Genomic DNA, 125,670 nt, shown 5'->3' on the forward strand with positions numbered 1-125,670 from the left:
TCATTATCATGATATTATTAGTAATTCATTGTTGTTTCTATTTTGCCATCATCATTTTTATTATTGCTCTAATGTGAAAGAAAGGAGCTGTTGGGTGTACCAAGTAGGCTCACACTTCTTCTAATAATCAAGCTTTCAACCTTTTAGGGGGTCTTCAGCAAGGCTCTTAAGACACAAATATAAAAACAATAATAGGCAACAGGGTGGTTCATTAAGTTTGTCATTTTTCACTTCTCGAATCCATCAAGGGTACCATGGGTACGTTCTCGAACGAGGAGAAATCTTGTAAAAAAAAGCGACAATCTTTGCAAGGCAGGATTTGGCAGACTTGCTCAAGAACTAATGCTTCTTGAGTTCCCTTGATTATTATCCAATGATTTCGTAGAAATCAAGAGACATCTGAACAAGTTGAATAGTATAGTAAAGTATTTATTTTCAGTATAAAAATTCAAAACGGATGGATAGCCCATATTTAGTTTAGTCAACATGACAATGCTCTTCTTCCATGGGGTCCACAATCTGAGAACAATCCACCAAGCGAACCATGTCCCGAGGATTCAAGTTTAGGTGTTCAAGGGACATCATACAACCATACTACCATAGAGCTATTAATAGCTCCATGATACAACGTTGAGAATGAAAATACGAAAAATATAGGGATACGGCTGAACTCTCGGAGAGCTCCTTAAGATTGGAAACTCTTTTTTTTCAATCTTAATATTTGCCGTGCCAAAGACGCAGCTGAGATAGTCATCTATCCCATGGGGAGAGGTTATTAAAGCTACCGAAGTAGAATGGACTACATGTGAATAAAACCACTGAGTTAGCTGTTATATATCGGCTGTGAAAGTTATGGTAAATTAGTTCAAATAAAACAAGGATTTTTACTCTTACAAAGTAAAGTTTAATCAGGATTCTTTTTGGTAACAACTTTGGTTTTGTGCTGCACTGTAACTCGATTGACAGAATATAGTTAAGTAGGGTGCAAGATTGATCGAGCCTCAGGCAGTTAGTTATATTCATAAATTGTACTTTGATAAGGCCTAATTGTCTGAAATTATGCGTTCAATGTCAGTAGAACCATTAAATTCATGATATCCATGCAGGGGTGGTATTCTGGACAACTCGTCATTTTTGTCATCAATTTTATTAACAGTCTTCGAGATGTGACACTGCTATGACTGTTCAAAATCCGTATTAGGAACCTGGTCTTTTCTAGATATTATAGTTTTCTCAGAGATATGACAGAGATATGTTCAAAGTACCGCCTTTGAATATCCACATCACTGTGTTTCAATGTCTGAGGAATCATTGGGGTCATAATAAGACGATTGTTATATCATTTCGGAGTCTCAATGTTCTTATATATGAATTCATAACTTTATGTTACATAATTATGCATACATTTGAAATTCTTGGGAAATGTTTCAAGGCAGATGTCACTTTTTGCATATATTAGAGTCTTACTTTGACTTTTTTTAATTCGACTATTTATGCATTCGGATTTGTTGACTTTCAGTTAGATATCCAATTCTATTACTAACTCTTGTTTTGAACTTATAGTCCAGTAGAAATTTTTCATACCTGGAAAAGTTGTTAAGTACAAGGTTTTTTTGTTGACTTGTGTTCTAGATGGGTATTGAAGTAAATTCAGCTTGGTTGCCACCTTGGCAACGTTGAGCAATTTTTTTAATTAGCCTAATTAGCATAATCATCTAATTAGCATATTACGATATGTAATATGCTACTTCTCTTAAACCAGAAAGATTAAAACATAAATAATGCCATTTTACTAAGAGGTCCTGTGACGAGGAATCGATTTATAGCAATAATTTAAAAATATAAGTTATACATTTATCGTAATCAGCCTAATTAGCATAATGAGCTAATTAGCATAAGTGTAACATATATGTATTTGTGGATGTCTATCCAAAAAATGCCCCCTATAGTGAGGAATTCATTTATGACATTATTTTTCAATTTTAACCAATGTAATTGCTGCAATTAATGTAATTGCTGCAATTAACATAATTAGCATAATGCACTAATTAACATATATAAATGTATATGTGTAATACATATAAAAATATATATTTCTTTGTCACTTAATATCGAGAATGTCCAAAAACATGATTAATACAGCTACCCTATGCTGGTTTTCTAATGGCTAGGAATTAATTTATGACATTATTTTTCCCTTACCAATGTAATTGTCGGAGTTAGCATAATTAGCATAATGCGCTAATTACCATATATGTGCAATATATACATTCCTTTGTCATTTTATATCGAAAATTCTGAATACATAAATAAAACAGCTATCCCATGGTTTTCTATGACAAGGAATTAATTTCTGACATTATTTTTTCCCCTTTTAGCCAACTTAATTGTCGTAATTAGTATAATTAGCATAATGCGCTAATTAATATATACATGTATGTGCAATACATTCCTTTGTCATTTTATACCGAAAATGCCCGAATACATGAATAATACAGCTATCCCATGGTTTTCTACGACGAGGAATTAATTTCTGACATTATTTTTCCCCCTTTTACCAATGTAATTGTCGTAATTAGTATAATTAGCATAATGCGCTAATTAACACATATGTGCAATATTCCTTTATCATTTTAAACTGAGTGAGAATTCCTGAAAATATATATAATACAGCTATCCTATAGTTTTTCGATAATGAGGAATTATTTTGTAGCATTATCTTTTTCCTTTAAATAATGTTATTGTTGTAATTAGCTTAATTAGCATAATGCGCTAAATAACACATTTGCAATAAATAGATTTCTGTGTCAAAGTACTGTCTACATCGGCCTGAAAACATATATAATACAGCTCTTCTAATGTTTTCTATGTTGATGAATTCATTTATGACAGTGATTTTCCATTTTAACCAATGTCAATGCCTTAATTAGAATTACTGGCCCAATGCACTAATTAACATCTATGTGCAATATATCAAGTATATATTCCTATGACCGGTGTGTTGGCTCAGTTGGTAGGGCATCCGTCTCACAACCCGGAGGTCGGGGTTTCACACCCCGGCCGCATCAGACCAAAATATGTTAAAAGATGGGAGTTGCTGCTACCCTGTTTGACGTTCAACGATTAAAAGGATAGAGCCTCGTCGATCTGGCGCTGCACAGCGGCTGCCGAGCCCACGATTAATTGGGCAAAGCAAATTTTTGGATTATTTCATTTCATGTCTATTTCGAATAATATGGATTTTCATTTTTTCATTTTTTCTATGTTAGTTTATATCGAGTGTGCCTGAAAACATGAAAAATACAGCTATCATATGGTTAGTGGTAATTAAAATACAGATGCAATACAAATATGTCGTTGTCACTGTAGTTATTGTCTCGCCTGCATAGCAGAGCGAGACTATAGGCGCCGCTTTTCCGACGGCGGCGGCGAAATCAGCGTCGTCAACATTGATATCATATAAACCAAGCAATGTCAATGTCATCATAACTTAGAAAGTATATGAACCTAGATCATGAAACTGGGACATAAAATTAATCAAGTATTACTAAACATCTTGCCTTAGTTTCAGGTCACATGACTAAGGTCAATAGTCATTTAGGGCCAATGAACAAAGATCTTGTTGGGGGAATGCATATCGAAATCTTAACCAAAAATAAGTTTTTGAAATGTCGTCATAAGTAACCTAGAAAATGTATGGACCTAGTTCACGAAAATTAAACATAAGGGTAAGCAGGTAATACTGAATATTTTGTCTGAGTTTCAGGTCACATGACCTAGGTCAAATGTCACTTAGCATCAATGAACTTTGGCTATGTTGGGGGTATTTGTGGGATTGTCATAACCTTAAATGTTTATGGATCCACATGTAGTTAATGAAACTTAGACATAAATGCAACCAGGTAGGCCTATCCCTGTATCCTGTGTGCATGTCAGGTCAAAGGTAATGTAAGGTCAATGAACTTTGGCCATGTTGGGGGTATTTTTTAACTTGGCATCATATCTTAGAAAGTTTATGGATCTAGTTTATGAAACATAAACATATGGGTAATCAAGGATGAAGGATTGTTTTGCACACATGTTAGGTCACTTGATCATGGTCTAATGCCATTTTGGATCAATGGACATCGTATGAATTGTTCTTACGTGAATATTTTATGCAATAGCTGTTTTCAAAGTCAAAACTGCTGCTATGTCAAATCGCGTAATGCAGGCGAGACTGACAGAGGCGTTCCACTTTGATTAGCTCATTATGTCAATTAAGCAAATCACAACATTAACATTGTTTAAAGTAAAATACGATATCATAAATGAATTCCTCATCATAGAAAACTATTAATTAGCTGTATTATTCATGTTTTCAGGCAATTTTAAAGTATAAAATGACAAAGGAATATATATTAATATGAAATTATATTGTTAATTATGTAAATTAGCGCAGTATACTGATTGTTCTAATTACACAATAACATTTGTTAAACGGGGAAAATAATGTCACAAAAGAATTCTTCATAATAGAAAACCATAGGATATCTGTATTATTTATGTTTTCAGGCTGTTGTAGTAATTTGACAAATAAATCTATATATATGTTAATTAGTGCATTAGTTTTCAGGCTTTCTCAATATGAAATGACAAAGGTTAATTAGCGCAATATGCTAATTACGAATATTACATTGGTAAAAAGGTAAAAATAATGTCATACGTGAATTCCTAGTCATAGGATATTATCGGATAGTACTATTCATGTTTTCGGGCATTCTTGATATAAAATGACAAAGGAATATATATTCATATGTAAATTATAGCTCATAAGTTAATTAGCGCATTATGCTAATTACGCTAATTTAAACAATAACATTTGTTAAACGGGAAAAATAATTTCACCAAAGAATTCCTCATAGAATAATGCCATAGGATAGCTGTATTATTTATGTATTCAGGCTGTTGTAGTACTTTGACAAATAAATATATATGTTAATTAGTGCATTAGGTTGATTATGCTAATTATGCTAATTACAGCGACTGCATTGTTTAAAATGGAAAAATAATGTCATAAATGAATTCCTCACCATAGAAAACCATAGGATAGCTATATTATTCATTTTTCGGGCATTCTCGATATGAAATTACAAAGAAATATGTATTTTTATATATTTACACACATATATGTTAATTAGTGCATTATGTTAATTATGCTAATTACAGTGATTACATTGCTTAAAATGGAAAAATAATGTCATAAGTGAATTCCTCGCTATAGAAAACCCTAGAAGGGAAGCATTATCTACGTATTGGGCATTGTTTGGATAGACATCCACAAATACATATATATTACACTTATGCTAATTGGCTCATTATGCTAATTAGGCTGATTACGATAATTGCATAACAATATTCAAAATATTGTTATGCATGGATTCAACGTCACAGGACCTCTTAGAAAAATGATATTATTTATGTTTTTAGTCTTTCTGGGTTAAGAGGAGTAGTAAATTACATATCGTACATATGCTAATTAGATGATTATGCTAATTAGGCTAATTAAAAAAATTGCTCAAGGTTGCCAAGGTGGCAACCAAGCTGAATTTACTTCAATACCCATCTAGAACACAAATCAACAAAAAAAACTTGTACTTAACAACTTTTCCAGGTCTTGTACATGGCCTATGAGACTGTCTACTGGACTATTATACAAAATGCAATATTTGCTCCAGTACTTTCAGCTGCGAAAAATGTGGAAATAGGTTGTTGGCTGTTTTGGAAAATATGTTTACATTATGATGGGGTGATCATAATTTGCGCACATTTTAAATTTATCATGAAGTTGATTTTCAATCAAAAAATTCTCACAGTTCTCACAAAATTAATAAAAAAATAAATACCAGACGGAAGGCAAGATTCCGAAGTCAATTTTGCTTGACGGAATTATGATCGATCGGGAAAAAACGAATTTGGGACTTTTATTTCGAATTTAGATCAATAAAATCCTTTTTTTTTATTTCATCAAAATGATGTATAACGGAAAGTAAAATCGTGTTTATAGGCGGACATTAAAGTGTGTACCATTGAGGAGTGGATAGGGGGGGTGTTCAGTATCTTACAAACAGTGCAAAGTTTCCCATTTTAAACATGTTAAAGGTCGTTCCCATGTAGCGTTTGATTGCCCTTTTTTGAATCTTCGAGTAAAACTTTTTTTCTGATCATAGTGTAGAATTATAAATGAAAGCCTATAGGGAATTGATACGACAATACAATCGACCAATTGCCTACTGAAACACGACTTCCCTGCACACTGTCGAGTGTGATTGCGTAATTCAGAAAAAGTCAGTGGTTTAAAACAAAAATCGTGAATTACGTTTGAAGGGGTACTCCCGGCTGAAAATAATGACTGAACAAATAAAAAAAGGTGACCAAACACTGGAAATTTGATCAAAATCGGACAAGAAATAACGGTTCCATCCACGTAGGCTAGGCATGAATATTCACGAGCAAATTGTTGATGTCACATCCCATCTTGTTTTTTGATTTATTCTTTTGTCCTCCAAGAATAAAAAACAGATTGGCGACTTATTTCATAAGGGAGGCATGATATCATACACACATGTATGAGAGTATGTATAAAAATATGAAATAACTATGATTTCATGTTATACAAGAAAAGGGAAGGTGGGGATATGACATTATTAGCCCACCTAATAAATATCTATGACGATGTGCATACATGTATAAGTATTTTCACAAAATATTATTAAAGTTTCAAGTTCAATGCCCCCGTTATTTCTTATTTGAATTTTGCTTTATGAATTCCACTCCATTTGAGATATAATTCTTTTCAGCCGGAGTACACCCTTTAACAGAAGAGGTGTGTTGAATGGTAGTCTTTTGTTCAAGTGTTAAATGATTGTAGACATATGTAAGAAATCGATAATTTTTCTTGCGAAATTTATGTTTGTACACAACGTTTGAGGTGTGTCATTAGAAAGCTTTTTTTTAGAATAATACCTAGTTACTATAATGATTATTATTATCCCGGTGGGTGTTTCATAAAGTTGTTCGTAAGTTAAGGACGACTTTAAGAATGAGTGGTGAACCTTCCTTACGTGCGAAATAATCACCAATGCACATTAAATGGTGAATATCATTTACCACAAGAAAGAATCACCGGTGGTTCTTACGTCACTTATAACCTACGAATAGCTTTATGAAATAGCACCCGGTCCACTTTCAATATATAGGCCTAATGTCTCTTTTACACGAATCGTTTTTGTTCTGGGGTATCATCTCAATATGTCCGTAATTAAGAATTAACTTATTTACATATGTTATAAACATGTGATTTTAAATTCATTGTGAAAATGGGAAATATATATTTATAGTTATATATATATATATATATATATATATATATATATATATATATATATATATAGCAGGTGTGAGTATTATATATTACATTCAATGTGTAAACATAAAACTTGGTTCGTTTGGTGTATGATTCACGATCTTATCAGGTTGGTGCGTCGGACAGCTATCAGGTTATTTGGTGGAAGTAATAAGTATCTGAATAAAAAAAAAACATTAGGCGTATTTCAAAGTTTGTATTGCTCATATCATTTTGTGTGACTATGTACAATGTGAAATTATTTAGCTCGGATGCATCATTCACGTGCCTCCCATTCGGACGACATTCCTGTGGATATTCCCTTTGGTTACAACGTTTTGTGTACATACCTTCTCCTATAGATATTCCCGACCTTTCGTTGGAAGAACGCGAACGCTTATTTACGACGTTAGTTGATTTTGGAAGAGACTTTTGGGCCCGTCGTCATGGTCGTAAAACTCTGTACTGCAAATTGTGTGACATGAGATTTTTTTTCGTTTCGCATCTGGAACGGAAACATTAAATTTGCGTTTCGTGTGCAGAATTCTGGTTGCTACTATGGTAACAGCGATATATCCGATTTAGGACGACTTTCCGAAGCCACATTTGGTGCCTCCCAGAGCTCGAGAGGCCGCCCGGGGAGCCCACTTCCATTAAATAGTGGATACCAGCCTCGACCACGCGGAAAAAGGGAAAGAGTGGGCAAGTACGTTACGTATAGACCTATGTAACGTTGTAAGGGTGTCAAAACGATGTTTAAAATACTGAAAAGGAGGATATGTTTTCAATACTTGTAGGGTTTCACAAGCTAAATACTTGTTAAGAGATGCATTTTCATAATCTGGAAAATCCTTGCTTCCCTTGTTTAGGGTGCTTTTCGAAACCACATGGTCGTGCCTGGTATCCACTCATCAATGGAAGTGGTCCCCCCGGGAATTCGAATCAAAGCCCCATTTCTGGGGAAAGTAAAATATAATGCCCATTACATTGTGTGCTATAGAGGCATATCGTTTGTTTAGGAGTAAACAAAAGAAAAAAACCCAAGTACGTGTCCAGACGTATACATGCTGTGTACATAATCAACGCATGCGAAATGGTTTCAGCTGGAGAGGTGATTTGACCCATCGAATCAATTGCCAGAGATCCACCAATAATCCACATTAAATGCAATATCGATTCGATTGACTGTAATGATCTATATCTAAGCCTTAATCAGTAACTTTTTCCTCACTCAATATGTACTCGATTTGTTTGAAAAACCACTTTCTTATCCATCTCGTAATCTATTTTAGGTCCAGTATTTCGAATATCTCCAGACATCAGTCGTAATGTACATGCATGTATGGTGCGGGTGTCGCGGGAAAGAATTTTGCACACGAAAAGCAGATCTGTAGGGCCTGTAACCCCCTTGTAACACAAAGCTTAGCATTGATTGTAGAGCGTTTTCTACGTTTGCTTCTATTGACTATAATGTTCAATCAATCTTAAAAATCAAGTGTATGATTAAGCGTTAATTTTTGTGTAAGGGGACCCTAATATTAGCGTCCGTGAGGATTGCGAAAAGTGGCAAATTAGCGATTCAAGAATACGGTAAGTGTATTGGATGTGCTCGTGCTGGGAGGTCTTTGTCAAAGATTAATGAACCGGAACAGAAGTTTCGTCCTAAGTTTCGCATGCAGCTGAGGAAAAAATTGAAATAATTATGTCGTTTGTCAAGAGTTCAAGACGAAACTGCTGTTTTAATTCACCAATTTTCGACAAAGACTTCTTGGCTGTTTATTGTCACGAAGGGCCTTTGACAATACGTTTTCAACGTTCTTGAATCCGTCGTGCCTCGATGAGTGAAAACTTTTCAGGCGTGGAAGTTTCAGTGAACGCTAATTAAGTACCAGTCAAATAAAAACACGGATCCCGAAGAGTCTACACAGCAATTCCCGGATCGAGCCGGCATAATCTACAATGATCTAGGGGTAAATTACAAACTCGTCTATTGCCAACTAGCCCACTCATTACATGGTCTACGTTCATTGAGTCTAATGCCATTCCGTCTAACAGCATTTCGTCTGATAACCAGTTGGTCCAATAATCACCGGTTCGTTTATGACATTGTTTCATAACCAGTTGGTCTAATACCCATTTATTTTCAATTTCATTTCGCCCAATTAACACTTAATCCAATTGACCTATTGGACCAACCCGATATTACACGAATTGTGAGTGGACGAGATGGCAATTATACCCTGTGGATAATGGTATGATTGAGGTAGACCAAATGATAGACGAGTTAGTAATAGGACAAATTGGCATTTTAAACAGAAGAATATGGGGAGGTCCGGGACTGAGTGTCGACGTGTAGACTGCATAAATGGGGGGGGGGGGGGTCTGGATAGGCCTCATCATCCTCCCCCACTTTGGAACAACAGAGGAACGACTCAAACCATCCCATATTGCTCTGCACACAGTAGTCCACGGATGACGTTGGATATTTTTCACCTCGCCGCGGAGGAAAACTATTATATAGTTCCCCGAGAAACAAATATTACTATGAAAAGAACATGACGTGTTATATTGTTACCAAATGGAAATAAATGTAGGATAGGCTTATTTCTAGAAAATTTTGCTGCCTCACCATTTGATTATAGTTGCGGACCTCGGTGCGGTATATCCATTGGCTCTTCTCTCGCATCGTTTATAGGCGGATCCAGGGGGCGAGGGACCTCCCCCTTCCTCCCTCCCCCTGTTTTAACGGTGCCCAAAAAGGGGAGGAAAAAAGAGAAGGGAAAAGAGAGAAGAAAAAAGAAGAGGAAACATAAGAGGAAAAAGACGAGTGAATAAGATAAGATTAGGGGAAGACTTGGAAAATAATTGTTAAAATCTATCCTGTCACTATTTAAAATGTTCGGTCGCGCTTCGCGCTCGCATTGCCTTTTTAGGTGATTTACAAATATGGAGCTGAAAATAAAACATTTTTTAATCAATAAACAGAACATGTTTCAGCTCGGAAATCGAACTTGCATTATTTTGTTTGATTTAAATTGATATGTTTAAAAATGCTATGTAAAAATAAAATCTGTTTTATGGTCTGAATATTAACATTTCACGCTGCGCGCTCGCAAAATTTGATTTGTCAGGTATCTACTATTTTCCTGTATTCCATAAAGTCCTCAAATAACCCTATTTAGGTCAGATTGTCAAACCGTTTCAGCAAGCGCTGCACGCTCGAATATTGATTGGTGAGTTATGTATATCTCATTATTTTTTCTATACTAAATTACTTCAAATCCCCTCTAATGACAATTGATCAAAAATATCTGCTTGCGATTTGCGCTCGCATTGTTGATTGTTGAAAATATATTAACTCATGCATATTTATTATAACTACAAAAGTGCTTCAAATTTGCAGTTTTCAGGCCATAATATTAACAGACTCCGCGCTCTCATTAGGGTTTGATTAATAAATGAGATATTAATTCAATAATCAAATCATTCTTTTTTTAGAATGGAATATCGACAAGTTTCATCTCGCGCTTCGGAAGAGAAATGGGAAGATAGTCATCATTTTCATATGATGACATAAAGTTCTTGGAATGTCCCGGTCTTATGTCAAAACTCAAAGTAATAGTAATGAAACATAGATCCATATCCAACCCACAATTCCCCTACAAAGTGCTTGAAATACAGAGCTTAAATTGACTGCTTTTCAGATCGGAATATCAATTGTTTTAAGTTCGTGCTTCGTAAGGGTATGTAGAATGCCCAGATTCTACTGTTCTAGGTCGATACGCAGCTTGTTCTCTAATAAAATCATTATCCAATTTCAGATCACAATATAAAAAAAAAATTCTGCTCGCGTATTTCGCTCGCATCATTTATGTGGGAAGATTTCCAATTACTCATCATCTTCATGATTTACAAAACATGAATAGAGTGTCCCATATTAGGTGTAAATCTAGATTTTATTTCCGGCCGCGCTTTGCGCTCACATCTATATACTTATCCTAGTGATTAGAATTTCCATTCTTCTGGTAGAAATGCCAGACATTTTAGCTGGCGCTCTGCGGTGTAATTGTATGATTGTTGAAATATACTTAGCGTCCCCATGGTTAACTGCAAGCAGCCGTTAACAGATCCTTTTTTACATCAGATCAAAACATATTTTTTTTTTAATTTGCTCGCGTCTTTGCGCTCGCAGTAATTATTAAGTTGGAAACATATTTCGTTTAGGATCACAAAAATTGCAAAGAATGTTTAAATTTTAGGAAAGAATATATGAAATTTAAAAAAATAGCTCGCGCTTCGCGCTCTCACTGTTTAAATAAGGCGTATGAGATTATTATATATTTGAGTTGATTTATAAGAATAAAGCTTATAAGTGACTATTAGGACTATCCCTTCAAAGAAACAGACAAAGATCACCTTCGAGCGGCCGATCGGGGAAAATGTGGCTGACACCCCCCCCCCCCCCCCCTATTGGCGAAGGCTGGATCCGCCCCTGTTTGGCCCTGCATGCACGCGCTTACGTGCATTATTAGTATAATGTTCATGACGACTTGTATCAAAGCACAATGCTTTGAATGTGTTTTAACTCCCATTTTGAAATCGTGTTAACCGACAGTATCGGTAGCTAGGAAAGGTGTGTTATAGGTCTTACTCCCCCTATAAAAAGACACATCTTGTCTCCAACATTCACGTAAATTGTGTAAACCAGGCTAGAATTACTTTATTCTCAAAATCTTTTATCATTTTTTTTTGTTGGGGGGAGAGGCCCTATTATTGAAAGTGGACCTCTATTGTACATGATTAAGTCCATTATTTACAACATATTTGGACTGTTTTATTCTAAAAGGAACTTAATACACATTTATCGTTATGTATCAATTTAAAAAAATTCTAGACACTTTCTTTTTCACGGATTTAGTTCCTTTTCGAATGTTTTAAAAGAATCTTATTCGACTGTCCATTTTTTGTTTCGCCTGCATAGCAGAGCGAGACTATCGGCGCCGCTTTTCCGATGGCGGCGGCGACATCAACATCAAAGCTTCAGTTGATAAGGTTTCCAAGAGTGCTCAATGCCAGTGCAAATCAATATACATATGTATTATGTGTAACGATATTATATTCCGCGTGTTGGATACACATGGAGAGACAAACAGTATATCTTTGCCTCTTTTGTGTGTGAGGGTGTGTGTGTGTTTGAGGGATGGTGTGTGTGTGTCTCTCTCTCTCTTTCTCTCTCTCTACATTATATGTATATATATATATATTACCATTTGGAAATTGGAATTGTCATTTCATGCATTAGATCGAGTTATTTTGTCTTTAGGTGTGTGTGGTGTGTGTGAACTCTGGGGATTGAAACTCGACTTTCAAGCGAGTTTCCTCTTGGGCAGATTGTTGTCTCACTCAATGAAATGTGAGCGCGAAGCATGAGCGATTATTTTTTCGATAATGACCTGATTTTAAAACAATTATTAGTCGATTGTTTCATTCAATTTTCTTCCTTTACCTATCCCTTTTCTTCGTTTGCTCCTCTCATTCCCTTTTCACCCCTCGTTTTGTGTTTGAAATCAAGGTGTTTGCACAGACCCCATACCCCTCCCCCATCCTGGCCACAGCCCGTTGACACACATGCCTATTATCTGCGGTAGACTCTTGACATTCAAAGACACATTATATACCATCATTTTCATCACACTTGGGGGACAGGGGGAACGCGTTCCCCTGAAATATTAAGGTTGGAGGATAGAATGGATCATGGATAGTGTACCCCTGAGAAGTTTATCTTAGGTTTTAAAACAAGCATCGAACTTTATGATCATCTTTGTTGCACTGTCCCCTCGCTTGATTTCTTCGTGTACATTGACGGGGCTGATTTGGGGGATAATATAACATGATGCACCTTGTTTGGAAGTTTTGTTAATTACTCATTCATTAATCTACTCATTTAGATAATTCATTATTTGAAGGGGATTTTTTATTTTTTTTATAAACAGAGGCTGTATCATCAGACTTTCCGCATGTTCAAGGTGGTCCACATCTATATGCTCCATTGAACGCGAAACAGAAGGGAAAAGGGACCTAACAAAAACGTTATTTTACAATAAGTGCTCACTCAGGTGTGTGCTGCTTTATGATGCAAAATGATTTTTGTATTATATTTGATCACCTTTGGTTCCTTGTCTATATCAAGCTCTGTATGACACATTCAGATATTGAAAGTCTACATGCCTGTAGAATGTAGTCATATCATTGTACTTTGCTATGCGCATTTGGCCTGAATCGAGTGCCTTGTACTACCATGACTACTTGCGTACAATCAAGTATCATTTCCCATTCAATCTGATATCTCTCAATTGCATATTTCGAAATGGCTCTGATAAACGTTTCACGTTTGACTGTGATAGGAATCGCATTTATATTCTCCTGCTTCATTCAAGGTAAATAAAACGTCTTTTCCCCACTTTGTGCAAACTATTTGATACATGGAAATTTCCGAAATATATACGCCAATATCTTTTAAAGGCAGTGGCCCGTATTCTGAAGTCGGGTTTAACTTAAACTCAGGTTCAAAGTTGTGATTTAAGTATGGGTAGCCAATTGTTACATAAATCACTAACGGTAGAGATATCATATTTCAGCTCATTTGGCTAAGAATATATATATATAGAGATTATTGTCTTCAGTATCGATGAATCATGAAAGAGCACAGTAAACATAAGAAACAGACAACTTTTAAAAAAATTGATACTTTTGGCTTCCCATACTTAAACCACAACTTTGAACCTGAGTTTAAGTTAAACCTGACTTCAGAATACGGGCCACTATCTTTTTTTCAAGCTCATTCTAACAAAAAGTTCATTTTACTAACAAGGGGAAACACAACAAGGATAACACTGGACATTTTAACACAAGTCAGGTGTAAAATAAGAGATATATCACTGGCATTTTATGTTTCGGTTTTCACCGCAAATCCTTTTTGATATGCATATAATAATAATAATAATAATAATAACATTTGTAGGGCGCTTTATACTGGTGTTTCAAAGCGCACAGGTTGGCAGATTATAATAGTATACAGTCAATCGGTCAAAAAAAAAAAAAAAAAAAAAAAAAATTAAGTTATGAGAAAAGGTGAGCTTTAAGTGACGATTTGAAAATTTATACGGAGGGAGCATTTTGGATATGAATTGGGAGTTTATTCCAGAGGGTGGGAGCAATTACAGAAAATGCACGATCACCATATCGGGTCTTAGTGCGAGGGCCATGAATTAAATTATTGGAATATGATGAACGTAAGGATCTGACAGAAGAGGAAGAACGAAGGGAAATAAGGTCTTGGAGATATTTGGGTGACATATTATGGGTAATTTTGTATACAATGAGTAGAATTTTGAACGTTATGCGAGAGTGAACCGGAAGCCAATGAAGTGATCGGAGAATAGGGGTGATGTGTTCGTGTTTCTTGCTCAAGGTTACCATTCTCGCTGCAGTGTTGAGGATTCGCTGGAGGGGAGAGATGGAAGAAATTGGGAGGCCGGCAAAGAGGGAGTTGCAATAGTCTAGATGGGATGAGACGAAGGCATGAATGAGTTTTTCAGTAGAGGCTTGGTCGAGTAGTCGCCTGACCTTACCAATCCTAAATAAACCCCATGATGCTGATTTGCAGATGTTCCTGATATGTGGCTGGAGGGTAAGGTGCTTGTCTAAAGTGACACCAAGGTCTTTGACAGAGTCAGACATCTTAAGTATGCCCTCTCCCATATTGAAGTCTGGCAGAGGCTCCGTAGCTCTAAATTGCGAAGAAAGATGTACCAGTTCTGATTTGGCTTCGTTGAGACGGAGTCTGTTCTTCGCTGACCAGACCTTGATGTCCTTGAGGCAGTCACTCAGTAGATTAACAGCATATGTCTTCTGGTCGGATGCCATGGATACGTAGATTTGCGTGTCATCTGCATACATGGCATAACTCACACCCCGATGGCTAGTGATAATTTTTGCAAGAGGACCAGTGTACAGAAGAAATAGGAGAGGGCCCACAACAGAACCTTGGGGGACTCCGCAGCTCAAAGCGAAAGGTGCTGAGAAAGTTCCATTGATAATCACCCGCTGAGTACGATCTTGCAGGTATGACTCAATCCAATTTTGAGCCGTTCCGGTAATGGAGTAGTCATGTGCAAGACGCTGGAGCAACACTGAGTGGTCTAAAGTGTCAAACGCAGAACGCAGAATAGTCCAGTAGAAGGAGTGCAGCTTCGTTACCCTTGTCGACGGTAAGCAGTAGATCGTTGAGTACTTTCAAGAGAGCCGTTTCTGTTGAATGAAAGTTGCGATATGCTGACTGCTTCTCAGGAAGTAAATGATGACTGTCCACATAGCACATGAGCTGGGATGCGACGATTCTCTCCAAAACCTTGCTAACAAATGGCAGGTTGGCGATAGGGCGATAATTGCCAAAGTCATTCGGATCAAGATTGGGCTTTTTCAACAGAGGAAGAACTAGTGATGATTTGAATGATTCAGGGACAACACCTGTTGTGAGTGATGAATTGATAATGTTTATGAGAAGCGGTAGAAGTTCATCAATACAGTCTTTGAGCAACCAAGTTGGAAGAGGATCAAGACTGCAGAACTTCGGTGGTAATGACTTGATGAGATGGCGAAGTTGAACTTCAGTCACTGGAGTAAACTCACTCAGTTTGCAATTCAAAGAGCCCACAGGATGTTGTTGATCACTAGGAACGTCAGGTGCAAAAGAGGACACAATATCACTGATCCTCTTGCTAAAGAATTCACTGAATTTGTTGGCGAGATCAGAAGCAGATGAGTGTTCAGGATAAATGGAGGACTGAGAGGGGGTGGTGAGTTTCTGTACAATACTAAATAGCTGTTTGGAGTCGGCGTTAGCGATTTCAGATCTAAAGTATTTTGATTTGGCATCAGTGAGGAGATTGTAGTAAGTTTCGCATTCTTGACGATATAATGTCTTATCAACCTGCAGGCCAGACTTCATCATTCGACGTTCTGCGCGTCGCCTCAGTCGCCGTGCCTCCCTAATTTCAGCAGAGAACCAGGGAGCTTTTGGTCTAACTGTAACAGTCACAGTCTGCAGAGGGGCGTGCTTGTCCATCAGTTTACCAAGACAGTCGTTATACAGATAAGCAGCCTCAGATGGGCAAGAGGGAAATTGAATGGAATCTAAGACATCTTTAACATCCAGACTAAAAGATTTAGGGTCAATGTTAGAAAGTTTCCTGAAAGTCACTTTCTTCTTGGGGTTTTGGGGCCCTTTGAGATTAATAGTACATATAATAGCAGAGTGATCAGATGGCAGAGATGGTAAAATGCTATGCTGGGAGATAATATCTTCCGAATTTCTACTAAGGATAAGGTCGAGTGTATGACCAGCCTTGTGTGTAGGCCCGTTGATGTGTTGTTTGAATCCAAGGGCTTCCACTCCATTAAGAAAAGATCTAGCAAAATTGTCTGAAGAATCATCCACGTGAATATTAAAGTCACCAAGAAGAATAGGAGGATGAACATCCACAGCAGCACTTTCCAGAAGAGTGAGAAACTCTTCAAGAAAATCACCACTTGAAAAAGTGTGCCGGGAGGATTGGGGTGGGCGGTAAATGCAATACAGTTTAACAGGAGATGATGGGGTAAGATGGACGGTTAGATCCAAAAATTCAAATGAGGAACAATTGAAGGTTTCATTTACAACACAGCGTGCTGTGGACCTGTAGAGGACACATATACCTCCTCCCCTAGTCTTCCTGGGACGATTGATAATGTTGTAATTTGGAAGGGACAATTTCAACTGCGCAATAGTAGGGTCATCTCTGTGATCACCTGAAAACCAAGACTCAGTGATAACTAATACATCAATATCATTATCTATGATCAAAGAAGTCACTACATCAATCTTGTTTGTCAAGGATCGTGCATTCCATAAACCTAAACGAGTACGAGTAGGCCTCGAAGGAAGGGGATGCGGCCTTGAGACCATACGCCTGTGTCCGCGATGAGTAGGACCATGTCGGCGGATACCAAGGTCACAAATCCTTTTCCAAACAGTCAGAGGAAGATGATGAGAAGGCTTCCTATCTAACTGATGGAGAGTGAGAACATCATATTGAATACGATCTGACTGTGAACTGTTACAATATTCATTAGTAGATTTAAATGAATCAACATCATAGCGTGGGCCTGGATTCATATGAATATCACCTGATAGTAAAATGGCTAACTGAAAACAGGCACTTGTATTGCTATAGTAAGCAATAGGCCTACTACAGTACTTCAGATGCCTGTATACAGGAATAACAGAACATGAATAGGTAACTCTGGCATCAGAAGGCAGAGTGAATACATGGTTAATATTCAAAAGAAATACAATCAATGATACACAAAAGAAGAACCTAAGGAACTTAATCCCCTCCATTGTAGATGGAATGTCACTACTGTCTGTGATTAGAGAGGCAGAAGTGAAGTACAAACTGAACTGCCTGAACAATAAGTAAAATAGACAGTGAATAGAGGCATGAGTGTAACACAGGACACTGAAAATGGCAGTGTTGAGCAAGTTCAGATATGGTACATAAAATACAACTTCTCAATACTGAGCTTACTCACCAAAATATTGAATAAAAAAGGTCTAGCAAGATCCTTGACATATACAGAATGCAGTGTTAACAACTAAATTCAAGATAACCTCAAAATAAGGCAAAAAATCAACAAAATGAACAGAGCCCTAAATGAAAGAGGCTACCTCTATGGAGGCGCACAAAAAAAAAAAAAAAAAAAAAAAAAAAAAAAAAACTACGTCACACACTTTTTTATAATAATAACAATATTTGAAATTTATATAGCGCATAACAGTCAAAAGACTCTACATGCGCTTTACAAAATATATTTAATAGCTAATACATTAAATCTTATCTGAATTATACAATAAACCTAAAACTTAATCCTAAAATACTTAATACAAATAATAATAAATTAAATCAATACATAAAGTTACATCACCAATGAAATGAAAACTTCCAATATTTAACAACATAATATATTTAACATTAAAAAATGACTATTTTGAAAATAAGTTAGCTTTGAGCATTGATTTAAAGATGGGGAAGGATGATGCAGTTTTTATATTTAATGGTAAAGAATTCCAGAGTGCAGGGGCAGATAAAGAAAGGGCTCTTTGGCCATATATATTTGTATTTTTTGAGGGAACAGTGAGGAGATGTTGTAAGGATGATCAAAGGTTACGTCTTGGTTGATATGGTTCTATGAGTTCTGGAATGTACCGTGGGGAGAGGCAATTCTGGGCTTTATAACAGAGGATGAGTATCTTAAAGATTATACGTTTTTCAACGGGCAACCAATGGAGCTTAACTAGTACAGGAGAAATTGCTTTTAGTATATGAAATGTGAAATATTCTAATTTTCTCCCCTCCTCTTTGTCACGTGAAACACAATTTATTACTCCTTGAACATGTTGTACTTTCGTCGTTGTAGTATTTCATTGATTGGGCAAGTTAATCCGTACTGTCAGATCTGTGAAAATTAAAGTATTGTTTAATTCAAACAATAAAACACAAAAGAAGTAGCGAGTGAGGGGCATCATCTGCTCTCTGATTTGCATGTATTAGTTTTACATACAACTGTTTTGTAAAAAAGCTAAACTTTCCACAACAAAAACACTTTGTTTTACAACGGATTGTGACGAAATTTATAGCGCGTGTTTGATTGTTCTCAATATAACTTGAATTAATATTTTCTGGAATGGACCTGTATCGGCCGCATAGAAACGCTGTTAGCGTAACATTTCGCTAACACTGCGCTAACAAAGGGTCCTGTTACAACCGGTAATCTCGCTGCGATTGTTATAATGCATCATTTATATCTGAGATCAACGCTTGACATCACAATTTGTATAGTATTATCCATTAACAAATCAGCTCCTAACAACATGAGTAGAATTACCTCCACAGAAGGCACAGAAAGCTGTTGTTAGGTGATTAGAGTTAGGCAAAATCAAAAATTTCTAGATTTAACTTAGATTTAGTTATGATCATTTGCACATCCTACAAGTTTAAAATCTTGTCTAGGAAAGGGTAAAGGAATGTAATTCATTATCATATAGGCCTACAAAATTGAATTATTATTGCATTTTAAACATGAAATTGCAGCAGGTAGTAAATATGTATTTACTAATATGATTTTAAAAATATCGAATAAGCTTTTAAAAAAGTAAAAAAATAAAAATCATGATATTACGATGGAGATTCTGTAAAAAAAAATGCAATCCCAGTTTTCATCAGTTTCTTTTGTTTGAAAATGCTCTTCACAGACTTCAATCATCATGCTCATAATAGAGTATTTGCCAATGATGGTTACCATGCGATAAATTTCATTAGCTAATGTTCTTTCTAATGTACGGTCTATTCATAAAATATCTTTAAACACCTAAATAAAATATCTTGGAAGAAAAAAATCTTTTTAAAGGATCATATATCTTGGCACTAATCAGCATTCCCGTTATATAGCTATTCCTAAAGGGATACTCCAGGCTGAAGAAAATAATACGGTTTGAACAGTAAAGTGAGACAAACAAAACACTGACAAATTTTTAAAAAATTGAAATGAATAAAAAAAATTATGGTATCTTAAAATTTTGCATTAGGCCCTATTTCGGTGAAATGTATATTCATGTCTTCAGGAATATGCAATGAGGGTCTGTTGTATCATACAAAATTAGGTTTTATTTAAATTTTGTCTACACATAATGTTTCGTCAAAGATCATCATTTTGTTACTCGTGCGACATACACACATTCGAGACAATAATTACGAGGTCCTTTCAATAAAAGCAGAAAAAGGGGAAAGAGCTAGAGGATATGGCATTATCGTTCCATTTATTGCATATTCATGGCCACATGCTGCTCAGTAATATCAGTTGCAAAATACAATGTTTAATTTTCAATATTCAAGAATTTTGTTATTTTTATCAGGTTTTGATGAAATTTTCAGCAATTTGCTTATTTAATTTTACTCAATTTATTCATAAAATATTGTTGGGCCCAGAATACCCCTTCGGTCGAGGTATATTTTGAGTTACTTAGTTTTAGAAAGAGAGACAAGTTTTAAAGAGAGAAATTATTCACTAACATCGTCACTATTGGTGCCCTTGGCACTGTTAGTGATTTGTATTAACATTAGCGCCACTGTTAGCTTCTGCTAAGCCTTTTATTGTTAAAATATTAGGAATTCGGCTAAGCTTCTGTGAGTTTATCGATACCAGTAGGCCTACTTTTAGTGCTCTGTTAGTGAAGACAATGCGTCAAAGCGGGTCACGCGTGAAAGGTGTGACCGGCCCTAAAATAGCTTTCTGTTACGCTAACAACGCTTCTGTGCGGTCGCCCCTGACCTTTAACGTGGATATACATTTTTATCATGCATTTATGGAAACGAAATCTCTAGCCTCATTTATATTATACAAAATGGTACATTCGTGGATGAAGTAGTTGTTTTTCCTCTAGTCGGACTTTCAAATCACATCTTTATCGGACTAAAAGTAGGATTAAATAGGTGATATTTTTTAGGGAACAGATTTTCTGAGCTCGTTTATCCCCTTTCTCAACATGGCGATAATTTTGGTCTTTGGTCCGACAGTCCGAGAACTATGTGTGCGTCCAAAAATCTGCCTATTAGCTAGGGCCATTATGGTATGGTCACATCCCACCGAAATTTTAATTGCAGTAAATTTACAGTCAGAGTTGATATCAGTAACATTATCAATTCTACAATAAAAGCTTTGTAATTGCTCCCATAAAATAGGTACATTAACTTCGGAAGTACCAGACGATACCGTGTACACTGATGGACAGAAAACAGTACGGATGGGCGACAGTGTTGTCCTGACATGTCGGTTTCGAGGCTCACCTTTGGCTGTCTACTGGAAGAAAGGTGATGACCCAAGAACCGCACCAAACCTTGTATCATGGATTCTTGATGATGACGACACTAGTAAATCATGTGTAGATCAAAGCATATGTGAGATCATGGAGATGAATGAGAATCGTTCTTTGATCATCAAAGAAGTCAGCATTGCAGAGGAAGGTCGATACATTTGTAGAGTATCGGACTACAAGGGAGACTTCATCCATAACTTTACGGATATCCGTGTATTTTGTAAGTCGTGCATATTTTATCAATGCTGATATTGATGCGTTGTAACCATTACCATAAAAGAGAACAGATTTGTATAATATACACAATGGCGTATCTAGGGAGGGAAAAGGGGGCACATGCCACGGACGCGCAATTATTTTCCCCACCGCACTTCCGGACCCCATGACTACATGATATATCGAGGTTTTTACCTGACTGCTAAGAAAGCACGAATGCCTGTGAGCAAGCAACCAGGGGACCGACGGCTATGAATATTAATGACTTGAGTCTTCGGAATAAGAGACTACCAAACTCTTTGGCCTAACGTACGTAAGCAAACGTTAAGTTCGGAATTATCCAGTTCTAATTTAACCATGAGTCATGACATTGATCAGGCTAGCCTATCCTATATAGCATTTTGTCTTGTCATTAATGGCAATCTGAAAAGTGTTTAAGAATTGGATCTAGATATATATGTAGATCTAAGGCCTATGTATTAGTAATTTGAGGGTGCTGATTCATTTGTGTCTACATGAACGGTCACAATTAATTTTGTAAATAATAAGTCCTTACCCAAGAGTACTGTTATTAGGTTTAGAATCGTTCATATTGAAATAAAGGTGATCAATATTCATGGCACAACCCAATTTTACATCCGAGTTTTATGACATTACCAGTGTTAGGCTTATTGGATTTTGCTCTTTTTGATTCAAAGCAACTCTTTGTTAGGGTGGACTTGTCATTTAAGTGGGTCTTATCTGCTTCAATAATTCTGACATGATAAATGTCCTACATGTTTTTGCCTTAAAACATCATAAGGAAATGGAACAACGGGGCTGTGATCAAATTCCACCTGTGGGTGAAATAATTTTTACAATTTCTTCATTTGACTTCTGCAAAGATTTCTTCGCCCTCTCTCATTTCCTTGTCCTCTTATTTTGTAGCGCCTCCTTCTGAACCGTATCCACGTATTGAGGAATGCCCAGGGGAACCCGTCAACAATGCTCCGCAATCTTGCAGCCTCTCGACTTTTGACACTGTCACCATCACCTGCACAGCATCGAATTACTTTCCCGACATTGATCTGTTCTTCATCCACGAATCTATTACGACGAACGCAACATACTCGCATATCATCGAAGAGACAAACGTGGACGGCACTAAAAACAAATCGGTTTCCATCGTCGCCAAGCCGAGTGAAAACCCCTATGTGTGCGTGGCGTCCCGTATCCCTGGATCGCAAGACCGAAGGACAGTTAGTGTAACAGTGTATCCTATTGAGACAAAAGTTACCATGACGACAGCACAAACTAATCAAACGACTCCACCTCGCCAGAGACATGTAGCAGCCAAAGTTGGTAAGCACTGTATCTTTGTGAGACCTGTGTTAAAATAGGCCTCTACTATGTTCTTGTGTTATGATGAATATGATACATTGCGTGTACATGTGTGTTTGCGGGTGGGTGTGTGTGTGTTGGGGTGGGGTGGGTCAGTTCCTTTTTTTCTAGTGTGATTTCCTTGTATGTGGTAGAGGTTGTTCCCTCGTGTGTTGGGAATATATATGCAGTACCAATTATTATACCAAATTTAGAAAGAGAACCACCTATCATAAAACATAAATTTTGATTATTTATAATTTATGTTATCAAAGGCAAGTTATGTTGCTTAGCGTTGCCGTATTGATACCGACGATTTCCATCTAAAACCAGTCAGGAAAAAGGTAAAAACTAGAAGAAAATGAAATACATAACAAATTGTAAAAGCAATTAATTATGGAATGGAATAAGTAGGCATAATACCAAATGGAATAAGTAGGCATAATACAATTTTTTAATGTATATTTGCTAAGAATTCAAAAAGTGTTGTTTTTTTACTTGCACTTGTTTTCAATACAGCATGTATCAGGAAAGCATTTATGTATTTAACTTTTTAACGTTTCCTTCTTATCCAATCGATGAAATTTAGATTTTCGAAGCTAATGATTGCTACATAATGTAGTATTACATACTTGATACAAGCTAATTCTCAACATTACATTTGTTTTTGCTTCTTTATCTCTGTGTATATTAGTTGTACCACTTATTCTGGTAGCGGTTCTTGTTTGCATCTTCATCTGGTGTTATAGGAAGAGGAGGGCATCGAATCACGGTATGCATATAATCACCTGATAATATAATCATCTAAATTTGAATGATTCGTATATAATTTAGTAATATGCAATAAGAGAATGAATTAAACATTTAAAAGTAACATTAAAACGGGTCTTTTTTAAGGTCGTCGACCTTAAGGGGGAAATCTTTAACCTTAATAGCTACATCCTGCTGTCAAATCCTTGGATAATCGTATTGATCGTGGTAGATCTTACCATATATTGATTTCCGTCATGGCAATCGTTGTGATTGTAGAGGAACAATTAGGACGGCTTAAAACTTTTTCCGATCAGCTATACTAAATATCAATCATAACGGATGCACAACAGTGTGAACGAGCTGCAAGTCGTTTTCTTTACTTTTATTAATGTTACTGTTGAACTTGTAGGCCTAGTTTTTGCTGATGCGTAATCACTTTATACAAATGTTAAGGTTGCTGGACTTAGGCCTAGGCCTGTCGAGCTAATGCTAACCAATTCTTAGGTAGGATGCGCACGGATTCTACCCGACTCCAGTCAGTGAGAGGTCCGCTGCGCTGCCGTTTCACTCAGAATGTGAATTGTAAACGTGCAGGCTAACTTACAATAACTTATTGTAGACGCTATAGTTGTTAGGTATGCTTATTCACTATGTAAGTATCCTTTATGAATGGCTGTCATGGAATTAAATTTTTGCATGATAATCTTGACGAATTCTACACAAACTTTTCAGATTGATCCACATCTTATATTTCATTTGTTTTTATTTTTTAAGGATAAACGGTGTGGATCTATATTCAACTGGATAGGGTCAAGCCAGGGAGCATGCGCAGATCAACGTTGAGAAAACATTTCGAGCATGAGCATGCACAGATCTCCCCATGGAATTATATCAAAAAATACGGAGCTATTTGCAGCGATGTGTTTTTCCTATTGGAATCTTTGTCACATGATCACAAATTGACCAATCGTTTTTCTATAATACTCATGAATATTCATCAAGGGGATATAAGTATATGCGTATATAAATATACGTATAGAGAATCCACATATGATTAGTGCAAAACCCCATGTTAAGAGTGCTGGAATATATAATGTATAGGAGCAATAAACAAATAAGTAGAAAGTATTATGACTACATGCACTACAGATTTGTTTCGTATGAACAGCAAAAATGCTGCTCACACTTTTCATGTACAAAGTAAAGGGATTGAGTACAGTTTATATAAGTTTATTTATGGGAAGTTCATGATAGACTGTGACTAAGAAGGGATGAGTACAGAGATTTAACCCAAAAGACTGTGCTATTTGAGATCTATTGAGGACTGGTTGGCATGACCCCCCCCCCCCCACTACCACTTGAAGTTTGCACTGTTGTTTGTATCGTTTGACGTGATTATGTACGACGTGATATTCTATAGCTTGGATTCAACATTCCAATCAAATCCGGAGGAAATTTTAAAGACAATTATGAGTGTTATTATTCTTTATTCATCTGTATATAGACCTGCGCAATGGAACGGTATGGAGTCGTAAAGGTAGCAGATGATTAGATCATTGATACTGTCATGTCAACATCGTGCAAAACGATTTGACAAGATAAGAAAAACTATTCATCATACTCATGTGAACATCCTTTACACGAAGGATGACAATATCTCTGATCTTTGCGTGTCATATAGAATGTCATTTAGAATGTCAGATCACGGTGACTTCCTTTAAAAGAGATGATCATGTGACAAGATCTCGGATCTCGCCATGTCCACACACTTTACAAGAGATCAGATGATCAGATATCATCAATTATTGACTTTGATCAGAATTGATTAGATGGCAAGATGTCTGCCCACATGAATTCGCCTCGTGCGCCACCATTAAATCAAAATTTCAAGTTCCTTGCCATCTGACGCGACGAATTTCGAGATTTTGCCATTTTCTCATCTCTTCTAACATGTCTATAGGATGTTGACATGACGAGGTCCTGAATTTTGTCTTCATCGTCTCTTCTAAACAGATAAGAAAATGTTTTCATACCTTACCACCTCTTCTAAATGTTGTGTTTGGCTTGCATAGATCGTGAAACTAGTCATTAACCGGATTTTTTCATGACAAAGTAATTACCTGTACACCCAGATGGCGCTTTTAAGCTTCCATCCATACAACACAAGTCTACAAGAACTTTTTGTATCATATTTCCATGAATGCCTGTTTTGAAAGCGATCCAATGACCATAATATATTTCAAAACTGAAAATAAGAATTCCTAATTCGATTTTTGGTGGTAGGGTAGGTGTATTAATACTGTCGGAATTGTGAAACTCCAAGTTAGTTTTACATTTTTTATGAACAGGCGTGTTTCTCATAACTGTTCAGTTCAGTTCATTTATTTAAAATTCCATATAAAAATAACATTATGAAAAATACATTTATCTATACACAACAGAAAAGCAAAGATTAAACAATAATTTGGTATACATGGTATATACGAATAATGTTAACGTACTGTAGTTTACAGGAATTAGGGGAAAGCCACAAAAAGCCAGATGGCTTGTCGAGCAGGCTACCATAGTAGGGGGAAATAAATTATTGTCAATATTTAAATAAACCAGATATAAAACTATATTGAAATTAAATTAACAGAAGAATAGGACAGATACCACACAACCCTATACAAAGCAGCATATCTAAAATATTTAAGATGTTAGCAAATATTTCTTAAGTTTCCTTTTAAATACGTTAAGTGTTTTACAAGACCGAATTTCAATTGAAATACTATTCCAAACTTTTGGGGCACGATGTCGGAAAGATTGAAATGTAAAATATTTTGCAACTGGGTACAAGTGATAATTTTCCCTAGTTCTTGTGTTACAACTATGTATATTACAATTTTTATTTATCATACAGGAAATTGTGTTAGGAAGAATTTTATTTTCATGTTTAAATAAAAGTATGGCACATTGGTAATCATTTATATTAAATATATTAAGTACATTCAGTTGAACAAAAAGATCTTTTGTATGAGCCAAATAATGAGAACGAGTGCATATTCTGACTACTTTCTTTTGGAGAAGATACAATGGTTGTAGTTTTGAATGATAAGTATTAGCCCATACAATATTGCAATAACTTAGGTAAGATAGGATTAATGTATTATATAAAGTCAAAAGGATTCGTTGAGGGAGAATATGACGGAGATGATAACACCAACATTTTTGCTACCTTATTGGTAATAGTAGAAATATGAATACTTCATGATAATTTTTCATCTATTAAAACACCTAAAGATTTTGTATGATGGGCAAGTTCAATAATTTTATCATTCATTTTGATTTGAAAATTATTCAAAGATTGCTGTGTTGAATTTTTTGAGTTGATATAAAAATATACATAATTAGATTTTGTCTGTATTCAATAAAAGTTTATTTGAAGAGAACCAGGGTGAGACTTTCTTCAGTTCAGTATTAAGTTAAGTATTTAATGAAGAAAATGAATCACTGGAGATTAAAATGTTGGTCAGTGCAATATGGTAATCATTCATAAAAAATTAAAATAACAGTGGGCCGAGAATGAACCCTTGAGGAACGCCACATGAAATTTCATTGTACGATACATATTGGGATCTATCATACAAATAGTGTTTGAACCAGAGTAAAGAGGTGCCTCTAACACCATAACATTGCAATTTCTACAATAATATTTGAAAATCTATACAGTCGAAAGCTTTACTAAGATCAAGGAATATACCAATAGTAATTAATTTTTTATCTAAAGCATCAACAATGTAGTCATGTAATTTTATAAAGTCAGTGGAGTAATTCTTCAAAAAATCCAAATTGATACTGGTTCAAGATATTATTCAAGATATAAACACACACTCTCCCACATGTGCACTTGTAATTGCGGCGGGGCGGGGAGTGTAACCCCCCCCCCCCCCGCAACACACACAACTCACCACAACACGCACACACCATCTCACTCACACATACACATACTAGTCGCAAAAAAATGAGGGCAAAATTTGTTGTAGGTCCATGCATTTTTTTTTACTTTCGATGGGAATGCTTCAAACGGAAACATACCGCCAATGTTTTTGGGAAACGCGTCCCCGGTGTGTTAGTGGGGTGTCACACTACGTCCCCAGTTTTCAAGCAATTAAAAGTTTATACAAGCATGCACCCGTATGGATTGTACCTTTGAAGATTCTTATATCAAACTTATACTACACAGTTTCCAATTGCCAGACCTCTTACTTTGTACAGATCAGTATCATAATCCATCTCTGCAATATATATTTTTACTATCTTTATGTATGTACAAATATTTAAAATATTTGATATATATTTTATACAAACCATAATGACAAACAAACAAATCTCACAAATCATCAATCCCACTCGATGCCACTTAAAAATCTGCAACCATTATGTAAATGTTGTTACTTATCGTCCATTCTGCTGATATCAATCCCAACAAGAACTTAACTTCCCGGCTAAACCACTACAATATTGTTAAAAACATTGACACTACGACTTCCTATTGAATTTTTATTTGTTACGTCATTCGAATCAACATCGGTTCATTATCGAAATATGCCAATACGGTGACAGGGCCCATTTTCTAAAGCAGTTACATGACACGGTTTAACACAAGACATGTAAAACATTGCTTTAACAAACTTGTTCTAATGAAATTTAGAACGCAAAATAAATATTCTATGCAGACGAGAATTCAAAAGAGAATTTGCATCTAGAATTATCGAATTTCAAATGGCATGATAAAAGCAGATGGAAATTAAAATGATGAAGACTTAGCACCAAGGAAATGAAGACTTTTATAGAAATCATTCGTAACTCACGAACAGCTTTATGAAACGACATTTCGCAAAGTTACGCGCAACATTACGCGAGACTGGTACATGATCTTAGGTGCGGCTGCTGTGTCAGCTACATATACATATGGATCATTTAGCAAAATAAATGGTCACCAGTCATGCATAAAGTCGTGCGGAGCTCATACAAACCCTTATGAAACAGTACCCTAAGAGATAAGGTCCGGGTCGTCTCATCAAACTGTTCGTAAGTTAAGAGCGACACTAAGAACGACTGGTGACCCTTTCTTACGCGCTAAATAATCACCAGTGAACAATCAATGGTGTATACCATTCATTCCAAGAAAGGATCACCAGTCGTTCCTAAACTCGCTCTTAACTTGATTACAGCTTCATGAAACACACGCCCGGCACGCAAGCCTACATTCCCTTTTTCCACCGAGCAAGAAAGAGTTGCAATCAAATGAAATTCTAAAGATCGTTCGCAACTTGATTTCCAACCAATCAACAGCTCACCTTTGGGATTTGCAATTGACATTTTGACTTGCGTTTGAATGCAACACTTTATGCAACAGGCCTCTGAAGTGAATAATCATGGAGACCTCAATGTGCCGACAGCTCGACCAAAATGATCAATATGTCCAATATTTCATGAAATGTATAAAGACATGGTGATTCGTTCCTCGTAGCGAGAAAAAAATATTAGTGCACTCCCCGTCTCTTCACTTTTTGTCCTGTGGCCTCGGAACAAATCCTTTAATGAAGAGAAAGATTTGAAAAGAAAAAAATACAAATTCTAGAGAAAGTATATTAGGGAATAACTCATTTACCAGTCTCACGTAGGGTGTGAAATCTCTTATAATTACAATAACATTTTTTTATTTATTTATTCGACAAGAATTAATAGTACATATATATATATATGAATATATTAACTTCAAGTTTTCAGTTTATTGAGTAATTTACGAAATTTATTTATGTTTTGATTTATTTTTTTTTTCATTACGTTATAATGATGCATTCAATTTTTTTAGGAGGGGCATTTGGAAAAATATTTGTCATAGAAAACCCATTTGAATTGCAAATTATTCTCAGATGTAGCAAATAAAGACTGCTATATAATACGATAGCAGGCAGTACAATTAATATTTCAATCGAAAAATACGGAAATAGGTTAATACATAAATAATGAGTAACAATATCGGGTACTCTATAAAGTCGAAACAAAAATCGGGATTAATAAAATGTCAAAAATGACATTTGGTAAAAACAAGTTGTAGACAAATAATATTCCAGCTTGTTGTAGCAGGCATAGAATGAATTATGACTGTTAATTTATAGAAGTTCCACTCTTAGAAAAATATATGTGGTTGGTTTTATGAATCTATCCCAACTAATGGGTTAAAATGGTGACACGAAAAAAAAAGAACGGAGACTTTGTTTTTAGTCGGCAGTGCAGGATCATAGGTTAACCCATTGCCGTGAGCGCAGGTGATATTAAAATTTCAGAATTTTGGTGACCCAAATGACTTGTTTCAAAGGAGATAACAATCATAATAGTTCTCAAGTTAAAAAATGCTTTATCGCTTACTTATATCCATGAACAGAATGAATTATTGTGTAATAATAGTGTGTCTCGAAAGAGGTTATTTCTAGATGGATGGCGCTATATAAATGCCTATTATTATCATTATTATTTTCTTTATTATAAGTGTTGTTGTTGTTGCTGTTGTTAATATTGTTAATGTCCCAGGTGACAAGCCATGGTCGGGTCAAAACAACGTTATCACCACTCACTTATGACATTTTGCGTTTATTATCTTTTAATGAAAATAATAATAATAATAACGATAACAATAATGTGACTTATAAAGCGCCAAATCCACTCTGTAGAGTGCTCAAGGCGCATAAAGAGCTAAGAGTTAAAAAAAGTTTTAACCACCAATTGCCTATTTGGTCTTTCTTTTTTTATCTATTCACCTGCCCCTGCACAATGAAACCTGTAAATTCAAAAGATTAATGATGAAAAAATATTAGAAAAATGACTGGGTTAGTGAATGTTACTTTTTTAAAAAGATATTCATTTCATTTTTTCTTACCGGTCATGATCTCGTGGGCGAATTCTTCATATCCAGCTCGCAGGAGTCGATCACTTAGCTCTCCACGTTTATCTCCCGTGAGCGGGTTATTCCTTATCCTTTCTTCCCAAGAGTCAAAGACGGTTGATATCGGAGTGGTCGTTCTTCCACCGAGAACATTCGCTATACGTGCCGATATATCGTTTTGGATGATATCCCTCCATTGAATCCGGGTACATCCACTGTCACTTTCCTGACAATTGCCTTGAATTTTATAGCAATTGAGAATAATTCATCATATAGAATATCTGTTATATTTGTATACTAATTGTTCAATGCAATTAATGCGTTTTTAACCCCCATTACACAGAGTGCATAGGGGCGGATCTAGCTTTTACCCAAGGAGAGGGTTTGACCGAGAAATTTGGCAAGCTAAAAAAAGGAGGGGATCTTACTCCCAAATTAAGGCCTTTTGTACAGAGAAATTTGACAAGCCAAAAAAAAGAGACAAAGGTTTACTATGAAAAGTTAATTTGAGGTTGGCTCCACAATGTAGGTCAATACTAATTTGTTCTTACTTGGCAGCCGATGGGGAAGGTTTACCCCCCCCCCCCCCCCCCCCGTCCCGTAGTTACGCCACTGGTGCAAGAATGGTGTAGAAGACCGAAGGACCATGAAATTTGTTGGATCTTTAAGTTGTCCTTCAATAGCCATGCAATGATCAGGCGATTCAGAGCTGTTTATTATGTTAATATTATTATCAAAATAAATGATTTTCGTGACCTCCATCGGCTCCTAATGCGTTTTAAATGGTTTAAATGGTGTGTTGGTGGTCTTTCAGGACAATATGGGCTATTATTGGTCTTTCAGCGGTCACTCAATATTTATTTAGGTCCTATTTGCTTAGTCATTGCAAGATGTTCCGACCATCAGCTCTCTTTTTTGTGTGTTTTTTTTTGGTTCGCTTACAGAGATCTCTAGAAGACTCCAAAGAATCAGTGAAAGAGCATTGAAAGACCAGTGACATTTCAAAGAAAGATTGCCCAAATATCACTAATTTGCATAAAATCCCTTTAGACCATTGAAATAATATTGAAAGATTGAAAGATCACTCAAAGACCAGAATAAGTTCAGGAAGACAAGATCGAGATATCAGTCAGTCTCTCAGAATTAATTCTAACATGTAAAGGGGGTGGCGCCATTAGACCGAAAATATTAGTGGTCTGTGAAACTGCTGAACGACAGCTCCCGATTCGGGGTCTTCCCATTTTCTTTCAAGGGTCTTCGTTCTTTGGAACAATAACGTTAATGAGCCTACTCTGGCATTATACCTTGTAAGTAAAAAAATGACATATTACAAATCCCCGATTTAAGGAAAGAATATGTAATAAATACATTATTATATATGGCCTACACCTGTTGGATTAAAATCAATTTCAAACCACCTTTTCATGATTTATATCATAATTGATTAATAAAACTTTTTAGCATCAATTCTCACTCTAATTTTATTGAAAAGCGATTTGCAAATATGTTTACTAACTCATGAAGGATTATGACATCAATGACTTCTGGATTCATTCATTGCAGTAATGCCTTACTTTGGCGCAACTCAAAATTTACATCACTGTAAAGAATACCTCCTGGTTATCCAAGCGTGAATACATACCACATAAATATGGTATGAAACTATTTGGAAGAAAATATTCTTTCAGATCATGTATAATAATTATGTGTTCATGAAACATTTATTCCCTTGAATTAGGGATTTGTGAGGTGTCAATTTTGTTTTTACTCTTTCGGTATTGTCACAGTCACACTTGCCAAACCAACCCAAGACCGACCTTGGCTATTAAGCAACTCTCAATGACATACCATCCGTCGAATTTGAGTCGAACTAGTTGTGGGGTTAGGTTTTTAAAAACCTAGGATCCCAGATATGCTCTGTAAGTCCAGGAGGTCACTCAACTATGCCTACATTGTTGTGCTTCACTGGCTTTCGAAACTACTCTTGACTATAGTAATAGGCCCATATTCTGAAGTCAGGTTTAACTTAAGGGAGCTAAACCTTCAAAATTTTGTTTATATTGTATATTGTATATTTCGTATTTCATATTTACTATTTTGTTTCCTTTTGCTTTCATTAAGAAGAAAAATACTTCAGTTATCATTCCCAGACAACTATGAACAATTTGGGTGTCATGTGAGTTAATAAATTGAATGTGTACTGTTAGGGATTTGTGCCCCAATTGGCTCTCCATAACTCAAAACCAGGGTTTAATTCAAACCCGAGTTCAGAATACGGGCCATAGTGTCTATTTGTGGAATTCTACCTCTTGTGAAATTGCACCCTGTTCAGGCATTTCCACTTGCTTTCTCTGTACATATAACACACAATACATATGTGACCCTATTTAACATGGCTTTAGGAATATAAGATCGCCCGGAAATCACAACCATTTTTTTAGTTCGTATGAACGCGAATGTGGAGCTCTGGAAGTAAACTAACTTCCGCCCCCGCCCCCCTTCTTAAGAACTAAGAAAACCTTGTAAACATTGTTGTTTTTGACAGCCTGTTAAAATGGAATCCCCATCTCATGTTCTTTTAACTTTCATCTTATGATTTCTGCAAATGTAACCCTCTCACGTGCCTAATGTAATATTCTTTATTACCCACCTCTCTGAATCTCGTTTAATAATTCCTGAAATCCCGCTTCTCTGATCTTCTCACACACATCATCAGGAAGCTGACTTTTATTCAGTCGGTTCTCCAGGGCGGTGAGGATGGTTGTCAGTGGGTCATCGTCTTCGAGGGAGATAGAGACCTTGACAATTTCAGCCAGACGACAAGCCTCCCGGAAAACAATCCCGTCTTGTAAGCTGGTGACGACGTTTTCACTTTGGTTGCCATTCTTTCGATACGCTCCTGAAAAATTTGTTCAAGAAGAAAGTAGTGTAGATGTGTAAAGCGCACTGTTCAAAGGCATGGCACCAGCCTAGCAACAGTTGTCTTGTAAACAAGCTACAAATATCTACAACAAATCTACAATTTAAGTGAACAACCAGAAAGAATTACACTAAGTAAAAGTTGCAAGTATCTGCTAGTATACAATTTTACATCATTCATCAGAAGTCATAACTACATCATATATCCTGATGGAACCTATGGGCCTCCCGCTTTGGCTGTTCCGTTCACCATTCCTACGTTTCGAAGGCTCTTACATTAGACGGTAAACGGAACATGCAAACCTTCAGTCAAGGTATTCGTTTATTTTTACCTGACAAAACAGCAAGAGCCTTCTCTCTTCCAAGAACAGGACGAACCGCATCAGCCAGTGCGTTCCGGTGATTGAAAGACTCGAGATGGAACATAGATCTCCAATCCTTGAGCAGAGCAACGATATCATCATGGTCAAATGCCACTCCAAGCTTTTGCCGTAATTCATCACGCTCTTGGGATGTTGGTACTGGCCCATACCCCAAGGCGAACATGTCGGATAAAGAAATCGAATGTCCTGTTTGAAAAATATATACATATTTAAACTTGAGACCTGGAGGGTGTTTCATGAAAGTTTTCAGTACAGACTAAATTGTCAGTGCTGACTATTTCAGTGAAATCCTCGGTTTTGATTGGCTGAGAGGCACAAGAATCTGACTGTTACTATCAATGGAAACTGTCGGAGAAAGACAACATGTCAATGCTGACAACTTTCATGAAACAGTCCCTACACTGTAAAACGTAGTGTTTAGCTTTTGAACACTTTCTTAAACACTTATCTGTAATACTTTATAAACACATAAACACGTTTATTCATTATTGATAAACACTATGATGAACACTTTCATAAACACTTAAACACGTTCATAAACACACCACCAGAACACGTTCATAAACACTTAAACACGTTTATAAACACTTCACCAGAACACTTTCATAAACACTTAAACACGTTCATAAACACTTCACCAGAACACTTTAATGAACACCACATCTAAACACATGTTTAGATTATAAACATCATGTTTAATCTTTAAACACGTCAGTGTATTTATTTTATAAATGGTTTGACACATTTACTGTTAAACACTTTTTTGTAACAGTTTGTAAACGTTTAAACATGTTTATGACTTTAAAAATAAACACTTCTGGTATAAAGCGTTTACAATACAAGAAATGTAAATCTGAAACAGAACATTCCAAAATTGTGAAATCCTTGCAAGCTTTATAAACAGATTATATATACATGGTGTGCCAAAACAAAAACTACTTGATCAAAACTAATTGGCTAATTTTCTTTATGAGTTGATATAATTCTTCACACTTGAATCATGAAAGAAAAAAAAAACCAGATATAAATGGAATATTGAGAAACATTAAGGGCACTGCAGGGATGTGAGGTCCACTGTAGGGAAATTTACTATTCAAAATTTTCCTGAGTCGTAAAGTAAAATTTTCTTGAATCTCAGAATTGCTATTGATAGCTCAATGTCGAGATGAATTATAAGTCAACCAACAAAGTTCAAGGCCCATATACTTGTCAATATATTTTGCTTTAGCAACAGTCAGAAGATGCCGTGTCATAAACTTTTCCAACTGTTGTAATTCTCCATGTACTGTAAATATCATGGCAATAGCTGTAATGCTGTATGCTGATTGGTTGCCTCCATGGAAGTTACAATAATCGGGAATGTTACAACAATGTCTGGTAAATTTTTATGAAGTTCTCATATTGTGTAACATATAAAATAATTGTAGAGCGTTAGATCAATTTGTTTGCTTAAGCCCTATATGAATATTCCATATTGTATTGTACCGTATTGAAATAAATCATTTAAAGCAAAATGATTCCAATCATGCATCACACAAGTTATATTACCTTGTTCTTGAATACATGCAAATAACATTTCATTTGATAATATTAATGAAATGGGGGAACAAATTATATATACAAGGGTATTGCAAGAATTTGCATAGTGAGAACATGTGAAAGTCAAAATATGGAAAATCACAATTCAAAATCATTCTAGTCACCGACGTGCATCACACAGTATATATTACCTTGTTCTTGAAAACATGAAACTTAAATTTCATTTGATAATATTAATGAAATGGGGAAAAACATTTCAATGTACAAGGGCATTGCAAGGATTAGCATAATGAAAACATTTGAAAGCCAAAATATGGAAAATCACAATTCAAAATTTTCCTTAATGTCTCTGAGCAACACAGTAACTGATAAAAAAACTAGTGCTTTTTTCATTAAATTTGAATTTTGCCAATGGAAGCATCATTTGCTCCATTTAATTTATTCAGAACAACACTGATCTCTCCATGGCTTTTCTTGCATGTGACTTGAAAACATTATACTGGGAATTATCAAAATTTACTCTTGGTACCCTCCAATGAGATGTGTACAAGAGTTTAAAGTTTGCACTTGATTACACTTAGTGCTTGCCCCTTCTAAATTTTACACTATAGTTTGGACCAAGCATTTTGCATACTGGAGAGAACAATGTAGAAAGAACAACTTCAATACTCCTAGAAATTAAATGAGACTTTTGATTATGTGCACATAATACTTTCACTTGCTAATAATGAACATGGGCTTAAATCTTAGTAAGGTTTTGACTTGACCAATTGATTAATCACACTATAAAATACATGTACATTCAATACTGACAATGTAAATCTTTAAAATGCAATATGAATTAGGCATGAAATGTAAAATGCACACAAGGATTTTTACAAAGGGACCATGAAGTGTCAACGGATTATAAGCGCTTGTCACACTACAGCGGTTCATTCGTTCCATTTCCACCCCCCCCCCCAAACCCATTCCTTTACTGCCGATGTTCGGTGGTTTTCGTCAACAGATGGACATGTGCATGCAAAAAACTGTAACTTTCTGTAAAACAGAAACCACCGAACGTTGCTGGAAAAGGAAAAACAAAAACACTGCCATCATCTGTGATATAATTCTTTTCATCTGATGAAAAAAATTCTAACAGATTTACGTCTGTGGAAAAAAAAACACGAAAAGGGAACAAACAAATGCACACAGAATGAAGCTGGGTGACTGTAAAGTGTACATGTGTTTTTAAAAAAGCGATCAAATGAGAAGAATGTGGGGGGGCGTGACTAGTATCTTTTTATTTACAAGGTTGTGCCTCAGCTACCCTCCAAATTGCAGTCTGAAGAACTGCCTGCAAGGGCAAAATATAGGGTCTTGAAATGATTGCATAAATGATTGTCTTTCAGATTGTGTGTGTGTGTGCATATGTGTGGTAGGTGTGTGTTTTGGGTGTTTTTCGGAGGTTGACCGAGGCACAACCTTGTCAGTCACAAAAGATCCGAGTGCCCCCCCCCCCCCCCACATGACTTGGGACCATTTCCTACCAATTCCTTATTTTCAGGAAGATTCCACACAAATCCTTTATACTGATTAGATGGTAAAATATAGGAATAATTTTCTTTCACTAGCTGCGAATACATCTTCAGATATTTGAGGTTGAAGACATATTATGCAGCGCTAAGCTGCATGAATGCCTTGGTGAGATTTGTAACTTTGCAATCAATTGTGACCTCATCAGATACGATGAAACATCCAGTCACATCTTCCTCTCAGGTATTACAAAGATGACAAGTTAGTGTGTGATAAACATGTACATTATGCCCACATATGTAGTAACACCCTCCCACAAATGTAGCAATCTTAATTCTCCCACCAATGTAGTAAACTGACAAAAAAAATTGCTTCCAACAAATGTAGCAGTTCTTTAATAGTCAAATTTCTCTCACAAATGTAGTAATATTACATGTGTGGGAGAAATTTGACTAAGAATCACATCATTTGTGGGATGCACGTATACTATGTTTATGAGCACTACAGGGCCTAGCCTAGCTGGTTTGGTTACTGTTTGACAGGTATCTGGACAGAATCCTTATTTGCCCCAATATTAGAAAACCATCGTCTGGCAGATTCTATGTGGTGAACTAGGAGTGAGAGCAAATAATTGAAGGGATTTTCCCATAGGGTAATGTATTATGGGGGGGGGGGGGTAAGCGGCACTTAGAAATGAAAGTCTATGGAGGGTTTTCTTGTTTTTTTCCATAGCATATATTTGAATATGCTCATTTCGCAATAAAAAGCATGATTTTTTTTGGCCTTTGAACATCGAGAATCACCTGCGGTCAAAGATGTATATCTAAGGAAATAAAGCTGTCCGATATAGCGGCGAACTTTCGAAATAGCAATTATTTCCCGTTTATCAGTGGCTGAGGGCACTTGCCAGATACCATTTCAGAATCATTATGACCGAAAACCAAAAATCATAAAATCAGTGTATTCAAATGTAAGCTATAGAAAAATAGATGCAAGGATCCGGCAAAGACTGATGTGTTATACAGTGCCACTTCAAAATACCCCAGGCTGTCTAAATCTACTGCATCCCCAACTGCTGTCGGAGGAGAACCTCAAAGTTTCTATACTTGGAACTCTTTTGGCCGTTGTATGGTTCCTTGAGCACATAGCTCTGCACTAGACCCAGCAACTGCGAATACATCTTCGGATATTCGAGGTTGAAAACGTAGTATGCAGCGATAAGCTGCATGAATGCCTTGGTGAGATTTGTAACTTTGCAATCAATTGTGACCTCATCAGATACGATGAAACATCCAGTCACATCTTCCTCTCCGGTAACAAAGATGACCAGTCGAGGCGGCTCTTTCTTGCCACTTGTCATGTGGGCTTCTACGTCCTCATCCGGAACTTCCTGTAATTATGGATAGAGAGATTAAAAAACAAACAAAAAGTCTCAAATTCTTAACAAACTGACTTGAAGAATGTTTGATAGCCAAGAATGAAATCTGAATATATCAGTGAACTGTCTATTATCCAATGAATAATCGATCATGCATTTTAGGTTTGTTCCATTTACCTTAACCTAATTTTGATACCAACTGAGACGATGGGGAAAATGGGGGGTATAGATATCATCAAAAGTGTGCAACATATGCTTGTCAAAACTACCCAGTAAGTCCACCAAGTTTGCGTTTATGTACTCAAATCCAGTTCAAGTTCAAGATGCTTTGTCATTTGGACCTGAATGGAAAAAAATACATGCATACTTTGAGATTTCGATACTTCTGAATAATAATTAATGGACCTGTTTGAGATAGTCAAACTATTAACTTGGCTTTCACCTCGTCTCACTTATTTGATCCCACCTTGTTCATAGATTATACCAAGAAACCCAATAATCAGTTGTTTATCACATAGAAAATAGAAAACTACTGATGTTGTAAGAATATTAAGATAAGAAATCTGCCACATCATCTTAAAAGATAAAAGTAATTATTTTTGTGATATTCCACATGAGTGTATAGCCTTTGATCTTGTGACCTAAAAATTTAATGAGGTCATTACCTCTCCAGTAAACATGCATATTCAGTGTTGTTTAACCCTAACAAAGGTGATCAGTAAATTCACATCCACAAAAATGAGAATAAACAGAATGATACACGAACCAACACCAATGGCCAGCTGGCTACAGGGTGCAGGAGCATGTTTAATTTCTGTAATGGGGAAAAATATGGGGAAAGAAATCCACACGTACCTTTTTGATTGAGATGACAGCTTCAGTTTTACTCCCTTTTCCCCTGTCAAATGCCGTCTTTTTTTCGATGTACTGGATAAGGGGAAGCAATTCCAGTGGTCCCTGCAGTAGATTGAAACAATAATAGAATTATAATGCTTATGACATATAGAATATGATTCTAAACAATAACACTACCTGCATGCAGGAGACACTACAACACCACTAGACAATGGTAAAGATGGGTTGACTGCATGTGTTGTGAGTCAAACGTGTTTGGTGTATATATATATATATATATATATATATAAGAGAAAACATCATGTTCTTGTGCCATTTCCCATTTTTAAACACAATTTGTTCAAAGCTGGGTTCTATTTTTTTTTTATATCGTTATAGTTTGCAGCCCAATTTCTTTCTGATTCCATGGATCCCCCTCCCCCCCCCCCCAAAAAAAAAAAAAAAAGAAGAGAGAGAGAGGAGAAAGAAATAACACTGAGTACAATTTTTAACTCTTTGAACTGGACTCCAACAAGATTCGAACTCACAACTCACAATCTTCAACTTGTTTGGCAGACATTCTACATAACAACTAGTTGGGGGAAAAAGACATAAAAACGAGCTCCATGTGGCACCACCTGAGGAAGGCAATCAATGCATTTGACACAATTTTCCTAAAGTCATTTATTTACATCATTACAGTGAAGTCCCCCCCCCCCCCCCATTTTCTTTTTAACCCCAAAGATGGCTTCCACCAAGTTTGGTTGAGATCTACCCACATGTTCTGGAGAAGATGAAAATATAAAATGGTTTTTGGACAATGCACTACGGATGATAAATGGGATGTGATAGCAATACCTCACATGAATCTTTGACTCATGTGAGGTTTATAAAACAAATCTACAAGGTATTACATTCCAACTGAAACCTCAACATTAATGCCATACCAAAATATACCTGGAGTCTGTTGCATACAAATTAAATTTGAAAACAAACGATTTATGCAGTGACTTTTGACATAAATTATACATAAGGTTTTATGCAACAGGCCTCATCATACACAAAATAAATGGGCTTACCTCTTTGCTGCCAGTACTCTTGAGTTCTTCAATGGCTCTCATGAACTTTTGAAGACAAGATTCCAGTTCATCTAATGAGTCACGTCCTCTTAAGAGCTGAAAGTCATGGAGGATCTAAAATAAAAAAGAAAGAAAACAACAAAATTTATGTTATGTGAACATCTACACAACCTAATTGCTACCTTTGATTAGAGAATTGATTCACTTCCACATGGTATGGAGATTAATGCCATGACAAAATAATGTTAGGTTGGCCAAATTACAAAAAAATAACAAGTTCTGAAATGGAAAAAAGTGCCCCTAGCCAGTCAGGCCAGGTATCTGTAGATAATTGCTATTAATTAATGATAACAATTATTCACATCTTTGAAACTACAGGGTTCTCACAAAAAAGAAACGTAGGCATGACTGAAATAAACCATAAGTAAAACGAAAATACCCATATTTGCACAAAATTATTAATTTTAAAGATGCATTATGAACAGCAATTGTGGCTTGCATGTACTATATATTACCTTTTTATTTTGTTTCCATTACTTTTTAATGTGAATAACGTTTTGTGTGGAAAATTACAAAGAATTCACATCGAGTATCCCCCGAAAAAAAAATGCTCACTTAGCCATCAAAGGATGACTTTTATTTTCAGCAATGCAAATGACGTCGAAACTTGCAAGAGTACTGAAGGCCAGCTGCAGCTAATTACCTTTGTCATAATGCATAAATACATGTAATCCTCAAGAACAAACTTAAGGCCATTTCCCATGATTACTTTCTTCAGGTATACTAGTCTTACCATTCTTCCATCACTGTAGCATGGGATTCGCTTCAATATGGGCTCTACTTGGGCATCAGGAAGAGACATTATCCATTTTTGATTCGTTGCAAATGTCTTTTCCAGCAGAAGACGGATATGTCCCAAGCACCTTTTTTCTGCAGGCTTGGTCCACTCTTTTGACAGTTCCTTGAGACACTGATCTGCACTGTCATCTGTCACAGTGTTTTCTGAAAGAGAGATAGAGTAGGCTAATAATATCATTATTTTTTATTATGTAGTCCTTTTCATGAATGATACTCAGATCAAAGTACTTTAATACTGGGGGGATGAAAAGGAAAAAGAAAAAAAATGCCGAACATTTCTCTGTAACACTAAAAAAGCCGGGTCTTTTGGACCCATCTCACAGCCGAGGGGAGGCAGAATCCCCCCCCCCCCCCCCCCCCACCAAGATCTCTTGAACAGGGCAAGCAGTCTTAACATAATTTCCTATTTTAGACCCTTAACAGGGATTTTAATATCTTGCATGGTAATGTACACCATATATGAGGATTGCCAATGCTATCCTGTTTTTTGATACCCTAAACACGGTATGTGCATTACATGTATGCGCCAGTGATGAAAAAGATATCATTTTCACACAGTTTTGTGTTTGCTGATGATGTACACTGCTCAATGTGGAGGGGAGAGGGATTGAGAGGAATAAAACCTACCTTGAGCCATTTGAGCACATCGCGCTCGTTTTGCCATTCCCGCCTGATCATTCACATTGGTTCTCTTTACCTTTCCTTGATCTGGTTCTGTTTTTGGATTCGTCTTCTTTTTCTGTTGCCATCTGATGTGCCGAATTTTCTGACTGAGACATTTTGTGAAGAAGGACTATATCATAAGAGAAATTGAAGAAAAACAAGTGGGTAAAGATATCTTATTGGGTATTATTTACAGGTCATGAAAGGGGGCCTACACCAATTTCAGTCAAATTTATGACTTGAAGGTTATTGTAGTAATTGAAATGACGACCATGGTCGTTGTTCCTCGGTCTAAAAATCCTGAGAATTCAATTATCTGATATGTGAACGCTGATTTAGGCTTAACAATAATTTTTAATAATTGAGTAACCCAATTATTGCCCCAAAATGGAAGCTTTGGGGAAAGGTGTTGTAAAAATGCCTTGAACGCCATATACAATTTTGTTTTAGGTCACAAAATAAAGTTTATATCATTTTCTTTGAATTATGGAATTGTCATTTTTCATTTTCTTGTGTATATGGGAAAAATTCTTACAGATGTTTAAAAAAAAATCAGTATCTTTGAAGATAAAATTTCTACCCCGTGGCCACAACTCATCATTACCTTCAAGTTCTGTGTTAAATTTCATTGTTCGTGTTACCTCTCTAAACTGTACTCTAACTTCAGCACTCACACTGAAAATATCTGAATGTGATAGTGCAGACATTGTTGGCAAGTTTAGACAGCTAATACCGACACCAAAGGGTAGGATCTCGATACCAGCCCAGCTCCAAATTTGGCTTCATTAGCCATAACCCATAAGTAGGTTGGAGCTGTAACCTTGGAAAATGGAGCTGAGCTGGTATCGAGATCATACATACAAATAGCCTCAAATCGCCCAATGCAGGCATGGATACATACCCACTGGTGTTCCCCTTCACGTCGTATTGTAGGGTACTGCGAGTATATTTTCTGGCCAATCTTGGCATACTCGGTGGAGGAGTTGATGGTTGGAAATTCTGTAAGATAGTAATTGGCAGCTTCTGAGATCAGTTCTTTCCAGATCACATACTCCTTGCCAATCTCTAGGTGTCGTAGTACTCTTTGGCTGAAAGGTGGTAGTGGCGTTCCTGCAGTAATCCGCCGTTCAGTGTCATTAGCATTTTGTGGACTTTGTTCAGTTTCTTGGAGTCTGAAGTTATCGCCATCTCCTCCAGCTGCTGCACCTGTCAAATGTCGATTTTCAACTTTTTGCTCTGCTTCACCCCTCAATTCCCAGTGCTCTCCCTCCTCTAAAACCATCAAGGTAGAATTGCTACATTCCAGCAGAACCTCGTCGTCGTCGATTTCAGTACCATCCTCCTCCAGCACGATTCCCTCAATTCTTGCCATCCCAAGCTTCACTTTAGCTATGGACACAAATTAAAGAAAATTCACTTGAAATATTAACTATCGTAAATTGCTTTTGCCATGTTTAAATGCTCTCATTATCATACCATTAATGTCCATAATATTGATCACATAACTTGTGTGTTTCATAAAAACTGAGGTAAAACATCATTTCAAATGGAACTAGAAATATAGCCGAAGGTGATTAATACCACCATCAAACAATCTAGTATCACCTTACCTCACTTTTTTGGCCATAATATGCTGTTACTATGGCAATGCACCTTTCACCGCTGTTGATATGTGTTTTGCACATCTACACCTTAAGACCTATATTTGTGCTAAAGTTATCACCAAAAAAAAATGAAACCGTAACATGGAACATAAAACATATGCACATGACATAATTCATGCCTGGAACTGAACCATCACTGGTGGACTGGTGGTTATCAACAAGAAAAAATACCTTTTTCGCAGAGTTCTTCATATGTGTTCGCCACAGCCATCTTTTTTTCAAGGCGGTTGGCCCTCCACAGCTTGAATACTGGCATGCTGCAGTTATACAGTGTAATGTTCTAAATCTGCTTGATTAGCCTCTAATGGCAGACAGTAGTTCTGTGCAGAATACAAAAGAAATCCTGTATTTACATATGTTTACAAACAGACTGATTTTCAATCCAAATTTCATTAATAATACATAGACTCATAGTGTAAATCCAAATGTGCATAAGAATTTGAGCAGCGATATTATATCAATTTCATCAGTTTTCCTTCCACATGATACTAATAAATTACTATCATAATATTCTACAAGATTATTTTTTTCCTGTTGAATTTGATTTTGTTGATCTATTATGATTCTAATTATAGAGAGGGTGCATGTTCAAAGTCACCCCAAGGTGGGATGAGTGGTGACCTTGAACAACCTGCAAAAATGGACCCATGCTTTAATACTTCACACTTGTAGACGGGTCAATATATGGTTTGACCCGGAACAAATTGCAACAAATGATTTTTCAACGGTATTTTGTACTATTTGACCTCAGGAATAACATACTAAAAATCTACCAAAATCCGCATCCGGGAAAGTGGTTATTTTCAAGATGGCGTCCAAGATGGCCGTTATTCACTAAAAATGGATATAACTCACTCATTATCCACCATAGAATCCTATTTGGATTCATATTCCATGGTCCAATGGGTAAAAGAATTTATTTATACAAGTTAGAGTGAATATTAGCACTCCAGGGTACCAGGAAAATCCAAGATGGCGCCCAAAATTGCTGCCCTAGTCTAAAAAATCAACAATTCATCTATTCCTTACTTAAGTGGCTTTAATTTGGTTTCCATTCGATTGTTTTAATGATGAAGTAGTACGTCGGGACAATTTTCAAGGACAGCTAGTGGTCTGGTGTGTCGGAAAATCAAAGATGGCTTCCAAAAATTGAGTTTAAAATGGCTGTTAATCCTTAAAATGGACATAGCTCATATCACATCCACCTGAGAGATATGATTTTGGTGTCTAGACCATGGTCAAATAATACATTGGGACAAGTTACAAGGACAGTCAGTGGTCCGGTATGTTCAAAAATACAAAATGGCTTCCAAAAATGTAAAAAGAGCAAAAGAGTAAAAAATGCTGTTGCTACTTAAAAAAAAAACAACATAGTTTGTTCAATATCCGGGAATATGATTTTTGTGCCTATATCATGGTTAAATGGGTCAAATAATAAATTGGGGTAGGTTACAAGGACGATTGGTGGTCACGTATGTCCAAAAGTCCACGGTGGCTTAAAAAATAGTATCAATTAGCCGCGATGGTATTCAAAAATTGACATATTTCATGTTTTATTCGTCAAGGGCATATGATTTTGTTGCCTATATCGTGGTTTCAAAGGCAGAAAATTAGTTACAAGGACAGTAAGTGGTCCAGTATGTCGAAAAGCTTCCAAAATCGGATTCTAAAATGACTGTTGTTACTTTAAAAATGGACATAGTTCATTTAAAATCCACCTAGGAGTAATGATTTCGGTGTCCACACTATGGTTTCATGAGTAAAATAATACGTTTGGACTGGTTACATTGGTATGCAGTTGTCCAGTTTGCCTAAAACACAAGAGGGTTTTTAAAAAAAGGAATCTAAAACGACTCATATCATTCAATAGTGGTCAGAGTTCTACAATATTCATCTGCAAGAAATAATGTTGGTGTCCAAATTGTGGTATGAAGGGTCAAAAAGTACATTCGGACAAGTAAGAAGGATGGTTAGTACCCCATTTTGTCAAATAATCCATGATGGATTCTAAGATTTCATTAAAATGAGTGCTGTAACCAACTCATGAAACTATATGATAACTTGTCCCCATGCATTTAAGTGTAGGCATCAAGATTATTTCTAACAGGTAGACATTTTATGTAACAGTAGTCACTTTAGAACCCATTTTTTAAAGCAAACTTGGATTTTAAGGCAAAATGGATAGCTGCATATCATGGTAACCAGTCCCAAAGTATTGTTTGACTCTTGAAACCCTAGTGTAGACACCAAAATAATATCCCCAAGGTGTATTTATAATGTTCTACATCCACTTTTAAGTAACAGCAGTCATTTAAGACCCCCATTTTAAAATCCATCTTTGATTTTTGGACATACCTGACACCTGACTGCCCTTTCAACTTAACCCAATGTATTGCTTGACCCGGTAAACTCTAGTATAGACAGCAAAATCATACCTCTATGGTGTATTTATAATAAACTATGCATACTTTTAAACAGCAACAGTCAATTTACACTCCATTTTTAAAGTAATCTTGGATTTTTTAACATACAGACAACTGACTGGTCTTGTAACTTACCTAGTGTATTACTTGACCCTTTTAAACCATGCTTTTAACACCAAACTCATATTCCCCAGACAGATATTAAACAAACTATGTCCTTATATAAGTAACATCAGACATTTTTTACTCCATTTTTGGGAAGCCATCTTGTAATTTTGGACATACTAGACCACTGACTGCCATTGTCTTGTCCTAATATATAATTTGACCCTTGAAATCATAGTTTAGACACCGAAATCATATCTCACAGGCGGATTTAAAACGAGCTCTGCCACTTTACGTATCAACAGCCATTTTAGAATCAAGTTTTGGAAGCCATATTGGATTTTTGGTCATACCAGACTAATGCCTGGCCTTAAAACATGTCCTAATGTATTATTTTGGCCCTTAAACCAGTGGTTTAGACACCAAAATTGCATCTCCCATGCCGATATGAAATAAGCTATGTCCGCTTTATGCATCATCAGCAACATATTTTTAAAGAATAATTTTTGGACGCCATCTTCGATTTTTGGACATATCAGACCATTGACTGTCCTTGTAACTTATCCTAATATATTATTTGACCATTGAAACCAGTGGTTTGGACATCAAAAACAAATATCCCAGGCCATAATGAAATGAACTATGTCCGCTTTAAGTATTAGCAGCCATTTCAGAATCAATTTTTAGAATTCATCGAGGATTTTTGCACATGCCAGCCCACTGACTTTCCTTGTAACTTGTCCCAATGTATTATTTGACCCATTTAACCCATGTATAGACAAAAAAAAAACAACACATTTCTGGACATTGAGCAAACTATGTCGTTTTTTTTAAGTAGCAACAGCAATTTTCGACTCCATTTTTGGAAGCCATCTTGGATTTTTTAACATACTGGACCACTGACTGTCCTTGTAACTTGTCCCAATGTCTTATGTCCCAATGTCTTGACCATTGAAATCATGGTCTAGACACCAAAATCCTTATGTCCCAGGCGGATATGAAATGAACTATGTCCATTTTAATTATCAACAGCCATTTTAAACTCCATTTTTGGAAGCCATCTTGGATTTTTGGACACACCAGACCACTGGCTGTCCATGTAGCTTGTTTCAATGTACTATTTCACCCAAAACCATTGAATAAAAAACAAACTTAGATGAATTTTGGATTTTCAGCCCATGGCAGCCATTTTGGGCGCCATCTTGGATTTTCCTGGTACCCTGGAGGGCTTATAATTCTTTCTTGCCTAAATCAATTTTTGTACCACCAGACCATGGAATATGGACCGAAATAGGATTCTAGGGTGGATAATGTGTCATTTGTATCGATTTTCAGTGAATGGCGGCCATCTTGGACGCCATCTTGAAAATAACCCCTTTCCCGGATGCGGATTTTGGTAGATTTTTAGTATGTTATTCCTGAGGTCAAATAGTACAAAATACCGTTGAAAAATCATTTGTTGCAATTAGTTCCGGGTAAGGCTATTTTTGGTCGTATATTGACCCGTCTATTGAGTGTATCTATCAAAACTGTACACGTGAAAGAGTGTACCATAGACCGTATTTTAGAAACAAAATAACTGAGCTTCTAGCGGATTATAAAACTTTATTTTCACAAATCCAGTGTTCAAAGTCACCCCGTCATGGTGACTTTAACACAAAAATATTATACTGATTGAATGAAATTATGCCTTTGTAGTTATTTGATCTCGACCTACATTGTATTAATAAACATTTACCCCTAATTTGTACATATCGGCCTTACTGTCTTATACTGTATGTTTAGAAATGAAATGAAATTTAATAATAAAGCTAAGCAAAACAAAATGCTGCTCATTTTGTCAGCAACTTCTCAAAGGCTTTCACAAGTGTAAGTATACTTGTTCATGACACATATGTCACCATGATGTTTATGCACGCTCAGAGGCCATTTGGAAAATAGCTTTGCATATGGTACAATCCGGTACTCACGAGTTGGTTCAAGGATATATGCCAAGACATGGGTGTCAAAGCATTGAATATGCATGCACTTCACTATAAACATTGTATTTCCTTCAAAGAGGAAAATGCCCTCAACAAGTCCGAACTGTGGCATGTCATCTTGGTAAGCCAAAACCAGACAGCAACCACATCTATAGTCACGACCCAAAATCACAACATCGTTTGTCCCGTACACACGGAAGTTCTCGTCCATTTCATGACCAAGGATATCAGTCATGGATGCAACAAGGTGAGGAAATGCTTCTTGGAAGACAACAGTATCTCCTTCCTTGACGATGTCACCTGCATATAGGAAGGACTCTGATCTTTTACCATTTGTGGCACCATGTTGTTTGTAACACATGTACTTTTGGTGTTTAGTGCTTATGCTCAAAGGCAAATTTTTGAAGCATCTCCATTTCTTTGTCTTGAAAAAGCCATGTTTGGCTTCAAAGCGCATACACCAGTGGTTCCTCAAGGGACCATACTGCACAAGCTGTTCCGGCAAATGCAAGCAATAGTGCATTTTTGGAATGACCCGTGCCCTTGGATAGAGAGACACAAATTTTGTGTGATGTTCATACGTCAATTGTCTTAGAAGTGCTGCAGTAGTCAACATACAAGTTGGGGATGTGGCAAGAAGGGTCATTTGAACAAGCCTGAGAAAATTGAGCCATTTTTCATTCATCTTTGGTACTTTATCAGCAACAACCAGAGGAAGGATAGTAATAAGGGTCATCATTGCTGCAGATGTCTGTTTGATTCTGCCCTTATCCTTGAGGGAATTAGCATCAATTATTTCTGGACGGGCTGCACACTCCAAATAGGTGTATGGGAAAGAAAGAATTTTGAAATTGAGCCACTTCAAGGTGAAATACTTGGACTCTTTAACAAAATCTGTAAGCAAAAGCTTGAGCTCATATGGGACTAAGCCTTCAAGCAAAATGTGCATGGGGTCTTGTACAAAACCTGAGCAAAGTTTGAAATCAGGAATTTCAGACAGACAGCTTCTGGTGTTCACACCCCATTCCTTGCTCCAGTATGTTTTTGCTTCTTTAGATAGGGGTGATTCTAGGGCATCACATCTCCTTTTATGTTCTTCCTCATCCCTCTTCCTAAAGTTGATATCGACAAACTCTCTTTGCATTTCAACTTGTGTAGCCTCACATTCTCTGCATGCCTTGTGGGCAAATCCAACACCTTCTTTGAAGCCAGCAAGCCATTGTGCTGCAAGGGTGTCACATGGCACAATGACAAGATTTCCTTCAATGAGCACTTGCTCACCATTTATTTCAACATTGATTCCTCCACTTGACAATGACCTCACTGTTGTGATGAATTCATCCAACAAAGATTGAGGCCCATACTTCCTAATATCCTTTGCTTTAGCAACACCCAAAAGTTGTATGGCATGTAGTCCTGATCTCAATTCTGGGGGAATGTTTGCAAGAGTGAAGTAAAACATACTCAGTTTGTGTTTCTTTGTGTGAGAGCCAATTGGGTTGACAATTTCAATGTCATCTGTGTTGAGGATTATTTGAAGGGCTTTTGGGTTTCTGCTGAATAAGTCATTAGACTTGACGTAATTTCCATCTCCAATGTCACACATGAAACCAGAAGAACTTGCATGCCCATTGTTTACATACTTCCATATTTCTGGCACATGAAGCAAATTAACAATGCTCTCCAAAAAAGGAATCTTATACGCTGTGACATCTTTCTTCACAAGTCTGCCCTTAACAGTAACATATCGTTCACCAAGTTTAACTGCAGCTGGTGGGATGTACGACAATTCTTTCTTGTAAAATGAGTCTCTGGACCTCTTTGTTGTTAAATCATGCAAAGGTGTTGACGAGTTGGGTCTCTTGATGGAGTTTACCACTTCTGCAGAAACATTTGCATTTGATAACATGTTGCAAATTTGTGCATTATTTTTGGATAACTGTTCATAAACCACATTAACAACAGACTCAATAATCTTATTCACTGATTTTTCAGATAGATTATGTTCACATTCCAGAGCTAGTGTAAATGAAGCAGCATTCAATTTCTCAACACTAGTCTGTGACATTCTCACATCTTGATTTTCTGCAGCATGCACATCAACACCATCATTCTCCCCATCATCAGGAACGTCCTCATCTCTTTCGATACCACCATTATCAATTACATCCTTGTGCTTTCGACAAACATGAGCTTTGAATGCTCCCCATGATTTGCTTGAATACAAACAATCAGGGACACTGCAACAAACTAAAAAATTTGGATCATGCTGATGTAAACGAACCACATGAGAAACGAATTTATCATATGAATTGCAGGCAAAGCAGCACATATAACATTTGAAATTCTGCTCATCACCTGGACCAACCATTTCAGCCATTTTGCATGATGTAGAAAATGGAGCAGTCAATTTAAATTGTGACAGTGTGAGTGCAACAAGCAACATTAATAATTAATATTTTATCAGCCATGAACGTACCTGAGCTAAGAATAAATATTGCCACTTCAGCAACAAAACTTAGACCTAGACCTAGGCTAGGCCTATCTCCACACTCTTCCAAATTCAAACAATATTCCAAGAAAGTCAGACTCAAAGTCAACTCAAACCCATTTTCAGTGGCAGTGATTCAATAAATTAAGAGTCTTTAACTAAGACTTTAAAGTTTTAATAGACCGATTAGACTTAATTGCTACATGATGTATGTACTTTAGTTCAGATAGACGTGTGCTTAATGAGACTAAGCTAAGTTAATTCCAATTCCTGAGAAGTTTCAGAAGCACCCCAGCGGGGCCCAGGCTATAGACTAGTCTATAGACTGCGAAGACTATCTAACGTTAGAGACTAGAGACTAGAGTAAGACCAAGCAAAAGACCTAGTCCGAGACCCGAATACGGAATAGGCCTAGACCAAGTTACTGATTAGAGTCATAGAGATCGATCTAACTTGCATGTACTGAGGCCGAGATCTGTAAAGACTAATTAGCCTACTAAGGCTAAGCCACTAACAGTTAGAACATCTCTAAGCTAGCGTTAGCTCTACTGAAATAACTACTCTCACTGGCCCGCGGCGCGGCTGACACGTAGACCTATAATGATGTAGATCTACTGTACACTGACAGCTCAAAACTCAATACATTTATTGCTTCTCTTTACGGTTTAACATTTTAAGAATATTCGTAAAAATTATGAGTCCATGTACTATTGGTAATATTTTTGACTTGTTGATCAAATTCATAAACTTACATTAAAAGATTGACAGGATTTCCCGCAGATTACACCAGGGCCCCGTTGCATAAAGCTTTTGCCAGACTTATTTTTGCCATAGTTTTTCTATGGCAAAAACCTTAGTTTTTTGCCAGAGTTTCAAATTCGGTCAAAATTTCATGGCAAAAAAACTCTGGCAAACTTTTGCCAGAGTTTTTTAAGTTGCCAGAGTTTTTTAAGATTGAATAAACTTGAACGAGGATGAACGCCGATATCAGCCGATATCGCGATCGGTATCTGCGGCTGCTGAAAAAATCATGGAGACTCCATATAACGGTAAGCTTGATATTTTTTAAATGAAATGTGTTGATATTTGCTATTTTTATCATTATAAGTCGATTAATTAGTTGCAAAAATATCTGTGTATTGTTTTGAATCCGTGCTCGCACCGTGAAAGTGAGATTCACGATTTTTTTACACGTTTGAATCGTCCCATTTTTGTGTCGCAAGCGCCTGCGGGGTCTGCCTCTCGGCCATGTCTATTGCCGCCGGAGCTTCGGCATGGTGATGTGACCGCGCTGGTCGCACTTGGTGCGCCAACAGCTGAAACCACCAACTGCATCGACACGTTTGGAAAGCTTATTTATCGTATTTCTCTTGCTATGATCACACATTCTACATTATGATTAGTATCAGTAAATGAAAATTTCATGTTGTTCAAATCAATTTTTCATGTTAGAATTGAATTGAATGCAAAGCCAAAGTTGCAAACTTTGGACCACCGTCACTGTCGGTCGTTACCAAGTCAGACAAGTTGAATTGAAGTTGGTTAGATTCTAGACCTACAACAACAGTTAGATCGAATTTTCAGATCTAACTTTAGGCATAGAATCAACATTCTTGATCTAAGTTAACTTTTTCTGAAGAAGTTGAGACTTCAGTCAATCAGTTTGAGGGCTCCACCGTGAAGCCCCTGACTGAATGCCTGAGGCTGAGTGAGGTACATGTTCTATTATTAGTATTACTATTTACGTAGGCCCTTAAAAAAGGTGCGTAGCTGTAGAGCTAGAGGTAGTAGAGCTAGATTAATGGTTGGCGCATAGACTCTCTTCTACCAGGTGCAGATCTAGAGCCTGTGTCTTTACTTAGTACAGTACTACAGGGCGCGAATTGGCACTAGGGCCTACAGTGCAGTGCTGCAATCCAACAATTTTGACAACTCTGAATGGTGGCTTTAATTTCTCCCTTAAAAATTTGAAATAAAATAGGGGGGGAGGCAGTCGTACCAATTGACCCCCTTTCCCTGGATCTGCTATAGGTGACCCCACATGAAATTGCGACATCATGATCATGAACAGTACTTAGCGTAATGTGCCAAAAATTTTGAGGGGGCCTGACACTGACAATGGCGTAGGGGGCAAATCTTAAAAACTGAGCAATCCAAATTTTTTACACTTTTTTAAATACAAAAAAAAAAAAATGTACGCCAGTGAACGTGAATCTATACAGTGGCTAGAGATTAAAAATTGGGCTCAATTTAAAGCTTGTTATAATCCAACACTCTGCAATTTATTTCAATTAATTGAAATTAATGATCTGATGACCACTAAAGTAAAAATCTTGAAAATCCTTCATAAAAAAATTCTTGCAGAGAAACAAATCATATATATAATGTTATTTTGGGGCTGAATGGAGACTATGGGATTGTTGTATTAGTATTAACATGCATTACTATGTTTTTTAAGGGGCTAGAATTTTGATTTTGGTCTCAATTGCATATAACATCATTGATTATTTGTTTAAGATAGAAAATAAAAAATGATTTAAAAATTGCAGTTTTGGAATTTGGATATTCTAAGTTCATATAAATTTGCATATTATGTTGAAGAAATGAACAAATCCCTTTAGGTTATTTATCATCTGAAAGGGAATTTCAATGATCAATCCAAATATTTTTTTCCAGTTTGTACTGAGCTAATTTTTTCTGTTAAGTTTGAATCACTGTAATAAGTCCAACAATTGGAATCAACCATCAAAATGTCCTATCCTAGTAATGGTTTAATTCACCGGCACAAACATATTAGTATATATTCATTTGATAATTTATACTGAAAGTAATCTCAATGCAAATATTTGTGTGACTTTATCTAGTCTTAATTTGTGACTCTCTAATAGGATTATTTATTTTCTCATTCAATATCTAACAGCTTAAATAGTTGAGGTATATACACTGGAGCAACTCAAGTGCATGTGTGACTTTTTGAGAAGAAACCACACAAGGCTGTTGGTTAGCAATCACCATGTAAAAGGGTAAGATATACAGCTTAATTTCAAATTAGCCAAAATTCTAATTGCTACCATTTTAAGTATTTATAGACAGGCTTATATTTTATGTTGGTAATCTCGATGCAAAGTTTCTCAAAGTGAAAATAATATTTATGAAGAAGAAGTCATTACTGCCTGATAATGTCGAACATAAAGTAGTTATAAAATACAATTTTTAAAAAAGGTTTCGTCTTCTTGAATAGAAAGAAAAAAAATTGTTTCAGGCATATTTGAAATGAGTAAGAATCCTCATGTTGATTATTTAATTTATACAACCCCCCCTCCCCCCCCCAAAAAAAAATAGAAAATGTACCTAATCTCACCTGGCTATGCTAGTGATTGTGTAGACCTGAATCAATAATAGTTAAGTTCATTTAATTACCTCTTGCAATTCTTTGAAAATTATTATTGATTTTGATTTTTTTTGTCTTTGATATGTCCATTGGAAATGATGAAATCTTATTTTCTTACAATTACAAGTTTTGATTTAGATTTTCATGGAATAAAACTGAAAGAGTACAACACATCTTTCTTATAAATTCCTGATTTGAACTCTAGTTACATTAATAGATTGCAATTTTAAATTTTGATAACTTACAAAGTAGATAAATAATATTAATTATATGCCATGAAATGAGATTTTTGTCAAATAAATTTAGACAATCTTGACAAAGTGCAGAGTGTCTTTTCAATTAATATATAGCATATACCTATTTTATGATTTGTTTGTGTTTGCATTTTAAATAAAGGTTTGCAGAAACCAGACAGAGAGCCTGTGTGGAGATGCTATTGGCTGCCCAGGTCGGACTGCCTCCAACCTGAGGCGGTCTTGGAGTGATCTAACAAAAGAGTGAATGATTATGCTAGGAATCAGACAAAGACTGGTATGTATTTTTATTTATAAGAGTAAAGAATATATTTTATATGCATCAAGAAGAATTAAAGATCACTATCTCTTAAATTTTATTTTGTTGTAATTGTCATGCAACTAATCCAAAATATCTATAATTTTTTTACATCCACCCATCAGAGGTGGGTCCGAGGACAGGTTTTGGGGTTGTCTGGCCATCCTGTCTTTCTTAAATTATTCTGATAAGTAAAGAACTGTTTGATTTTAAACTTTGTCCAAGAATGCATGTAGGATTGATTATACTTTAATTATTTTGAGGGTATCAAGGTCACCTGAATATACATCGTTCCTGTGATAAATAAAGAACCCTTTGATGGTTCAACTTCAACTTGGCAAATATATATTTGGGAGTGACAATGATCAGGTTAGGTCAAATGTAAAAATTAACCAGAGATGGTTGGCAAATTTGTGTGTTTAATATTTTTATCTTTTGATGTTGCAATGGCGGATGCATAAATTTCTAAACTTACAAATGTACCCCCATGATCCTCAACGGGTTAAGGATTGGTGTCACGGCTAAATACTAATTAAAAAACAAGTATTATTCTTTGTCTATTTCAGTCATTCAGTAATTAAATTGCTGCATTTGTGGAAAACTTCATAACTGAACAGTTCTGTGTGTAGTGACTTCAAAATTTGTTATTGACAGATTCTTCTTTGGCCTAGATCCCCTGTGTTTGTGGGGGGGGGGGGTAGGCACAGATCTGGGGGGGGGGTACACCCCCCAAAAAATTGTTGAAAGTACTGTGTATATATGCAAGTGATGACCAGTTTTTTGGGGGTTGTCAACATTTTCTGGACAAAAGTGCCCCTCCTTTTGGAAATTCCTGGATCTGCGCCTGGGGTGAGGCGAGTCAAAATCACCCTTCATAGTTTTTTTTTAAGATCCTCCTGCTGTGATCCCTGTTTGCATGGAGAACATTTATAATTGTGGCATTACTGCACTTTGTTAAATCTTTAGGTGGTAAAGTGAAGCCAAATATGGAGATTGTGCTGGCAGCCATGAGGGACAAGGCCAAGCATTGGGTCCATGGCCAGGAGACCGAGACTGGGGCATCTGAGCAACTGGTTAGTTTTACATAAAAGATTTATCACACAAAGTCATAACAAAGTTGAAAATATATATACCTAAGGATCATTTCATTAATTTTGCTATATTCTTTCATTCATTTTCTCGAGAAATGAGCATAATTTCGATTGAAATTTGTACAAGATGGTTCTCCCTATAGAAATAGGTAAACTGGTTTACAATGAAAAATTCAGATTTTTTAAAAGCTAGAATAATTATCCCTAACCCATAGAATTCCTATCATTCATTTTGAATTAATTAAATCTGAATTTTAACGGGGATAGTTCTTCTTTCCTCATGAAAATTTCTGCAAGGAATAGTAAGTAGCTTCAACTACTATTGCCAGATTGAGGGATTTTTGTTCAGAGTTGGTAAATGATTTAAGATTTCCAAAATGAAATAAAAATGTTGAATCATAGTAAGTCAATTTAAAAAAAATCAATGCGGAATGGTTTGAAGATGTAATTAAAGTTAAGTCAAAAATTATTTTCTTGATGTACAGCTTTCACATAAGGCAGCCTGCTTCTGGACATGGGGAAGCCAGAGGAGGAAAAGGAGGTTGAGGCGGAACCTCAAGCTGTTCCCGAGGCACCATTGACATCCAGGGTAGATGGGGTCTACCGGTAGTTGATTGTGTAGGACACCAAGATGACACCCAGCAAAAGAGAAGAGAAGGTGCTCTTCCTGTTATGACCAGCACACCAAGTACCAGGAGCATGGATCTGCAGCAAGTTCAGCAGGAGACGCTCAGAATGCAGCAAGCTATGCTGCAAACATTTAAAATCATCCATGTTGATTTTTGTAATTATCCACAATTGTTTGCAGCAGTTTGTTAATGGAAATCAGTAGTAACATTAAACAATGCAACTTTCTCTGCATTTTTTTTTTACTGGAAACCTGTTGAATATTGTTTTAGAAAATGAAGTAAATCACCTTGAACTTTGGAAATTTCCGAAAGCATATATTTTAGCAAGTAATATGAAAATGAGATATACCATGGTCACATTTGGTGGCCTTACGGCTAGTCGAAATCAGTCGTTTTATGTATTACTATACAAACCACCTACATGAAGCTGGTACAAGGATGAGTAAAATGGCTGATTTTGACTCGCCATAATGCCACCGGCTGGCAAATGTGACCTAGACATAAGTTGTTGATGTCATTGTCTCATAATTTTGAACAAAAAAATGACAAAGACTACATTCTTCAGGATTGAGAAAGTTAAACTTGAACTTTATTCTCATCTCAGTAGATAGAAGATAATGTTATTCATTCAATACTGCGGTAGAATTTGAACAAATGCCTTGCAATGCAAAATAAAAATTTAGGTTCTGAAATCTTGATGGGAATCCCTGTGCAAGAACAGTATTAAAGTTTTTCAATTAAATTCAAAGTATTATAATGGTTCATAACGAGTTCTTAATAAGTGATTGCGAATAAAATTATTTTAAATGTATAATTCAATGAGAAATAAATTGTTTAAAAGAGGATAAATTGCGAGAGAAGAGATAGAAAAAGAAAGAAAGTATTAAGAAAGAGACGTCTGAGTTGTGTGATCGTAATTTAATTGAGAAAAGAAAACTGTTCTTAATAAGTGATAAGTTTTTCCCTATTCTCGCTTGCAAATAAAATTATTTTAAATGTATAATTCTATGAGAAATAAATTGTTTAAAAGAGGATAAATTGCGAGAGAAAGAGATAGAAAAAGAATGAAAGTATTAAGAAAGAGACATCTGAGTTGTGTGATCGTAACTTAATTGAGAGAAGAAAACTGTTCTTAAGTGATAAGTGTTCCCCATTCTCAATTGCAAATTAAATTATTTTAAATATATAATTCAGAATTAAATTGTTTAAAATGGAGAAAGGGAGAGAGAAGAGGAAGAAAAAGAAAGGAGAATTATTAAGAAAGAGATGTATGATTTGTGTGACTGATATTTTAATTGACAGTAGAAAAAAAATGATTTAACCTTTAGGTTGGCCTCCGACTATAAAAATACAATTGCACCATCCCTGTTGGCCCATAAAGGAAAATATTATTGATTGTTACATAAAATATTACCAAGCAAAACATTAAGTCTTATTCGCCCCCCCCTCCCCCCCATATAATTGCCACACCTTCAACACTATGGATCTATGTTTTATGAAATTGCTCATTTGGATATTTTGGAAATATTTTTAACATTGCCAAGAAAGCAACAACAACAAAAAAGAACCTTTTTGAAATATTATGGACAAATGTGATTCAAAATCTTTTCCTCCACTTTTTCTAACAATATTATAATGTTTTGAATAATGGCATTGAGGAGGGGTGGTGTGATTGAATTGATGAATTTAATTATTTGATCCTTGTCAAATAATTTGGATATACATATTTTCATCCAATGTAAATATAATGTGTAGGCCTAGGCTGTTTACCCCCCCCCCCCCCTCTTCCAGAATAATCCCCCTCTTGCTATCTCTCTTTCTCTCTCTCATTGTATGTTAGATGTTCGGGGACAGTTTTGTCCCATCATTGAGGTTATCAATAATTTAGTTTTATTCCTGGCTTTTATAAAGCAACCACAAAGAAAAAATAAAACATCTCTCAGTTGTCCCCGTTCAGGGATTTTCGATGATGGCTAGTTTTTCTTACTTTATTACATGTACTATGTAGACACAAGTGTGAAATTAAAAAAGGAATCCACACAAATTTCGGGTCACTGTACTATATAGTGTAAGTTTTGATAAATATATCAGTCGGATATTTCATTTCTCCTTTTGTTTACGTGTTCGATCGTCGTCTGTCTTGGATTGAAGCAAGTCGAGCGACGGGGAAGAAAAATATAAGTTAGGTCTGTTTTGAGTGAAAGATAGACCTCCTCCGGCATGCCCCTCCTTCTCAATCATCACCCAGTTTTTATGACCTGTTAAAGAAAAATGAGACTGCCAAGGTGAGAAATTAAGATGTCCAATGAGCGCGTCCTAATCTTACTTTGAAGTTCCAACTTATTTTTGCAAGTGTGGGACTAGGCCGTATTGACTGCTATTCAAGTTTTCCTCGTAAAATTGAACTTGCAGTACAAGTCTGTTCAATCGTTAAAATAAAGTTAGCTCACATACTTCTGAGTATTTCAGTTGATTTAGGGTAGTATTTCTTGGTATGTCTTATAGAACTTGTAAATATTTGGATTGACAAAGATGGTTAAATGGTAAAAAACAGCAAAAAAAGAGGCGGCTTAGGAGGTACAACTGTACACCAACAACACATCGTCGCATATCGCATAGAGGTTGAACCAGCGGCCAACTCGCCAGCCGGAGGCTCTGACAATAAAGGTCACGGTAGCAAAGAAAAAGAGCAGACTGCCTAAGTTCAAGTTCAACTTTAAAGCCTTATGTTTTGAGTAATTTAAAGGGTTTAGTCCAACTGCATCGCTCTATTCACAGCATAACTTTTCAAAAACACTATAATCATTAAGATTTACTTAAACTAGAACTAGATTCTATCTTAGAAGATTTTTATTATTGAGCTGTCACAGGGTTGATAAATTTAAAAAAAATTAAACCACAACCTATTATTCCCCCCACTTCACTTAAAATCTAGATCTTCCTAGGCCCTATTTTTACTAAATTAAATGAAATTTTCTGTAATTACCTTATTGCGTAGCCTATACAAGGCTTATGTCACCCTTCTAATTATTCTTGAAGCCGTAGACAGGTGAATACTGTATATGGTAGCCTACTTGGGACATATCCTGAGCAGCTGCCTTGAAATAGTTTTGCCGGAGTTTTTAGGACTTTGCCGTTGGTACAGGAGCTACGGCAAAACCCCACTTGATTTGCCGGAGTTTTTTAAAAGTTTTGCCGTAAAAAACTCTGGCAAAGTTTTATGCAATGGAAAACTCCGGCAATTTTTTTTTTGCCGTAGTTTCCTGATTTTTTGCCGTAAAAAACTCCGGCAAAAGTTTTATGCAACGGGGCCCAGAACTCCAGCCAGCACATTTAGACAGTCGATGTGGCGTTAAGGAATTGCACCAACGCGCATGCGTTGTGCGCCCCCAAAAACGATCACGCGATCGATCATAACCAAGTGTTTATGCTAGAAGTGTTTATTTGACTGATGTAATAAACATTATCGCGTTAAACGTAAAATTTCACAAAATTAATTGTTATAAATAAAACACGTTATAGATTAAAAGCATCATAGTCATATAATAACCTGTATTTGTGTATAACATAAAAGCTTTCAATGAATTTTGGAATTTGGAAACATGCTTATTTATCAATGATCACGCCGCCGATAAATAAACACCTAAACGGCACCTAAACCCCTAAACGTATGAGAAAACTATACCCGCATTCCGTAAACACATAACGTGTAATTATAAACGCAAGCCTAAACACACCAGTGACATAATAAACACGTCATGTGTTCTGTCTTTTTACAGTGTAGGTCCCGGTGGTTTGCCCATAAATATGTTGTTCATGTTTAAAAGAATGTGGGCCCGATATGTTCCAATGGCCTTCATGGTCGATTGCATATGGGTCTCATATGCTTCCTGGCTGCAGATGCCTTAGAATCCCAGGTGGTTTGTACATTGGGCCCATGTGTCAAAGAATATTGGCATCTGGGTCACACATTGTCTTTCTACCTTGGTATTTTGAAGAAAACATCTTTGCAAGAACGTTCCTTCGTATCGCTTGATTATTATTTGAATTTGAAGGTAACTTTATTTTATATGGCCAATTGTACAAGAAAACATTATACAAAAATAATATATCTAAATGCTCAAGGAAATATAGAAGAGGCATGACATAACCATTCATCTAAATTAAATAATACAACGATTTGAAGACATTAAAACCACATTCAAAAAGGTAAAATATTATAGGACCTGCGTAAAAAGCAGAACTGAATCGGCAGCATCCAGACAAATATCCAGATTTAAATCTAAACGAAAAATAAATCGATTAACTAAAGAAATTGCAAAACATAGAATTGTGGGTATCTCATTCATCAACGAAAGAATTAAAAGGTAATTGCAACTATTACCCAGCCAGTATGATATGCAGCGTAACTCGCTTTGGTGTAACATTTTCATTCACTCAAGGACAATTTTTTGAAAGAACGTACATACTGTTTATTTCTTGCTTTACCTAGCAAAATGATTAAGGGAGACAGCCGACCGTGTTTCTTGCAAGCAATAAAAAATGTTCACATCTTACCGTGTTTCGTCAGCACAGCGAGATTGTTGTAACCGGCTTTGGCAAGTACACTGCACATGACACTTCTCTTGTTTTTCACCTTGTGGCTTATCTTCTCCAAAAGACCAAGGGTGCCATTTGAGAGTTGATTTGAGGTGAAGCTGTTCCTGTATTTCAAGAATCTCTGTCCAGATACACCAAGAGCATGGGTGAAAGGTCGAATGTCGGTCATGAGAAGTCGAAAAGCGAGGTCAAGAAGTTCAACCAAACATGTCTTGTCTTGAAGTGGAAATGGCACCAACCCTGTTGAAAATAATAGTGTTTTGGTTTTTTTTTTAACAAATGCACACCTTGTTACAAATAATCCTTAAAGCATTTCCACTTATTTGAATGCAGGATAAAAGAGCATAGGTGTCGTGGCCGGGATCGAACCCGGGACTTTCTAAATATATAGAGACCACTAGGCCACGGCACCTCCACCTAATAATGGACGTGCGAAACGATCAGAGTGTAGTTTGTTATCCAAAGATGTGCCACGTACCACCACACGTTGTTCTAAAGTGAAAAAATGATAACTGAGTTTCTTCTTAATTTCTTCCGTACAAAGTTATCATTTACAGTTGTGTTTAATGTGTGAAATATAGCGGCTTCACACATTTACGTCTCCTAACTTGTTAAAGGACAAATCTACCCCCAAAAAACGTTGATTTGAATAGAAAGATTTAAAAAAACAAGCATAATACTGAAAATTTTCATCAAAATCGGATGTAAAATAAGAAAGTTATGATACTTTAATGATACGTACTTTAAAGGGGAATCCAACCCAAACAAAAAATTGTTTTTATAAGGTTAAGAAAAATCAGACAAGTTGATAGGTGAAAGTTTGAACAATATTGGACAAACAACAAGAAAGTTATGATTTTTTTAAAGTTGTAAATATTGGTAATCACTATACCCATGGAGACTTCAAATTGGCCGCATATGGGGTGTCATAGTGATGTAATGCAAGGACTACTCTTTCATGCACTCCAATACATATTTTGGCTAAAATGTCATTTTTCCCAAAAGTTTTATTTCAAATTATATTTTTCTTTCATGAGGACATGAAAACAATATTCTACCTGGGTTATATTTAGATTACTTCCCCGGGGAATGGGTAGTTAAGAGAAAACTACAAATCCCTGATAATAAAGTACATGGCCTATGGGAAAGTTGTCCTTGCCCCTTGTCATAATTTACTTACCCAGTTGCCAATTTGAAATCTACATAGTATTAGTGATCTCAATTTTAAAGCAGCTATAACTTTTTTATTGCTTGTCCGATTTCTTTCAAACTTTCACCATTCTATTTAATTTATTTTTCTTCTTCCCAACACAACATTTTATGGCCAAGGCTGGATACCCCTTTAAAGTTTCGCTTAATTTAACAAATCAGTTATATGCACATCTTGGTCAGGATGCAAATGAGGGGACTGATGACATCACTCACTCAGTATTTCTTTTGTATCTTATTATATGAGATATGAAATATTTTTTATATATTGTCCTGTGAAACAAAGTTGTATTCCTCCCTAAACATGTGGCATTACCATTGTTATAACATTTTATTGTTCAGTTAAGTTGGTCCTTAATGTCAAATGGTAAAAATAAATTGAAATATTGTACAATTCAAACAATAATAAACAAAAGAAATTGTGAGTGATGGACATCATCGACTCTCTCATTGGCATGTTACTGAGTTATGCGTATAACTGTTTTGTGAAGAATAAGCGAAACTTTAAAATGTGATAACCTTCTTGTATTAGATCTGATTTTGTTCAAATTTTCAGCATTATGCTCGTTTGATTTTTCTATATTTAACTCTATTCAAATCAACATTTTTCTGGGATGGACTTGACCTGTAATGTAAATCATTTTGATCGTATGTACAGTAATCCATATTTTCTTCTTAACCATGCTAACTATGATAGGTCTAACCATAATTTTGTACATTTTCTTTTCCCATTATCATGTTTTCGACATCAGTCTAGTTCTTGTAGGCATACAGCAACAATCTATCTATCTCACTCGCCGTCAAGTAACCTATGATAACCATCATGTTTTCACCATCTCTCTTAATCTTTTCGACATCAACACCTTTTAGTAGGCATAGTTATAGGAACAACATAAAATCCCTGATATCCCCCCCCCCCACCCTTCTCTCTCTATCCCTCCCCCTCATCTTACTCGCTTTCTATTCATCCCTCCCCCTCATCTTACTCGCTTTCTATTCATCTTTTCTCTCTCTCCCTGTGTCTCTTTCGCTCACATATGTACGCACCTATATTGATGACAAATGAATCGTCATTTCTCAATGTAATAGATTTCAAAAAGGGCATTATTAAATGGAAATCTCAAGATGCATATTTGCCTCAACCTAATAAATCGCCTTGTGTAATTTGAGCATTTTTTTTAGATCCACTGGTTCACTGGAATATGTTCTTCCTAATGTATGACAATGCCGCCGAAACTTATTTTACAAGTTATTATGGGGACATCCCGATAGACCGCGGGTCCGATAGACCGCGGGTCCGATAGTCCGCGGGTCCGATAGACCGTGGGTCCGATAGTCCGCGGGTCCGATAGTCCGCAGTGTGTGTAAAATTATGATCAGATATATCAAATGTCATCGAGAGGTGCAAAGGTCAAATGATACGACACCATGGGGTTCTATCAGGTGCGGATCCATGGGGGCCGAGGGGGAACTGCCTCAACCCCCCCCCCCCTCACCCCCAGCTCAAAAAAAAAGAGGGGGAGGGGGGGGGGGAAGGGAGAGAATAAAAAGAGAGAGAGGAAGATGGGAAAAGAAGAGAATAGAAAAGAGAGTGAGGGGGGAAGGAAGGAAGAGAAGAAAAAAGAGAAAAGAGAGAGGAAAAGAGAGAAAGAAAAGACGGGAAAAAGGGAAAAGAAAAAGAGGGAAACAGAAGAGAAAAAAGAGAGGAGGGAAAAGGAAGAGAAGAAAAGAAAGGAGAAAAGAAAATGAGGAAAAAGAAGAAGAAAAAGAGAGGGAGGAAAAGAAGAATATTTAAATAGAGAGGAAGATGGGAAGAAAGATAAGAAAAAAAGAGAGAGAGAGAGGAAGAGGGGAAAAGAAGAGAAGAAAAAGAGAGAGGGGGAAGGAGAGGGAGAGAAGAAAAAAAGATTAAAAGAGAAAAAGGGGGAAAGGAAAGAAAAAGAAAAAGGGGGAAAGAGAAAAAAGAGGAAGAGGGAAAAGAAAGGAGAAAGAAAAGGGGAAGAGAATAATATTTTAAAAAAGAGGAAGATGGGAAGAAAGATAAGAAAAGAGAGAGAGGGGGGAATAGAGGAAAAGAGAAGAAAAAAGAGAGAGTAAGGGGGAGGAAAAGAAGAGAAAGAGAGAGGAAAAGAGAGAAAGAAAAGACGGGGAAAAAAGAGAAGAAAAGTGGGAAAGAAAAGATGGGGGAAAAGAGAAGTAAAAGGGAGAAAGGAAGACAAGAAAAAAAAAGAAAAGGGGAAAATAAAGAGAATAAAAACAGAGAGAGAGAGAGGAGGAAGGAAAAGAAGAGAAGAAGAAAAGGGGAGAGGAAGAGGGGGAAAGAAAGAGAGAAAGAAAGAGAAAGGAAGGGGAATGAGGATAAGAGAAAGAAAAAAAAAAAAAAAAAGGAGATTGCAAACGAAAGAGGGAGATATTGACCCGGACGTCGATTTGATGTTCGAACTAGGCGGCACCAAAATGACATTCGAACTATGGGGCGCCGAACTGATGTTTGAACTGGGAGGGGGCGCGAAATTGATGTTCGATCTAGCGGGGCACCAAAGTGATGTTCGAACTAGGGGAGCGCTAATTTGAATTTTGACCATAATGCGACAAATGCATGTTTCAGAGGGGGGGGGGGGAGGGCAAAGTTATATTTCACATGGGGGCGCCAAGTTTATGTTCAACCGTGGGCGCCAAATTGACCTTGAACTTAGGGGGCTTCATGCAAATTCATTTTCGACCGGGGGCGCAACATTGCTCGTATTGCCTGTTTATAGTGAAATATATGTCCTGCCCAAAAAGCTTAAATTAATGCGGGTGAATTAAAATATCCCGTTTTTACGATAATAGACAAAAACAATGTTTTCGAGTTTTAAGTCTGTTTAGCGAGATAGATATCCAGTTAAGGGTCACAAAAAAGGGTTATTATCAAATTCAGCTCGCGCTACGCGCTCGCAATATTTCATCAAAGAGGTATGCATCCTCTGCATGAATCATACATGTAAGTGTTAGTGTTTTTCAAGTCAACATACATAGGCCGATCCAAGGCCCCCCCCCCCCCCCATGGTGGCGCAAAAAAGGGGTAAGAAACAGAAAAAAAAAAAAAAGAGAAAAAGGACAAGCAATTAGAATAGGAATTATACCTTAGTCTTTCTTAAGTCAGTATATAAAAAAATTGAGCTCGCGCTTCGCGCTGGCATCAATAAATTGTTTAGTTATATACGCATCCCGACCTCACAGGTTTTTTTTTATGCGAACGAGAAGCACAAGCTGAAAATATTTGATATTCTAACCTGACAACTGAAAATGTATTTTTCATTTCATCATTATAAAAGTTTTCAGCTAGCGCTTCGCGCTCGCATTCATTTCTTAATAGATATGCATCGTGTTCATCATAACAACTACTAACATAGGCGAATCCAGGGGGCCCGAGTGCCCCTCCCCCTATTGACGGGTCAAATAAATTGGGAAAAACGGGGAAAGAAAGAAAAAAAGAAGGGGAAAGATAGGAGAAAAATAAGAAGACGAAACATAAAAGGAGGAAGACGAGTGAATAAAATAAGGTCAGGAGAAGACTTGGAAAATAATTTTTGAAAATATTTAATGTCACTATATTAAAATTTCGCTCGCGTATCACGCTCGCATTGCCTGTTCGATGAGATACATATCTCGGTCAATATAGGCTGATATATAGTTCAAAATATCAAGTTTTGAAGTCAATATACAAAACATAATTCAGCTCGGACATCGATCTTTCATTTTTTTTGTTTTATTTGCCAATTTAATTTGTTTAAGTGCTCTGGAAAATGTCCGTTTTATGGTGTGAATCAACATTTGCAACATTTTGTGCGCTCGCATTATTTGCTATGTAGGCCTACCTATTGCATTTTTGTATTTCATATAACATTATCTAAATATTCCTTCTCAGGTTTCTCGATTCTAAAAAAAAATGAGGGCCTTTGCTAACGCTGTGCTCTCGCATTTTGGTGAGTTATGTACACCTATATATTAATTCTATAAAAAACTACTTAAATTCCCCCCATTTAAAAAATTCGGATCGCGATTTGCGCTCGCGTTATTTGCTAAAAATATATCAATCAATGAATCCTATTCATGATTATAAAAATACTTAAAATTTCCAGTTTTCAGGCCTCATACACTGTCAACAAATTTCACACACTCATTAGGCTTATTAGATTAATAAATATGAAATAAATTTTTTATGAATTCATAATAACTAAATTGTCCCTTTTTCATAAATAAATATCGACACGTTTTAGGAAAAGAAATAGAAGATAGCCATCATTCTTATATGATGACAAAATATCCTTAGGCCTAAAATATCTCGATCCTAGGTTAAAATAATAATAAAATATCAGCTCACGCTTCGCGCTCGCATCATTTATCTAGTGGTATCCACATCGACGTCACAATTTCCCTAAATACACAGTGCCGTAAATAGTGCTTAAGTTGACTCATTTCATATCGGAATTTCAAATATTATATTCAACTCGCGCTCTGCGCTCGCATTATTGATTTTCATGATGAAAAATGAAATGTATTCAGAATGCAGATTCTGTCTAACTCTAAAACACGCGCACGCATGTTTTTTTTAGATACGCAGCTTGATCTTATTCAAAACGTACTAAAATTATCCAGTTTCAGATCAGAATATCAAAAATTTTCTGCTCGCGCTTTGCGCTCGCATTATGAAGACACCAAAAATTACCCATCCTTTTTCATGATTGACAAAACATGACTCGAGTGTCCCGTTGGGGGGTTTGAAATCTCATCTTTTTAGGTTGGAATATCAGAAATGTTCAGCTCGCGCTTCGCGCTCACATTATTTAATCGTTGAAATATGTATCGTCTTAATGGCTAACTGCAAAACGTCCTCAACAGGTCCCTTTTCGACTAGGCCAGAATGCATATTTAAAGGTCAAGTCCACCCCAGAAAAATGTTGATTTGAATAAATAGAGAAAAATCAAACATACATAACGCTGAAAACTTCATCAAAATCGGATGTAAAATAAGTTATGACATTTTAAAATTTCGCTTATTAAAAAAAAACAGTTCTATGCTCGACTCAATGATATGCAAATGAGAGAGTCGATGATGTCACTCACTCACTATTTCTTTTGTTTTTTATTGTTTGAATAATACAATATTTCAATTTTTACGAATTCGACAATTAGGACCCCCTTGCTTGAACCACAAAATTTTAAAATAATTGAATTACATGTGTTCAGGGAGGAATGAAACTTTGTTTCACATGACTATGACGAGAAAAATTTCATATTTCACACAATAAAATACAAAAGAAATAGTGAGTGGGTGATGTCATCGGTCCCCTCATTTGCATACCGACCAGGATGTGCATATAAATGTTGTGAAAAATTAAGCAAAACTTTAAAATGTTATAACTTTCTTTTTTTACATCCAATTTTGATAAAAATTGTCAGTGTTATGTTTGTTTCTTTTTCCACTTTCTATTCAAAGCAACTTTTTGTTGGGGTGGACTTGTCCTTTAACACTTCTGATCGCGCTTCGCGCTCATGGTAATTATCTAGTTACATAACGCGTTCTGTTCAGGTTCACAACATTGCCCAGAATTTTCAATTTTCAGGACAAAATACATGAAATTTCTTTTTTTTTTAGCTTACATAGGGCTTATGAGATTATTACACATTTATGTTGTTTATATAAAGTAAAGCTAGGAAATGACTTTTAGGACATGGGCGTTTTACCCCCCCCCAAAAAAAAAAAAAATAATAATAATAATAATAATAAATAAATAAATAAAAGAAAAGAAAAAAGAATCACGACCAAGAAAAAAAAAGAGAGAAAAGGAAAGGGATTAGGATGAAATATGATATTATTTTCCAAATATTATGTCAAAATCTATCACAACCTTGTATTTTTGTAATAAAAATGTCAGCATATTTGCTTGCTCGCTTCGCTTACAGGAAACTTCTTATTAATTTCATGCGATACGCCATATCGAGCCCCCTCAAAATTGTTGGCTCATTACGCCACTGGAACAACCCCTTCAAAGAAAAAAAAAATCAACATTGAGCGGTCGATCGGGGAAAATATGGGTGAAAAAATCGCCCCCCTCATTATTTGCGGAAGCTGGGTCCGCCCCTGGAATTAGGCTTTCAGGATAAAATACATGAAAAATTTAAAAAAAATTAGATCGCACTTCGTGTTCTCATTATATATTAAGGCCTTGTGAAATACCTCAATATGTTTTTAAAAATAAACTCTCAGATATTCTTTAACTTCTACCCCCCCCCCCACATTTCATTGATTTTTGTTATCTTGGTGCCCTCTACAAAAGTTCAACAAGACATCCCCCCCCCCCCCTAGGCACCCATGCTGAATAAATACGCCACTAATGAGGAGAATGAGTCGATTGCTTCGAGATTGTATTATTCCCAAGAAGCTATCATCAATATTATTGAAGGCTATTCTAAAACAACTAGTAAAGAAACTATAGCTCCCGTTCACACAATATTCTAGTAGGGCCTACTCTGGTGAGAAGTTAAACCAAATTGAAACCCCCCAAAATCGCTCGCGCTTCGCGCTCCCATTGATATTTCATTATTATATTCATGGATTTTTTCTTTAAAGAACACATTAAAAGAGTGGTCTTTAATTGCCTTTTTTTAATGTGATTATAAGATAATTCAAAATCCATTTAAGGCAATTAAGTTAGCCTGGCTGGGAAGGAGTGGGCGCAATTTTTCGAAAAGTACACATGGGCGCCAAGAATCAGGTCAAATTTGGGCCCCCCCCCCCCCCTTCTCACGAAATCCTGGATCCGCGCCTGGGTTCTATAACAATAACCAAATTAGGGCAATCATCCCCTGACAACTACTTCAAGGAAATATGATCCCCATATTTTTACCGCCGGGGACTGTTACCCCAGAAATTTACCCTCGAGACAATTACCCCGGATAATTACCCTTAGTACGGAGCCTTTAAAATGCCATCGACGTGACGACACGGCGTGATACTTTATCTTGCCATGTATAATTAATAAGCTTATTATTTCGACATGGCGAGATATTCTATCTTGTCAAGTCGATATGTCGACATGGCGAGATCTGAAGTGTACAAGTCCCGGCGAGAATCCCGATATATCGTCATGTTGACATATAACTTGTTACAAGTCGACTTGGCAAGATAAAATATCTCACCATGTTGACGTATAACTTTTTATATGTGGACTTGGCAGGTATCTCGCCATGCGGACATAATAAGCTTATTTAGTCGACATGGCAAGATAAAGTATCTCGCCATGTCGTCAAGTCAATGGCATTTGAAAGGCTCCGTACTAGGGGTAATTGGCGTCTAGAGGGTAAATTTCCGGAGGGGGGGGGTAACAGTCCCCGACGATAAAAATATGGGGATAATATTTTCCTTGAAGTAGTTGTCAGGGGGCGATTGTCCTTTCGGTCATCGTTATAGAACCCCATGGACTCGTATCATTGACCGTTTGACCTCTTGATGACATTTGATCTCACTATATCCTGATCATAATTTTACACACACCGCGGACTATCGGACCCGCGGTCTATCGGACCCGCGGTCTATCGGACCCGCGGACTATCGGACCCGCGGTCTATCGGACCCGCGGTCTATCGGGCTGTAACCGTTATTATTACCTTGACATTCGACCTGTTTCAGAGCATCATGGACCATTTTCCTGCAGCCTCCAGACGTATTCTCTTTCTTCAGCAGACTCTTAACCCAATCCTTCACTCGTTCCACCTCATCCGACCCTTCCCCAATGTTTAGCTTATCCATCTCGGTAGGTGAGAGATATGAAGCTATTCGAAGAATCTCTTGCTCTGATATGCCACCAAAATCTAGAAAATAATATTGTAGAAATGGTATGGACTTAGTACTTCGGACTTGATCCAATACTCCGAATTCAATACTCATCATATATTTTGTTTTTGCTTACATTAGAATGTTTTGGTTTTTATAAATTTTGTAATTTTGTATTGTTTCTTTAATCTCGGCATCGCTGGATAATCGCTGTATGCCGATTGCCGACAACTGTTGTAACATTTTGTGTGTGTTTTATTTATTATTTTGGCCTATATTAGCTACAAGAAGATTTTCATCAGGACGCTGCATCCTCAAAGCTCCGCTTTTTTTTTTTTGCGTCTTCCTCCATTCCAACCTGCTACTATGATAATTGTGACTATAACTTCCATTTTTATTGCATGAGAAAAAAATGAAATTTTATGGAAATTGAAATAAATAAAATGAAATGAAACGAACTGTATATGTTTTAACCATGAATAAATAAAGTCAAACAAATAAACAAAATCTGAATTAACTGTAACCCAATAGGATCTTTGATAATACATCTATCAATATTTTCTTATCAATATGAAATGTATAGTCCTGCTGGTGAACATTTGTTTTTACCATGTTAATCAGATATTAAACAGTCGAACTGCCCATGCACAGCAAAAACTGTGGTGTTAACCGGTGTACATAGAGGACCACACCAGTTATTTTACACCGGTGTTAAATTGGTGGTGTTAGTTTTACACCTATAGGTGTTACTACAACACCTGTGGTTGTTACATTTACACTCTTTGGTGTTATGTTCAATCTCTAGGGTGTTATTTTAACACCTCAGGGTGTGGTCCTCTATCAACACCAATTGGTGTCAGTTTTAACACCACAGTTTTTACAGTGTGCAAACTGCTGTAAACTTAGCGAATCTCTAGTGATACCTATGTAATTCTAGTTTTGGGTTTCAACGTTTTTGTTATAAGTATTTCTGCAATACATACAAAAATAATTACGTGATATCAATATCAGTACTCACCATGTATAAGTGCAGTTGGAATCTGTTGAACATTCTTATTGCCTTGAGCGTAGAGGATGGTAGCTCCAAAGTGACCTGAAAATAATTATTGTTTAAGTTTGAAAGATCTTTAGTGCCACTACTGCGTGGATTCGTGTTTTGGGATGGGGGGCAGAAGTACAGAAAATGTATAATGCTGAATTTGCGCGCAGAGCGCACAGAAAAAAAAGAGCAATGTTTATGTTTGAAAGTATTGTTATGCTTTGTTTAATGTTTTTATAGTGCGATCCTTTGCTTTGTTCCAACACAGATTTTCCATATTACTTTATTTTCAAGTTTTCTAACTGGTTGGGCGGCAAATCGATATGTTTGGCCCCAATATTTTCATCTGGGGAATGGCTTGCCCCCTCACTCTGTCCAGGATCAACAACTATGCCGCTGCAAAATCTCCTACGCATAGTACACAAAAGCTCATTAATACAGTTCTTGGGCCAAGATCATGATCAGTGACAATGGAAACCATCTTCCTACTCTTTTATTTGAACATTTTTTTTCCATTTAAAGGTGTGAATTCATCTTTACATTGTTACGTTTGAGCATTTTCATGATTGCGACTCACGCAGTCATCATCCCGTATTCCGAAGTCGGGTTTAACTTTGTGCTCAAATTAGGGGAAGCTAAATATGTCAAAAATTTAAATAAATAAAAAAATAAATAAATTGCATGTTTCTTATCTTTACCGTGATCTTCCCTAATTATTTTAATGGTGAATACAATTGTCTTGATAATATTTCCCAGACAGTAAAGAATGATTAGAGAGTAATAGCTGATACTCTCCACTTCTACAGTTAGATATTTATATCACAATTGGTTAAACCACATATAGTTAAACCACAACTTTAAACTAGAGTTGAAATTTAACCCGACTTCAAAATACGGGCCATATAGTCCACTTTGTGAACACACTGTGTGAAACTGTGTGCTTTTCAGAACGGTAGTCTATGCGCAGATAGAGCGAGCCAATAATGATAACGCCCAGGAAATCACAAATAAAGGTAGGACAATTGGCAGATTGGAGATTTTGCATATTAAAGATGATGTAATGGCAGTTTTATTTTGGCAATAAAAAATGAAAAGCTGCAGAATCGTTACGGTCGTCTCAGAATTTGGTCGTAGAGAGTGTTTGGTTCCACGAAGCATGAAGCAGTGAAGAACATAGTAAATGTATTACAAATGCCCGTCAAATTACAATGACATCTAGGAGGTCCTTGTCAAAAATGATCAAACCAAGGGGCCGTTTCATAAAGAACTTACCACTGTAACTTGGCCATAACGGCAACTACCATGGCAACAAGGCTCAGCAGCCAATCAAATTAAAGGTTTCCATGGTAGTTGTCATAATGGTAAAGTTGCAAGTCCTTTATGAAACGGGTCCCAGAACAGCAGTTTCGTCCCAAGTTTTGGAGCTGACGAGAATATTGCAAATATTTCGTTTGCCCCCCCGGGGGGGGGGGGGCACTCAGTATATAATGCATAGTGGGTATGTGTCGCGGAGGGGACCCCCATTTTTACACTCAAATTTCCGTTCCGAGGCATAGCATTTTTGTCTTATTGAGAAAAAGAACAAAGAAAGCCGCTCCAGAGCATAGCATTTTCTTCTTCTCGAGATAAAAGGAAGAAAAAAATCCGCTCCAGGGCTTCGCATATTTTCCGTTCCGCCGTTCCGGTCGCAATTTTGGTGAAAAGCGGCCGCAGCTCGCTATCCGACCATCGCCTCTCCGCTAGCGCGCCCGTCAGTCGTGCCGCCGGGCTAGCTGCACACGTTCCATAAAGGGATGCATACGCACTCGCACGCAGGCGACCCGTTCCAAGGACCCCCGTTTTACAATGAGCCCGCTCCAAGGCCGCCGTTTTTTGTCTCGCCCGCGGCACACCCCTACCATTTTTTTGGTCGAGTACACCCCCCCCCCCCCCCGGGGTTTGCCCACAGCCCTGGACGAAACTGCTGCTTTGGTTCGCCAATTTTCAACACTTGAGACCTCTTGGTTGTCCATTATCATGAAGGGCTTTGGCTATACATTTTCTATGTTCAATGTGCCGTGAATCATGGAAGCGAAAATTCCCTGGTAACAGTTCGAGAGCGAGCTTTTCATGTAGCAGAATTTTCTTGTTCTGTTGCCAAAAATGCCCAAGCTGCATCGAATCCTTTTTCAATCTTAATTTTGACGGCTTCGGGACTGGTGCATGTGGTTGATTCAGCCAACGTAATCTGACGTACGTGAGACTAGCAGTTTTTGCATTTTATTCTATTTCTCAATTTCAAGAAGTGTCATTTGTTATTTCTTGATATCATGAATCTAATTGGTTGATACAAGAAAAAGAACAGTCCTGTGAAAGACGGTTTATCGTACGTTCTTTGGCATGTATTCCCTAAAGGTCCCGTTCAAGAAAGGTTTGGGCCACATTGCATAGGGTTACCTTACGGGATCTTTGCCATACAGTGGTTACTGGCATGGAATCCTTGATTTTGATTAGTTGTTGATCAACGTAACCATGGTAATTACCATTGGATGGTAAAATTACCATAATAGCAATCAATATGCAACGTGGCCTGGATTATACACAATTAAGAAATATCAAGCGCAAGATATGCGCATTTCATTGGTTAAAAATCAAATTTTGGATTTTGGATTGATCGCAACTCTTTCTGCAACGGGCCCCTGCTGAGACACCCTCCATGCAAGATTTATAAAGCGCTTTGTTTCTTAGCTCTGCATATACTTTTACCCGGGCATTGGCACAGCTACCCTGATCGTGCTGATGACTATCCTAGGAGTTATTTACTTCCCCTTACCCATTTACTACACCTGGGTGGAGATTGGCAAATGTAGATATACGCCTTGCCAATTAAAGGACGTGTCATGTTGAAATTCAAACCGGGATTCCAAATCCGGAGTTTGTGAATAAAATTCTGGAAATTTATCCAGTAAGCAACAACACCTCTAGACATTACTTTGCTCGTTATACCTTTGACATCCTCACGGCCAGCAGCACATATTGCACCATTCAGCCTGCGCCTCTTCTCGAAATTGCTACATTCCTCTTTCCTGATCCAATCAAGAATCAGTCCCTGTGTGTCAAAAAGCGGTGTCCTATCACTTGCCGCGAGAAAATCTTCAAGATCCTTGACGATTATCCCAAAGGAATCGGACAGCCTTTTCACATGCCTGCTCGTCAGTCGTTGAACGAATCCAACAATTTCCATTTCGTCGATTTCTTCTAGCAAAGGTTCAGGCACTGATAATAAAATAATTTGTGTGTGAGCATGGAAATACAATGATATTGCTTAAACAAGAGTATTTTCTTTACAATTTAAGCAGTCAAAACATTTATTATCTTGAAGGCCTATATTTATATACATGTTGAAATTCGGGTTCAGACCTCAATTCTTCTTTCAAATGTGTTTTCTCATTCTTTCGGAAACCTATTATCTAAAACATATTGAAAATTCGAAAAATTAAAAATCTCAAGGGATCGTGACTCCTGGTAATATTTTCCCCACGATATTCATTTTTCTGGAGACCTGATTATAGTTACATTAATCATACCCTTACAATTTTATAAGATAGTGTACATTTATGATTAGTCATCTATAAACAAAAAATATATTGTTATGAGACAATGGTATTTCCTGTGTGCTTACATTATGAAATGTGAAACCTACCAAAGGGAAAATTCAACATTACTGGGTTAATAAAACACAATTTATTTTCCCATTAATGCCCACAAATGACACAGTTAAAGGCCTCTTTGTTCAAACTGTAACATTCCTTATAATTCTCTTTTGACTGGGTATTCATTTCAAATAAGTAAATAAAGGTTCATTGAAAGAAAATTATACCAACAAAGAACTCTCTGTCAACAGGGCTGCATTCTACTTTCTCCAGAGCCAGACTCATCGAGACCTTTGAATTCCCTTGAATAGATCCCTCCCATTCAGTCAGCACTGCAACTGCTCTTGCGATAATGTCCTTCATCTTTCCTGCAGTACTTATTCGTTTTCCAGGTATGAGTTCACCTAGCAAATTGTTCGTCCTGTCTGGGTCTCCAATATGCCATAGGATGTGTTGAAATTCATCTTCAGAAAGACCCACATCCATTTGCTGTCTTGAATCTATGGAAGAAGAAAGTAAGTATTTCATTCCTGTTTAAAGGCATCAGTTGGACCACTGGCGGATCCAGGGGAGGGAGGGGGGCACAGCCGGTCCGTGGCTCCCTTTTAAGAGGCACAATAAACATTTCAAACAGAAGTGTGCCCCCCCCCCCCCTTCGAAAGTGAAGATTATTTTTTTCTTTTTTTTTTGCTTGTCAATTTTTTTTCTTGGACGAACCCCCCTTAACTTTTCGGGAAAATGTGCCTCCTCCCATTATTCTAGGGGATAGCCTCAACAGTAAGAATGTTACCCGGGGGTGGGCACTCGACCAAAAAAGTGGTTGGGGTGTGCCGCGGGCGAGACAAAAAACGGGGGCCTTGGAGCGGGCTTATTGTAAAAAGGAGGATCCTCGGAACGGGCTTCGGAACTACAAACGTTTGTGAAAACGGGGGTCCTTGGAACGGGTCGCCTTCATGCGAGTGCGTATGCATCCCTATGGAACGTGCATGCAGCTAGCCCGGCGGCACGAGTGACGGGCGCGCTAGCGCAGAGGCGATCGTCGGACAGCGAGCTGCGGCCACTTTTCACCAAAATTGCGACCGGAACGGCGTAACGGAAAATATGCGAAGCCCTGGAGCGGATTTTTTTTCTTCTTTTTTCTCGAGAAGAGGAAAATGCTATGCTTTGGAGCGGCTTTCTTTGTTATTTTTCTCAATAAGACAAAAATGCTATGCCTCGGAACAGAAATTTGAGTGTAAAAATGGGGGTCCCCTCCGCGGCACATACCCACTATGCATTATATACTGAGTGGCCCCCCCCCCCCGGGGGAATGTTACCTGTTTAACAAAAAAAATATATTAAACATTAAATACTGCCGATGAATACTTGCATGAAATAAATATACTCAATGATTTTCACTAACAAATTTGTTCTGAGCCTGTCAGATGTAAATATTTTTGTAGTTATATTGAAAGTTATTTTCACTGACTATTTTTTTCATGTTGATTGTATATATATATATATATATATATATATATATATATATATATATATATATATATTTGTATATGGGTGTATACATGTATATGCATATATTTATGTATATTGTGTATAATATGTGTGCGTATGTATGTATATGTTTATACATGTCGCCTGCATGCTTATCCCTCCCTTCTGTTATGTATGCCATGATGCATTTACTATTTATAAGTAGACATGAGTTGTTTCTCGTTTTTGACGAAATACTATTTTGTTTTTGTTTATCTGCTTATCTTCCTCAAATTATACATATTTTTGTATTATTTTGTACTTCTTGATTTGAACAAAATATTGGCGAATGCCAGTGACGTTCTAATAATTTCAATTCAATTCAATTCATGAAATGCTCCCAAGGTTGCTTACCGTATAAACATCGCCACTCGCTATCCAATCCCGCAGCTGACAGGGCTCTCCTTAGGTCCATAGCTTGTGTATCCTGCCTGTGACCATCCTTCCACTTACAGAAGACATCATACGTCTGCGCCCCATCCAGGTCGTCGGCAACATCAGGAACGCCTAAATTTCGGAGTGTCTGACGTAGCTTACACATCTTGTCAAGCTGATCGTCCGCGTCATCACTGAAAATCAGTAGCCACAGCTCATAGAAGGATATATTTCCTTTGGTGAGGGGATATAATACATCGATCTTGTTAAGTTTAGTCTATATAGTTGTTGCACAGAGTATGACTTATGGAGTGTTGCAAGAAACGTGCAATTGATCGCAAGTCACTTTCAGGTCCTAAAATCAATTGAAAGTCATGCATTCTATTGTAAATATACAATCGATTGATGGTCTGCTTCTTGCATCAACAAGTATTAAATGACTGGCCTTAGTTAAAATTGATCTATCACTTTGGATCTACAACTGAGATTTGCAACTGATTGCAAATTATATTATTTTCTTTCAACATCCCCTTATCGCGGCAAACGCATTCACGGTGTATTGATGAATACGCGGCAATGCGCGTCCTCTGAGCACGAATATACCCATGGAGCTATAAAACACATAGCTTCATGAGTTTACCAATACGGTGATGCGTAATATACCTCAGAAAGAAATTTTTGTTTCGTGTTTTCTTAAACAAAATATCCAACTTGAATTAAACTAATTTCTAAAACATTGAATATCAACTCATTATACATGATGTCAACAATAATAGGCATAATGATGTTATTGTTATATTATTGATAATACGAATACTAATGATATTAAAAATAATTAACGAATCACTCAATTGGTGTTTGTAATGTAAGTGCTGAAATTTAAAAACAATATTGAGTTTATAGTCCGACAAAGTAAAGATGTTACCTTGGATTATCGGGAGTGGATCTTTGTCTCCCTTTTCAACGTCATCTAATAGGGAAACAAATGAATAATGCATTGCATCATTTTTATCTAATGAAAGAGGAATAGTCTTTTGCAAAATGTTGGCGAAAGCGTTATTACTTACAAATAAATGAGAAATTTGCATAAATATTCTATTATCATTTTTTTGTCAATTTGTTATTCAATTTTTACCGTAATTTTACTTAAATTTTTTACTGTAATTTTTCTGATGCATTGTTAGTTTTTTTTATGACGGAATGTGTTCCAGAATATGCTTTTTCAAATATCATGGTAAACCATTGTTCGAATTGATTAACAGAGATAAAATCTAGAGATCTGGTTTTGTGCAATTCGTGGAGAAAAAAACCCACCGGTCCTTACATAAAATCCTGAAAATGCAGAAATTGTCGACAAGGCATTAAAAATCAGATGTTAACCCGCATTTAATTTTCGGATCTTCCTACATTACAATTATCATGAGTGGTTCCAAAAGATGAATAAAACTTGAAGGAAATAAGCCGCGAAGCGATGTCCCGTATGCGTTTCGGTTATGGAGGAGTAGCAGCATTTCGACAGGGGTTAAACTGACCCCCCCCCCCCCCATTAACTAATGGTTATAACAATATAAATTTCTGTATTAACAAATATATTTTTGAAATAAGTGAATACTTGCCTTTTATTATCAAAGTTCTGCGCCAATGTAAGCACTTGACAATCACAATCACAACCACAACCAGTGATAAAAGTGATGATACTGGTGCAACTGAAAAAGAGAAAAGTTAACATTACGTTTAGTTCCAAATATTTTGGACCATGTATATTAATTATACACAATTCTTTCTCGTTTGGTCCTTATATTCAATCTCTATCTTCCATCTGTCGATGGTTCAAGATCACAAAATGAAAAACAAAATCGGGGCCGGGGGGGGGGGCTAGCCTTATTTGCTCTAGTGTTTGCAATTATATACGAGGTCTATCAACTACAGTGGTTTTACCTAAATACAGCTATACATGAATACATTAAAAATGTATAAACGATTTCGCGTACATACAGGAGATTTATTGTTCTTTTCTCAAAGTATACTACTTTAAACACGAAAAATTAAAGTTATAAAGAAATGTTGATCGCAGGTATTATACTACTGATCCTTTTCCAGGAAATGTATTTTATAATAGAATATAAATTCGAAGTCATGCCCTACCAATTGTAATAATGTGGTACTTTTTCCTTTCCTTCGAAGAAACAGTTGTAAGTGGTAGCATCGCCGAGAAATCTTCCATACGAACAACAATTTGCGTTGCCCTTTGTCCAGGAGTTCCGGGAATGCTTGATACGACACAGATGTAAGTCCATTCACCGATGACGGCATCGATGACGATCGATCTGTTCTTCGTCCCGTCATCATTGACCACTTCTTCAGTTCGGGATAGAGCGACGTGTTGAAGGTCGCGGAGGAAGAAAAGGTCGACGGTAGGGAAGTAACCATTTACAGAGCATTTGATTTCAGTGGGATGTTTGGTTGTAATGTTACAAGGTTCGTTTGGGTTGGAGGGCGCCCTCTCGTTACAGTTTTCGATCACAGGATAGGGATCCTCTGGACGTGCTATGAAAAGAAGGGGAGTAGATTTAGACATGATAAAGTTACTTAAATTTCTTGTCAACGTTAATTGTTTCATTTTTTTTTTATTTAAACAAGGAGACTGGCATAGGTGGGAGTTATGAGTTAAAGATCTGCATGTGGTATTTGTTATGCTAGAACCATAGACTTAGAGCCATGCAATAACAATTGTCCTTTTTAGGCTGATGTAATGATGAATCCCGAATACTTCGAGGCATGGAGAGCTAAATATAATGATCTTTTGTCAATTTTTTTTAAAGTAGATTTCCTTTATTCAATCATTAAATGTATAACACCATACTTGCCAATTACTAAAATGTCAGTGAAGTTGTGGATAAGTATCCCTAAGTAGTTTGAAACACGGCATATATATCTTCCATGGTCTCGAACCTCAACTCTCTTGATCGTTAGAGAATAATCAGTACCGATGTCACATGACTTGTCATAAACGCATGACCCGGATTGGGGTTCCCCTTCCACCCACGTGATCAGGTTGGGAGAGGTCGTTGGGTCGTCTCCCTTCTTCCAGTAAACCGCGATTGGCGCTCCATAGAACTGGCATCGTAGAACAGCCTCTTCCCCTTTCTGCACCGTCCTTTGCAAATCGGTATAGACCACCCCGCCTGGCACCTGTCCATCGGTAACTGAATTAAACATTGATATAACTAATAATTTATTTTCGATAAATCCTGAAAAAAACTGGAGAGAAAAAATGGTCAAGCAAGTCAGCTTTCGTTTATCTGGGAAAAAAACTCGTGTGTAATATAAGTTGCATGTACTTGCGCTCATCTTCAAAGATTGATTGTCACTTGTAGTGCTCATATCAACAACCTTAATGAAAACAAATTAGTTTTGAAAGGAAACCACTTCCGGGTTGTGTTTCAAGATCACGATTAAGTATGTCTCTGACAGGGATGTTTATTCTTTAGAGCACAATTTCCCCGTATCCTCCGCTCCAGTTGAGGGGTCTACGGGGCAAAATTTATTAAGAATCACGACCGAGTGATTTTTCGGTCGTTTTAAACTGGAAATTCAATTCTGATAACCTAATGGTTAAAATAGTGTCATATCTTACCAATTTCTTATTCGTTTCTTACTTTTTCTCATTTTCGATTCCTTCTATCATAATCCTCACTCTCCCCCCCTTCCCTATCTATTTATTTCTCTCCTCCCCGCCCCCCCCCCCTCCCTCATGCTCGATCCCCGTGCATTGCTGTTCATCCCTCTGCGTTAAACTTGTACCTGTATCTTTCGCTCTATACTCCACTCTTTTTAGTATTCTGCAGGACCGCCCCCTCCCCCACCCTCCAAAAAAAAAAGGAATGGAAATGAGTAGAAATGCCATCTAGCGGATTGTTGTGTTGAAATTTATCACAAAATTTGATTTTCACTAGAAGAAATAAAAAATTTGCTGGCTCAATTCTCTCCCTTCCGACTTCTAAAACTGGAAGCCATATAATTATATAACCCATATTGTGCCGCTCAAGATGTTTGGCTCATGGCGGTTGGCCAGGCCAGGGTAGGGATGATTTTTTTTTTTTTTTGGGGGGGGGGTTGGTTGGGTTTTGCATGTTAGATCGATCGCCTGGCTTTATCTCTAATCATCGATTCAAACAGTACACTGCTTTGCATTCGTTGTATAAAATGTGCAAATTACGTAAAAGAATGAAATTGGTCAATGGGATATATTATTTAGATAATGAAATTGTGATACTTTACTCACCTGAACAAGTGGAAATGATCAGAAAATTCACGCTGACAAAAATCAGATACATATTCATGATCTCATTCTGCGATGTGCATTACGTATAAAGTTTAGCTGTAGTGAAACAGTGTTCGTTAACGAAACTATGCCAGTTTCTATTGATGACATACGATGGAAAGCTATACATCATGTGACGAATGTATAAAAACCCAAGAGGAAGTGGTTTGCTATATGTATATGCTGTACACAAACTTTCACTTTGGAGTATTGTGCAAGCGGTGACCTCCATAGGTCAAGCGATCGTCAGTTGCCATGGAAATTCCTGATCAGAAGAATCCCCATAACATTATTTTTACACTCTCTTTTGAGCTTTTTTAGGGTTCAGGATATGACAATTGAATGTAAAGGGTAGGTAATGTAAGAATGTGCTGAGGGCCCAGTCATGCTCAATATATTGTGTTCAGGGGCCCGTTGCAGAAAGAGTTGCGATGAAACGCAACTCAGAAAATCTTGCGCAACTTGATTTTCAGCCAATGAGGCACCCGTATTCGGGATTTGCCCATGATATTTTGACTTGCGTTTAAACGCAACTCTTTCTGCAACGGGCCCCTGAACGACTATAAATGTTTATACTATATAAGATTGCTCAATCTAAAGATTGTTTGTATCGTCACAGTTGGCATTCTTTGTCTGATATACTAAGTAAAGGCGTATGAGAGCGTTTGAAAACACGTTTGACAGTAGTTAGCTACTAAAATATTTAAAACGGGAGAGGTCGTGTCCCATACTTTTACAGAAACATTTTTTATCTTGATTTCTATTTGGATTGAAATCATTGTCAGGCATGGATTTAATTTAAAAATTATAATTTTTTATTTTCTCATAATTATAGTCTTTTGATAAAAATAATATGAAACATTAAGTGTTTGAAGTTTGCACGAAATTCTGATATTCACTCTGATATTAAAGGGATGGTCCGGGCTGAAAGTATTTATAGCTTATTTAATAGAGTAGAATTCACTGAGCAAAATTCCGAAAATTTCATCAAAATTCAATTCAATTCAATTCTTTTCAATTCTTTTATTTCATTTCCATTCAAAACATAATACAAAGTAATATAAAGTAATACAAATCAAGTACAATTTTACAGAAGGGCATTCTTACTTCGTAAAAAAACCCAGAAAAAAACAGTATAATATAGAGCATAAATGGAAATGAGGGGGATCCACTAAAAAAAAATCGGATAACAAATAACAAAGTTATTGAATTTTAAAGTTTAGCAATATTTTGTGAAAACAGTCGTCATGAATATTCATTAGGTGGGCTGATGATGTCACATCTCCACTTGTTGTTTTGTATTTTATTATACGAAATTAGGTTTATTCAAATTTTTCCTCCAAGAACTAGAAAAATTGGATTGACAACTGATTTAGTGCAGTAGATATTCATTGCTGCAACTTATTTCATTAGAAGGGAGACATATTATTCACTCAAGTATGAAATAATGAAAAAAATATTATTTTATGTAATAACATAGGAAAACGGAAAGTGGAGATGTGACATCATCAGCCCACCTAATGAATATTAATGACGACTGTTTTACCAAAATATTGCTAAACTTTATACTTCAATAACTTTATTATTTGTTATCCGATTTTGATGAAATTTTTGGCATTTTGCTCAGTGAATTCTACTCTATGTATTAAGATATAAATATTTTCAGCCCGGACCATCCCTTTAAGGTTCTAAGACGAGAATTGTATTGTTGTTTCATGTAACGCTCAAACATACCAAAACAGCAAAAGTGTAGCGGTGAAGTAACCAGTTTCTGGTGTATCTGGATTCCTTCCACTGATTCGTTGTGAAAATGTTGTTTTCATATTAGAAAAGAAAATATCTAGCGTCTTCTCACGGTTTTTTATTTCACTATTATTAAAAGATGTCTCTCGCGCACCAATTTTACAAATCAAGTGATTTCATATCAGAAAGATTTTGCCTTTCAGCAAAAATGTCCTAAATTTGTCCGTATATTAAATCGTTTAAGAATTTTTTAAGGATGAAATAAAAAGAGTATAAATAAGTGAATGAAAAATTATGAAATAAATATGAAAACAACATGAACTAAGCAATAAAAAAGATATTTTGTATTTTCATTGCGATCGGGTGCGAGAGCAAAATATTTGTTTGTGAAAATGCGATTATTGAAATACGTATTTATTGGACATTACCCACACCATAACTGTTTCAAAGGGGGACGACGTGACTAACAATTTCGTCTCTCATTGACTGTGTGTTGTAAATAATCAGTCTTGAAATATACATTTTGAGATAACCGTCAATAATAGACAGAATGAATTGGCTTATTATTTTTTAGTACAGAGAAACTGATGTGTTTTGAGAGGAAAGTCCTTGTTTTGCTACTTGGTGGCATAATTAGTGTGGTTTGAGTGTATTCAAAGGTGTATAATTAGTGTATTATCATACTCGTGATATTACAAGATTACACTCCTTATTATACTGGCCAGATGTGAGTATATGAGGACTTGAGGCGTCGTACTTAAGGTGGCTGGGTCGTTTCTACTTTAAGAATAGAGACATTTTTAAACTGAAATTATGAAACAGACTTTGCCAAATTTACACTTTGGGAATTACCCAAAATTTAATGAGTCGCCAACTGGCATTTAAGAAGAAGATTTTTTTTTTTTTTTTGTAAATGAATTTGTTTTTGCTGTTTTGGTGCTTTTATTGATTTTATGTTATTGAAATATACCTGACGTCAGGCGCGTAGCCAGGGGGGGGGGGGGCGGTGGGGGCGGTCGCCCCCCCCCCCCAAACGTCCCCAAAAAGAAAAAAAAAGGAAAAAAGAGAGGAGAAAAGGAAAAGCGAAGGGAAGAAAGGGAAGAAAGGTATAGCTTTGTGGGTTTTTCCTTTTATTCTTTAATTTTTTTTTCCAAAAAGAGAAACTCCTTTACTCTTGCTCTAAATTTATATATATGAATTTTGCTTCAGCGCTGCGCGCGGGTAAATGACAATATTGCAGTTCTCAGTTTCCCTCACCCTTTCTCTAACCCTGTTTTTCCACCTCAGCTATACGTGTTTCTTGCCAGTTCAAGTTCAAATGTATACATGAGGGCATGGAATTAAGGTAAAGTCAAAGACATTATTCATCATCCTTTTTATATAATTTCAATAAATCACAAAATTTTTAACTTTTTGAGCGGTATTTAAGAAGAAGATTTTTTTTTTTTTTTGTAAATGAATTTGTTTTTGCTGTTTTGGTGCTTTTATTGATTTTATGTTATTGAAATATACCTGACGTCAGGCGCGTAGCCAGGGGGGGGGGGGGGCGGTGGGGGCGGTCGCCCCCCCCCCCCCAAACGTCCCCAAAAAGAAAAAAAAAAGGAAAAAAGAGAGGAGAAAAGGAAAAGCGAAGGGAAGAAAGGGAAGAAAGGTATAGCTTTGTGGGTTTTTCCTTTTATTCTTTAATTTTTTTTTCCAAAAAGAGAAACTCCTTTACTCTTGCTCTAAATTTATATATATGAATTTTGCTTCCGCGCTGCGCGCGGGTAAATGACAATATTGCAGTTCTCCTCAGTTTCCCTCACCCTTTCTCTAACCCTGTTTTTCCACCTCAGCTATACGTGTTTCTTGCCAGTTCAAGTTCAAATGTATACATGAGGGCATGGAATTAAGGTAAGGTTAGGCCGAAGTGTATGAAGTTATTTTTTTTTTTCAAATTGATCGCGCAACTTCTGGTCGGGTCAACTCCGGGCGGGTCAAATCTTTATATCAACTTCTGCCGTCACCTCCACTAGGCAACTTCTCCCGCTTTTCAGCTCATTACTTAACAACCATAATTTGGGGGCAAACGGGTTTCTAATTAAAAAAAAAGAAGGTATAAAATTCGTGTCGTATCAAATAAAAAAGTACAAGATATTTTTTTAAATCAAATTCTAGCAATTTTCATGTCATTTCCCTGCACATTCATCTCCTGTCCTATTTTGCGCCCTCAGTTTGAAATTTTGAATGATACTTGAGTTTCTTTATCGTTCAAAATGAAGCGCTTCAAGATTAGTCAAAGACATTATTCATCATCCTTTTTATATAATTTCAATAAATCACAAAATTTTTAACTTTTTGAGCGGTATTTTCCTTGTAATGAAGTTCAATAATCTTAGAAAATCATGATTGAATTAGAGCCGATGGGTATAGAGATATCTGCATGTAATGAAACGTCCGACCTTTAAAATTTCAGAGTTTCATTGCTCTGCGCGGGGAAGAATATCTTCCTCCCGGCATATCTTCTTCTCCTCTGTTTTGCGAGTTAAAGGTATGCACTGTGGCTAAATTGTAATCAAATCTGATCTTTCCGAGGGAAGCATTCAATATGACTTAGAGAATACCCTTTTCTCGGGACCCTTTTCTTTGCCAAAAAATTATAAAATGCATTAGCTTTCGCGCTTCGCGCGGGGTAATTATTATTATAATTTTCTCCATTTTATCCCTTTTTGTGCGTTTACAATCACTTTTGAAAACAAGGTTCAAAATCAAACACCTTGGAAGGTGTTCCCAGGGGTATATAAATGGTTTGCACTATTTATATAAATAACTATAATAATAAAAAAGAACAAAGTTCAACATAGGGCCTAGATTTTCTCAGAGTGTAAACATTTTGTAACCAGTGCGTCATCAGGCAGGAGGAATGATAGTATCCTGCTGCTAAGCAGTTGAACATTATTTTGTTTGTTTGTTTGTCTGTTTGTTTTGGGGTGTTTTTTTGTTTTGTTTATTTCCATCCATATGCCATCGATCGATTAGGTAAAATGAAGTAGTTTTTTTCCTTCTTTTTTTTTAAGTTTTAATCATCCAGTTGTCACGAATGAAACACAGAAGAAAATAAGGGCGAGCGGAAGACCTGCCTGCCAGGGGAACTAGTGCACCCCGCATTATACCCACCCACACATTTTCCAAGGTATCAAGATTTCATTTAAAAGTAGGCCTACATATCCATACATCCATATCAATTAACATAATAAATCAAACAAGAAGGATCGAAACCTCTTATCATATTTTATACATAATACGAGAACAGAAACATACGCACACGCACGTACAACCACACTCAGGCGCGGAACCAGGGGGCACGAAATACCCTTAATTTCTGGTTGAAACTCCTTTTTTTTGGCTTGTCAAATTATTTTGGGTACAAAATATCCTTTATTTGTAGTTCAAGACCCTTTTTTTTTCTTTGAAAAATTCCCCCCCCCCCCCCCCCCCCGTTTGGAAAATCCTGGATCCGCTCCTAACCACACTCCTCCCCCAACGAACACGCACGCTCTCAAGATAGCTTGTATTAATAAAGCTACACTTCTATCACATGAAACCCTGTTAATGTACAGGCAACTCCATTAGTGTAGGTCTTTCAGTTCGGATACAACATAAACTGTTGTTCCGATGGCCATTAAACGGTGCCCATCTTTTTAGCCACCAAAGTACAGATTACAATTAAGAAATTTTAATTTCAAAGTATCATCTTGCCACTGACTAATACCCTTCATAAGATTCGCGATTGTACACCAATCATGATGAATAGAATATAATGCTGGAGTTAACGATTGCCATGAGAAAAGGGGAAATAGAAAGAACAAGCATTGGCAGCAAACGGCTATAATAATTAACTCATTGCCTAAACGGTGATTAACACAATAAGAACACACTGCGCAATAACCTTTTTTATTAGATACTATTTTGGAGTCGGACATCTTTCTAATATTGTCAGTTTGGGGCATCATTCATTCACTCAACGCTCTAAATCTTTCTATTTTTGTGTGTGATTCATTCTATTTTTTTGTGTGATTCAGAATAGAAAATAGATAAACGGCGCTCTATTTTAATTCCTATTACGGTATAATTTGATAATCGTGTCTTAAAAGGAAAATACTCTTAAAGTGTTTCAAAATTGATTATAAGCGCCTTAACATACTAACTTGGGTTTATCAGTTATTTGCATCAAATCGGTTTATGGAATCCCCTGTGTCGCTCTCGCTCTCTTGGACACGTCAGGCAGTCAGCAAACTTTTATCCTCCCTTATTTCCATTCAAGAGAGAACACTTTTTAAAGATTTTGTGTCAGGCTTGGACTTGTATTTTCGTTTGAATTTGTACTCCGGGTTGAAAAGAATTAAAGGGATGCTCCAGGCTGAAAAACAATTCTAGGCATGTCTTCATGAATATTCATTAGGTGGGCTGATGATGTCATATCCCCACTTGTTCTTTTGTATTTTATTATATGAAAATAGGTTTATTCAAAATATTTCTACCAAGAACTAAAATAATTGGATTGACAACTGATTAAGTGCATTAGTTATTTATTGCCGCAACTTATTTCACCATAATGGAGACACAACATTTACACATTAAAAAATGAAAGAATTGTGATTTTATGTAAAAACATAGGAAAAAGGAAAGTGGGGATGTGACATCATCAGCCCACTTAATGAATATTCATGAAGACATGCCTAGAACTGTTTCACCGGAATGTTAAAAATGCAAATCTTCAATAACTTTGTTATTTGTTATCCGATTCTGAAAAGTCTGATAACAGATAATGGAGTTATGAACTATACATTTCAGCAATATTATGCGAAAACGGTTATATGCACGCCATCATAAATATGCAATGGGTTAATTATGTCGTGTCCGCATTTTTCTCTTTCTGATGTTGTTACTTGAAATCCTAATTATTTCATACTTTTATACGCGTGGGTATGGTATGTCTCCCTTGTAACAAAATAAGATGACGTCTTCAGCTTGCTCATGGTATATATACATGAAGACGTGTATGTCATGCATCATGTACATATAACTGCTTTCACAGAAATATTGCAAAGCTTTAAAATATCTTAACTTTTTTTTTTTATTATTTCATTTCATTTTATTTTATACAACACATGGATATATCCTTGACAGCTGATTGGATGAAAGCGTGTCACATGACATTCAGAGGAATCAGCTATAGCACGCTAAGATATGCTAGCCGTGCTATAGTCGACTATTGCACGCTCGTGCTATAGTCGACTATAGCACACTTAAGTAAATGAGCCAGCACTGCCAGATCCCTGGGCACACTGAACCCATTGACATGCCCCGTACACGTTAAGTGAATTAGCGGTATACGCGCGTAATCACGTTTTTGTATATCTCTGACCGATGTACGTAGCACTGCGCATACACGTTGCTAAGCTGAACACAATGCGCGTACGTACGTTGCTAAGCAAATTATTCCCAGGGTACGGCTGCGTACCTTCTGGGTTTCCTTCTGGGTTTTATGGAATTCATTCACAAATTAGACTTCATGGATCTATGACTTTATGGATCTATGTTGAAAGTACTTGACTCTCCTGGGATTACTGGAGTAAATCTACTCGACGCTCAAAAGACAACATTGTAAGCAAAATAAGACCTAATGCGCGTTAGTCATATACTACACCTATAGATCTAGCTATCGGTGTTGTAAAAAAAAAATATTCAATGTTGTATTCGTGCGACGTTCCGAATATTACATTCGTTGCAATTTGATTCAACTCCGCTTCGCGTCGTTGAATAGACTGTTTCAACTTGCACACTCATGCAATATTCGGAACGATCGCACTCATCAACATTGAATATTTGTATACTATTCTATTCTACTTTATGTTATTTTTTTCATCATGTTCATTTTATTTCTGTATTCTCGTCAGAAATTTATGCGATTGTCTTATTCCCAGTCCGATTTTTTTTTTATTCTCGGTGTTTCGTTCGTCAGATTTTACTTTATCTCGCCAAATCATATAATTTTTAGCCTAAAATACATATAAGTGTACGAGCCTACTGGGATGTGTGCCAGTGTGAAGAGATGGCGCATACCTGTAAAGATTTCACCATTGCAAGTTTTGTTGAAATAGCAATTAAAAAAGTCATTAGGATGATAATCTCTTTCTGACGCTGAAAGTTTTAGACACCTTATTTTATTGTTTATATAAGCTATTATCTAGAAGTACCCGAGGTGTCCATGATATACAAGCCTAGCTTCTAAGTGGGCCTCTCCGTTTCCAGCTTAACATTGCTATTTCATCGATATATATATATATATATATATATATATATATATATATATATATGTATATGTATATATATATGTATATTTATATAAAATCGATATATATATATATATATATATACATATATATCTATATATGTATATATAAATATATATATATATATATGAATATATATATATATATATATATATATATATGAATATATATATATATATATATATATATATATATATATATATATATATATATATATATATATATATATATATGCATTGCATTGAGTACAAATAATCAGTTTCAAAGTTATGATTTATAAGTGTAATTGTATATTGCATGCATTGTTTTACTTTAATTGTTAAATTTCTCGATATCTATATGAACTGTTTATTTTGCTGAAAATATGAGAAAAATTAAAACTGAAACGTCTAATTTCAACAGAAAGGCAAAACGATATTTATTCGCCCAATCCCATTCCCAAGATATTTACAGGTGAGGCAACAAGAACGAAAACCTCTTCGGATCAAAATGTCCTCAACCATTTCTTCCGTAACAGCACAAACTTCAGCGTGAAATTACAAATTGTTTGTGGCGTGAACTCCTATTTCATCCGCATGAGACCTTGCTCGTTATACTTTCGGTACATACTAAGGACAATAATAAGAGGTTTGTTGCCTGTGGTTTGCTCTTGACAAAAGGAAGATAATCGGGTTTTGGCGATAAGTATATAGCAAGCAATTGATGGCTTATACCTTGGTCACATTTGCTCTACGGCAGCCGTACGGCGGGTTGGAAACGGCCGTTTTAACATGTTTTGTACCAGCTGCATATAGGTGGTTTGTATTAAAATTAATAAAACGGCTGTTTTTGACTCGCCTTACGGCCGCCGTAGAGCAAATGTGACCATGGTATTAGACTGGCACTCCGTCGCGCCTTAAATGAACTCTTAATAGCGAAAGTGTTGAATGGTACGAATTGTCAATATAAATACAACAGAAAAGACATTGTATATTTTCTATACCTGTGTGCCGAAATGCAGTTAAAACAGCGAGAATTGATGCATTAGCATTATTTTTTCGTCATTACCACCAATGTAATTAGGAGTCGATGCGTTATCAATTTGTACACTGTGCAGTAGTTCAATTTATTTAACATGATAGTATTGAATGTTGCATTAGATATAAGCTTCATTCGGGATACGAAAACTGAGAATCCCTATGCGGTGCAGTGTTAATCAAAGGCCACTTCAACGACCTGACAGTGGATTGTGCATTCAGTTGGGACCCAATTGTATTTGGATATCTACGTGAAAACATCATTTTGTGTTTGTTTGTCTCTGTTATTACCATATCTGGTGGGAGGTTCTCGTCGAAAGCACAATGATTAGCCATGCATGTATGTATTCCTTTCATGTATGAATCTTCTTAAACAATAGATTCGACGTCACCAGAAATGTTATAAGTTTGCCTTTCACAGTCGACAGACTACTGTGTGTTGGGCTTTTGTGCAAGTGATAATTAAGACCTGGATCGTGAGCGGCCTCTCACTCAACATCGATCGCCTAGAAGCTCTAAAAGACTCATCTATTGCAGGTCTATTTGCGTAGGCATCCGAAAGCAAACAGAAGCTGTAGTATTACAAGGGTCCGCTATCAAAGAAATAATCCTGCAACTATAAATGCTTGCTTCACGTCGAGATCTGGGAGAATAGATAGTGATATTTTATGAAGAGAGGTGAAATTGCAGTGACTGTCAGCGCCTTGTACAGCTTCGATATACAGACCTAAGTCCAGAAATGGAGGATGTCAGATTTGGAGTTTGGGACTATGTGGTCCTGGCTGCGATGCTCTTAATCTCAGCCCTGATTGGGATCTACTATGCCTGCTCTGGCGGCAAGCAGAAGACAGCAACAGAGTACCTACTTGCTGATCGGAACGCTAACCCGATACCCGTTGCTTTCTCCTTGGTGGCCAGCTTCGTTTCAGCTATCACGATCCTAGGGGTCCCTGCCGAGGTCTATGCCTATGGTGTCAGGTACTGGTTGTTTGCTGGTGCTTTCGTTGTAGCAGGGTGCATCTCAAGTCTTACCATGCCCGTGTTTGTGAGGCTGCGACTTACTAGTGCCAATGAGGTATGTTAAACACACACACACATACGTACCCACATCCAGGAGCAACAGCTTATTATTAACCAAAAAACGCCCTTCAAACAATAATACTAATTCTTTCTCACCAAACACAAAGGTAGGCACCCCAGCTCTTATGAACTGTTCTCCCAGCGGGTACTGCGTAACATAATGTTATTATTACACTGCAAAAACTCCGGTGTTGATTTAACACCAGCCTGGAATCTATATATGTCCACACCAGAGAAGTGTTAAACAACACCAGTTTCGTTTTGGTCTGACACCAGACAGGTGCTTATACAACACCGATTAGTATTAAAACAGCATCGGTTTGATACCAAACTGGTGTTGTTTCAATACTTTTATGGCGTGGACTACTTTTATGGTGTGGACATAATATATAGATTCCGGGCTGGTGTTAAATCATCACCGGAGTTTTTGCAGTGTACCCTAAAAACACCGATCATCAAAAAGAAGACACAAGGTGCCATATATAAGTCGAACCCACGACCTCCCATTCGTGAGGCGTGCGCTCTACCACTGATCCTCTGTACTGTCACTACACAATACACCATGGACACTATCACACCCTCATCCACTCACACATTAACACTCGCAAAAAGGTCGTGTCTCATTAAAAAATGTGCGGTCCTTCACGAAAATAAAAACCTTTTTTTTTTTTTTTAATGTGCGCATTGTTTCATTGTCTATTTGCTAAATGTAAGAAGCTCTTAGATGGTTGTATGGTCACGATCATTATGATTGTCATGATTAAGAATGTAAAACAGAAGAGCAGGGGGAGCAAAACAAATGAAGAAATAATCAATTTAATCGGTTTTTTTTAATGACGGTTATATATGTTTTGGAACTGTGGTGTATGTCGCAACCTTTATCTACCAAAGCCCATAAATGAGAATATCATAAAAAAGAATGTCAACAAAATTATCTATTATTGTCATTATATGGGCCATTATGTGTGACAACTCTTTGGCAACAGCCAATGTCAAATTAAAGTAGTTCAATGTATGTGTACATTGACTTTTTTTAAACCTGCAATCAGATTATTTCAGCAAAATACGTGTCAAAGCATATCGATGACATAAATGAAAATATTACTCTGAAACATGTATGCCACCACCTCAAATCCTGAACAGCTCAAGCCTGGCCAATTTCATTACCCATAATGCAGTATTCTTAAAAGTCTTCTAATATAGACCCACTTGACTGATAACACACTTATTCACTACGTGTACTTAATACATTTTATACTCCATTAATAATGTTACCAAGTAGGAAACAAGTATTTTCCCTCTCAAAACATTTTAGTTCATCTCTTTTAATAACTTTTTTCTCTCTTTATTGGTAAAAATATGGGTAAAAGTTGAGAGACTAGTTATAACACACATACAAGTAGAAATCACACCCCAATGACACTCAGTGTATGACAATTCGCTCCCGATTTAAGTCCTTCGTAAAGGCCCAAATCACGCAGATAATGGACTGGTAAACATAACACTTTGTCCTTTTGTCTACTTCCCTTTTCTTACACCGCAGTTTAGTCCAACAAAGTATATTAACCATCCCCCAAAATACATATATATATATACCAAACCAACTTGATTTCATAACCACATAACCTGGACGTTGTGGCGTGCACCTGTAAATCCAAGCTATGTGGGGAAGTTACAAATTGATGCAGAGGTTCGAGCCCTGGTCACGTCTTTCGGAAAGTGGCATTTAAAGTCGGTCACAGACATTAAACAATCACATCGATTGGTATACACGTGTGTAAAATCTCAATAACACGAACTCCCACAAATTGTTAAGCACCTGTTCTGCCCCCTTGCTTGGTGTTGGTAATACCCGATTCATGTAGAACGTACCTTTCATTGCACCACAATAATCTCATTATTGATAAAGAGGGAGAGAATGGTTAGACGAAATAGGGAAGATTAGAAGATGAAATTAAAATGAAGACATCCTCATTGCAAGGCTGCAGTCACACCAACAAAACTGATTCCAAACCGACCGATGGAATGTCAATTATGGAAACAACGAAAGATATTATTCGATCTGTGGTCCGTTGCAGAAAGAGTTGCGTTTAAACGCAAGTCAAAAAATCAATCGCAAGTCCCAAATGCGCGCTGTTGATTGGTTGAAAATCAAGTTACGCATGATTTTTAGAGTTACAATAATAATTGCAACTCTTTCTGCAACGGGCCCCTGGAGTCGGTTCATCAGTGTGACTGACCATCCCGCCGACTCCAAACCGACCGATGGTATGTCATTGGATATAACGTAATATTGATAATTAATCGGAGCGTTGTGGCTCAGTGGATTAGTCTCCGGATTTTGAAACAGAGGGTCGTGGGTTCGAATCCCAGCCATGGCGTAATTTCCTTCGGCAAGAAATGTGTCCTCATTGTGCCGCACTCGACCCAGGTGAGCTGAATTAATCGTTCTGGGGAGCGTTTCATGAAAGGACTTGTCAGACGTTTTTATCCGGCAAGTACTGTTTTATCAGACAGTTACTATGGTAACAGTGCCCCTCAGCCAATCATAATCAAGGAAAGTTGACAACTTGTCGGAGAAAAAAATCGATGAAACGCTCCTCTGGAGGCAGCTAGGCCATTGTGACTGTGACATATAGGACAGATGACAAGTAGCCTGATTGGTCAATAAAAACCAAGTGATGATAATTGGACCAAACTGCACAAAAAGAAAATCAAGAGTAAGAAAAATCAATCTGAGGCGAGTTAAGTGATCTGATTTTGGCATTGAAGAATTACAGGTCCCGATAATTATTACTCAAGCTCTGACGGTTAATGAAAATGCTGTGTATAATTTCTGTCTTAGCTTGTTCCATTAATAATATTAGACTTACTGTATGCTAATTAAGGGGTTTTATCATTGCATTCTGTTGTGATTCTTTCAAAATTGGGCGATTAATGCAGCGCTACATTCTCCATTTATTGAATCGATATGAATACAAAAGAAATATTTAAAAAATTACCGCAAATTATGCTGGGGCAAGTATTCACTGCTGGATGATACGTGCCGTATAAGCTAAAACAAGAACAGCAACAGTCATTGCACCTTTCAGATGTAACATGGGGATCCTTCATGAGTGCATCTTTTGCACCAACAGATGAATATAGGCCCCCTACTCCATGAATTTAAGGAGTGCATTAAAAAAAATTAGATGTGTATGCACATTGACTTTAGGTTTCTAAGCTGAGTGTAAAAATAATCCTATTATCATCAGCGAACATGGCGAACGCGCACCATCGATTTGTTATATTTAGTTATTGGTACGACAATGCTGCCGATGACAATTATCAGGTAAAAGACAACATGGACAATGGGATCATTAAACGATAGGAAGAGCTACATGATTGTCTTTCTAAATGTAAGAGCCAAATTAGAGGCTTAAATAGTTCGGCATGAAACGTGTATGTTGTTGCAAATTCAGATTAGAATTGATAGGGAAATGTCACAAAATATTTCCTATTTTCGGCAAAAGAATTGTATTACTGTTATTACTTTTATTAAATTATTCGATTATATGGAACTGTCAATATCTTGTCATTTTCTTAATGGGATCTTGAGTTATAATCATGGTTATTGTACTCTTATAAAATGATGATGTAGATACTGCAGATAAATAATAATCATTCAGACTGGTGGTTGATGATGATTGATGATGGCTTATTTTTTAGGTGAAATGTCAAAAATTATATTTTCCTTTAAAAAAATCACCTTTGACCTCATTGCCATTAAAGGGGAAGTTCACCCTTACAAAAAAATTTATTGTCAATATAGCAGAAAAATTATCAAAAATATTGGTGAAGATTTAAGGAGAATCCATCTCAGATTTTAAAAGTTATTCGCCAAAATTTTAATATTTTTTATTTGTGACGTCATATGCGAGCAGCTTCCCACATGTCCCATGTATGTGTGGGTTTGGGTGCTTCCGTGTGTTTGTGTGTTTCTGATGAATCTGACGACGGCACAGAGGGTTGGGATTTTTAAAGAATTAATTCTAGTCTATTTTGCACATTATGTACTGTATAATTTGTATGTATTTTGATTAATAGGGCCCGATTACAAAAAAACAGCTTTTTATCTTTGTCAATGTTTTTATCGTGTATAGCTAAATTGGTTACCCTGTATAAAGATGTGAAGAAATAAATAAATAAATCATGAATTCAAAATATCAGTGAAATGTATTTTTCTAAAGAAAAATGAAAATAGATTGTGTTCCTTCAGTATATCAACAGACAAATTATTTCATACCCGCTCATGAAAGAAGAACATTTTTAGTCACCACGAACCTTTAAACATTTGAAATTTATGCATTTTATATAACATAACAAATGGGGCAGCTGCTTGTATATGACGTTACAAATCAAAATCTATAAACTTAAATTTTAAATCTTCAAACAACTTTCTTAATCCTTAATGGAATTTTCTCAATTCTTCACCAATATTTTTTTATCATTTTTTTTGGGTATTTTTACAGCGAACTTTTCGTCAGGATGACTTCTCCTTTAAATATTCTGTCTACGTCATAATGTTTGTGCATGGAACGTAAGATTATTAAAATATATAGGTTTCTGGGTGAAACGTCACAAATATTTGCTGAAGCCTATAATCACATTTGTTATAGCGTAATGAAATTCAAAATACAAGGGGTTTCCAGACTTATTTTGAAATTCATTTTTTTTTCTTTCTTTGTTTGAGTAGCAATCAGATGGGGCGCCGTGCAAATAGATTTTCGTATCCTTTCTGAATCAGCGGTGAGGATGATTTAATAGATCATCGTGAAAAAGTGAGATCTGCATTAAAAATCTTTGTATGCATGTTCTCAATGTTAACCCATGCATGAAACATAAGCACGTGTATAAACATGCACACGCTACCACCAATTGTTTTCATGGTTTTGTGGGTGAAATATCATGAATGCTTCTTCATCAAACCAGACTTTACTCTTTAATTGAAAATGTGTATCTGTGCATGAAAAATGAGGTTTTCAAGTTAAATTTCAAACAAGAGTGTTTTTTTTGCAAAAAAGTAGCTCGCGGTGAGAACCCTACCTCGCCTTTGGATTAGACTTGTACCCATGGGCGGAAATCCCAGGAGGGATACGTCCCCCTTACCAAAAATAGTAGGGGGACACAATATCAAATGTCCCCCCTTACTTTTTTTGTTTTTTATGATGGAGACAAATACATCATTCACAATCGAAATAATACATTATTTTGGACTTAATGACCTTACATTTTGGGTGAAAACCTTTTTTTTCTTTTTTTTTTGGGGAGGCTAGTCAAAATTGTTTGGTTAAAATTATGTTCCATTTTGGGTGATATCCTTTTTTTTTTTTTTTTGCTTGTCAAAGTTTCCGGCCCCCTGGTCCCCCTATCTTTGGGGACAGATTTCCGCTCATGCTTGTACCAAACTAGATTCTTACGTTTATGTGCCCTTTGATGGATTTAATTTGAATAATCTGACTTCCACATCAGTTGGAACTGATGCAAAGATGTTAGTCATCTCAATAGTTTCTTAAGAGAAATTATTATGAAATACATGTATATACCTTTAGCATTTCGCTGTAAATATTTGCTTTGGGCTTAATGATGGTGTAAATAATAATACCAATAAAAAGTAATGAAAATAATAATAATTGCAATCGTTATCATCATAATCAAAATAAGAAAAGTTTTAGCAGGGGTGGCCATTGTAGTTATCAAACTGCTCAACTAGTGTGGTCTGTATTACATAACTATTACAAATACCATAATTAATATTTCAACTTTCATATCGACATTAAAAATGCTCAAAATTATTCATATAGTTATCAGCCGAATAGTGATTGTATATTGACACCAAAACATTTTGGACTCCATGGTTTATATTGCTTGTGTATTGTGTTTTTCAGTATTTTGAACTTCGATTCAACAGAGGTATTCGCCTTATCGGGACGGCCTTGACTTTTGTCTCAATGGTAAGCAGACATTAATTGTCTTTTCATTGGTCATTTGTGACGCAAAAATAAGACAGAACAAATATCCCGTCCGTCTACACTACTATCATTCAGTATAAATATCATTATACAACTCCCAAGAATGTTCTGTAATCTGATTGGTCCAAATCGGATCACATGATATTCAGCGAATTGCACTATTGCATCCAAAATGAACTATCCTGCACTCTGACGTCATACCAAAAGTACTATCCTGCACTCTGACGTCAGAGTGCAGGATAGTACGATTCTGGAATTATCTAGAATTATCTAGAATTTAGATCAAATATATCATTCGGGGCAACTCAGTAACATGGGTGAGGGGGGGTTGTATAAAACAAACAATACACGCATTCTTGTGCATATAGGACCTAAATAATGAACTCTGTGCTCGACTCGCCGAATGGATATACACACTCGGTCCTGCGGACCTCGGTGCGGTATATCAATTGGCTCTTCTCGCACATCGTTCATTATATGGCCCTGCATGCACGCACTTACGTGCATTATTTGTCTATGAGTAACATTGGAAAAGGCGGCTTTACACTCATGTTCACACCCACCCACACAGATATCTGAGGAACTCTGATTTTCATCTATATATATATATACATATACATATATATATATATGTATATATATATAGGGGGATGCGTGTTGGTGGGTGTTTTACCCAAACAGCTACACCAAAAGTATTGGTTCTTGTATCGATTCCCATTACTTCGATTTGTCGAGTTTTGATTTGTAATAGTCATGACAATCAACTCAATCTACCATGTTATCCAATTTCTATAATATTTTTTTAATACATGTATTTGTATATTTGAACTCGTAGACACATTATCACCAATAGTATTTCCATTTATTGCAATATAACAAGTACTGTTGAGTAAAAATACCTTTCTTGCTGACATGTCAGAGATCGAGCCCTGGCCGGACTGTGTCGAGTCATGTAGGTGCCTTAAACCACTCGGTCACGGCACTTTCGCCTATTTTTCTTCCTTTTTACTTTGCATTAATTTGAATTTTTCATTCTCTCGCAATCCAAATACCTACCCTCCCTCCCTCCCTTTATCTCTTTCTCAGATTTTTTACATCGCTGTGGTGATTTACGCCCCTGCTCTGGCACTCAATCAAGGTAAATATTTGAAACCTTCGATCGATTCAGTGTTTAAAGGGGAAGTTCACCATGGCAAAAGATTTATTGTACAAAAAGCAGAACAAATAATAAAAGACATTGCCGAAGGTTTGAGAAAAATCCATCCAAGAATTAAAAAGTTATCAGAATTTCAACTATTTGATTTGTGACGTCACATGCGAGCAACATTCCTAAATAGCGAATGGTAAAAATAAATGAAATGTAATTTTCTCAGAAAACTAAAAATGTTTTTTTTTTAATAAATAGATAATAAATAGATTTCACTCCCGATCATGAAAAGAAAACAATAGTAAGTCATCAGGAACATATAGAAATTAAATTCTTGAATTTGATATTACATAACACATGAGGCAGCTGCTCGTTTATGATGTCACAAATCCAAAACTTAAAATTCTAATAACTAATACGGATTTTCCTCAAACCTTGCCCAATTATTTTTGATATTTTTTCTGCTATTTTTACAACAAACCTTTCTTCAGGGTGAACGTCCCCTTTAATAACAAAACTAATCGTTACCCGAAAATTACAACTCTTATCCATCTTGATCTATTTTGCGGAATTTGCAGAAGGATGCGTTTTCAACACGTCAAGAATTTTAAATCAACTAAAAATTAGTATTCGTTCAATTGGTTCAAATTCTTCGTAGACTAATGCACTGGCGGATCCAGGGGGCACATCAGCTCAGTTCCCCCCCCCCCCTCTCCCCTTTGAGAGGCATAATCAAAATTGTAATGTAAATTTTCCGTTGTAAACTAAAATCCCCCTCCCCCTCTTGAAAGCGAGTACTTTTTTTGCCTATCAAACTTTCCTCAAGAAAATGCCCTCCCCCCTTGAGAAAATTCACTGGATCCGCCCCTGGACTAATGCATACATTCTAGTCAAATAGCATGAATATGATCACAAGGAGCATCATGATAAAAAGGATTGGTAAAGACAACCTTTCACCTAAATGTGTTTTTGATCATTTGCATTGTCATATCGTGACCTTGCATGCCTACGTGGTAACATGTTCCAGTTAATTTATTGTTCGACAATATGATTTTTTTAAAACATTGTTTATACTATTTAGTGAGTTGAGAAACAGTGCATAGCTTATTCTTATATTCCCTTTCCTTGCAATACAAATATACAGTGTATTGTTGGGTAAGGAGGTTAATTGCCACTAAGGGCCTGTTTCATAAAGAGTTACAACTGTTGTAACTTTGCCACAATGGCAACTACCATGACGGTAACCTTGTTTTTGATTGGCTGCTGAGCCATGTTACCATGGTAATTGCCATATAATGGCAGTTACAATAGTTGTAAATCTTTATGAAACGGACCCCAGGGTCCCGTCTTACAAAGAGTTACGATTGATCCAATCAATCGTAACTCTTTGTAAATCCATCAGTGTCATAATTTGTTCTATAAGAAATTTGCACAATGTTTTTTTTTGTAAACAAAGATAAGCACAGTAAATTTTCAAGAAAAAAAATGAATGCATCAATATACATTATAGTTAGCAAATATTTTGAATAAACATGCATAATACATGTAGATGTTGATGACTTTCCATAGTTGCGATTGGTCGGATCAATCGCAACTCTTTGTAAGACGGGGCCCAGGTCTACGTTCATGAATGCATTTCCAGTTTATAATAAAAACCCATTTCGTCTCAAATTCACTTGGTCTAGTACTACTTGCATGTGGTCTGCAGGGCCTATAAGATTTAGATGAACTGTTTATAAACCAAAATGAAATTTTCATTTGACAGAGTATAGGATAAAATATAGACGAAGTGTAAATTAGAATTCTCCATCTGATCATTCAGAATGATGGAATAAATCTGTTTTCGAATAATTAGCGGCCGTTTCAACACCATAACTCGAGATTAGCACCATTCCTATGGAAAGCCAAAGTGGACAATATACGATGATTTGACAAAATATAGACGTATGGAATTTAAGCGTGGATAACATGTATGTTAAAGACGATGTCATTCAGCTTTGCTTTAAATAGAAATAACTTTGCTTTAAAGTTACGATTGGCGCTGCGTGAAACTGGTCCCTTGAATTCAGGTGCATGCATGCAAAATAAATAAATAAATGAAACGTGTTTGAATTTTAGATGTTTTGTTCAAAATAGTAAGATTATAGCATGTTGTATTCTGTATTTTTTTCGGATTCACTTTAATAATAAGTCCATATTATTCATGGTTATTTAGATTTCGATATTAACTCACCTCCCCCCTCCTCTTCACATCTGTCCATCCCTCCCAAACCCTTCTCTCTCTCTCTCTCTCTCTCTCTCTCTCTCTCTCCCTTTCTTACATTTAGTATCTGGTGTTAATCTATGGGGATGTGCCATCGCAACTGGAGTCATTTGTACATTTTACACCACAATAGTAAGTAGGCCTAATAGTACTATGCATTGTTTCAATAAAGTATAAAGTGATTCCAAAGACATTATACTTCTTTAAAACTGCTAAAAGGTGTGTTGGCTGCATAAATAAGCTGGGGTAATAAATATGCAGCATTTAGAAAAACCTGAATTGAGTGCCATATAACTTTTTATTAGGTGGTCTCTCACTAGAACCAATATCCACCAGTAAATGACCAGTATAATTATTATATCAGATCAGTTGATATACTCTTAAAGAAAGGTTTGTTATTATTATAATTGTTATCTTTGTTAATATTATTATTAGAAGTAGTAGTAACAGTGGTGGTAGTAATAGTAGTAGTAGTAGTAGTAGTAGTAGTAGTAGTAGTAGTAGTAGTAGTAGTAGTAGTAGTAGTAATAGTAGTAGAATATAATTATCTTTATCGTCGTCACTATCATAATTATCACTATTGTTATCATCAATATGAAGGTAGTAGTAGTAGTAGTAGTAGTAGTAGTAGTAGTAGTAGTAATAGTAGTAGTAGTAGTAGTAGTAGTAGAAGTAGTAGCAGAAGTAGTAGTATAGTAGTAGTAGCAGTAGTAGAAGTAGCAGTTGTAGAAGTAGTAGTAGCAGTAGTTGGAGTAGCAGTAGTAGTAGTAGTAGCAGTAGTAGTAGTAGCAGCAGCAGCAACAGCAATAGGGTAGAAGTACTAATAATAATTGCCTTTGTGGATCATAGTTGATGCTTATTTCTTTATTCATCCTTTTTCTTTCTACCCAGGGTGGAATGAATGCTGTATTATGGACTGATGTCTTCCAGTCGTTGGTGATGTTGTCCGGTCTCCTAGCTGTCATCATCCAGGGCTCCAGTGAGGGAGGTGGTATGGATAATGTCTGGGACACCTGCTCGAGAGGAGGGAGGATCAACTTCTGGGAGTAAGTGATACCAGGATCGATACTGTGGTTCACGGAACAATGACCATCAAGGCCGGTGACAATGCTTTTATAAGGCATATGCTTTGAGATGCTGGAAGAACTTGCAAAATCAGTGGGTCTTTCTCCGTCTTTGAAATATTGAGTAGACATATAATATTTATTTTGCATTTATCATAAGTTGTTATTTAGATGTTTCATTTTTGTTAGGTGAATCGGTTGTTCAAAAGTAACATTTATATGTTTGCCCAAAGAATGCACAAAGCTAATTGTCAACGAAATCCGGTCGTATTGGTCTAAGTACATTATAAAAGTATCATTTTTTGCCTCATCCACTTCCTACCAGGTACAAAATAATGCAAGATCATCGCCATCATCACCTCAACCACTTCACTAGTGACGTCATCATTTTCTTTATCAGCAAACCCACCAACACCATCGCCACCATCATCATCATTGCCACCACCAGTTTTATATATATGACTTTCTCTTCCTTATCTTCATCGTCGCCATTAACACTTTCGTCTGCATCCCCTGTACTATCATCACGTTAATATCATCATCGTCTTCATCCCCATTGGCATAATCATCCTACTTACGATTTTCGTAGTGATCATAATTATGCTACCACGACCCATATTCTTATTTTCCGCTTTCGGTATTCAGATTTGATCCGGACCCGACTATCCGGCATTCGTTTTGGAGTATCGTCGTCGGAGGAGGGTTCACTTGGGGCGCCATCTACGGTGCTTCACAACCTCAAATCATGAGATATCTCGCCTGTGGAAAAGTTAAAACTGCTTCCATGTAAGTACTGTCTAAGCACAAATGATTTAATCTCTCTTTTTATCATGCTCTCTCGCTCTCCCTCGTTAAATCTCTGTCCTTATCCTTTTCATTGTCATTTTTCATTGATTAAATATCAACATTTCATTTATATATAAATTCAAAATGAACATTGTTTCAAGTTCTTTTATTATTTGTTTTTAATTTGTTCTATTTGACTGACTCCAAGTAAAACGATATCAACTTTGTCCACATATGGATATACACAAACACACATAAATTTACATGAATATACCACATTTCATTTTAAATGTTTTTGTTTATGTGTGTTTATTTTACTGTTTTAATTGTATGCAGTTTAGCATTTTGGTTTCATTGTACATTATTATAAAAACTAATGTAAATATGCTGTTCTGGGTATAAAGATTCGTAATATGAAAAAAAAATAATAACAAAAAATGAGACGAATACCTAACAGTGAAATACGAATGCATGCCTTAAGTCGAAATATCTATGTAGACCTACCAGTCGACTTTAACAACGTACGTAGGTCTTGGTTGTTTTCATTATTTACATATTTGTTTATTTTGTTAGTTTTGTAGTTGTTTTTTATTGAATTATTATGTTAGTGTATTCTAATGTCCCGCCCAAATTCCAGAGCATTGTGGCTTGCGGTACTTGGTATGGTCATCGTCCTATCTTGCGCCATTCTTTCAGGCCTTGTGATGTACGACCGATACGCGACCTGTGATCCTTTCATCACCGGAAGAGTTACCAGCGGAGACCAGGTAAAGATAAAAGTAAAAGGTATTTAAAGTATTATAATTATCGATATTTTTGTAATGGCTAGAGCAAGAACGCGCTCTTCACCGGAAACAGAAGTACTCCAAAAGATCAAGTGCGCTCAAGTTCCACACTTTTTTTGCTTGTGCGTGAAATCATTATAATTTCCAGAGGTCATTGTTCTACTGCTCTGAATTTTTAGTCAATTAAAAAAAATTGACACGTATGTATTTAGGCCTATCATGATGGTTATTTTGGTTATCGTCGACTGTCTGAAATGTCATTCCGCATTCATTCTGTATTCCAATAGCCAGGGTTTGAAAGTAAACTATACGACAGTGTGCGTTGGCAGTAGTGATCACTGGACCGAGCTGTTTCAGCGGCACACGATTAGTCTGTGTATTTAGTCACGTTTAGAGAATGTTTAGACAAGTTAAATGTGGTTTTATTTAGTTATGTCATTTCTTCTGCTGAGGACTTTAATAGTTGTACATACGTCTGCTAGAGGCCTCTCTGGCATATTCGCTGTTTCTTTACTCAACATTGTATAATTCAATATTCATGTTTTTATAAATCAGTGATTTATTATTTCTTTTTTTTTACTTTACCTTTTTTTCATCTGAAGCTAATGCCATTCATAGTTGTAGATCTTTTCGGGAGCACACCGGGTCTATCTGGTTTATTCACTGCTGCAATATTCAGTGCTGCCATGAGGTAAGAAAGAAAAGGTTTTCCAAATCTTAATGTCGTATTTCGATTTGCATAAAATGTCGTAAGTAATCATTCCACTTTAAATATTCATGTATAATACTAGAATACTGTATAAATAAATACATAAAAAGTGTTCAAATCGCTGACTCGGAACCAGTCAGAGTGATTCTTTCATATTTGAAATTCATCACAAAACTTTTACGTGGCCCAGATGCCATTATTGTGTTCCATTGTTTTGTTATAGCGTTTGTCAAGAGGCTCAATGACGATCTTTGAATATATTTTGCCATAATGGCATCCATTTCTCCTTTTTCAATCTTATGATTATATATAGTACAGTGTCGTCTGGTCTCAACGCTCTCACTGCCGTCACAACCGAGGATGTTGTGACGAAAATTTTCCCAAGCGTCAAAAAGAATGATTCCATCTACGCTGTAGTCAGCAAAATTGTGTGTAAGTATGTGTGTGTGTGTGTGTGTGTGTGTCGGATGCGTAGCATAAGTGTGTATGCGTGCGTCTGTGTGGGTGCACCCGTGAGGGTTAGGGTGTGCGTTTGTGTGTGTAAATGTGTTTACGATCGGCACTTTAGGTCTATAAGTAAGGACGTGCCGTGGCCGAGCAGTCTAAGGCGCCTGGCTATAATGGAAATGCTATGTGCATTATTGGTAACTGGGTGTGCACTTGTAAAAAAAAAAATATTGTTAGTGTTAGTGTTTGCTACCCTTTATATGATATTATACAATGGATACCAAACAATGATTTAATGACTAGCACCATACCAAATAATAAGAATTCATGTAAGTAATGTAATTATTCATTTAGAAATATTTGTATCCGTCGTTCTTCATCCATGCGATTATAATCATATGCCAGAATTGGGGGAAGTAGTATGTTGAACAAAGTAAGTAACTCTTAAATTTGGAAACAACTAGTACTTCTAAATTAACAAAGTGAATCCCAAGCTAAACATATTTTTGTGTAAGTTGCATATACATTATGCAACACTTGCTTTATGTTATACCCTTTTCCCCCAAACACAACAGTACAAAGCGAGAGTCAGTGCAATTACGATAGTCTAGATCTATCGGTCGGGCTAACGGAGCTAGTCTATATTATGGCACTAAAAGCAAAAGTTTGCAAGGGTGAAAAGTCTACTAGGTATTTCTTTTTTTTTCTCCGTTTCCTTTCAGTGTTTACATACGGTGCGATGTGTGTTCTGCTGACTTATGTTGCTTCAAAACTTGGGAGTGTCCTTCAGGTAAGTAGAACGATCTAATGGACCGGCCTGTGAATGATCCTTAAAGGTGAACCAAAACGCAACAACGGCTTTGGTCGTTACTTTAAATCTTGTTGGTGTAATGATCATTCTCTAGGGTGTTTTAACACCTCGGGATGTGGTCCTTTAGAGACTTCGATTGGGGAGGCGTAACACAAAGGTTAGCAATCGTCATAGAACATTGTTTAACGATTGATTGCATTGACTACAATGTACATTCAATCGTGAAAATCAATCAAGCTTACGATTAACCGCTAAAATTTGTGTTACTAGTGCCATGAGGTTTGGAGTAGGTTCCCTGGTGTCAGTATTAACATGATTAATACCCTGTATTCCTATTCCTCTTTTTTCACTATTATGCAGTTGACGCTGAGCATTGGTGGCATGGTAGGTGGACCTGCCCTCGGGCTAGCAACACTAGGGATGTTCTTTCCATGGGCAAACAGCAAGGTAAGGATTTTCAACAAAATCATCGCTACAGAACGCAAATTCGTTAAAAAAAATCCCCTTTCCAATTTTCAGGTCAAGTTTGATCATGGAGGCAGCTACCTCATTCAAATCACATTTGGGGGGGGGGTACCCCCTCGTCGCGCCTTTTAGCAAGAATCCCTTCACAAAAGCATCATGTATCTTTTCACTGTGGCTTTCCTGCAATAACCATTATTTGGTCTATGATGAAGTATGAGTATTGCCATTAGTAATGAAAGGCCACTTGCGGTACTGCAGCAAAAAAGACAGAACTTGGCAAGGAATACGAACTCTTAATCAATTAAACTGTTTGTAAGAATTCCTCGGGATACACCGGCCTAATTACAACTGGCAGGCCAAAGATATTCATTCGAGCCAACCCATTCTCAATTTTTAAATTTTGATATTGCTGAATGACAAAAACGAATGAATAAAATTGACAATCTAACACTGATTCTAGGGAGGATAACTACTGAACTTCCTTTTTTCAAACAGGGAAGATTATATCACCACTTTGGAACTATTTGTTAACTGGAGGAAGAATTAGAGCCATTTTACTATCTCAAGTGATGAATTTGATCCTGTCAGCTGTAGACTTCATAAATGCCGTTGTATTTTCAAAATTAACCTGTCGAGGTACCCTTTTCTGGTCAGATATGGAATGTCAGACATATATCTTATCCACTGGTAGTAAACGTTCAACCCTCGAATTTCAACCTTATTTTTTATGATTTTTTTCGTGCCACTTTAATACACGAGTCTATGGGAAATGTTTTATGCCCGTGAAACCTAATAGTTTCACGAACAATTTCATTGATTCAGAAGTGGAGTACATTTGTGCGTATTTTTATCATATATCAAGTCAGTAGCTCTAATGAAAATGAACATAACCTTGGAAAGCTATTATTTACTTACCGAAAACAATTTTCACTTATAAATCCCACCATGCCAAACATTTTTCATGTCAAGTAAAGTCATGCCATTCAAGTCAATCAATCTTCCGTTTAAATCAAGCGGGACTGTACTGTGAGTCTGTCCTCCATTAGAAAATAATGCTGGTCCTGGCTCAGTAGCAGTTGACATAATACAAAACAAAATAAAGTAAATAAGACAACCTTCTATGAGACAATAATAATTATTAAACAAATAATATTATTTTTGTTGTTGTTGATGTTCTCCTTAGGGCGCCTTAGTCGGAGTCATTGTCAGTCTCACTTGGTGTCTCTGGGTTGGCATCGGAACGTACGTTGATGGCGTCCTTTATCCTCGAAACCCTGGCTTCCTCCCTCTCAATATCTCCGGCTGCCCTGCTCCACCTGCTCCTCCTACTATGAATACCAGCACATTAACGACATTGGTGATGACCACAATGGACGCCACATCTATGCAAATGACCACCCCGGGGATTCCCGTCGCTCCACCAATGTAAGAAACTTTCAAATTCATATTTATCCCCCCCCAAAAAAAAAAAAAATAATAATAATAATAATAATAATAATAATAAATAAAAGAGTCCGTATATAAAAAAAACAGCAAGCACAAAAAAGAAATCGAAATCAAATTAATCAAATGATTCTTGAATAGCATAAAAAAATACATAAACGAACGTAAAAAATTTTGGTATTGTCGAAACGAGAGGAAAATATAACGTGTCTCTTCTTAATGTGAACAATAATTATTGTTCCTTTTTAGACAAAATGGAAGTTACTAACTCTTCGCAGCTAAAGTGCTTCTGGTAATAATAATAGTAATAATTGTATTCATGATATTTTCTTTGAGTCTGGATTTCCATAACACACCAGTGATACTAGTTATTGATGTGTAGATTATATCTGAGTACTAGCTTCTTTAGTATAAGTAATAGGCAATAAATATCCGCCATTGAGCCCGAGAGCGCGCAGAGGGCAAACAGTTTCGGTAGCCCTGCGCATCGGCATGTGCAACAGGGAGAGCTTTCCCGCCTAAAGATTTTCTAACGATTTCATGGTACCTTCATTGCACAATTGTAGATATCTTGATGCATAACTGTTCAAAGCTCTTAAGTTTTAACGTCAATTAATGTTTCAAGAATATTCTATCTTTTCAAATTATATCGTTTCTTTTTTGTAAATTACAGGCCGCCCCCAGAGCCCCTTGGAATCTACAAGTTATCTTACATCTGGATTGGTTTCTACGGCTGGATGATTGTTATTGTTCTTGGATTAATATTTAGCTTCCTCACAGGTATTTACTTGTTTTCTATCTAAATCTATATCTATATCTATTCTCAATTTACCGTATGAAAAATTCAGTTCTAAATATCATAAATCCATTTGTAGGCAACTATGGGGAAGGGCATAATTCCCCCCCCCCCCCCCCCACTCATGGAGACCGTTTTATAACGCTGTTCTTAAGTTAAGAGTCACTTTAAAAACGACTGGTGATCCTTTCTTGTGGTAAACGATATTCACCAAATGATTCAACGTTTATTGGTAATTAGTTAGCGAGTAAGAAAGATTTACCAGTCTATCATAAAGTCGCTCTTAATTTACGAACAGCTTTATGACACGGCACCCCGATGCTGTTTATAGTATTAATACACCGCTGCTTGGGAGTAAAGAGCATTTCAGTCAGATATTTCCCTTAATAATTTCTCTTCAGAGAGCTATTTTCATTTAATTTAGTTATTTTTAAGTTTCAACGTTGATGATGGAGTATAAATGATAGTGTTATGTATCGTGTCTGAAATTCCATGGAAGAATATTTTTTTTATAATTTCTACAAAAAAATCCTGTCACAAATATAAAAAAATTATTTGTGACGTCTCATGTGAGCAGTCAAATTATGTCATGTTATATTTATTCTATAAATAAGAAATTTGGGTCGTGCATGATAACTTGACATAGTTTCCTCATACAATTATGAATTAAAGTGCATAATGATATATAGAATTTAAGAAAATATTACTAGTTTTTATATTTACAAAATACATTTATGCAAATTCATATGACATGTATAATATGTTCATGGGATGGATTTACCCAAGCCATTTCAGTGTGTTACTCTTACTTTGCAATCTTTCAATTAAACTGAACTCTTTTACTCCCTCATATCTATTATAGTTACTTCTTCCTTACACTCTAAATCCCAAGAATTTGAAATAAATCGAGATCGACTGTGAATGATAACCAGCCGAATGATAGATTTACATTTAATCCTTGTGGATTTAAATACAAAGCCAAGATATTTTAAATTTAATCTCGAGAATTAAAAGTAAATCCTAAAAATTAAAAACAACTCAAATCCCAGTATTAGACTTGTCACTATTGAACGACCTTTTTTTATTTATTTCAAATCCTTGAAATTTAGAGTGTAATATCTGGATAATGATTTTTTTTTTCAAGGGGCTACGGATCCACGGAAGTTAAACCCCGCCCTAATCAATCCCATCGCTGATTGGTTCTTCTGTTGCCTACCTTCTTCTTGGAAGGATTCACTCAGATGTAGGGTAGGGCAGCATTATCAACCAGATGAAGTGAGTACACATCAAATCATTATTTGACCTTCGATCATATGTGCAAGAGTAATTCATTGCCAGCTATAGAGTACCGAAGCGATGACTTTTTTTTGTTAGCGAAAGATCAGATAACTGGATCTTTGATTTCATCGTGACGACATCCTTTAGCAGAGATGAACTGATGGGGAGATCCCCAATCTTATTATGGTGACATCCTTTAGAAGGGATAATCAGAAGATAAGATAGCGAATCTCGTCATGTCTACATCCTTTATTCAGAAGAGATGATCTGATGATAAGAGATTGGATCTCATCATGTCTACATCTTAATAAAGGATGATCGTGATTATAAGATCCCAGATCTCCTAATGTCTACCTCCTATGGGAGAGATGATGAGATGACTAGATCTTGGATCTCGTCATGTCTATATCCTGTAGGAGAGATGATCTGATGACAAGATCTTGGATCTCGTCATGGCTACATCCTTTATTTAATTTCATTTTCATTTCGTTTATTTCCATTTTCAACAATTACAGTTTGTTTTGTACATTTTGACATACAAGTAACAAAACATATATCAAGTATCCGTGTACAAAAATTATATTCAAGATTATTACATATCAGGTTGGAAATGGAGGAGGCTGCTAAAAAGCAGAGCTTGTAGAGTGCAGCCTACTTTAAAAGAGACCATCACTCTACGTTGTTATGAATTCATTGTTTTGTTAAGTTTAACGTTTTACATGGTACAATCCATACAAGGCCACTTGAATTATTATATTGATAGTTGGATATGGAAATAAAATGAAATGAAATGACGGGATCTCGAGATGTTATGTTCACTTTCTTTAGAAAAAATATAGTACGACCAAATATCGGTAAGTCTTGTTGCCTGCTGGGGGTGTAGAATGAAATCACTTCATGAATATGAGCTGGAGAACGAGTGACGCGGCCACCCTTTAAGGAAAAGATTAATCGTAAGATTTTTGCATATTAATGCCTGTTGTTATCTTCCAATCAGTAAGAAACAAGACATGATACTATTCTTGGTTGATCGTTCGAGAATTTCGAGAATCATATTTCTTTCTTTATTCAGATTGATCTTGTGGACGGTGAAGCGTGCGAGGTCAAAGACGAAAATGGTATCGAGGTAAGATTTAATATGTTTAATAATAACATTGATACGGATTGTAACACCTATAGAGGGCATCAGATTCTTTACGTTGAAACTTAGTCACAAGGGCTAGTCTCTTTTGCAATCATTTTGTTTTTATGCAAACCTCCTCCATTTTGCCACTTCATTTTTGTTTTTAGCTTAGTCAGATTCGTTCTTGATAAAGTGCTACGTTTCAATTCAATCTCTTGATTATTTTAATTACTGGATATCATGTTTTCCATTGTACTATTATGTTTGATTACAGACTATATAAATTTTTGAGTTTATAATGATTGTTTTTATTTTCAGGGAAAGTAAATCATTATAAATTTAAAAAACTATATATATATATTTAAAAAAAATGAAAATATAACCGATAGTCTGTTGTCCCTTTCAACTGAAACGTAAATGGAATGTGTTATCATATAAATTGTATTGTCCTATATATAAAGAGATATATTTTTGCGTTTGGTGCTGTTCATTTCATCGATGTACCTCATAATGGACCCCATGGAAGAACAGTATAGTCATGTCGACTAAACTGATAATGGGCTATCCATCCGTTTTGCTTTTTTGTGTTTTTATACGGAAAATAAATACTATACTATACTATACTATATAATTAATTGGATTTAACTATACATTCCGATATATCGTTGGGCTAGGAGCAGCACGGTGAAAAACTATTTTTTTTTTCAATTTTGATGACTTTTGTTCGCTTTTTTGTGATTCATATTCATACAGATATATATTTACATACATGTTTGGATCAGGAATTAATCATTTTCAGTATGATTTTATCTCCACCCCCGCGAATTCAGCAAGTGGGTACTACTTACGATACAATTTAAAATGTGTATCTCGTTTTCTCCTTAGTCTGGCTTTGCTGTAACCGAAGATGAATGTAACCCGAATGGTAACACGAAGAATGAATCATCTAAGGTAAAAAGAAACTATAAATCTTAACTTTCACAAGCTGCAACCATGCATGAATTAGTATTTTTGTTAAACCATGTAAAACCCTTTTTTTCAATCGCGTGTGATTTAATCAACCGCTGTATGCACATTTTGGCCATTTGTACAGTAATATAGAAACGTACCCTATAAAATAGTATCCTCGCTTTAAAAATATTGAACCTTTAAAATCTATTTTTATATTTAACAATTCCGACAGCCTGAAGTCAAAAGCTAAGAGACGCCTTTGCGATATGTTCGGCGCTATATAAATAAGGATCATTATTATCATCATCATCATCATCATCATTATTATTATTATTATTATCATTATTATTATTACTATTATTGTCAATGTTACTATTTTTATTATTATTGTATTATTATAATCATAATTATTTTTTTATTGTCACTAGTATTAATCCTTCCCTCTACTTATCAAAATATGTGCATCACTTAATCACATCATATTAAATCTTGGTTTAACGTGAAGCACACATTTGTGACTAACGACATTTGTCTTTATATACCTCACTTTCTCAGGCTGACAACGGTGTTCCACCAAGTTATGAAGAGGCTACAGCTAGTACAAAGAGTGACAAAGGGATCCAATCCGTGGATGATGAAGATACGAGACTGTAAATTTTTAGAGACTGCATCCAAGAAAATGGAGTTTTTGCTCCGCGAGCCACGACGAATTCAAGAACACAGTAAATGTATTGAAAACGCCGTCAAATGACATGTATTAGCTGGGAGGTCTTTGTCGAAATTGGTGAACCGGAGTAGCAGTTTCGTCCTATGTTTCGGAGCTGAGGAAAAATTGAAAGTATGTCGTTTGACAATACATTTTGCTGTGTTCTCGAATCCGTCGTTAGCGAAAAGTCCACATCGATATAATAGTTTTTGATACTTGTATGCTGCGCCCAGGACCTGAGTCAGAACAAACACTTCGTCTGTTAACTGGCCGACGGACACAAACCGTATTCATAACGGATACAGCGGACAAGCAAAATTTCCATCCGTTTTCATTTGCTCCTGGTCACACTGGCCTAATTAGAACTGGCAGTCAAAAAATATTCATTCGACCCAACCCATTCTAAATTTTTTAATTTGATATTGCTGATTGACAAAAAGGAATGAATATGATTGACAATCTAACACTGATTCTAGGGAGGGCACCTACTGAACTTCTTTTTTCCAAATTGGAAAGATATATCACCACTATGGAACTAAATTTTTACGGGTGGAAGAATTAGGGCCATTTGACTCTCTCAAGTGATGAATTTGATCCCGTCAGGTGAAGTCTTCATAAATGCTGATTTATTTTTAAAATGAGCCGGTCGAGGTACCCTTTTCTGGTCAGATATGGAATGTCAGACATTTATCCTATCCACTGATAGTAAACATTCAACCCTCGAATGTCCTCCTTATTTTTAAAGAATTCTTTTTAGGTACCACTTTAACACACGAGTCTATGGGGATTGAATTAGGCCTGTGATACCTCCTGACAATGGACAAAATGGGCGAAAAATGAAATCACAGTAAACGGATGCTTGATGGATATTGAGCGTATGACACACGTATGCAAAGAGGTCAAAACGGATATATAACGTTTTCCAACGGATGACAAGATTCTTTTCAGTTTTGCATCCGTAAGTGCAGTGGGCCAAAGCCTTAAGGTCGTTAAGGTGGTGCGTTATTCGGATTTTTGAAACCGAAACCCGCAGCGGCGCAGAGGAGTGTAAATGAAAAGCGGGCTATAGTTTCGATCTTTCAGTCTAGCACATCGTAACCGACATGACCGAAAGATGGTAACTTTTGATGTTTGAACTAGACTCTTTGATTGTCGACTGTCAAAGTAGCAACACATTATACCATCACTGTAGACGAAACTGACATTAATCACGTACTTTTTCATACCCACACCATGGACCGCGGAACGGTTTTCAAAGTGGGGGCTGACCATGCAAGAAATCATATGGTCATTTTTACGTTTTTGTACACGGTTTTGGAAAAAATTGGGGGGCTGAACCCCCCTCCCCGCCACTTCCGCGGCCCCTGCACACAACAAGATCCAAACTTTAATTGTCAAATTTATTTTCTGTCGGCTAAATAAACTCTCCGGTAACGTCGTAATATATGAACACGGATACAGAAGGCGTTCGACATGCGCTCATTAGAGTAAAATCTCATTGATAAATAATAGAATGATAAAATCGAAACATTATCTTTGATAAAAGCTTCTTGTTTTATTTCAAGACAGCAATTTTGGCGTCTTTATGGTGATGCAATACCTGTAAATACTATATTTAGAAACTTTTAAATTTTGTACATATGCTGAATGTCAATGTATATTTTTCTTAACTTGGAATTTCACGTAACGTATGGAAAGGCGATGAAAACAATTTGTTAAAATTAATTTGTGATTCCGACTCCGTGCTATACAGATTTAAAAAAAAATCAAAAATGGAAAAGGGACTATGAAGATTTTTACGATGGCTTGAGCTTTATTGTTGGAAAGATTGGAATGCAGCTTTGAAACTGGAAAGTGTACTATGTCTTAGTTTTATCATCGGTTTTACTACTTTATTTGACTACAATCAGGTAATTGATCAAACTGTTCTCAATTGGGAAGGTTTTTAATTAGTATTTGACTAACTCGTCATATACATGTACATATATTGTATACATTTAGATATATTTTCACTAACATTCCCTGACAACAAAATAATCCATTTTATTTGTTATGCATGTTACATTCTTCGTGCCATTTTGTTTTCGGTCATGAAATGTATTAATGTATTGTTTGAGTATTTTCTTTTCGTGATACCTTCTAAAATTACCTTTTAATATCACAGCGTGGTGTATTATATTATATCGTGAGACAAAAAAATATATATTTCGACGTAAAAAATTATATTTACGTAAAGCATATTTTCCACAAAAAAACATAAAAATTTGTGAGTCAGCACAAAACAATCTTTCTATTCTTATATTATCACTTGAACACAATGATTTATATATGAACTAGATAATGCTTGATTAGTTTATTTTAGAACATGGAGTCGTTTCACAGAGCTGTTCATACGTTAAGGGGTGTTTTATGAACGATTGGTGGCCCTTTCATGTGGTAAATGATACTCACCATATCTACTGTATGAAAAACACACCAGATATTTACCATGGTCTTTCACTTTTATAAAATAATAGAGACAAAAAATGTAAATCTTCCCGAATTGTAGAAGTAGAATGCTGCAATTTGTAATTGTAATGGCTAAGATCATTACATTTCTAACCATATTTTCGCCTGTAGCCTCTCATTCATGCGTGATTTAAGTAACATTTAGTTCATGTCGTTTTAGCAAAAGCGTGAATTGGTGGGCTCTGCACCACAAACGTGCATGATTGGTGGCTAGTGGTGCTTATTCAAAAGCTACAAAATAAAAACGAGTTTGGTGATGTGTGATTGTTTGCATGGTGGTATGAACAATCGCGGAAGTGGTTTACGGTGTGGAAGCTCCGTGGTGTAGCGGTTCTGACTCTCGCCTTTTAATCACAGGGTCGTGTGTTCGAATCCCACCATGGCCTAGCGTCCTTTGACAAGGCATTAATCCACACTTTGCCACTCTCACCCAGTTTATTGGGTAACGGTAGAAAACAACCGTCATTGTGGTTGGTTTAGCAAGACAGCGCCTAAAGGCCTGGTCCCACTGGCAGATGGACACAAAACATACTTATAACGGATACAGCAAAATTTCGCGGTGGCTCAATCCGCTTTCAGCCGCTCCAGACAATGGAAAGAATGGGCGAACAATGAAATCACAGTGGACGGATGCTCGATGGATATAGAGCGTATGAAACATGTATGCAAAGGGTACACAACGGATACATAACGTTTTCATCGGAAGGCAAGATTCTTGTCTGTTTAACATCCTCTCTGCATCCGTAAGGGCAGTGGGACCGGACCTTAATAGGCTGCGAAAAAGCTATGAATCCAGTGACCATGCTTGACCGGGAAATAATAATTGTGAAGCCCTTTGAGCAGTCGTAGATTGGTAAACCGCTATCTAAAAGCCAATTATCATTTATCATTATTATACTTAGTAGCAGTAGTAGTAGTAGTAGTATCATTATTGTTAATATTATCATTACAACTTATGTAGAAGGTTAAAAGGTCAGAGAGTGTTGAAATATAAAGTTGGATAGAGATATAGACCGGGAGCAAAATAGGGGCTCTATTTAAGGAGTTCGTACAACCCACACCCCAGAAAAGTTTTGACACCATATGTAGTTAGTATGTATCCTCCAGATCACTGCTAAGTAGGTAGTAGTCTCAAATTGAGGTGTCACTTATTTCTACAGTTGAATTTAGAGAACGATGTAAAATAGCAAAAAATAGAAAAAAAATAACAACTTTTAAGGGCGAGGTGGAATGTAAGTTGCCATATCTCGGCTTGTATATATCATAAATACGTCATTGACGTATCAAATTGTTGCTTGGAGAGAGTTCTAACGATACAACAACATTCAAAAGTAAAATTTCGATATCAAACCATCGAAATATGAATACACTCATGGCTAATGCCCATTTCCATCTCAAGTACATGTGAAAACATTGGGACGATAAGATTATTTATTTTTTTGGTTGTTAAACATGTGGCGCTCTCTAAAACTACAGTAGGATTAAATATATGTTATTCAGAACAAAATGAAGATTTTGGCAATATTCCAAAATATTTCAAATGTTTTATCTACCCTATGGGTTAGGGCCTACTATTCACAATCTTGTAGTGTAGTTTGGGATCCAATACCTTTTATGTATATCTATATTTGTTGTTAAGCAAAGTTTGTTGTTACTGGATTGTATAATTTGTTCCATACCCCGGAACCAACTGTCTAAGAAATGAAAAAATCACCCTATCATTTATCTTTGTAGAAAATGTAAGAAGCCCTGAAATGACTGAAAATACCCCCAAAATACTTATTGAATTTGATGTTAAAATGTTTGAGTTCTACTGAAAATTAACACCACAACACCGACATCAAAAATAATTATAAATTTATCTAAAATTCTATCTCCAGCTATTCTCGATCTTACGACAAAAGAAGTATTTAAAAAAAAAGAAGACGCAAGCTATGAATGACAATAGCCAATGGATAGATAATTCAGCCATGAATAAAGGCGAAACCTGATTCACCGGGGGTTTCTTGCCACATGAACGGTAATTCGACCGTTTTTCAATCAAGGAAATTCATAATTTCTGAAACTTGAAGGATAGCATTAAAAATATATATTTAAAGGAATGACTAGAGACCCTTATGGATTATTAAGTGCATACATGATACATGTGTATAGATCTTTATGAACGCAAAACAATCTTTTAAGAAAAAGACATAATGTAACCTCCCAGTCAATGCTAACCTTTTTGATTGATTTTATAATTCAATAAGTATTTATCTATAAAGAGTGCACACGCGCGCACAAACACACAACACAAACCCTCACACACACACACGCACCCTATAGCGCGCACACAATTTCAGCTTCAACACTTTCTTACGTAGAAAATAAGAAAATAAAACGAGGAGCTGTGCCTGAAGGATTCTATATTTTCAAATGTTTGTCTTCAATTTGAGTCTAAAGTGAAAGCATGCAAAATATACCCTGGTCATTCCGTGTGCTTTGTCGCTAAATGGGTCTCCTTTTAGTATTTCAGCAATTCCCTCTAAACGGTTAAAAACACCAGTTCGTGTTAATCAATTTCCTTAACATCACACAGTTTGTATACTGTAAGAGAATAGAGTGTGAGCGTGAACAAATGCAAACACTTTGCCCCCTCTTCCCAGTTATTAATTCGACGAATATAGGCCCTACCATTTTGTTCATATTTGCGTTCATGTTCTAGTTTGACTCAGGGGGTGTTCCATCTATCCTTGGTTTGTTCAAATACGTCAAATGAAAAACACTTAGGATGGATCTGTTTATCTGCCTATACATCACGATCGAGGGCCTGCATTCATAAAAGCATACCTCGGTAGCTTTTCCACTGTACCTTAGCCATTTAGTTACTTCCATGGAAACCTTGAGTGTGATTGGTCGCTGAGCCCTGTTGCCATGGTAGTTGAAGTAATGGCAAAGCTAACTCTTTGTGAAACGTCCCATAGATCTATAAATGCAAATTCGTATCTCCGCTCTTCCTTATCCAGGCGCGGATCCAGGAGGGGGCCGAGCCGGCCCCGGCCCCCCCTATTTTTTGACAACCTGCAGAAAAAGTGTACTATAGGAAAAACACTAAAGAAAGGTAGGAAAGAGGTATCATACCCAGGATGTGTAATTTACAACCTCGTAACGGCCGGCCCGACCCCGAAAGGAAACAAGAAAAGGGTAAGGGGAAGAATTGGAAAAAGAACTTTATATAAAAAATTTCGCTTGCGCTTCGCGCTCGCATTGCCTGTGCCAATGAATCCCATTCAAGAGGATTAAATGACACTTATATATCCAGATCTGAAATCAATTTGCACACAATATTTTAGCTCGCACATCAAGCTTTAATTATTTTGTTTGTTTTACACAAATTGTTTATATCAAAATTTTCAGCTCGCGCTGTGCGCTCGCAATGTTTGATTTGTGAGTTACCTATCCTCTTTGGAAATTCTTACCAAAATTTGTCAAAATGCTCCTTTATCATGTCAGTATATGAAAAAATTGAGCTTGTGCTTCGCGCTCGCATTTCATTGTTTGAGACACACAGCTTTTTCTGTATTTAAATAAAAACGCGCTTAGACTGTCCAGTTTTCAGGTCGGAATATCAAAAATTTTGAGCTCGCGCTTCGCACTCTCATTGTTTAATTGGTGATACTTGTATCCTCTTCATTAATCACTAAACACAGTCCTAATTGAGTCCCTTTTCACGTTACTATGATAACATTTCGGCTCGCGCTCGCATTGTTTAGTTGGATACTTATCTTTTTCATGATTATAAAATCTCCTCAGAATCTTCAGGTCTAAGGACATAAAATATCAAAGAATTTGAGCTCGCGCTTCGCGCTCGCATTATATATTAAGACCACATGAGATACCTTATCTTGTTTATAACAATAAAAACTAACATATACTTAAAACTTCAGTCTCTAGTTAGGACTACCCCCTGAACCCCCCCCCCCCCAAAAAAAAAAAAAAAAAATCAGATTATAGCGGCCAATCGAGAAAAATGTTGATGAAAATATTTTTCGGCCCCCCCTATTGGCGAAAGCTGGATCCGCCCCTGTTATCAGAGAAATTATTATATAAACTTATCAAACCGATTTCCTAGAGGTCTATATATAGTTCCGTTGTGAATATTCAAAGGTGAAGATGATGAATACATAAAATGGCTCCTGGGGGTACACACACACACATCTTGCCCCCCCCCCCCCCCCTCCTCCGCAAACAAACGCACACACACGTACGAACACCCAGTATTAACAGCTATCATTTTCGTTCTTCATAACACTCGTGAACATGGTGAATAAAAATATTCCGTTGAAGCACAGATCAGTTGTGGTTGTTCTGGATGAGTTAACAGTTGTAGTTTATTCATAGGCGACTTTGAAGTTTTCAAGGATAGCAACTTTAAAACTCATGATATTGAAAGCGACGAGTTGTTTTCCGCTAAAAGCAAAAGTCTTAGGGCCTTTACACACGTGAATCTTGAATCATCATTGTAATGATCATTGCTATTGTAATCGTGACTGTGATTAGCGTTCGTTATTCCAATCATGTTCTAGTTTGGTTTCATACGTGTTAATTATTCGTCATTAGCCTTATTTTTCACTGGAATCATCATTCATATTACGATTTTTTGTTTCCCGTGTGAAAGGGCGGTTAGTGAATTCGAAATAAACTCAATCTTCTACAAATTCAATGGTCTACAATTATAAATGAAGTTCTACGAATCTTAATGAGATCTTTCTCGGGGTGTGAATTAGTCAATTTGAAATAAACACAATCTTCTACAAATGCAATGATCTATATGACTAAACTTTCAAGAAAGAGATCTTTCTCGGAATGGGTCGACATCTGTAGGGGGAAACAGCAATCGAATCTACTTTCTGCTATTTTGAAATATGCAAGTGAAGCCCGCCCAAAAAAAATAATATACCGCGCCTGACTTTACAAGATGTCAACCAAGAACTTTTTTGTAATCGAGGAAGAGGCCAACAGGGGAGTGTTTCATCAACATTCGTGTCTAACAAGTTGTCAGATTCAGGTAACAATTGAAAGTGACGAGTTATTTTCCGCTAAAAGCAAATGTCTTAGTGAATTCGAAATAAACTCAATCTTATACAAATCCAATGGTCTACATGTATAAATGAAGTTCTATTATTTCTTAAAGAGATCTTTCTCGGGGTGTGATTTAGTCAATTCGAAATAAACATAATCTTCTACAAATGCAATGATCTATATGACTAAGCTTCTACGATTCTTAAAGAGATCTTTCTCGGAATGGGTCGACATCTGTAAGGGGAAACGGCAATCGAATCTACTTTCTACTATTTTGAAATATGCAAGTGAAGCCCGCCCCCCCCAAAAAAATATACCGCGCCTGACTTTACAAGATGTCAACCAAGAACATTTTTCTTTAGGAATCTAGGAAGAGGCCAACAGGGGGAGTGTTTCATCAGCATTCGTTGTCTAACAAGTTGTCAGATCTGACAACTTTCCTTGAATATGATTGGCTAATAAGGATTCTTACTATGGTAACTGTTGGATAACACAGAGTTTGTCGGACAAAAGGTCCGACAAATCCTTCATGAAACGCTCCCCCAGATCGTCCAGTTGGGGAATTTTAAGAGAATACTTTGCTTTCCTGATCGGAGATTTTGATGATCGGAGAGATATGGCACTTACGACCCAGTCCTGTTTAAGCTGTATCTTGAATGTTTCTGATGACTCGTGTACGCCATCTCTTTTAACATCTTCTTTCTTTATTTTATGTGGCATCGTAACAACAATCTCTAATATCATAAACCTTCTTGCTCTCAAGTTCACAAAGCAATGCTTCAGCGAGAATACGCGGATCAGCTTCCAAGTCGTAGCAATCGTCGATTTCTCTGTCGGTTTATTTTGTTGTACTTTCCATTCAATCAGGTTTTCAGGGATACCAATTACCACGCTGCGTTCTTTCGATATCATCGGAGTGTCTGTCTGCTCCACGCTATTTAATCAATCGGTCATGATCCTTTCTTGTATCAGTATCGATCGATATATCGCCGTCACAAGACCATTGCGATACAATGCGATAATGACACACGATCGGATGAAGTTACTTCTAGTTTCCGGAATCCTCATAGGAACGATAACTTCCTCTTCAAGTTTGCTCCACAAGGCACTAACCGGGATCGATGACGTCATTTTTGCGTCGGCAGACATAGCATCGAATCCGATCCACATCGTATATTTCATACCCATTGTTACGTCAGCAATTGTGACGGCATTTTGCAATATTGCGATGATGCGCGTCGCCAGAAGACACCGGCGGGTGATAGCGACTCAAGTCCTTCGGACGCAACCTCATCAAGAACCCGATCAACCAATGAGCGATGAAAGAGCTTCGTATAGAAACAAAGACGTCAGGACAGTTCTTGCCGTTACGGGTGCATTTTATATCACGTGGGGTGCTGCGGTCTTTTCAAGCATTGTGAGCGCCTTGACTGGAATTCGAATCCCTTGTATCGCTAGAAATCTCATTCTCGTACTGACCATCAGTAACAGTTTCTGGAACGTGTTGATATACCTCCTGATGAAACCGTTATTCCGCCGTACCGTTTCAGAAATGTTCCGCAGATGGAGGCGTTGATATCATCATCACATCACATTAACAAGAAACCGGTTTACATCAAGTTGACCGAGAGTTGGCCAACCATTTATCACACAAAAGACATACATGTACCGGTCGTTCAATAACGCAAAAAGGGTGGATGGGACAGGTTAAAGGTGAAAGTTATAGAATATCAAATTCAACAACTTTCTTTAATTTCAGACTTCAAAATATTAGCAATTTATGAGGCTAACTGACCATGATGCCAGATGTCATTTTTGTGAAATTCAAATGTAAGTTAAGAGCGACTTTAAGAACGACTGGTGAACCTTTCTTACGCACTAAACCATCGCCAATGATGTATACCATTTACCAAAAGAAAGGATCACCAGTCGTTCTTATAGTCGCTCTTAACTTACGAACAGCTTTATGAAACACCCACTAGAACCAGGAAGTCTATGTTGAAAATTGGTGAACAAAACCAGCAGTTTCCTCCTAGACTATGGACAAACGACATATCAGGGGCCAGTCTTACAAAGAGTTGCTATTGATCTGGGGAGCGTTTCATGAAAGGACTTGTCGGACGTTTTATCCGACAAGTCCCACTTTATCCGACAGTTACCATAGTAACAGTACCTCTCAGCCAATCAACATCAGAGAAAGATGTCAGATCTGACAACTTGTCGGATGAAAATGTTGATGAAACACTCCCCTGATCTATCGCAACTATGGAAAGCCAGCAACGTCAACATCTAAAATACATGTTTGTTCAAAATAATTACTAGAAATGATGTACAATTATATATCCATACATTATCTGTTTTCTTGACAATTCATTATGCTTCTTTTTGTTTTCAAAGGACATCAAACAAATCTCTGAAAGAAAAAATGATGACATTGTTGGATTTCCATAGAGTTATGATTGATCAGATCAATCGTAACTCTTTGTAAGACGGGGCCCTGGAATTTTTCGTCAGCTCTTAAACTTAAGACAAAACTGTTGTTCTGGTTCACCAATTTTCGACAAAGACCTTCCAGCTGTCCTTTGTCATTTGATTGCATTTCCAATTGTGTTCTTATATCCGTCCCCATTGCTGTTACGAAAACTCCCTATTGTAATGCCACATCTATGATATGGTCGTGTTTGGCTCTTCATTTAATTATACAGGTGAAAAGATATTTTTCACACTAATGACAAAATGGTCAGTTTTCACTCAACCGTATATTATGAACATTTATTCTCATCCAATAAATAGTTTTTGAGCATTTAGTTCTATCTCAGATCATCTCTTTAAATGTAATCTTGATAAACTTTTCAAGTGCATTTAAAAAAATATGTACCGCATAATGTCTTTAATGAATAACCAATGTGATAATAGTATGATATATCATGATGTAGACTGTCATCCGAAGATAATTGTCGAAGATTTTCTAATATACACGTGGATGACAAAGGCTCATGACCGATAATCATGATATTTTCTCATAAATTTGAGATTTTTCGATGTTCAAGGGGGCTGATTAAACACATACTGAGGGAAACTAAGGTCTTGTCTTACAAAGAGTTGTGATTGATCCAATTTACCTCAACTATATCAAAATCCATGAATGTCACAATTTTTCCTACAGGAAAGTTGCACAATGTATTTTGTTAAAGGTCAAGTCCACCTCAAAAAAATGTTGATTTGAATTGATAGAGAAAAATCAGACAAGCATAATGCTGAAAATTTATCAAAATCGGATGTAAAATAAGAAAGTTATGACATTTTAAAGTTTCGCTTATTTTTAACAAAATAGTTACATGCACAATTTAGTCACATGCAAATGAGAGAATAGAGATGATGTCACTCACTCACTATTTCTTTTTTTTTTTAATGTTTTAAATACAATATTTCAGTTTTTACAGATTTGACAATAAGGACCAACTTGACTGAACAATAAAATGTTAATCAATGGTAATTCCGCATGTCCAGGGAGAAATAAAACTTTGTTCCACAGGACAATGCGGAAAATAGTAGAATATACCGTATTTCATATAACGAAATACAAAAGAAATTGTGAGTGATGTCATGATCAGTTCCCTCATTTGCATACCAACCGGTATGTGCATATAACTGTTTCGTGAAATTAGGCGAAACTTTAAAATATCATAACTTTCTTATTTTACACCCGATTTTGATGAAATTTTTAGTGTTACGCTAGTTGGATTTTTCTTTTTATTCAAATCCACTTGTTTGGGGGTGGACTTCTCCTTTAAAACAATGAGGGGCACAAAATTGTCAAGACAACAATGAATACAAGTATATACAACACATCTATGGAACACTTTTAAGATGCACGTTGATTGGTTGATTGGGTCGATCGCAACTCTTTGTAAGACATGGCCCTGGTTCATTTGACTTGATCAAAATTACCCTCCCTGTCCTTTAAGATAGATTTGACTGAATGTAAATTTCAATCTTTCTCTCTCTCTCTCATTCACTTCTGCTTTATAGACCAGGGCCACGTCTTACAAAGAGTTACGTTTTATCCAATTAATCGTAACTTAATGGAAATCCATCAGTGTCTTTTTTTTCTACAGGAAATTTGCAAAATGTCCTTTGTAAACAGAGAACACACTAAATTGTCAAGAAATCAATGAATTTATGGATATACATTCATATCTAGAATTCTTTTAAACAAACATGCATTTTATATTGTTGACTTTGCTGGCTTTCCTTAGTTGTGATTGATTGGATCAATCGCAACTCTTTGTAAGACAGGGCCTAGATAGCAGCTAATGACAAAATATTATAACAGCTGCATTACAAAAACTTGCACAACATACATGACGTAATGTGATGTCAGAGGCTCAGAGCATTAATCAACTTGTCAAAGCACTATGATTTACCAGAGTGCTGATTTGTCAGAGCTTTGAAAAGCCTTCAATTGGCATAACCCAAATAAATCACCAACTAAAGTCACAAACGCTACATTGTGAATGTTCTGCCTGCCATTAGGGATGGTTGAATTCTGAACAATGAAGAGCTTGCTCGAATAGCAAGATCAACAATCAGCGTTGCCCTAATTGTAATATGTGGCATATTTGCTGAATCTATAAATAGTACAGTTTACTGAATATGACTTTTCAATATGTCTGAATGATGCTAAATGCAGACATGGAAGTGGGCATATTTAGTTATTCAAAATAAAATGAGATTTAAATGGTGAGGTAATAGCAATATTCCAATTTTAAATGCAGTGTTCATCACATCAGATATTGGGTACAAAACAAACAGAAATTGTCCACAAATTAGCCATTTTGAAGCATGCTGAACGAATTTGAGGATCCCTACAGAAAGTGTTGGGAGATTTTCAAACTTCAATAACTCCATTTTTATAACCAAGTTTGATAAAACTTGTTTTTAACTGTTCCTCTCTTTCCAATAAAATTGATTCTCTTTTGAATTTGGTTAATTGCAACGGGTATACCCCCAATTAAAATAGGTTTAATTCAACTTTTAATATGTTTTGGATTCCATATAGAGTCAAAGTCTGCCCCCCCCCAAACACATACACACCAATCTTCACACACACCCACACACTCAACTGGTGGACCATACATGATGCAGTAACTATTGACGACAGTGAGGTATCAACTTTCCCCATGAAAACACACAAAAACCTTCCTTCAACACCAGTCTGCCCTTCCTCCCTAGAAAGAATTGATAAAAACGAAAACTAAATAAATACCCGGTACATACATAAATTGATATATTGATGAATGAATGAGAATGAATGAGTGAGTAAGTGAATGAATGAATGAATGACTAAATCAAGCAATCAATACTTTGGCCCGTATTTTGAAATCTGGTTTAACTTAGACTATGGTCTATCTGTGCTAAAATTATGAGAAGCCAAACATTTCAAAATTATGGTCATTTTGCTCTTAACAAATTCTTTAAAAGTGAAGGCAATTACAGTACATGTATCTTATTCATCCATCCCAAACAGTTAAAGGTAAGTCCACCCCAGGAAAATGATGACTTGAATAAATAGAGAAAAATCAAACTAGCATAGTGCTGAAATTTTCATCAATATCAGATGTAAAATAAGAAAGTTATTTTAAAGTTTCGCATATTTTTCACAAAACAGTGATATGCACAACTAGGTGAGTCAGTCGATGATGTCCATCACTCACTATTTCTTTTGTTTTTTATTGTTTGAATTATACAATATTTCATTTTTTATACATTTGACAATAAGGACCAAGTGGACTGAACCATATAGTATTAACCCTATCTAGGCCGGGGTATTTTGGGAGTTCATATGGCCGGGGGGGGCCTCCCAGGCCCCCCCTTGAGATCTCGGCCGTCGACCGCGCGATCGCGCCGAAAATTGGCACGCAGGTTATCTGGGATATAATCTACAAAATTGTATAGTACCGGTAATCTATTTCATGCGAATTCATGCATTATTCTAACTCCATAAATAAAGCTCCAAATGTTCTAGTTTTTGGCATAGAAACTCTTTGTGGTGTTCTTAGCAAGTTTACATGAAAAAAAATTGTGATATCAGATCAATTTCTTATGTATTATATTGTTTTTTGCAATTTCTTATGTATTTCTCTGTTTTTTGGACCCTTTGTTTTTCATTGTTTTTTCAATGAAATTCGTTGGGGACTCTTCTAAGATCATAAACAGCATAAAATACATACATTTAGACCAGCAAAACTAAAAATAATCATACATTTATGATTTTTGGTTGAAAACACAGTTTACATCGACTTTGTACACGAAATCACGTTTTTGAGCAATTTTTGGTCTGACATGCACTTACATAACGTTGCGTAATTTCGGAACCGCGTACCCGGGTGACACAAAATTGGTCTCAAAAGTTGCGCAAGACTTGAAAGTAAAAAGTCAGCGAGCATCGCAGTCAAAAAAATTTGCGCGGTGAAAATATTGCGCGACTCATTGAGGGGGGGGCCT

At 36.4% G+C, this 125,670-nt stretch overlaps 7 protein-coding genes and 1 long non-coding RNA gene across 10 annotated transcripts; 4 read left to right on the plus strand and 4 right to left on the minus strand.

Moving 5' to 3' along the window:
• The first annotated feature begins 13,585 nt into the window (after window positions 1-13,585).
• Window positions 13,586-27,113, plus strand: LOC129266304 (uncharacterized). The gene is made up of 5 exons (XM_064103614.1): window positions 13,586-13,821; window positions 21,223-21,576; window positions 22,500-22,913; window positions 23,626-23,703; window positions 24,459-27,113. The coding sequence occupies exons 1-5, from the start codon at window positions 13,752-13,754 to the stop codon at window positions 24,461-24,463; spliced, it is 921 nt and encodes a 306-aa protein (XP_063959684.1). The 5' UTR covers window positions 13,586-13,751; the 3' UTR covers window positions 24,464-27,113.
• Window positions 27,114-28,062: 949 nt separating this feature from the next.
• Window positions 28,063-34,103, minus strand: LOC135155064 (uncharacterized). The gene is made up of 4 exons (XM_064103615.1): window positions 33,867-34,103; window positions 33,266-33,514; window positions 30,610-30,852; window positions 28,063-29,264 (listed from the first exon to the last, which is right to left on the minus strand). The coding sequence occupies exons 1-4, from the start codon at window positions 34,078-34,080 to the stop codon at window positions 29,233-29,235; spliced, it is 738 nt and encodes a 245-aa protein (XP_063959685.1). The 5' UTR covers window positions 34,081-34,103; the 3' UTR covers window positions 28,063-29,232.
• A 492-nt stretch (window positions 34,104-34,595) lies between these two features.
• Window positions 34,596-51,238, minus strand: LOC135155065 (uncharacterized). 2 transcript variants are annotated; one of them, XM_064103616.1, is made up of 8 exons: window positions 51,201-51,238; window positions 43,619-43,767; window positions 42,685-43,172; window positions 41,748-41,913; window positions 41,056-41,264; window positions 40,263-40,376; window positions 39,205-39,306; window positions 34,596-38,361 (listed from the first exon to the last, which is right to left on the minus strand). In XM_064103616.1, exons 2-8 carry the CDS (start codon window positions 43,701-43,703, stop codon window positions 38,029-38,031), a joined length of 1,497 nt encoding a protein of 498 aa, XP_063959686.1. In that variant the 5' UTR covers window positions 43,704-43,767; window positions 51,201-51,238; the 3' UTR covers window positions 34,596-38,028. The 2 variants fall into 2 exon arrangements, with proteins under 2 accessions (XP_063959686.1, XP_063959687.1); XM_064103617.1 differs by lacking the exon at window positions 51,201-51,238 and having other exon boundaries at window positions 43,619-43,841.
• LOC135155218 (uncharacterized) lies at window positions 47,827-49,419 on the minus strand. Its single transcript, XM_064104119.1, has one exon. The coding sequence runs from the start codon at window positions 49,417-49,419 to the stop codon at window positions 47,827-47,829; it is 1,593 nt and encodes a 530-aa protein (XP_063960189.1).
• A 191-nt stretch (window positions 51,239-51,429) lies between the features above and the next one.
• On the plus strand, window positions 51,430-56,859 carry LOC135154868 (uncharacterized). Its single transcript, XR_010294286.1, has 5 exons — window positions 51,430-51,497; window positions 53,369-53,471; window positions 54,236-54,370; window positions 55,358-55,464; window positions 55,968-56,859. It is a non-coding gene; the product is annotated as an uncharacterized LOC135154868 (long non-coding RNA).
• Window positions 56,860-60,657: 3,798 nt separating this feature from the next.
• LOC129266776 (uncharacterized) lies at window positions 60,658-80,799 on the minus strand. Its single transcript, XM_064104120.1, has 11 exons — window positions 80,597-80,799; window positions 79,179-79,517; window positions 78,457-78,858; window positions 77,928-78,017; window positions 77,237-77,281; window positions 76,291-76,545; window positions 74,637-74,909; window positions 73,763-74,032; window positions 70,757-70,831; window positions 69,573-69,776; window positions 60,658-60,950 (listed from the first exon to the last, which is right to left on the minus strand). Exons 1-11 carry the CDS (start codon window positions 80,652-80,654, stop codon window positions 60,658-60,660), a joined length of 2,304 nt encoding a protein of 767 aa, XP_063960190.1. The 5' UTR covers window positions 80,655-80,799.
• Window positions 80,800-89,475: 8,676 nt separating this feature from the next.
• LOC129266303 (sodium-coupled monocarboxylate transporter 1-like) lies at window positions 89,476-114,200 on the plus strand. 2 transcript variants are annotated; one of them, XM_054904142.2, is made up of 17 exons: window positions 89,476-90,804; window positions 96,737-96,802; window positions 97,907-97,958; window positions 100,295-100,362; window positions 101,122-101,276; window positions 101,940-102,080; window positions 102,718-102,847; window positions 103,468-103,556; window positions 103,888-104,006; window positions 104,744-104,811; window positions 105,193-105,279; window positions 106,481-106,722; window positions 107,414-107,520; window positions 108,681-108,811; window positions 109,887-109,940; window positions 110,823-110,888; window positions 111,444-114,200. In XM_054904142.2, exons 1-17 carry the CDS (start codon window positions 90,469-90,471, stop codon window positions 111,540-111,542), a joined length of 2,010 nt encoding a protein of 669 aa, XP_054760117.2. In that variant the 5' UTR covers window positions 89,476-90,468; the 3' UTR covers window positions 111,543-114,200. The 2 variants fall into 2 exon arrangements, with proteins under 2 accessions (XP_054760117.2, XP_063959690.1); XM_064103620.1 differs by lacking the exon at window positions 96,737-96,802 and having other exon boundaries at window positions 90,363-90,804.
• A 5,409-nt stretch (window positions 114,201-119,609) lies between these two features.
• LOC135155066 (probable G-protein coupled receptor 21) lies at window positions 119,610-120,826 on the plus strand. Its single transcript, XM_064103621.1, has one exon. It carries the CDS (start codon window positions 119,693-119,695, stop codon window positions 120,737-120,739), a length of 1,047 nt encoding a protein of 348 aa, XP_063959691.1. The 5' UTR covers window positions 119,610-119,692; the 3' UTR covers window positions 120,740-120,826.
• The last annotated feature ends 4,844 nt before the right edge of the window (window positions 120,827-125,670 follow it).

The sequence above is a fragment of the Lytechinus pictus genome, chromosome 8 (genome assembly GCF_037042905.1).
Source record: "Lytechinus pictus isolate F3 Inbred chromosome 8, Lp3.0, whole genome shotgun sequence".
In the NCBI taxonomy this organism is placed as follows: Eukaryota; Metazoa; Echinodermata; class Echinoidea; order Temnopleuroida; family Toxopneustidae; genus Lytechinus; species Lytechinus pictus.

What these genes read in the sequence shown, in the direction of transcription:
- LOC135155064 (XM_064103615.1), bottom strand. Translation starts at nt 34,080, where the DNA reads ATGTTCGCCTTGGGGTATGGGCCAGTACCAACATCCCAAGAGCGTGAT. An exon ending in GGCTCTTGCTGTTTTGTCAG is followed by an intron (nt 33,515 to 33,866) that starts GTAAAAATAAAC and finishes CAAATTTTTCAG; the next exon opens with GAGCGTATCGAAAGAATGGC. An exon ending in CGCCCACGAGATCATGACCG is followed by an intron (nt 29,265 to 30,609) that starts GTAAGAAAAAAT and finishes TCTTCATTAAAG; the next exon opens with GATTTGTTCCGAGGCCACAG.
- LOC129266303 (XM_054904142.2), top strand. Translation starts at nt 90,469, where the DNA reads ATGGAGGATGTCAGATTTGGAGTTTGGGACTATGTGGTCCTGGCTGCG. An exon ending in GACTTACTAGTGCCAATGAG is followed by an intron (nt 90,805 to 96,736) that starts GTATGTTAAACA and finishes TGTGTTTTTCAG; the next exon opens with TATTTTGAACTTCGATTCAA. An exon ending in TGTAGTCAGCAAAATTGTGT is followed by an intron (nt 104,007 to 104,743) that starts GTAAGTATGTGT and finishes GTTTCCTTTCAG; the next exon opens with TGTTTACATACGGTGCGATG.
- LOC129266304 (XM_064103614.1), top strand. Translation starts at nt 13,752, where the DNA reads ATGGCTCTGATAAACGTTTCACGTTTGACTGTGATAGGAATCGCATTT. An exon ending in TACGGATATCCGTGTATTTT is followed by an intron (nt 21,577 to 22,499) that starts GTAAGTCGTGCA and finishes CTTATTTTGTAG; the next exon opens with CGCCTCCTTCTGAACCGTAT. An exon ending in ACATGTAGCAGCCAAAGTTG is followed by an intron (nt 22,914 to 23,625) that starts GTAAGCACTGTA and finishes TGTGTATATTAG; the next exon opens with TTGTACCACTTATTCTGGTA.
- LOC135155066 (XM_064103621.1), top strand. Translation starts at nt 119,693, where the DNA reads ATGAAACGCTCCCCCAGATCGTCCAGTTGGGGAATTTTAAGAGAATAC.
- LOC135155218 (XM_064104119.1), bottom strand. Translation starts at nt 49,419, where the DNA reads ATGTTTTACTTCACTCTTGCAAACATTCCCCCAGAATTGAGATCAGGA.
- LOC135155065 (XM_064103616.1), bottom strand. Translation starts at nt 43,703, where the DNA reads ATGCCAGTATTCAAGCTGTGGAGGGCCAACCGCCTTGAAAAAAAGATG. An exon ending in TGAAGAACTCTGCGAAAAAG is followed by an intron (nt 43,173 to 43,618) that starts GTATTTTTTCTT and finishes TTGTGTCCATAG; the next exon opens with CTAAAGTGAAGCTTGGGATG. An exon ending in CTGTCATCTCAATCAAAAAG is followed by an intron (nt 38,362 to 39,204) that starts GTACGTGTGGAT and finishes CCATAATTACAG; the next exon opens with GAAGTTCCGGATGAGGACGT.
- LOC129266776 (XM_064104120.1), bottom strand. Translation starts at nt 80,654, where the DNA reads ATGAATATGTATCTGATTTTTGTCAGCGTGAATTTTCTGATCATTTCC. An exon ending in GTACCACATTATTACAATTG is followed by an intron (nt 78,018 to 78,456) that starts GTAGGGCATGAC and finishes TCTCTTTTTCAG; the next exon opens with TTGCACCAGTATCATCACTT. An exon ending in CAGAACTTTGATAATAAAAG is followed by an intron (nt 77,282 to 77,927) that starts GCAAGTATTCAC and finishes TTTCCCTATTAG; the next exon opens with ATGACGTTGAAAAGGGAGAC.